Source organism: Pelophylax lessonae, assembly GCF_965119305.1.
Source record: "Pelophylax lessonae genome assembly, chromosome: 5".
Lineage (NCBI taxonomy): Eukaryota > Metazoa > Chordata > Amphibia > Anura > Ranidae > Pelophylax > Pelophylax lessonae.
The window spans coordinates 201,050,986-201,195,164 of NC_138772.1; the positions used below are offsets into that span (position 1 = coordinate 201,050,986).

The 144,179-nt window shown below is 44.7% G+C and overlaps 1 protein-coding gene across 1 annotated transcript; it reads left to right on the forward strand.

Moving 5' to 3' along the window:
• Positions 1-45,741: 45,741 nt before the first annotated feature.
• Positions 45,742-111,604, forward strand: HERPUD2 (HERPUD family member 2). Its single transcript, XM_082258645.1, has 9 exons — positions 45,742-45,978; positions 55,515-55,897; positions 59,456-59,533; positions 75,707-75,820; positions 84,000-84,157; positions 86,261-86,383; positions 97,812-98,099; positions 104,720-104,831; positions 111,297-111,604. The coding sequence occupies exons 2-9, from the start codon at positions 55,751-55,753 to the stop codon at positions 111,453-111,455; spliced, it is 1,179 nt and encodes a 392-aa protein (XP_082114771.1). The 5' UTR covers positions 45,742-45,978; positions 55,515-55,750; the 3' UTR covers positions 111,456-111,604.
• Positions 111,605-144,179: the final 32,575 nt, after the last annotated feature.

Genomic DNA, 144,179 nt, shown 5'->3' on the forward strand with positions numbered 1-144,179 from the left:
AATGTGATAAGTGATGGGGTGCGCTAAACAACAATTTTAAAGACCCAAATAAATGGGATAGCGAAAATCAATAAACATAAAAATTATCATGAATGAAAATAATTCTTCATAGACTGGTGACCAGTGGCGGCTGGTGAAGTTTTAAGATGGGGGGGCGCAAGACCCCGCCCTTCTATTTTGACCCCTCCCATTTCTCAGAAGCCACACCCCTTATAGACCCCACCCATTTTGTCCCCTGTATTTTGCTTGCGTGAACCAATTCTCCCAATATATCACATATTAAGGGCTCCATCAGTACTAGTATATCCCATAATAGGGAGTAGGGGCCCTATTATGGGATACACTGACAGAGTGGCACAAACCCCACAGTACAGGCCCCTTGTACAAACCCCACAGTACAGACCCCCTAGCACAGACCACACAGTACATGCCCCCTTTCAATGCAGTGACCAGCGTACATGCCCCCTTTCAATGTAGTGACCAGCGTACATGCCCCCTTTCAATGTAGTGACCAGCGTACATGCCCCCTTTCAATGCAGTGACCAGCGTACATGCCCCCTTTCAATGCAGTGACCAGCGTACATGCCCCCTTTCAATGCAGTGACCAGCGTACATGCCCCCTTTCAATGTAGTGACCAGCGTACATGCCCCCTTTCAATGTAGTGACCAGCGTACAGGCCCCCTTTCAATGCAGTGACCAGCGTACATGCCCCCTTTCAATGCAGTGACCAGCGTACATGCCCCCTTTCAATGCAGTGACCAGCGTACATGCCCCCTTTCAATGTAGTGACCAGCGTACATGCCCCCTTTCAATGTAGTGACCAGCGTACAGGCCCCCTTTCAATGCAGTGACCAGCGTACATGCCCCCTTTCAATGTAGTGACCAGCGTACATGCCCCCTTTCAATGTAGTGACCAGCGTACATGCCCCCTTTCAATGCAGTGACCAGCGTACATGCCCCCTTTCAATGCAGTGACCAGCGTACATGCCCCCTTTCAATGTAGTGACCAGCGTACATGCCCCCTTTCAATGCAGTGACCAGCGTACATGCCCCCTTTCAATGCAGTGACCAGCGTACATGCCCCCTTTCAATGCAGTGACCAGCGTACATGCCCCCTTTCAATGCAGTGACCAGCGTACATGCCCCCTTTCAATGCAGTGACCAGCGTACATGCCCCCTTTCAATGTAGTGACCAGCGTACATGCCCCCTTTCAATGTAGTGACCAGCGTACAGGCCCCCTTTCAATGCAGTGACCAGCGTACATGCCCCCTTTCAATGTAGTGACCAGCGTACATGCCCCCTTTCAATGTAGTGACCAGCGTACATGCCCCCTTTCAATGCAGTGACCAGCGTACATGCCCCCTTTCAATGCAGTGACCAGCGTACATGCCCCCTTTCAATGCAGTGACCAGCGTACATGCCCCCTTTCAATGTAGTGACCAGTATACATGCCCCCTTTCAATGTAGTGACCAGTATACAGGCCCCCTTTCAATGTAGTGACCAGTATACATGCCCCCTTTCAATGCAGTGACCAGCGTACATGCCCCCTTTCAATGCAGTGACCAGCGTACATGCCCCCTTTCAATGCAGTGACCAGCGTACATGCCCCCTTTCAATGTAGTGACCAGTATACAGGCCCCCTTTCAATGTAGTGACCAGCGTACATGCCCCCTTTCAATACAGTGACCAGCGTACATGCCCCCTTTCAATGCAGTGACCAGCGTACATGCCCCCTTTCAATGCAGTGACCAGCGTACATGCCCCCTTTCAATGTAGTGACCAGCGTACATGCCCCCTGCAGAGGTATGGCAGTGGGAGAGATGGGATCAGGCAGAGGGATGGTGGTGGGAGAGATGGGATCAGGCAAAGGGATGGCGGTGGGAGGGATGGTCATGGGATGAGGCAGAGCAGAGGGGGATGGCGGTGGAAAGGCTGGATGGATGGATGGATGGATGGTCATGGCCCATGATGACCATCCATCCAGCCTTTCCACCGCCATCCCCCTCTGCTCTGCCTCATCCCATGACTCATGGGATGAGGCAGAGCATAGGGGGATGGCGGTGGAAAAGCTGGATGGATGGTCATGGAGGACTGACAGGACAGGAGGACCACGAGGACTCACCGGTGGTGATGTCTTCTTCCAGCAGATGACCTCCGGTGGTCTGGTCTCCTCTCCGGTGCCGCCGTCACTCCCGTCCGGTGTCCACCCGACTCCATCGCCCGCGGTCCGGTCCACTGCTGCGAGTGACGTCAGCGGGGTCAGCGTTGGATGTCCTGGATGCTGTGATTGGTCCAGGCTGGAGGCTGGACCAATCACAGCCAGGAATCCACGAAGTGGGGGTTTCCAAGGAATCTGCCTTGCGCCCAGGTTACGCCCCCCACGCCCCCCAGAAGGCAGCCAATCGGCGCCTCTTCTGGGTGGTAACCCCACCCCCCCACCCCCTCCACATCGGCTGGCGGCGGCGGCGGCGAACGCAATTTTTTTTTTTTTTCAAACTTTATTGCTCGTTTTGCAATCTTTTTTTTTTTTTTTATCTTTTTTTTTTTTCTTCCTTTTTTCAGGGGGGGCGGCGCCCTGGCGCCCCCTATGCACCGGCCGCCACTGCTGGTGACACTGGTGTGATTCGTATTAACCACTTAAGCCCCGGAGGATTTGGCTGCTAAAAGACCAGGGGGTTTTTTGCGATTTTTTTACTGCGTGACTTTAACGGACAATTGCGCGGTCGTGCGACGTTGTACCTAAACGAATTTGACGTCCTTTTTTTCCCACAAACAGAGCTTTCTTTTGGTGGTATTTGATCACCTGTGCGATTTTTTGATCATGCGCTATAAACAAAAAAAGAGCGTCAATTTAGCAAAAATAACAATATTTTTCAAATTTTTTTATATGAAATTCCCCCCCAAAAAAATGTAAAAATCAAAATTTTTTAACATTTTCGGCCAATTTGTTTTATGCTACATATGTTTGGTAAAAAAAAAATCGCAAAAAGCGTATTTTGATTGGCTTGCGCAAAAGTTATCGCGTTTACTAACAAAGGGAAAGATTTTTGTCATTTTTGGTGTTTTTTTTTTTAACGCGTAATGGCGGCGATCTGCGATTTTTTTCGGTACTGCGACATTGCGGCGGACAGATCGGACTCTTGACTGACATTTTTGACACTTTTGGGGTTACCAGTGACATTACTGCAGTAATCAGTGCTATACATATGCACTGTTACTGCAAAAATGACACTGGCAGGGAAGGGGTTAACTTTATTGGAGAGGGAGGGGTTAAGTGTGTCCTAGGGGCGTGATTCTAACTGTATAGGGACATGGCTATTGGTGTAAAAACAAAGATCAACGGTCCTACATAGTAGAACCGTCTGATCTTCATTTTTACACCAGGGAGAATGACGGGCGGCTTGTTTACATAAGCCGCTCCGCCTTTCTCCCTTCACCGGAGCGATCGTAGTGTGACCGGTGGGCATCGAGTCCGCCGGTCACACGCACTGACTTGTCTGTGAATGAGCCGCGGCGTGCGCGCGCCCGCCCGCAATTGGCTCTCAAGTCAGTGACAGGCGAGTGACGTATCCATACGTCACTCTGCCTGGCCGGGGCTGACCGGCGCAGTATATAGTCTATATATACTGCGGCGGTCGGCAACCGGTTAATACATCAACATAAACAGAAAAGTTCATAAGTGTCCATAGATGAAGTGATGGATAAAGCTGGAAATTAAAACAACGTGCTTCCAAATCCAAAATGTAAATCCACCACCAAGTGAAATTCCTCCTTACCAGACGGAAGAAGTAAGGTACCAAAACAGATTGTATGGCTGAATTTGCATCGCATTCGGACACAACTCGCACAGGACCCTTTTTTGGCTCCACAGCAGAATCGGATCGCATGGATGTTCTCACCTATGTGATCCGATTCATATCCGAACTGACAGTTCTCACTGCGATATGTAAACTGATCAGGGGGTGTTTGTTATTGACACCCCCAGCGATTCGCATATGGCAGTGTGAACTGTCTGTGATTTTAATGCCATGTGGGAGCCTGCAGTTGATTTGCAGGGTTCCCGCATCGCATATATATGAACCAGCACTTAATTGAAATAAAGTTATTTTTTTCACATCATTTTTTGTTACATACTGTCACCAGTGCAGTACAGCATTATCATAGGACTGGTGTGGGAGCGATCAGACGTTTATTTTTTTTAAGATTTTCTTTTTTTACATCCTGTTGCTGGAGTAGTTCAGTGTTACCAGTGTTACCATATTGACACTGTGGGGGAGATTTAATAAAACTGGTGCACACAGAATCTGGTGCAGCTGTGCATGTTAACCAATCAGCTTCTAACTTCAGCTTGTTCAATGAGGCTTTGACAATAAAACCTGGAAGCTGATTGGTTTCCATGTAGAACTGCACCAGATTTTGCACTCTCCAGCTTTAGTAAATCTCCCCCTGTACTACTCTAATATTGCTTATAAAGTAACAGTAATGATTACTGTTATAAGTATTAGTTTTAGCTGTCATGAATGGCTATTATTCGTGGCAGCTTGTGATCTGTGATTGGCTACAGCTAATCACATGGTACAGGGTGCTGTGATTGGCCTACTGTAGGTGCCATATGATAGCTGTGGACTAATCACAGCATCACAATAGTAGGCAGAAGCTATTCATAACTGTTTTGATTACATTGTAATCATGTTATTGCTATGACCAATCATAATATTCATATGGGTACAGAGCGCCAAAATCACAGGATCGCGCCGCTGCGTGCTTCAGGGGGGAGCGCCAGTACACATGTGTTTAGCGATGTACCAGTATGTTGGACACAGCGGTCCTGGGATTGTGCAGCTGCACACTGCAGAGGGTGTGTCATTGCGCATGTGCTCAACGACGTACCAATATGTTTGCTGTGCCTGAAGTTGCCTTCCTGCTGTAGTAAATGTACTGTGACAGGGTGGCAAGTGGTTAAGGCCCCTTTCACACTTGTGCGACTTTAACCACTTTACCACCGGAGGATTTTCCTGCTAAAAGACCAGGGGTTATTTTGCGATTTTTTACTGCGTGACTTTAACGGACAATCGCGCGGTCGTGCGACGCTGTACCTAAACGAATTTCACGTCCTTTTTTTCCCACAAACAGAGCTTTCTTTTGGTGGTATTTGATCACCTGTGCGATTTTTTGATCACGCGCTATAAACAAAAAAAGAGCGTAATTTTTGCAAAAACAACAATATTTTTCACTTTTTTTTATATGAAATTCCCCCCCCAAAAAATGTAAAAATCAAAATTTTTTAAAATTTTCGGCCAATTTGTTTTACGCTACCTATGTTTGGTAAAAAAAATCGCAAAAAGCGTATTTTGATTGGTTTGCGCAAAAGTTATCGCGTTTACTAACAAAGGGAAAGATTTTTGTCATTTTTGGTGTTTTTTTTTTTAACGAGTAATGGCGGCGATCTGCGATTTTTTTTGCGGTACTGCGACATTGCGGCGGACAGATCGGACCCTTGACTGACATTTTTGACACTTTTGGGGGTACCAGTGACATTACTGCAGTAATCAGTGCTATATATATGCACTGTTACTGCAAAAATGACACTGGCAGGGAAGGGGTTAACAGTATTGGACAGGGAGGGGTTAAGTGTGTCCTAGGGGCGTGATTCTAACTGTGCAGGGACAGGTCTACTAGTGTAAAAACAAAGATCAACAGTTCTACATAGTAGAACTGTTTGATCTTCACTTTTACACAGGGAGAACTGACAGGTGGCTTGTTTACACAAGCCGCTCTGTCTTTCTCCCGCTGTACCGGCGATCGTAGTGTGACCGGCGGACATCGGGTCCGCCAGTCACACTCCCGCACTCCTCCGTGAACGAGCCGAGGCGGGCGCGCGCCTCAGCGGGCGCGCGCCCGCCCGCTATTGGCTCTGGAAGGAGTGACAGGCGAGCGACGTAGACCTACGTCACTCTGCCTGGCCGGGGCCGACTGCCGCAGTAAATATACTGTGCGCAGTCGGCAAGCGGTTAAAGTTGCACGATTTTACCGCGATTTTGCCACGACTTTGTTGCCGCGAGTTTGACTGGGCTTTAATGTCTTTGGACCTCAAAACGCGTCAAAATGTTGCCAAAGTAGTGCAGAGACTACTTTGAAGTCGGTGCAACTTCAAGTCCCACAGATATGAATGGTACTCATTGTAAATAATGGAGAATGACTTGCAGTCCCAAATCGCATGACAAGTCGCACAAGTGTCAAAGGGGCCTAACTTTGACTTTTAATGATAATAGTAAACAAGACAAATAGAGAGGGCAGATCTCCCGAGTGGGGGCAGAGGTAGTCATAAAAACCTAACAGGTGTTCTAATCCATCTCAGCTCTGTCCAAAACGACAAAAAGTTTTGCTTTTAGGCAAACTTTATGTGAAGATCTTTTGCACTGAAATGTGTTAAACATTACTGAGTTTTTTTAAACAGAAGAAATTAAACATTATGGATGGAATAGCGACATCTTGAGGCTGAATGGACATGACAAAAGTTAACCACTTTACCACCGGAGGATTTTGCTGTCTTCCGTCCAGGCCACTTTTTGCGATTCGGTGCTGTGCGACTTCAACTGACAATTGCGCGGTCGTGCGACGCCGTACCCAAACGAAATTTACGTCCTTTTTTTCCCACAAACAGAGCTTTCTTTTGGTGGTATTTGATCACCTGTGCGATTTTTACTTTTTGCGCTATAAACAAAAAAAGAGCGTTTATTTTGAAAAAATAACAATATTTTTAACATTTTTTCATATGAAATTCCCCCCAAAAAAGATGTAAAAACCAATTTTTTAAAAAATTTTTGGCCAATTTGTTTTCTGCTACCTATGTTTGGTAAAAAAAATCGCAATAAGCGTATTTTGATTGGTTTGCGCAAAAGTTATTGCGTTTACTAACAAAGGGAATGATTTCTGTCATTTTTGGTGTTTTTTTTTTTAACGCGTAATGGCGGCGATCTGCGATTTTTTTGTGGGACTGCGACATTGCGGCGGACAGATCGGACCCTTGACTGACATTTTTGACACTTTTGGGGGTACCAGTGACATTACTGCAGTAATCAGTGCTATATATATGCACTGTTACTGTAAAAATGACACTGGCAGGGAAGGGGTTAATTTTATTGGAGAGGGAGGGGTTAATGTATGCCTGGTGCTTACTGACGTGTAGGGGGGGAGGTGACTGTGTGAGTCATGGACAGATCGGATGTCCAGCTATGCTGAACAGTCCGATCTGTCACTCCCTGTCACTATGGAGATCCGCCTGCTTGTGTTTACACAGGCGGGCGGATCTCCACACTAGATCCCCGGCGATCGGGGCAGAGCAGCGGCGATCGCCGCTGCTCCTCCCCTGGCCCGACTCCCGCTGTGAATGAAAACAGCGGGAGCGAGCCTCCGGCGGCGCGCAAGCGCCGCCCAGAAGGGGGAGTGTCTGACGACGTTAATACTACGTCGTCAGACGATAACGAGCCACTCTGCCGCAGTAGTATTACTGTGAGCAGACGTAAAGAGGTTAAGCAAGTAATGTTTGAGACTTGTGTATTCTTAGTAGTTCTAGATTGTAAGCTCTAACGATCAGGGCCCTCTGATTCCTCCTGTATTGAACTGCATTGTAACTGCATTGTATTCCCCCACACTGTAAAGCGCTGCGCAAACTGTTGGTGCTATATAAATCCTGTATAATAATAATAATAGTAATAACTGCTAAAAAAGAGCTGAACATACAGTATATATGAATGACAGATACATGAATTAGCTCCAAAAGGGAACATAACATAGTTATATAATGGACTGGTGAGGACAAAGTCAAACCAGATTACAAAGGGAAAGTCAGTTTGCAGACTTAAATCGGTATTAAACTCAAAACCAAAAATGTAATATATTGCAGCTTACCAATTAATTATTTGATGTGGTGGCTGCATTAGTTTTCCTTTTATTTATGCCTTTTTTCCTTTGTTTTCCCCTGGTGATCTGGCCAATAACATACCTCCTGTATTATATAGATACCATTCTGGATGAAAGGGGATGAACAGGGGGCACAGCAGACAGCAGCATTGTCAGTCGGGGAGGAGGGTAGTGTAAACGTACACCCTACTAGTTTTTTTTTTTTTTTTGCATTCAACCCAGCAGGCTGAACAAGAAAAACTGAGGAACATGGGAGAATCTCCTGTACTGACAATCCAATACAGTACAGCAATCTCCCCGCCAAGCTATTGTGTGCTGACAGGGGGAACCGCACCCGCCCCCCCCCCTTCCAAAACACGCCGGTCAGTGTTCACAACCATTGGCTGCCAGTGTTGATCAGATGCCCATCAGATGCTGGTTTTCCAGCATGCCCGTTCAACAGAAGCCGGCCATTCGGCTTCTGTCAGACAGGCTTGTGTACACACGGGCCGAATGCCAAGCCGATACTGGCCTATATTCAGTCGTGTGTAAGAACAATAGCTGTGGCGCTAAACCCTATGGTACAGTCCCAAATGAATGAGAAGAAAGCAGTCCTTAAAGATGCATCCCACACTTGTAAATAGATGAGGCAACTTCAGAGCCGAAGAACCACCACCGGAAAGCACTCCAATAACACCACTCCTTACCAGCTGCAATGGACCCCCATGACAGAGATCACATAGGCTCAAACAAACGATTATGGAAACAGATAATCCCGCTCTCCAATCCCAGGCTGGCAGGCTCGTTAGATGGTGAAATATGCAAAAGAAGGCAGGGACACTCACATAGCGCAGACTGCTACACTGCTTTATTTCCACACATAAAGATAACACTTACAGGATAAAAGAAGGTAACTTGCATCTCTGATCAGTGTGAGGTCCTCCCCGGGTTTTTCCTTGGCGTTCTCTGCATTGACAACCAAAAAGATGGCCGCCGTGTCTCCTCCACGCCACGGTACGCGTCACCAAGAGCGCCACCCGACACACGTTTCGTCATCAAAGGACGTCGTTGCCTCATCTATTTACAAGTGTGGGATGCATCTTTAAGGACTGCTTTCTTCTCATTCATTTGGGACTGTACCATAGGGTTTAGCGCCACAGCTATTGTTCTTATACTTTTTGATCTGTTATGTTCCAGATTAGTGTGGCTGCTTTTCTCGTTTTAACATTTTTCATTATTGATTATTAGTTATTTTGGCTTCTTTAGCGCAGCAATATTGTGTTTTATTCAGTCGTGTGTACCAGACTTTAGATGTACTAGCAGATTTATTTACACTAACACATTGAAGCCAAACTACAGCTCACGCTTTATAATCAGTTACAGCAAACTGTTTTTTCTTTTCCTTTTAAGGTAAACATTTTAAATAAAAGCTGATTATTGTAAGCACCGCTGCCAGTGTTAAAGGGTTTGTCTCATCACTGTAAACTGATACATCTGGAAGAGAGCTTGTTCTTTTGAACAACAGCAGGCTTACTGGCTGGATCTCCAGATGAAAATAAAGGGAAGAAAGCCTGAAAAATAAAACGAATGCAGGCATCACATATAAGGAAGGTGTAAGCTGCAGTATAATATATTTTGGCTTTTGGGTTTAATACTGCTGTAAAGCATATCTATGGTCAAAATTTAAAATCATATATTAATTTCCATATTGTATTCCAATTATTTTTAGCCCACTCTTATTAATCTGAAGGATCTTGAAGATTGAGGGTGTACTTTGTGACGATCCCTACACATTTGTTTCATTGAATTCTGAAACACGTATTCACTATGCCCTGTGGGTAGGCACTGCTGTGTCTCAGAGTTCACAGAGCCTGCTTTTTAAATCACAGAGGTGATGAGAGGAGGAGTCAGTACAGGATCTACAGCTTGCAGGCAGCAATGTACCATGGGATATGTAGTCCTTTAGAAAAATGTAAACTAAACAGCAGGGGAGATACTACAAAGTGTGCCAGGAATAAAGGAAGTTTAGGAAAGGGATGGCCAGTACACAGGCAGAACCATAGATTTCCTTCAAAATGCTATTACATCTGCAATCCACAAACAGCAGACAGTGGAAGACCATTGTGGGCTGAACCAGTTCTGGGCCTATCGATTCCCTCTCAGCCACATAAGGCAGAGAGGGGGCACCATTTTATTGGTTGGATCAGTAATCAGTCTTTGAATTCATTAAGGTTTGAAGAGGAAGTAAAACTCCTTTACTGCCTTTTACCTATAGGTAAGCCTATAATAAGTCTTACCTGTAGGTAGTGTAAATATCTGCTAAACAGGCACCGTTTAGCAGATATTTACATTACATGCAGCCAGTGACATCACTGGCACATGCGCTGTGAAGGAAAGGCCACCTGTGCCATTCTTACCGAGCCCTGTGCCATGAACAGCGGCTCCTGCGCTTATGCATTCACAGAGCCGAAGCCCGTAAACCCAAAATCAAGACAGGTAAAGATGGAGGCAGCTTCAGTGGCTGAAGCGCTGACATCGCAGCACTGGAACAGCTTTGTTTTAAAGTAAGTTTCACATAATTTACTAGTATGCGATGCATACTAGCACATTATGATTTTACCTTGCAGAGAAAAAAAAAACGTTCAGTGGTATACAACCGCTTTGATAGCATTGTGTGCAGTGACCTGAGGTTACTGCTAGGGCACATAAAAAACAAAAAATAATGATACGTATGTATAGAAATTAGACTGATGCTTGGCCAGCCCAGATGCTTCTATTTACTTCGTATAACAGCGAAGAAAAGTGACAACTGGGTAAAAGTTAAAGAGGATCTTCACCTAAAAAAGAAAAAAATGAAAGTCAGCAGCTACAAATACTGTAGCTGTTAACTTTTAATAAAAGGACACTTACTTGTCCAGGGATCCAGCACTGTCCTCACCTGGGCCGGTTCTTCGCCAGTTTTCGGGTCCCCCAGCATATTGTGAGAAGCTGGCTGACTGTGACTCCTGGCAGCTTCACAGCAGGCTTTCCGCTATACGTGCAAAAGCGGAAAAGGGGGAATTTCTCATAACCTCCACCCCCTCTAAAGAGAGCTACACAGGTTATGCTCTACTTATGAATTGTAACCAGTACAACAAGTAGAATGGAGACATATAGTCCTCTTTACTGCTGTAGTGCCATCTACCAGTTGCTTCAGCATCCCACATGTGGAGATATCTTCATCAGTTAAAATTCTGGGACAGTCCCACAAAAATCGGGATGGTTGGGAGGTATGTGCATGTGCAGTGCACAGATACAAGCTGGGAAAAAATGCAAATGAAACTTTAGAGGATTTACCCCTCCCTCAGATTTCTCCACTGTAGTTTGAACCTAGCCATAAGCTAGGCGACAGTCATACACAAACTATTTTTAACTGTGACTCAGACAGAGCTTAATGCCCCATACACACGTGCAGATTATCTGCAGACTTTTGTCTGCAGACTTACCAAAACCATATAATATGAGGTCAAACCTAAACACTTTCAATTTGTATGCAATCCGGCAGGCCCTTGTACTACATAGAAAAGGTAAGTCTGCAGACAAAAGTCTGCAGATAAAGGCCCGTACACACATACCGATCGTCGTCATACAAACGTTGGCGGACGAAAGATCTGCCGATTGTACGCTTGTTAAGCCCCGTACACACGTACCGATGGTCGGCATACAAATGTTCCTCTTTTCTCCCCGGGATGTCGGTGTCTGTTGAAAAGTGCAAAGACAGCACAAGGACAGCACAAGAATTTTGTCTGCAGACTTCAGCTGACTGCAGAAGTGATATGTAATGGTTAACTTTCCCTGTGTTTTTAATTTTCTGAGCATGCCCAGTCTTGCAAATCTGCGGTCTGTCGGCCGAATTCTGTACTGACAGGCGAACAATCGTCCGTTCTGGTGTCCGCAGACAAAAATTTTCATGTTTGCAAGAAAGACTTTTGTCCGCGGATTGTGCGCAGACATCTGTCGGAGGCACCATACTAACACGCGTACAATCGGCAGATCCTTCGTCCACCGACGTTTGTATGCCGACGATCGGTACGTGTGTACGGGCCTTTAGTATGGTGCCTCCGACAGCTGTCTGCGCACATTCTGCGGACAAGAGTCTTTCTTGTAAGCATTTAAATTTTTGTATGCCGACACCAGAATGGACGATTGTTCGCCAGTCAGTACAGAAATCAGCCGACAGACTGCAGATTTGCAAGACTGGGCATGCTCAGAAAAGAAAAAACACAGGGAAAGTTAACCATTACATGACATCACTTCTGCAGTCAGCTGAATTCGGTGGACAAAATTCTTGAGCTGTCTTTGCACTTTTCAACAGACATCGACATCCCGGGGAGAAAAGACGAACGTTTGTATGCCGACGATCGGTACGTGTGTACGGGGCTTTATCTGCACGTGTGTATGGGGCATTAGAGTCTTCTCACCATAACCATGGTTATATTTTCTCATTGATCATTAAGCCTCACTCCAATGAAGCCCTCTGACCACTGATTTATAACTTTTTATTTCTCATAATATATGCATGTAGAGTGAGAATTATGTGTTTAGGAAATCAGGCAATCATAATTCATGACTTTAACTATTATTTCATGCAGATAGGATAAATCTGCATGCACATATTTAGGAGAATTACATTTTTTGCAGAGTACAGATTCACTGGAGTTTCAAACCAATTCACTTCTCACTAATCTTGAAATTAGTTAATTCAAATGTCCTATTTATAAATCTAAGAAAATGTTTTATATCTTTGTGAGTGACAAACTTTAAAGTGGTTCAATATTATGTCTAATGTTATTTTCTGTCTGGACTCTTTATCTCCTAAACAGCATTAAATATGAATTATTAGAAGGTCATGTTCTGGGGACTGTGGATTGTTTCAGCTCAGGATATATTCCCAGGAAGTTTATATAATCTTTAAACCTATGGTAGAGGCCGGTAAGACTTTGACTACTAAAGGATGTGGAATTCTTAACATTGTGGAAAATCTTTTGTGCACAAAGGAAACAAGCAAATTGCAAAGAACTGACCACACTGCAAATAAGTAAATCACATGTAAATCTTGGTGTTGTAAAGCTTATTTATAGTTACTTTTACCATGAGAAGCTTTAAACAAAATGAAGGAGTTTTTGTTTCTGTTTCGGAATGACACATTTTATACAGAATCCACTGTATACTGTACTGTGCGTAGGTCATTCATGATTAAGGGTAAATATATGGAATTAAAATCATAGCATGTGGGGTGTGGTCTGGACATGGCCAAGTAAAGACGTGTGTTGTGTGAGCTCCTGACTTCCCCCTGCCTAGCGCGGCTGATTTAGCTCTTTTACATCGGGATGCTATTAGCAAAAAGGCACAAGACGAGATAACCGAACAACTTGTTCCTCTAAACCTACAGGGGAGATTCATCGCTTTTTTTCTGAGTTCACAGAACGTATCCCCTAGCACCAAGATGGCGGAGCCACGAGGCTCCTCACAGAAGGCCCAGGGCACACAGGCACTGCCTGCATCACCTAGCCCCTCAGTGGCATCTGATTCCCTCCCTAAGACACTGGCGGCTTTCCTCTCGGATTTAGCCGACTCCCCACAACATACAGGGATGAACCGACTGGATACAGACATCCAGGTGCTTTTACAGGCACTCCCAACTAAAATGGAGATTGAAGCCCTCATTCTCCAGCTGGAGGACGCACACCGCCAGGACATTCTGGCGGTCAGGACAGATGTGCAATCACTCTCCGGCTCTGGGGAATTCTCGTATATGCACTGGAACTCTGTGTGTGTGTGACAGCCCTCAAAAGCTCTCAGGACTCGTATATGGACACAGCCATTAACCTGCAACTAGATCTAGAGGACCTGGAGGATCAGAGTAGGCAAAATAATTTGAGGTTCCGGTGTTTGCCAGAAGCAACGGGCATGAAAAATCTACAGGAGACAGTTACTGCCATCTTCCACAAGGTTCTGGACTCGTCTCCCCCTACCCCTCTGGGGCTAGATAGAGTACATAGAGCTTTGGGCCCAAGACCATCTGATCCTAGCAGGCCACGCAACATTGTCTGTCGCATACACTGTTACACGCATGTATCACTTCCCCCATGGGAGCTGCTTAAATTGGATTCCCCTTGGTTACCCATAGCAACAGACAATTGAACTTTATAGCTTTAAGTCCTCGGCTCAGTCAATAAACAGTCCAGGGGATTTGGTTTTTTATATTTTATTTTGAAACTGGGATCGGAAAAGGGATGAGTGGGATACTCCAACTAGCAACTATGCACAACTTGAGAACATCTATCTGTGGTGTGTGCGGCAAGGCCGCTGCTTCACTTTGCCACTGAGGTGAAGGTTTTAAATGATGAACAGTACTTTACATTTCTCTTCAGGGTCTATCTTGGCACCCCCTTTCTGACCCACTTTGTGTGCTGGCCTTTGTCCACTGACTGTTCCTGGAGTGGTCCCCTTCCTGGGCAGACCCCTGGCAAGTTCCCTGGTACTCATGGCTACACAGGAATCTCTGCCACTGCTCCGCTGTCAGCTTCCACAGGACCTTGCAGCTCAACCCCGCATGTCTGGTCCACTAGGCCGACTGCCTGTGACCACTGCCTTTTTGACAGGAGGAGAGACACCCTCCTCCTGGGACTCTGCTTCCCACCAAAGACACCCTGTCACATGTGTCCTAGGCTTTTATGAACAATTCTAGGATGCACCGCAGTTGTGCCCTCCCACTGGGACTGTCACAAAAGCCTGTGTGTCACTGGCTGGGTTTCCTCTACTGTCCAACAGGCTCCCCTATTGAATACAGTGGGGACACTCCCTCAGACCAAGTGAATCACACCTGGACACATGTAACAGGCAAAACTAGAAATCCTGTTCCCTGATAAGCAGAAGAGCAACAAATGCCTTTGCCTAGCACCTGACTAGGAGGGTGCTACATGCAGAAGGAGAATATCCTTCGCAAGGCTCAGTGGACTTTGATGGCCCCAATGTCAAGATACTGCTGGATCTTTTATGAGCCACCTTACAACGCAGAGCCCTGCTTCTCCCTGTCCTGGAACGTGGCATGGCAACTGGGATACACCTATCAATGGGGCTATGCGTTGCCGGTCACCTTCCATAAAACCACAGCATTCTTTACTCTTTGTACACCTGCAGATTTTTTTTTCTTATCTCAAATAACATTTTATTGAATGAACAATTGAAAAATTGTGCCAGCAGTACAGTCTCCAGCTCACTCAAATTACAAAACAACATACAGATTTAAAAGCATAAAAGTATTACATTCAAAGCAATATGAAAAATTATAACCATTAACAGATACACGACTTGCATGAATATGCCCATAACCCCACACCCCATTACCTAAGAGTAACCTCTAAAACCAATTCGTAATTACCCTCTACCAATGACCAGCCGGTCCATAGTCAAGTCCACTGATGCTAGACCAGGTGTGTCTAACCAAGGTGCCCAATGTTTATTGAATTTATCATAGCAGCCTCTGTGCTGAAAAATATATTTTTCTAATCGGAGGGTATCCCGCATTTGAACTAACCATTCCTTCGAGGTAGGGGAGTCTGCAGAGATCCAATGGCGAAGTATTACCTTCCGGGCTTGAAGTAATGCCCATGCTATGGCCTGCCTGGGTGCATCCTCTATCTGTAGGTCACTTAGAAATCCCAGTACACAGATTTTTGGATCCTCAGGTATAGGTACCTGAAAGACATTGGCAAAGGTGGCAGTGACCTCTTTCCAATATCTATGCAGCTTTGGGCAGCACCACATAAGGTGAATCAAGTCTCCCCGGTCTCCATTAGATCTGGAGCATGTAGGGGGTTTCCTTCTTCCCATGCGAAATAACCTCACTGGGGTGTAGTGGACCCGTAGGAGTAAATTTAGCTGTGACAGACGCTGTGCAACATTCAGGGAGCACTGTTTGACTGCCTTGACTGTTCCTCCTCCAAAGAACCTTGATCCCCTTCCCATTTGGATACCACACTCATGGGGTACTCCTTTAGGAAATTGTTTAATAGCATTGAATAACACTGGGAGATGAAACCTCTGTATGAATCAACCTCGTACATGTAATTGCATATCGGAGCGGCGATTGTACCCACAAATCGGGCCCACCTTGCGTTTTCACCGCATAGTTACTGTAGACATGACAGAAAAGAGGTTAGGCGTGTTGCAGGGAATAAAACGAGCACGTAGCCCCTCTTGCATAGTTCTGTTGGACTCTGTAAGACCCCAAAAAAAGTAATTATAACAAGGCAACTCCATTGTGTATGTTTGGTATAGAGCAGAGACCTCACCTGTCCCCTCGACGAACAAGAGGGTTGACCCGATTGCACTGCCATTAGTAAGTCGGGCAGACAGTAACCTCCGCATTCTCCCATCAATGGACAGGCAGTGCTTAAGCCACAGGAAGATGTTCCGCTGTGATGTCTGCTGACTTCTCATACTGTCGTAGGCACAAGAGTGAAAACAAGTAAGGCAAAAACCATGTAAATGTCTGTAAGGAACATCTGGTCTCTCCTGCCGCCAACTGGACGGCAAAAAAAATAAACCTGAGGTAAAGTACCAGTAAGGGCATCTATTAGTGAATATATATGATTCCTATCGCTCTTTGTAAAGCATAGTGAAATTCCTTCCGATGACTATCCTCAATGCCGGGTAGGTATTCTTATATTGCTCTCACCAGGGTATAAAAAAGTATCCATGGGTCTGTGTGACGGATAGAACATATGTTCATTCAAATCAAGCCAGTCAGACGCGCCCGTGGCATTTTCAAAAGTGTGCACACCCTTGAGCTGTTATGCGGAATTTGGCCAGGTATAGCATTGCATAAGTCGCCTGCAACTTCTGGAGACGCTGCTTGACTGATGTAAACTTAGCTCTGCTTTTCTGGACCTCCACCGAGTAATCTGGATAAAATTATATACGACCCCCATTAAACTGAACGTTCTATCGTTCTCTCGCCACATGCAGTCCTGGACTCTTCCATTGGCTCCATTATGTGGTCAGACCACGCACCTTTGATCTTATCATGTGCATCAGATGTTTATTTATCCAAAGCACAGACATGGAGGTTGAATGAGAGTCTACTCCAAGATGAGACAGTCCTAAAAGATGTTACTAAAGAGTTGGGCTACTACTTCTAAACTAATGACATCCCAGACTGTGACCCGAAATTATCTGGGAAGCCCATAAAGTGATTATTCACGGGGTGCTTATCAAGCACGGCTTTAGGATCAAGAAACAGGGCACGATACAGCTGACTTCTCTTCTACGAGACTTACATGCCCCAGAATTACATCACAAACATGCCCTATCACAGTTTTTAGAAGGAGAACTTATGATTCTGCGTAAACAAATTAATGATTTGCTGCATTTCAAAGTCAAAGCGGGGTTGCAAATATGTCGTAAAATTCATACGATTCTGGGGACAAGTGTGGTAGTCTGCTGGCCAAATTCCTCCAAAAACAGAAATTGGCAGCCTTCACCCCTCAGATCACCTCCCACGCTGGACAAAAGGTCACCCTGCCTAAACAAATTACGCAAGAATTTAAGTCATTCTATGCCTCCTTCGAAAATTTACAAACCTCGACTTCCACCCAAGATCAAATAGAAGAAAATCTTCTCCCAATTGCCTCAATTACCTCCTACTGTGAAAGAGGCATTAGAAGACCCCATCACACTAGATGAACTTCAAAAAGCAGTGGGTGAGACCAAGGCAGGCAAAGTTCAAGGACCTGGTGGCTTCACTATACAGTATTAAAAAACCCTGTTACCCTCTCTTGGTCAGTTTATGGTCAATATGTTTAATGCGCTGGGGTCCGGAACGTTCTTTCCTAAGGAAACCTTACAGGCCCACATATCAGTAATCCCCAGGGTAAGGATCCCACATCTTTTGGTAGTTACAGACCAATATCCTTATTGAATGTTGACCTTAAACTGTTTACCAAAGTATTAGAACCTAGAATCCAGCAACATCTGGTTCATTTGGACCAAGTTGGCTTTGTGCAATCTCGTGAAGCACGGGACAACGCAATCAAAGTTTTCAATCTGTTACATGTAGCTAACATGACCCACACTCAGTGTATATCCTTGGTAACTGATGCCCAAAAGGGCATCAGGTGAACTGGCGTTTTATGTTCTCGGTTTTACGGTACATAGGATTTGGAAATACCATGTTGAATTGGATCTCAAAGATTTTTTCCAACCCTACTGCACAGGACAAAGCCAATAATGTCCTGTCCAACTATTTCTCAATCACAAACGGAGCGAGACAGGGGTGCCCCTGTCACCGATTTTCTTTGCCTTGTCACTTCTTATATATGTCTACATCTGGACATTACAGGCATTAATATCTGAGGGACTCAACAGAAAGTGTCAGCATACTCCGACGACATGTTGTTCTCACTTACAAACCCCCTAGTTTCACTACCGAACCTCCTTCGTGAATTTGAACCATATGGTACATTGTCCAATTTAAAAATGTATTTCAACAAGTCCAAAGCAATGGTTGTAGGTATACCACTAGTACCCCTCCTTCAACATTTGCGTTCAAGCTTTAAACTAAAATGGACAGACTTTGCTAAATACTTGGGTACATTCGCCCCCCCCCCCTAAATTCTCACAATTTTTTTACCTCAATTTTCCTCCACTTTTAAAGAAAGTCCGTACTCTATTCGACAAATAGCATACTGGCCATCACTCATGGTTTGGTTGTTGCAATATAAATAAAATGAGCATCCTCCCTAAATTCTTAAACTTATTTCAGGCCCTGCCAATATTTATCCCCCTTCGTTACTTCAGACAGACACAATCTTTACTTGTTGACTTCATATGGGCTCACAAAGGACCTCGATTTCATAGGTGACAACTTTCACTCCCAAAACGACATGGGGGACTAGCAGCTCCTGATTTACACAAATACAATCAAGCAATGCACCTAGGTAGGCTTATAGACTGGTGTCGCCATTGTGACACCAAGCTGTGGCCTGGATTGGAACAAGCTTAAAGTGACTTACCTCTCCGTAGAGCGCCCTTGTGCTACCATTCGTTGCCAGGTTCTATGAAATACCATTCCCTCATAGGCCTCACAACAAGAATTTGCTCACAACTTTTCACTCAAACTTCCCTTTCTTCTTCACACTCACCACTATTCCCAATTCTGGGGAACCCACATTTCACGCCGGGTTACCAGGATAAAAATTTTCGAGCTATACTTGATTCGGGCCACTATCAGGCCTCTCATTTTCTGATGTCAGAAGGTTTGCCACCGGTTGCTGTCCTTATGAATCCTTCAGGTCCCTTTCACTTGGATTTTTGGAGAGCACTCCAACTTCGTCACTTCTTACAACCCCTACCATCCCCAAATAACTATGGTAAACAACTTACTACTCTCAAGGAGCACTGCTCTAATGACGGCATATTACCACACATACTCTCTACTACTTATGGATTATTGATCGCACCTCTAGAGACCAATTCCTGGTGCTCATTATGATTAGCTTTATATTTGACCTTCTCCTCTTAGGAGGTGATGGAATGCTCTATGTCAAACGTACAATAGCCAAACGTGTATTGTGAATATTTTGCATTTCACATACTGTTGTATTGTATCAAATTGTATGTTTCTTGACCATTGTTGTTATGATACCATGGAATTTGCCTTTTCTGTAAATAAAAGATTTGTAAAAAAAAAAAAAAAAAAATCATAGCTTGTGTAGGGATCTACTGCCCTCTACTGTCTGAATTTGTAAATGCCTGTAAATATAATATGTATGCAATTCCGGCCCCAGGTCATCCACTTTGAAACAATGGAAGGAGGAAGTGTAGAGAAAGAGAGTCTCAGCCACATGTCCTGCGCATGCTCCTAATCCCCAAGCCAGAACAGATTATTGTAAACTACTCAGAAAGAACTAAATCGCAGAGTAAATAGGTTGAGTTCCAGTGCCACACCACAGTTGCTGCCGATGAGGAGGTTCCATTCCAGGCTGGTCAGACAACAGTTGGAGGATCCCCCCTGACCACTTGTTGGTAGGGTACAGCATGGTGCCCCAGCGACAATGAATACATGCAGGTGAATGAAAACAGTATATTTGAGATGAGAGTATATTTGAGTGAGAGTTCCAACAACGTACTAACAGGCCCAGTGGGAACGCACAGCTGACCAGAGATACTTACAAAGAGTAGCAGAAGGTCGAGATCCTGGAATGATAAAGACAGCTTCTAGAACGAGGAGCCAGAATGCGTCCTGGCCGGTACACACCAAAATGGGAGGCTTCCTACGAGGAGATGGCGTAGTCACTGCTCTTTCCTTTCTCCTTACCAGCAAGCACTGTCTCTGCCAGATGGGAAAATTGTCCCTACACTAACTATTTGCATAAAGCATGCCAAACCTAGGATCTGCAGTCTTAAATAGGCTCTGCCTGACCCAAGATGGCCACTGAGGTCACGTGGGGTGCCAGCATCTAATTGGACAGCTGTCTCTCTATGACTGCAGGAAGTCATAGAGGAACTGTGTTCTTCACAACTTCCTTCCGCGTCTGCATTGCCACTTCGGTCGAGCAGTGGGATATACAGACTATACCTACCTACATGCTGATCTCTTCTTCAAGTCTGACCCAAAGACATCCTCAGGGTCCCCTGAAACTGGATTTTGCTGCAACATTCATCTGGAGAACATCAATCTTTGCTTCAGCAGGTTCTATACACCGACGGCTAGTTCTGGGATGCCGTCATATGACGGCGTCCTGTGATCATGCCTGCTACATCCTACATCCTGCTAGGACACTGCAGATCACAGATTAAGGTAAAGAGCCAATCAGTGGCTCTTTACTATGTGATCAGCTGTGTCCAATCACAGCTGATCCTGGATATAAACAGAAGCTGGTTATTGGCGCTCCTTTCCTCATGCTGACAGCATCAAGAGAATAAAGGGGGCAGGTAAACGGCTTCTCTAAAAGGGACTTGTACACTGATAATCAGGGCACTGATTATTAGTGTCCTGATTATCAGTGCATTCCCAACAGGGCCCACCAGTCAGTGGCGTAACTAGAACCTTCAGGGCCCGATGCAAGAAACCATAAAGGGCCCCCCCGGATGGGGCCCTTTCCTCCCAGCCTGGTGGCGGAACGCCAGGGCAGGTCGCAAGTGCAATGTTTGTGTGGTAGTTCTGCCATTGGTGTCAGTCGTTTTTTATTTTAATTACATTTTTCTAGCATTTGCTTTATTCATTTTTTTTTTTTTTTTAACAATATGGATGGTAGGAAGATGACAGGGGGATGAAGATGACAGGGGGTGGGATGGTAGGAAGATGACAGGGGGGATGAAGATGACATGGGGTGGCATGGTAGGAAGATGACAGTAGGGATGAAGATGACAGGGGTGGGATGGTAGGAAGATGATGGGGGATGAAGATGACAGGGGTGGGATGGTAGGAAGATAACAGTGGGGATGAAGATGACAGGGATGGGATGGTAGGAAGATGATGGGGGATGAAGATGACAGGAGGGATGAAAATGACAGAGGGTGGGGTGGTAGGAAGATGACAGGGGGGGATGAAGATGACTGGGGTGGTATGGTAGGAAGATGACAGTGGGGATGAAGATGACAGGGGTGGGATGGTAGGAAGATGACATTGGGGATGAAGATGACAGGGGGTGGGATGGTAGGAAGATGACAGTGGGGATGAAGATGACAGGGGGTGGGATGGTAGGAAGATGGCAGTGGGGATGAAGATGACAGGGGGTGGGATGGTAGGAAGATGGCAGTGGGGATGAAGATGACAGGGGTGGGATGGTAGGAAGATGACAGTGGGGATGAAGATGACAGGGGGTGGTATGGTAGAAAGATGGCAGTGGGGATGAAGATGACGGGGTGGGATGGTAGGAAGATGGCAGTGGGGATGAAGATGACAGGGGGTGAGATGGTAGGAAGATGACAGTGGGGATGAAGATGACAGAGGTGGGATGGTAGGAAGAAGACAGCAGGGATGAAGATGACAGGGGGTGGGATGGTAGGAAGGTGGCAGTGGGGATGAAGATGACAGGGTAGGATGGTAGGAAGATGACAGTGGGGATGAAGATGACAGGGGGTGGGGTGGTAGGAAGATGACGGGGGATGAAGATGACTGGGGTGGTATGGTAGGAAGATGACATTGGGGATGAAGATGACAGGGGGTGGGATGGTAGGAAGATGACAGGAGGGATGAAGATGACAGAGGTGGGATGGTAGGAAGAAGACAGTGGGGATGAAGATGACAGGGGTGGGATGGTAGGAAGATGACAGTGGGGATGAAGATGACAGGGGGTGGGATGGTAGGAAGATGGCAGTGGGGATGAAGATGACAGGGGGTGGGATGGTAGGAAGATGGCAGTGGGGATGAAGATGACAGGGGTGGGATGGTAGGAAGATGACAGTGGGGATGAAGATGACAGGGGGTGGTATGGTAGAAAGATGGCAGTGGGGATGAAGATGACGGGGTGGGATGGTAGGAAGATGGCAGTGGGGATGAAGATGACAGGGGTGAGATGGTAGGAAGATGACAGTGGGGATGAAGATGACAGGGGGTGAGATGGTAGGAAGATGACAGTGGGGATGAAGATGACAGAGGTGGGATGGTAGGAAGAAGACAGCGGGAATGAAGATGACAAGGGGGTGGGATGGTAGGAAGGTGGCAGTGGGGATGAAGATGACAGAGGTGGGATGGTAGGAAGAAGACAGGGGGGATGAAGATGACAGGGGGTGGGGTGGTAGGAATTTTACATACACCCCCCCCAGCTTCACACACCCCTCCATCTCCATACACCTCCTCCCCCCAGCTTCACACACCCCTCCATCTCCATACACCCCCCCAGCTTCACACACCCCTCCATCTCCATACACCCCCCCCCAGCTTCACACACCCCTCCATCTCCATACACCCCCCCAGCTTCACACACCCCTCCATCTCCATACACCCCTCCATCTCAATACACACCCCCCCAGCTTTACACACCCCTCCATCTCCACCCCCCTAGCACCATACATCCCCCCCCCTGCAAGTTAGTATTATAGTAGTTATAAACATCACAGACCTCAGATCAGAGCGCTGTTGCAGAGTGGAGAGAGCTGGTCCTGCCTCCTCTCCTCCGTGTACTGTACAGGAAACACACAGGAAGGGGGAGGGGCGGGTTCAGTGCTCGTCTCTGCTCTCTGCACTCACACACAGGCAGCTGGGGAGAGAGACCAGCTGCCGTGTGTGTTTGTGTAACTCGCTGAGGATCGGGGAGCTCGGTGTCAGCTGCGCTTGCCGCTCCCCCTGTACGTCCGCCCCTGCCACCAGTGCTGCCAATTTGTGCCCACTGCCCATCAGTGCTGCCAATCAATTTTTTTGTATGGATTGCAGGTACAATATCAGGCTCTTGCACACTGCCTAGAGATCTCTGTCTGTATCTCTGTATGAGCAGACAGCTCCTGAGCTGTAGGCAGTGGGAATGAAGTACTAGTATGCTGATAAACATGCTTGCAGTTCTTTGATATTACAAGTTTGTCTGCTGTGGTGGCAGACGGGACTTGTAGTTAAGTCTTTCACAGATTCCTGTGAATGAATGACCTGGCTGTGCAGGTGGACCATTTTCAAAATGCACAGCGGGTGTGGGGAGAGGATCCCCCATTTGCTGTTACAGAGAGGGGAGCTCTGATGATGGGAGGCTGGCACATAGAAGCATGTTACATGTTATACCCTAAATATGAGTGTTACATGTAACATGCACCTAAAGGTGAATTTATTCTTTAACCTCCCTGGCGGTATTCCAGAGTGTGGCTCGGGGTGGAATTTCACTGCCATTAGCGGTAACCCCCGAGCCACACTCGGGGTACCATCATGGAGCGTCACTGGATCCTGAAAGAGAGGGTACTTACCTTGTCCCGTGATCCCGCGATGTATCCAAGCAGCATACGGCTTCCGGATCTTCCGCCCAATGCTGTGATCCCCAGCTTCCGTCTCCTGCGAGCATCACGCCGCAGGGGGGGTGGAACCGGTGGGAAATTCAAAAAGTTAAGAACACAAACACACTGATATATTGTTATCCTATTGGAATACATTACTAAAATAAAATAAATTGACCTTAGCTTGCCCCCCCAGTGCTTTCCCCAGTGCCCTTCCTGCATTTTTCCTGTACTTTGTGTCTGGAAACTGCAGAGCTACCATGGCATCAAAAAAGCGCGCCGCCACCTCAAAAGCGGTATATAACCTGCTGGAAAACAGCGACAGCGATACAGAATCGCTTGCAGAATGGAGTGATATCGATTTGTGTGGAAGTTCGTCATCGGACGCAGAAATCGATTTCAGCGATGATCCTGCGACTGTGCCCAGCGATGTGCGGACTTGGTGCTTGATTGATTGCCTTACGGAGCACGTAGCACCCCCAAGGTTCCCGTTTACTGGAGCACCTGGTATCAAAGTGGATGTTGAGGATGACAACCCCTTGGCATACCTCCAACTCTTTTTGACCGATAAGGTTATTGAAAAGATTGTTATGGAAACAAATCGGTACCAGGAGCAACAAGCTGCTGTGCATCGGCGGTTTTCAAGGAGCAGAATGTGGGAAACAGTGACCAAAGAGGACATCTGGAAGTTTCTGGGCCTAATTATTCTGCAGGGAGTGGTGGGGAAACCCCTGCAGAAGTGGTATTGGACCCCCAACAAATGACTGGCCACTCCTTTTTTTTGGCACGGTCATGTCAGAATACAAATTTTCGCTCATTATGAAATATGTGCACTTTGCAAATAATGATGAATTAATGAGACTTCTCATCCAGCTCCAAAACTCAAAAAGATTTGGGACGTTTATCAAATTATTCTGAAAAATTTCCAGCAGTCCTATGTACCAGATAGAGACATTTGTATCGACGAAAGTATAATGGCCTACAAAGGAAGACTCAGCTGGATACAGTATCTTGCGTCAAAGAGAGCACGGTTTGGCATAAAATCATTCATGCTATGTGAATCCAGCACTGGTTACATATGGAATTCGGTCCTATACACCGAGAAAGGAACCAAATTTAATGAACCATTCAGCAGTTATGGAATGGGAACCACTTCGGTTCTTACGTTGATTGAGCCATTGCTGAATCAGGGGTACTGTGTAACCACAGGCAATTTTTATACATCTCCAAAACTCTATGAGTTCCTTCTTCAAAACAAGATGGATGCATATGGGACCGCTAGAGCTAACCAGCGTGACATGCCGCCAACCTTTGCAAATAAAAAGCTCAAGGCAGGAGAAATAGTTGCCTGGCAGAAAGGCAAATGATGGCACTGAAATGGCGCTACAAAAAAGATGTGTGCCTAATGAGTACCATTTACAACACCTCTTCTCTCATGGTACACACAAAATGTGGAAAAGACGTAATGAAACCACAACTGGTGATGGATTACAATAACACCAGGGGAAGTGATGACAGAGCTGACCAGGCCATGACTTTTTATCCGGCAATGCGGAAACAACAAAAAAAATATTACAAAAAAATCTTCAGGCATCTTCTTGAACAATGTTTGTGGAACGCATTCATTCTACTAAAAAATAAGAGTGACAGGCCTGTGGTTCATGTGGACTTTGTTTGTAAAGTTGCCGAACTGATATTTCTCAGGCACCAAACACCAACGGCTATAAATAGATCCGGACGTCGTGCTGCTGGTGTTGTGAACCCCGAACGCCTGACTGGTCGCCACTTTATGGACCACATTCCACCAACTAAAAAGAAGTCTGCACCCACAAGGATGTGTGTGGTTTGCTGCTCTATACGTGACGACACTGGAAGGAAAATCCGTAAAGAAACGTGGTACTATTGTCCTGATTGTGACGTCGGACTTTGTGCTGTACCCTGTTTTAAAATTTTCCATACCCGTGACGTTTACTGAAGCAATATGACTACTAATATTGCATCCTTGTTTGGCCAAAAAAAATGGCAGTGTTTTTGATTGTTATTTACTATAATTTTTTGAAAAAAAAGTATTATTATTATATTATTATTTGTTTTTATTTATAGTTAGTTATTTATTATATTATAATTTATGGTTTTGTGTTTCAAACTTTATCATACCCGAGATGTTATAAAGAAGAACGCACAGTAAAAAAAAATCATATGTAAATAGTTGCTTTGGGCTGCTCGTCCTTAAGAATTACATGCAAAAAAATGGTACCGCTTTCAGCACCTAAAATCTGAAATAATCATACCGCCAGGGAGGTTAAAAGCAAACATTTTTGAAGTACACATTCGCCATGTCATCGAATGTACTGATGAGGATTTTGGTATCAATGTTCCTATTAATGTTCAAAAGTCTACTAGAGTATGGCCAGCTTTCGTGATGGGAATGCTCCCAAGCCTTGTTGTGAATGCTCACCCTCTTTTTCTGTAAACACTCATCCTATGTTTACATGCATGGAATCAGCATAGTTGTAGGTGGTCTAATATTATCTGCTTCTCCAGCTGTCGTGTATACTCCCTATGGAAAGGAAATAGAAAGATAAACATATGAAGAAAAGTATATAACTCTTCCAAAAATATGAAACTGTACAATCATCACAAAATATAACGATTACGTTTTTTTTTGTTTTGGAAAAACTAAAGATGAAAGAAATTATTTTTGAGCCATGGCCAAAAAACATCTGCTCCTTTTATCACCCGCTTCTATTGCACATTCTTTACGCTGCTCCGCATAACTAGCATTTCACAACAGCTGAACATACCTGCTTTTAATCAGTCCATAAAAATACCACATTGTTGACTGTAGCTCTGCAGGGAAGGGAATGGGAAAAAATGTTCTGCTGCCGGAAACAGCCTTAAAAGTTTTTTTGTTTTAGCGGTGCACATTACCAGTCTGCATACCATCACACATAATGCTACTATCCGACTAACAAAAGCTCTAGGAAGTTGATATGTCTTCCGGAATGTAATAGAATCACCAATAGTCCTTTAACAACTTCAGCCCCGGAAGATTTAGCCCCTTAATGACCAGGCCATTTTTGGCGATTCGGCACTGTGTTACTTTAACGGACAATTGTGCTGTCTTGTGATGCTGTACCCAAATAAAATTGATGTCCTTTTTTTCCCACAAATAGAGCTTTCTTTTGGTGGTATTTGATCACCTGTGTGATTTTTATTGATTGCGCTATAAACAAAAAAAAGAGCGACAATTCTGAAAAAAAAACAAACAATATTTTTCATTTTCTGCTATATAACCCCCCCCCCCCCCCCAAAAAAAATGTAAAAATCAAATTTTTGGATCCTTCTAGGTCAAATTGTATTCTGTTACATATTTGTGGTAAAAAAAATCCCAATAAACGTATTTTGATTGGTTTACGCAAAAGTTATTGCATCTACAAACTAGGGGAAATCTTTATGTAATTTTTAGTTATTGTTTGTTTTTTACTAGTAGTGGTGGCAATCTGCAATTTTTTTGCGGGACTGCGACATTGTCGTGGACAGATCGGACCCCTAACTGACATTTTTGATACTTTTGGGGGGACCAGTGACATTACTATAGTAATCAGTGCTAAATATTTGCACTGTTACTGTAATAATGACACTGGCAGGTTAAGGGGTTAACTCGGGGGCGATCCAAGGGTTAAGTGTGAGCCTAGGGGGTGTTTACTAACTGTGAGGAGGATGGGCTTGTGGAATCAACACAGAGACTTGTGATCCTAAATAGGAGGATCACCGGTGCTCTGTGTTCATTCCAGAGAGAACAACGGTCTGCTGTGTTTACAACAGCAGGCTGTCTTTCTCTTTCCACGGGGAGCGATCGCGGGTTCCTGGCGGCAATTGCGACTGTCGACCCTGTGGATCGGTTTCCCCGCTGCCTAATGGCGGTGCAAGCGTGCCTCCGACGGCGCGTGCGCGCCCCAGGAGCCAGCCTGCTGCAGTACATGTTTCCATTTACACCCATCTACCTCCAATTTGACCGCCCATAGAGGAGAGCGGGCTGTGTCCGTGTCTGCTCTGCATAAGTGGGGATCAACGGACAGATCCCCGGCTGGGAAAGCAGATTGCCAGCGGAGTCCCCTCAACTTCAAAGGGGCCTAAGGTTTTTTTTTCTTCTATTTTCATCTGGTGATCCAGCCAATACGTGCTGTTTTTCAAAAGAAGAAGCTTTCCAGCAGAATCCATAGACTCACCTCCAACTGACCATAGAGGAGAGCAAGTTGTGTCCTTGTCTGCTCTGCAGAAGGGGGGCGGGCACGGACCTGTCATCTGCCTGCTCAGAGGGGATCAGCAGACAGATCCCCTGTTAAGAAAGCAGATCACCAGCGGAGTCCCCTCCCCCCGTGTAAAAGGGACCTAAGGCAGTGGTGGGATTCAGCCAGTTTGCACCGGTTCGTGCAAACCTTTTACTAAAAATTTACAAGTTCGCAGAACCGAAGCTGAAAGCTGACTCTGGGTATGTCACTGAGTCTGTGTAGTCAGACTTACAGTTCAGTGTTCAGCAGACCCGATCCGACTCCGCTCTGCCTGTGGCCGCTTTCTCTCTCTGCTGCCGGGAGGAGGGCAGGAGTCCACACACAGCACTGGTTGCTAGAGCCGCTTGGCGTCTAGCAACCAGTGACGTCACTTCTTTCTCCTCCACGCCGCAACACCGCCTACTCGAATTTGGCTCCGCCTCCACCCAAGTTCATTCAGCGGGGTTTAGCACTGCAGGCTGCAGCACGTGAGTAAGCAGCATGGTGGCCGGAAACATTAAGAGGATTCTGGAGGGGCCCAAAGAAATGTCTTCAGCCTTCATGTATGAGTCACTGTCTGACAATATGGTAAATGTTTTTATTCAAAAGGAGTGAAATAAGACATAAAATAAAGTAAAATATCACTTTGCATGTAATAGTAAAATGCCAACCCTTTGTTCTGGCACAGCTGCTGCTATTATTTGAAACAAAGATTCCTATACCATATGTGTCACACTTCCCAGGTGTCAAGAACAAATCTACCTAAAGAGCGAACACTGCTAATGTGTTTGCTCTTCAGGAGGATTTGTTCCTGACACCTGGGAAGTGTAACACACATTGTATTACACACAATACACAATGTATTACACACAATGTATTACAAAGCGTTTTAAATATCTAGGTTCCCTCGACCTTTAAGAAGTGGCTGTACTTAAAGTGGAGTTCCAGCCTAACCGCACACTCACCTGTCCCACGGTCCAGCGATGCGCCATCTTCTCCCTCTCTGCTCTGCCGGGCCGGCGTCACTGATGTGGGAACCCGGCTGTGACAGTTTTCGGCTTCACAGCCGGGTACGCGATGCGCATGCGCGAGTTGCGCTATGCGTCGTGATTGGCCGGCAATCTTCTGGGACCTCTGACATGTCCCAGAAGATTGCAGGGAGGGAGGGAGAGAGGAGAACTTCCCTCTCCCCCCCCCCAAAAATGACATGCCAAATGTGGAATGTCAGGGGGTTAGGACTATTTAAAGCGGAAGTTCCACTTTTGGGTGGAACTCCGCTTTAACCACTTCTGGACCGGAAGATTTTCCCCCTTAATGACCAGGCCATTTTTTGCAATTCGGCACTGTGTTACTTTAACAATTGCGCAGTCGTGCAACACTGAACCCAAATGAAATTGATGCCCTTTTTTCCCACAAATAGAGCTTTCTTTTGGTGGTATTTGATCACCTCTGTGATTTTTATTTTTTGTGCTATAAAGAAAAAAAGAACGACAATTCTGAAAAAAAAACAATATTTTTCACATTCTGCTATATAACATTCCCTTTAAAAAATTTAAAAATCAAATTTTTTGATCATTTTAGGCCAATTTGTATTCTGCTACATATTTTTGGTAAAAAAAAAATCCCAATAAGCGTGTTCTGATTGGTTTGCGCAAAAGTTATCATGTCTGCAAACTAGGGGAAAGATTGATGTCATTTCTATTTATTTATTTTTTTACTAGTAATGGCGTCGATCTGCAAATTTTAGCGGGACTGTGGCATTGCGGCGGACAGATCGGACCCCTATCTGACATTAGATAAAAAAAATTACACCATGCTTGAAAGTCGGAACTGGTTACTAAAATTTTTGAATCCCACCACTGACCTAAGGCTTTCATTCTTCTATTTTAACCAGGTAACCCAGCCAATAGGTCTGTTAAGTATTAGGTGGAGCTTGGCTTCAATTTGTTTGTGTATTAACTCTGCTAGCCATAGGCGTGCGCAGCCTATAGAATTAGGGTGTGCACCCCAAAGCTTTAAACACACATGCGTATATATATATATATATATATATATATATATATATATATATATATATATATTGGCAACAGTATTGGGACGCCTGCCTTTACACTCACATGAACTTTAATGTCTTTCCAGTCTCAGTCCGTAGGATTCAGTATTAAAGCGGATTTCCAGCCTAAAATCAAACTTTGCAGCATCAGTTAGAGTACAAAAACCTGAAAAAGAATTGGATAGTTAATATTTTTTTGTTTCACTTACCTTGTTTTTAATGAAAATTAACTTACCTTCCTTCCTCTTCCTCCTTGTGCGGCCACGGTCCCCGACGTCACTTCCTCCTTTGCATTGCGTCCTGGGAGTTGAGCGCCATCAATCCCAGGATGCAATGGGAAAGGCTGGCTGCTACTCTGAGTACCGATCGCAATCTAGAGGAACACAGCGGGGGACACCACGACTTCAGATACCCACACCGGAGATGGCCGCGCTCTGCAATCAATTTTAAAGGTAAGTATTTATCTTTATTCAGTAAATGTAATGTACTGTAATGTGGGGTTAGTGTTAGGGTAATTGGGGGTAGCTTAGGATTAGGAGGGTATTTTTAGCTCCAAAAAGTGTATGTGGCCGGAACTCCGCTTTACGTTGCCCCACCCTTTGCAGCTCTAACAGCTTCAACTTTTCTGGGAAGGCTGTCCACAATGTTTAGGAATGTGTCTATGGGAATGTTTGACCATTCTTCCAGAGGCGCATTTGTGAGGTCAGGCATTAATGTGGATGAGAAGGCCTGGCTCGCAGTCCCCGGTCTAATTCATCCCAAAGGTGTTCTGTCGGGTTAAGGTCAGGACTAAGCAGGCCAGTCAAGTTCCTCCACCCCAACTAGCTCATCCATGTGTTTATGGTCCTTGCTTTGTGCACTGGTCCACATTATTTGGTGGCGGGGGGATTATGGTGTGGGGTTGTTTTTCAGGGGTTGGGCTTGGCCCCTTAGTTCCAGTAAAGGGAAATCTTAAGGCATCAGCATACCAAGACAAATTTAGACAATTTCACAGTCCCAACTTTGTGGGAACAGTTTGGGGACGGCCCCTTCCTGTTCCAACATGACTGCGCACCAGTGCACAAAACAAGGTCCATAAAGACATGGACTTAGCAGGGGTGGTGGAAAATGAACTTCAAATGCAATATTTCATATTATAATGGTAACTAAAACATATAAAATTAAGTGTAACAATAAAAAAAAAAAAAGAAAAGATTCCAAGACAGCGCTGACGGGCATTTTTGCTATAAAAGTCCCAGAATTGTACATAGTCGAGCCAAAAGAGTATCCTACTCATTCCCTTCTCCTATCCCAAAAAATACAATAAAACAACCAAACAAAGAGTTGTCAATGTGTCAGTTCTCACACCCAGGGCCGCAGTTCACATGGGCTGGAGAGGTAACCGGTAACAATGGCAGACCCACCTGGGGGGGGGGGGGGGTGCTGTGTGCCAGAAATAGGATCCGCCCCGGGGGCCAAATGCTCTAGGTACGCCACTGCAACTCATGCAAAGTTTGGATAATCAGACTTTGGCAAACTTTGTGCAAAATAACCACTTGACCTCTGGAAGGTTTTACCCCATAAAAAAAAATTTGCATTTTTTGCTATTCAGCACTGTGCTACTTTATCTGGTAATTGCTTGTTCATACAATACTGTACCCAAAATAAATTTATATCATTTTTTCACAGAAATAGGGCTTTCTTTCGGTAGTATTTTGTTCTTAATTATATAAATTAAGAAAAGACCAACATCTTTAAAAAAAAAAACACAATGTTTTCTAATTTCTGTTATAAAACATTTCAAATAAAATCTACTTTCTTCATAAATTGAAGGCAAAATGTATTCTGCTACATGTTGCAAATGCTGGCAGTGATTGGGGCTGATTCTACTAACACTGCGTTTTTGGGAACGCTATACTTTTGGGGACACTAGTATAATTATGATTGTGATCAAGATACTGATCCATACAGACACTATACTAGTACTGGAAGTGATCAGTGACTTCTGTTTCAATAGTTTTTATTAATTGTTTTTGGTAAAATAAAGAAAAAAAAATTTGATTTTGTACTTACCATAAAATCCATTTCTCTGCGTTCCTTGACGGACACAGCTCTCAATTATTCAGAACCATAGGGTTATATTGCCCCCTACGGGAGTAAGACACTAGGAGAAAAAAAACTTGGCTACGCCTTTGGGCAGTCCTAGTTGGTATACACCCCCTCTCTGCTATAGGCCTTCAGTTTAGTAACAAGCAGTGTCAGAAGTATTAAAACTCCATAGAGGGGAGGGTGCTGTGTCCGTCAATGAACTAAGAGAAATATATTTTTTTATGTAAGTACAAAAATCCCATTTTCTCTTTTGTTCATAGTCGGACACAGCTCTCCATTATTCTGAACCATAGGGACGTCCCCAAGCAGTGGCAAACATGAGGGGTGGGACAAAAAAAAGTCCCAAGGCTAAACACAATAGCCAACCAGGGAAATAGGAGCTCAACAAAAAACAACTGGAGCCCAACCTGAACAATACACCTCCAAAGAGGGAACAGACCCTCTAAACAGCAGCCTGCAAAACTTTGCGGCCAAAGGAAGCATCCGCAGATGCCAACACATCCCTTTTGTAGAACCTTGTAGATGACCAAGTGGCCGCCTTGCAAACCTGCGCCACTGACGTCTGATGGCGGAAGGCCCAAGAAGAACTAAGCGCCCGAGTAGAGTGTGCCATTACGGGAAAGGAGGAACCTGACCCCTGATAGAATAGCCACCGTCTGTCTGATCCATATGGAAATGGTCGCAGAAGAAGCGGACAGCCCTTTTCTTGGCCCATCCGTGATCACAAACAGTGAGTCTAACATTCGGTAAGAGTCCATGGCTGCCAAATACACCCAAATCGCCCGAACCACATTTAAGGAATGCAAAGCAAATTCCTTAGGATGTTTGGGCCTGGGATACAGGGAAGGCAACACAAGGTCTTCATTCAAATGGAAATCAGAGACTACCTTATGAAGGAACGTTGGACATGGGTGAAGAACCACCTTATCTTTGTAGACCACCAAATAGGGGGTATGACAAGATAATGCCGCCAGCTCCGACACCATGCGAGCAGAAGTGATAGCCACCAAAAAGGCAACCTCCTGGGACAGAACAAGTAGGGGAATCTCCTGAATATTTTTAAAGGGAGGCTTCTGGAGAACTGAAAGCACCAAATTCAGATCCCAAGGCGGTAGAGTCAAAGTCAAATGTCAAACCCCTTTAATAAAGGTATGTACCAGGGAGTGCGTGGCCAAGGGTCACTGAAAAAAGACCACCAAGGCCGATACCTGGCCCTTGATGGTACCCAAGGCCAATTTCTGTTCAACACCTCATTGAAGAAAAGTCAAAATCCGAGCCACCGAAAAAGAACGAGGGTGAACTCCAATCGACTCACACCACTAAATGTACGCCTTACTCGTACAATTGTAGATCTTCCTAGAGGTAGACTTCCTAGCGTTCAGCAGTGTCAGAATGACTGACCCAGGCAAACCTCTATCCTCCAACACCTGGCTTTCAAAAGCCAGGCCGTCAAAGCCAGGGAACCTTAAAGCAGGATGGAAGATTGACCCTTGGGACAGTAGATCCTCCCGGAGTCCCCAAGGGAAGTCGGCGACCAGTCGCACCAGGTCGGCCTACCAAGACCGGCCTCGATCCTGCGCAAAAGCCACGGCAGAAGCTTAAGAGGAGGAAAGGCATAAATCAGACGATACTGGCCCCATGGGGCCACCAGAGCGTCTGTGGCATCTGCTATAAGATCCTTGCCACAAACCTCACTACCTTTCTGTTGAGCCGGGAAGCCAACAAATCCACCTCGGAGGTGCCCTACCCAGAGACATATCTGATAAAACATGTCCGGATGAAGAGACCACTCCCCTTGGTCCAACGCCTGCTGACTGAGTCCGCCGGCCAGTTTTCCACTTCTGGAATGTGTATGGCAGAGTGGGCCGGAACGAAGCGTTCTGCCCACCAGAGGAGGCCGGCTATTTCCAGGGCTGCCAACACACTCTTTGTTCCACCCTGGTTATTAACATAAGCCACCGCCGTGGGATTGTCTAACTGGATCCGTACCGGGAACCCCTGGATTCGATTCGTCCAGTGATCCAGGCACAGCCTGATCGCTCCCGAAGTTCCAAGAGATTGTTTGGTAGTGTGGGCTCTTCCAGCGTCCAACAACGCTGAGCGGAGCTCAGTCCCGGGACACCTCCCTACCTGGACATACTGGTATCTGTGGTGACCACTGTCCAATAAAAGGGGAGAAAGGACTTGTCCCACTGAAGAGCCGGAGAGTGAAGCCACCAGACCAGAGAGGCCCTGGTTTCCCGGCTCAGCTGCATCTAATTGTCCAGAGACCTCAGATACTTGTCCCATTTTACCAGGCTCTCCCTTTGAAGGGACCTCATATGGAACTGTACAAACGGAACTGATTTGAAGGTAGATACCATCAGGCCCAGCACCTGCATGCAAGTCCGGAGAGAGGACCACCTGCTGGACAGCAGTAGGTAAATCGCAGCATGCAGCTTCTGGAGCTTGTACAGAGGAAGGAACACTCTGGCTAGGGCTGATTTCTGAGTCAGACCCAGATAGTCCAATTTTGTGGATGGAATCAGAGCAGACTTCTGGTAGTTTAGAAGCCAACCAAACTTTTTCAGGGTCTGTATAGTGATCCCCACGTCATCCATCAGGGCAGCAGAGGACTCTGCTCGCAAGAGGAGGTTGTCCAGGTAGCCCAGTACCGCAATCTCCTGCTGACGTAGCAATGCCAGAACCAGGGGCCAACACTTTTGTGAAGACCCGAGGAGCAGAGGCGAGAACAAAGGGTAATGCCACAAACTGATAATGCTCCTCTCCCACAGCAAAACGGAGGAATCGCTGGTGTCAGTTACATATTGGAATGTGCAGGTAAGCATCCTTGATGTCGATAGAAGCATGAAAGTCCCACTGATGCAAGGATGCCACCACCGTGCGAATGGACTCCATTCTGAACTTCTGTATGTGCACAAAGCAGTTCAGGGCCTTGAGGTCCAAAATCAGACATACCATACCCTCCTTCTTTGGGACTGTGAACAGGTTTGAATAAAAACCCAGAAACTGTTCTTATACCGTAACCGGGACATTCACACTCTGAAGCAACAGGTCTTGCACCGCCCCAAAGAGAGCTTGCAATAGTTTCAGGGACAGACGCACATTGTAAGGGAAGAACCTTTCCAGAGGGGAAGAACGAAACCCTATCTTGTAACCGGACAGCATCACTTCATGGACCCACTTGTCATTGAAAGGGTAAATCAGTCAGAGCTTTTTTAGAAGTCTGGTCCGCAGACCAACACTTAAGCACCACTGCCAAAACAGATAGCTTAGAAATCAGGGGAGCAGCGTCCAAAGAGGCATTGCAGACAAACTGCAGCCCCTGGACCAACTGGCCAACTCAGCAAATTCAGGGGGAACCTGCTCACCCTGCCATCTCAGTTAGTGTTTGCGACACTAGGGCAATGGTCAGGACTGACCTAAGCAGCACTGAACCAGCAATAGTGATCGCGGTCCACAGACGCCAGCTTCCTGTCACCTGGATCTTTAAAAGCTGGACATTCCTCTACCGGGATCATGGTTGCCTTGTTCAACCTTGAAACGGGGGTCCACCACTGGTGGAACAGTCCACTTCTTGATGAGAAGAGACTCCTCAAGGGGTACCTGACAGCAAAGCATTTAGGAACCACAAAGGGGCGTTTTGGATGCTCCCACTCTTTATAGACAAATTTGTCAAAAAAGTAGAGATAAGCAAACACTTTCGGGGTGCGAGACAGCTTGTGGGTGCCAAAGGGGACCGGTACATTCGCTGCAGCTTTAGCTGCACCCTCTATTTGTCAAACTTCCCACACAGATGCAATCAGTGCATCAACTAGCGCCTTCTCATGTGCAGTTACAGGTGTGGAGGAATAATCCTCACTATCTGACAAATCAGGGAGCATGGTAGCAGACCTTGCAGGGTGGGACACGTCCGTGGTGGTAAGATTCAGGATCTGAGGAGAAAGATGAGGCAGTGGAAAGGGGGGGGGCGCTTTTTGCTAGCTTGCCACCCAAAGGCCACCTCCACCCGGGAAACAAAGGACTCCAGGACCGCCGTCAGTGCATCAATGGTGGGGTGGAACCCCCGAGGGACCTTCAGCCTCTGAAAGGGGATCAGGTGGGGAAACATGCTTCTGAGACTCCATAAGTAAAAAGGGGGACCCACCACAAAAAGTGACTAGCACCGTTATGGGACACTCCCGCTGTGCCGGTAACACCACCGGGTCACCAGCAAGCAGAGCACCCTACAACCTGCAGCAGAGAGCGGGAGGGACCCCACCAGACTCACCACCCCTCCAGAGTAGGACCAGTCTGCACCAGAGATAGCTCTGCTCCACGTGCGGCCTCCAAAGAGAAGGAAGAACCCAGGAGTCAACACCAGGTGAAAAGAAGGAGATCCCATAACAAAAATCGCCGCCCAGATGCTCCCCTGTCATGCCCGCAAAACACTGCTATCCTTCACCAACATCTAGAGGAGGATAGTGGTGTTTTAACTGTAAGTGGATATATTTTTTGTATAATAAAGCATTATCAGTATTACACTATGGAGAGTTTATCCTTTATATGCACACCTATGGAGGAGAAGCCGTAAGGAACAGAATCTGGCAAAGATATCTGAGGACTGATACACACACCAGCGCTGTCGATACCAGCCATCTAGAAAGGTCTCTATATTTTTTAGTTCCAGTGAGTGGGGACACAAAGGGGAGCACGGATTGAACATGGAGTGAGCACGGAATATTTCACTATCAGATGAAGTTCACTATCAGCACTTTATTTATGGACTTTTTTTTTTTATATGGACGTTTATCTATATGAATTTATCACTTAGACACTTTTTTGTTGCACCATGCACTTTATGCACTATTTTATGTATTTGATGTTATGAATTAAACATTTAAAATATTCACAGGAAGATTTACTATTTTGATAGTGGTTTTATATAGAGGAGCAGCGCTGACATTCACTAAACATAGTAAGTAATTATAAACTACTGATAGAACGTTTGAACTTCATGAACTATACAAGGCAACCATCCGACTAGCCACCTACTGTATTGTGTGCATGCAAAACAGCGTAATCACAGATGCACAACATTGCTAAGATAAAACCACAGTAAATTGGTTTAGGTGGCTATTATTATTATCATTCAGGATTTATATAGCGCCAGCAGTTTACACAGCACTTTAGCCTCTTTCCCGTGTTGTGTGAAAAGTAAAGCTCAACAATCAAGCATTACAACTTCCCCTCATGGGGGACCCTGCTCCCAACAATATACCCAGGAGTGTCTGGGTTAAAAGGGAAAGGGAGAAGCGAGAGGACTATAGAAGCACAATACCAAGATTTGGCATGAGATAAAGAGGTGAAAAAAAAAAAGAAGGAAAGGGTGAATCCATCCAGGAATCCTCCATCAATCGTCCAGGTTAACAACTCTTTGTATCAGGGACCTGAAGGTATGTAAGCCAGGGGGACCATATTTTCTCGAAAAGGGGCTGTTTGTCACGCAGAACGCTTACTTTTTTTTCATTCAGCATAATCAACGTAAGTTTACGTTTCATCAATGCTATGTCTATAACACAACCCAAAAATGGTCTTAACCCCTTCCCACCCCTTCCCGGGAGAGATTTGCGCTAGGTTCACACTTGTGTGGGTGGTTGCCCATGTCGGACCGTACCTGTTCCGACTCCTGCTCTATATACAACAGTCACATGACCCAGAACTTTCCCAGCCTGTCTGCAGGGAAACAGTGGCAGGAGGAGCAGCCTTTGGGATACAGGGTAAAAATAAATATTTAATATCAATAAGTCATCATGCAAATATATATTTGAAATCAAATCTTCATTCTTTTTTGGAAAAAACATGGTGTAGGCAGATTTCTGCCCCAGTCAAAGACTGTGTCACACCCCCCGCCCCCCCAGCCTGTGTCTTAGAATAAGAGGGAGGTGAAGCCTCCATCGATCAAGATGTAATATCCCACCCCCATTGTGTTTAGCTGGTTAGTGGGCATGGAGGAGGAGGGAGGGAGTTTGCTGTCATTTACCACTGTGTATACACCCAACAAGATGTGGCAAATACTGAAAGAAATGGGAATACCAAACCACCTCACCTGTCTTCTGAAAAACCTGTATGCAAATCAAGAATCAACAGTGAGCACAGGACATGGATTAACTGACTGGTTCAAATTTTAGAAAGGAGTGCGGCAAGAATGTATATTGTCACTCTACTTATTTAATTTACATGCAGAGTACATCATGCCAAATGCTAGGATCGACGAATCTCAAGCCGGAATTAAGGTCGCGGGATGAAATTTCAACAACCTGAGATATGCAGACGACACCACACTAATCAGATGTATAACAAATGACTGTGCCTAGGTGATAGATGCTTTTTACCTGATACTGCTGCTATCTTCTTGGGAATGTCTCAATCACAAATATAGGCATAAAATTACAGCGCTGTATCTAGTTGTATCCAAATAAATACTTTTACAATCCTACAATGCTTACATCATAAATCCTACTGTGTAAAAGAAAAATTATTACTAAATTGATATTGTATATAAAAAAAAAAAATTTTTTTTTGCTTATCTGAATGTGTGAAAAAGCATTCTGGTGCTTTCGAAAATACCCACATATGAATGTGTTAAACTAATTCGGCAAACATATAACAAAGGTAACAGAAAAATGTTACAATGTTTCAAAGAAATATCCACAAGTGCATACATCAATCATTAGTGTGCATAATACATTGAAACAGTTCCTTTGAAATAATGTGAATGAAGTGTCCAAAAATAGTGCCAAATGAATATCAAAATAAATTTAAAAATAAAAATAAAAGATTATTGTGTGTTCCTCCTGTCTTCTTATATTAATGCCACATCAAGAAAAAATGTAATCCACCACCTATTATAATGAATTCACTCACCAGACGGAATGGCTGGTAATTTGATAAACCAGCATGCAAGCTTTTTCTTTTGTAGGGAGTGACAGTCTGCAGCCCTTTGGATCAATATTTTAAAACTCTCCTTTCTCACTCTTGATGGATATCTCAGGCAAGGAGGAAATCAATGGAAGAGAAAAGAACTTGGCATAGCATGAGATCCTTTAAAAATATTCCCACATTATTAAAAACAATTTAAACTCACATTTAAAGCTGTCTATACTGACACGAGTGTAAACAGCATTGGATCATAGCTCCAACTTCTCAGCTGCTGAGAGCTGACCCAACTCAATGTGATAGCAATTTCCCAGCTCATACGTTTTGTCATTGGACGTCTTCACAGGGCATGGTGGCGAGTAACCCTTAAGGCCTGGCTAGTAGCTCAGGACTTGAAATTTTGAGCCCTGTGTGTGTCTATATCTATCTATCTCTATATATCTCTATATATATATATGTATATATATATATATATATATATATATATATATATATACACAGTGCCTTGCGAAAGTATTCGGCCCCCTTGAACTTTTCGACCTTTTGCCACATTTCAGGCTTCAAACATAAAGATATAAAACTGTAATTTTTTTTGAAGAATCAACAACAAGTGGGACACAATCATGAAGTGGAACGAAATTTATTGGATATTTCAAACTTTGTTAACAAATAAAAAACTGAAAAATTGGGCGTGCAAAATTATTCAGCCCCTTTACTTTCAGTGCAGCAAACTCTCTCCAGAAGTTCAGTGAGGATCTCTGAATGATCCAATGTTGTTGACCTTAATGACTACTGATGATAAATAGAATCCACCTGTGTGTAATCAAGTCTCTGTATAAATGCACCTGCACTGTGATAGTCTCAGACGTCTGTTTAAAGCGCAGAGAGCATCAAGAAGAACAAGGAACACACCAGGCAGGTCCGAGATACTGTTGTGGAGAAGTTTAAAGCTGGATTTGGATACAAAAAGGTTTCCCAAGCTTTAAACATCCCAAGGAGCACTGTGCAAGCGATAATATTGAAATGGAAGGAGTATCAGACCAAGGCAAATCTACGAAGACCTCGCCGTCCCTCTAAACTTTCAGCTCATACAAGGAGAAGACTGATCAGAGATGCAGCCAAGAGGCCCATGATCACTCTGGATGAACTGCAGAGATCTACAGCTGAGGTGGGAGACTCTGTCCATAGGACAACAATCAGTCGTATACTGCACAAATCTGGCCTTTATGGAAGAGTGGCAAGAAGAAAGCCATTTCTTAAAGATATCCATAAAAAGTGTTGTTTAAAGTTTGCCACAAGCCACCTGGGAGACACACCAAACATGTGGAAGAAGGTGCTCTGGTCAGATGAAACCAAAATCAAACTTTTTGGCAACAATTCAAAACGTTATGTTTGGCGTAAAAGCAACACAGCTCATCACCCTGAACACACCATCCCCACTGTCAAACATGGGGGTGGCAGCATCATGGTTTGGGCCTTCTTTTCTTCAGCAGGGACAGGGAAGATGGTTAAAATTGATGGGAAGATGGATGGAGCCAAATACAGGACCATTCTGGAAGAAAACCTGATGGAGTCTGCAAAAGACCTGAGACTGGGACGGAGATTTGTCTTCCAACAAGACAATGATCCAAAACATAAAGCAAAATCTACAATGGAATGGTTCACAAATAAACATATCCAGGTGTTAGAATGGCCAAGTCAAAGTCCAGACCTGAATCCAATCGAGAATCTGTGGAAAGAACTGAAAACTGCTGTTCACAAACGCTCTGCATCCAACCTCACTGAGCTCGAGCTGTTTTTCAAGGAGGAATGGGCAAAAATTTCAGTCTCTCGATTTGCAAAACTGATAGAGACATACCCCAAGCGACTTACAGCTATAATCGAAGCAAAAGGTGGCGCTACAATGTATTAACTTAAGGGGGCTGAATAATTTTGCACACCCAATTTTTCAGTTTTTTATTTGTTAAAAAAGTTTGAAATATCCAATAAATTTCATTCCACTTCATGATTGTGTCCCACCTGTTGCTGATTCTTCAAACAAAACACAGTTTTATATCTTTATGTTTGAAGCCTGAAATGTGGCAAAAGGTCGCAAAGCTCAAGGGGGCCGAATACTTTCGCAAGGCACTGTATATATATATATATATATATATATATATATATATATATATATATTTATATATATAAAAGGCCTCCTGAAAATGCAAGCGCTAAATCCGGTTGAACGCGTTTGGTCGTGTTTTTGCGTTTGAAACACCGGTAAACACACTTTCTGAACATCTTGAAGGCAAATAATTGCTTTCCAAAAAACAACACTGAACTCAACTGCCTGTAACTGACTGTAAATGACCCTGTGTACATGGACAAAAAAGATAACATAGAGGTGGGTTCAGGGGCTTCTGAAAAAAAAACGCCCAACTGCTCCTAAATGGCCGTTTACAAGCTGCAGTGTACATGAGCCCTTATACAAGCTGTACACTCACTACTTTACATTGTAGCAAAGTTTTATTTCTTCAGTGTTGTCCCATGAAAAGATAAATAAAATATTTACAAAAATGTGAGGGGTGTACTCACTTTTGTGAGATACTATATATATATATATATATATATTTATTTATTTATTGCTCAAAAAATTAAAGGAACACTTTTTAATCAGAGTATAGCATCCAGTCAATTAAACTCCTGGGATATTGATCTGGTCAGTTAAGTAGCGGAGGGGGTTGTTAATCAGTTTCAGCTGCTTTGGTGTTAATGAAATTAACAGGTGCACTAGATGGGCAACAATAAGATGATCCCCCAAAACTGGAATGGTTTTCGGGGTGGAGGCCAATGACATTGTTTTTCCCTATTTAACTTTTCTGACTTTTTTTTTTACTAGTTTTGCATTTGGCTATGGTCAGTGTCACTACTGGTAGCATGAGGCAATACATGGACCCTATAGAGGTTGCACAGGCAGTCCAACCCCTCCAAGATGGCACATCAATATGTGCCATTGCCAGAAAGTGTGCTGTGTCTCCCAGAGCATGGAGGAGATTTCAGAAGACAGACAGTTACTTTAGGATAGCTGGACAGGGCCATAGAAGGTCCTTGACCCATCAGGAGGACCGGTATCTGCTCCTTTGTGCAAGGAGGAACAGGATGAGCACTGCCAGAGCCCTACAAAATTACCTCCAGCAGGCCACTAATGTGATTGTCTCTGACCAAACAATCAGAAACAGACTTCATGAGGGTGGCCTGAGAGCCTGACATCCTCCAGTGGGCCCTGTGCTCACTGCCCAAGACTATGGAGCTTGATTGGCATTTGCCATTGAACACCAGAATTGGCAAGTCCGCCACTGGCGCCCTGTGCTTTTCACAGATGAGAGCAGGTTTACCCTGAGCACATGTGACGGACGTGAAAGGGTCTGGTGAAGCAGTGGAGAACATTAAACTGCCTGTAACATCGTTCAGCATGACGGGTTTAGTGGTGGGTCAGTGATGGTCTAGGGAGGCATATCCATGGAGGGAGGCACAGACCTCTACAGGCTAGACAATGGTACTCTGACTACCATTAGGTATCAGGATGAAATCCTTGGACCCATTGTCAGACTCCTGGTGCACGACAATGCCCGATCTTATGTGGCGAGAGTATACAGCCAGTTCCTGCAGGATGAAGGAAATTATACCATTGAATGGCCCCTGCACTTGCCTACCTAAATCTGATAGAACACCTCTTGGACATTATGTTTTGGTCCATCCGATGCCGCCAGGTTGCACCTCAGTCTGTTCAGGAGCTCAGTGATGCCCTGGTCCAGATCTTGGAGAAAATACCCCAGGACACCACCCATCATCTCATTAGGAGCATGCCCTGATGTTGTCAGGCATGTATACAAGCACTTGGGGGCCATACAAACTACAGAGTACCATTTCGAGTTGCTGCAATTAAAATTTAGTAAAATAGACTAGCCTGCTGCATCATTTTGTCACTTTGATTTTCGGGGTATGTTTAAATTCAGCCCTCTGCAGGTTGAAAATTTTCATTTCCATCAAACGATGTGGCATCCTTTCTTTCCTAACACATTACCCAGTCCATATCAGTTTAGATATCCAGCATGATATTTTTTTCCCATTGAGATCTGATGTGTTTTCAAAGTGTTCCTTTAATTATTTTGAGCAGTGTGTGTTTATAATTAAAAAAATATATATATACATATACAGTGGGTACGGAAAGTATTCAGACCCCCTTAAATTTTTCACTCTTTGTTATATTGCAGCCATTTGCTAAAATCATTTAGGTTCATTCTTCTTCCTCATGAATGTACACATAGCACCCCATACTGACAGCAAAAAAAAAACAGAATTGTTGACATTGTTGCAGATTTATTAAAAAAGAAAAACTGAAATATCACATGGTCCTAAGTATTCAGACCCTTTGCTCAGTATTTAGTAGAAGCCCCCTTTTGATCTAATACAGCCAGGAGTCTTTTTGGGAAAGATGCAACAAGTCTTTCACACCTGGATTTGGGGATCCTCTGCCATTCCTCCTTGCAGATCCTCTCCAGTTCTGTCAGGTTGGATGGTAAACGTTGGTGGACAGCCATTTTTAGGTCTCTCCAGAGATGCTCAATTGGGTTTAAGTCAGGGCTCTGGCTGGGCCATTCAAGAACAGTCACAGAGTTGTTGTGAAGCCACTCCTTCGTTATTTTAGCTGTGTGCTTAGGGTCATTGTCTTGTTGGAAGGTAAACCTTCGGCCCAGTCTGAGGTCCAGAGCACTCTGGAGAAGGTTTTTGTCCAGGATATCCCTGTACTTGGCCGCATTCATCTTTCCCTCGATTGCAACCAGTCGTCCTGTCCCTGCAGCTGAAAAACACCCCCACAGCATGATGCTGCCACCACCATGCTTCACTGTTGGGACTGTATTGGACAGGTGATGAGCAGTGCCTGGTTTTCTCCACACATACCGCTTAGAATTAAGGCCAAAAAGTTCTATTTTGGTCTCATCAGACCAGAGAATCTTATTTCTCACCATCTTGGAGTCCTTCAGGTGTTTTTTAGCAAACTCCATGCGGGTTTTCATGTGTCTTACACTGAGGAGAGGCTTCCGTCGGGCCACTCTGCCATAAAGCCCCGACTGGTGGAGGGCTGCAGTGATGGTTGACTTTCTACAACTTTCTCCCATCTCCTGACTGCATCTCTGGAGCTCAGCCACAGTGATCTTTGGGTTCTTCTTTACCTCTCTCACCAAGGCTCTTCTCCCCCGATAGCTCAGTTTGGCTGGACGGCCAGCTCTAGGAAGGGTTCTGGTCGTCCCAAACGTCTTCCATTTGAGGATTATGGAGGCCACTGTGCTCTTAGGAACCTTAAGTGCAGCAGAAATCTTTTTGTAACCTTGGCCAGATCTGTGCCTTGCCACAATTCTGTCTCTGAGCTCTTCAGGCAGTTCCTTTGACCTCATGATTCTCATTTGCTCTGACATGCATTGTGATCTGGAAGGTCTTATATAGACAGGTGTGTGGCTTTCCTAATCAAGTCCAATCAGTATAATCAAACACAGCTGGACTCAAATGAAGGTGTAGAACCATCTCAAGGATGATCAGAAGAAATGGAAAGTTAAATATATGAGTGTCACAGCAAAGGGTCTGAATACTTAGGACCATGTGATATTTCAGTTTTTCTTTTTTAATAAATCTGCAACAATGTCAACAATTCTGTGTTTTTCTGTCAGTATGGGGTGCTATGTGTACATTCATGAGGAAGAAGAATGAACTTAAATGATTTTAGCAAATGGCTGCAATATAACAAAGAGTGAAAAATTTAAGGGGGTCTGAATACTTTCCGTACCCACTGTATATATATATATACTGTAGCTATATACAATCTTCGGATTCAATTTCTTTTACTTCCACATAAAATTCCATTCAAATCAGCTGATACTATGGGGGAGATTTACTAAAACTGGTGCAGTCAGAATCTGGTGCAGCTGTACATGATAGCCAATCCTCTTCTAACTTCAGCTTAATTAATTACACTTTGGCAATAAAACCTTAAAGCTGATTGGATTCTATGCAGAGTTGCACCAGATTTTGCACTCTCCACTCTTATAGTCCCCCTATGTATGTGATTTGAATGGTATTCTATTTGGAAGTAAAAGAAATCGCATCCGGAGATTGTATCCTTCTTTATTGATATTAATTTACGGTGGATGATTGGGAGTCCACCATTAATACGGTCTCCTGTTTGGATTACTAAACACAGGGAAAGGTGTGTGTATATATATATATATATATATATATATATATATATATATATATATACACACACACATATATATATATATATATATATATATATATATATATATATATATATGTATATAAAACTTATATTATCTACATATCTCAGCAATGACAACTTTCAGGAAGGACTCAGGTCAGTTTCCCTTTAAATGTGTTATCAGACTGCTGCTGCCCCCTTGTGCTCACTTTCCAGAATGACATTGCCCCGTAACCCTATTACGTGACCAGATGAGCCAATCAGAGGCGTCGCCTGGATGTGCATCACTGACCGCGAGCGAGCCAGGAAGAGGCGGCTCTGGTGTGGAAGAGGACTCCGGTGTACGTTCCTCACACACACAGGCCTGAGGAAGGGTGGGGATTGGTGACGTTGTTCCGTTCTACGCCCGTCCGCAGCCCCTCCTTGTTTGTGCAGCTGTGTCCGGGGCAGAGCCCCTCAGCTGACATTAGGGACATGAGGACTGAGGAGGTGTCGGGTTAGGAGACAATAAGAACATCAGCAAGGTAACGGTGATGACGTAAAGCGTTGAACGGGGAGGTCACGTGACAAGAGCTGACAGGTCTCAGAACTCCAGCACTGTTCTATGGAGACCCCCATAATAGTAGCCGGGGGAGGGGGGCACTGAGCACTGTTTATAAACAATAGACAGGAGACTGAGCGTAATATAACATGGAGCATTGATCTTCTAACAGACTCCTCTCCTAGAAATCAGTATAAATCCCACTTTGTTATCTCAGCTGTACACAGACAAGGGAGCATTGCATTCCACTGATCTGTAGGTGGAAGAGCACTGATAGGGTCATAAGAACCTGACAATAACCATTATTATTTGGCTTCACTGATTTCATACATCTCAAATAATATTTGTGTACATTAAATAGTGGCCATGTATTACAGAAATACAATAATCAGATGTTATACACAGGCTGTGTCACACTTGATGATCTAAATAAAAAGGGGGATATGCACTACCTTAGATTGGTACCACGAGTGCATGACATGATAATCCGTGCCACATCCCATCATTGAATTTGAATAGAAACTATCCAGCCAGCGAGGAGCACTCCTGAGGAAACGGGTAATTCTCTGAGACCTTTTTGTTATCGCCATCATCAAGTGTGAATAGAAACTAGGATAACATGGACTTTTTAGGCACCAATAGTAAAAATTCACAAATTGTATTGTTTAGACAAAAGATAAAAAGCTCATAGCATCACATAGAAGATAAAAAGACCAAAAACTCATCATATAACCCAACCGCGTGTGTCTAATCCACCAAGGGCAACATAGACTGAAAGACCCCTAATGGTTGGCACTGCAGGTAGGGTTAATCAAGAAATGAGAAGTGAGTTCTGGCTCGACATGTTTCGCAACCTGTCACTTCATCTGGAGCTCATCAGAATATTCCCAGGATGTTCGTAAAGGTATTTAGTAGGAGAGGGAATCCCAAAAGATTTCTTTAATTCGTAATATTGCAAAATAGGCCAGTGTCACCTGAAGATCATTCATCTGGTGGTGGGTAGATTACCAACAGCTCAATCCTGGATTCTAAGTGGGTATCCACAGACGTTGAAGTATGTAGAGCAGGGGTAGGGAACCTATGACTCGCAAGCCAGACGTGGCTCTTTTGATGGCTGCATCTGACTTGCAGACAAATCTTTAATAAAGGGGGGCGTGTCTGGACGTGAGCCGCGCTGGACGTGTATTCCCAGAGCTCCGCCACGTCTACCACTCAATCCAGTGCCACCCGCATACCTGTGCCCGCTGCCAAGGAGATTTCTGCACCCATCGACGGTACACATTGTGGGCTACCCACCGCTACCCTCAGTTCGTCTCTGGGTGACCGGATTGCCGTGCTACGGACCCCGCGGCCTACTCGCGGTACCGCCGCCGGCTCATGTGCTGTGCATCTGAGGGCCTTGGCAATCACCACCCGGTAAGGAGACCTGCCATCTGCTCCCTGTGCCCCCACAGACATGATCCCCTTCCCCTCCGACACCCAGGGACCTGCGGGAGCTGCCTCTCGCATCCACTTCTGATGCCTTCAGCAGCCGGCCGCCATTTTCTCAGGGCCTATACTCACCTCCATCACTTGCAGGCCTGCAGGCACTTCACCACTCCGGCCTCATTGCATACCTGCCAGCTCTGCTCTCTTCCTGACCGGACTCCAGACACTTTCACACGGCTCCATCTACTCACCGTATAGCTGCGGCCCATGAATATGAATATTTAATAAAGGTTCCCGACCCCTGAAATATAGAGTATGGCTCTCACGGAATTACATTTGAAAATATGTGGTGTTCATGGCTCTCTCAGCCAAAAAGGTTCCCCGCCCCTGATGTAGAGTGTTGCCTCCACACAGCTGTTGGTAATCTACCCACCACCAGATGAATGATTTTCAGGTCACACTGGCTTATATTGTAATATTATGAATTTAGGAAATCTTTTTGGTTTCCCTCTCCTACTACCTACCATTACGGACATCCTGGGAATGTTCTCATGAGCTCCTGAGGAAGTGACACATCGCAAAACATGTCGAGCCAGAACTTATTTCTTGATTAACCTTACCCGCAGTGCCAACCATTGGGGGTCTTTCAGTCTATGTTGGGCTTCGTGGGTTAGACACGCGTGCTTGGATTATATGATTAATTTTTGGTCTGTGTTTTTATCTTACATGTGATGCTATGTGCTTTTTATCTTTTGTCTAAATAATAACATTTGTGATTTTTTTACTATTGGTGCCTAAAAAGTCCATGTTATCCTAGTTTCTATTCACACTTGATGATGGCGATAACAAAAAGGTCTCAGAATTACCTGTTTCCTCAGGAGTGCTCCTCGCTGGCTGGATGAGTGTGGGATCTCTTCCTCACTGATGAAAACACTGCAGATCCTCCTTGATAGCAAGGGATCTACGCCTTCTAAACATGGGTTTCCTTGCCTTGCCAGGACATAGTCCTGAGGGTTGTAAGGCATACAGCAGCAGGTCAGCTGTCAAACCAATCTGGCGTAATTTAAAAACCTAACACAGCAGAATAAGGATACTTAAAGTGGAAGTAAACTCTCCCAATCAGTTGGCGCGTTTCATCTAGTCCATGGGTGTCCAACCTTTTGGCTTCTCTGGGCCACATTGAGTGTAGAGAAATTTTCTCGGGCCGCATATAAAATATATACTATAGTTAAGGTATATAAGTAATAAAATGCTGCTGCGCCCTTCCCGCGCCGCCGCACCCCCCGCACTAATTTAACACACCTAGAGGATGATCAAATGAAATGGAATCAGTATACAGAGGTTTACTTCTTCTGAGAGATAATAAAGGAACATTCTAACCACCATGACCTCTTCAGTGATTTGAAGTGGTCATGGTGATAGGAGTCAGAAACACTGCACATGCTTGACTCCCCCCCCCCCCCCCCCCTCCGAGGCAGCCTCTGCCTACCATTAGTTGGAAGCTGCTGTGGCTGTGCCCCGGACCCAACTTCCTTCCTCCCCAGCAAAAAAAATTTTTCAGGGGGCAGTGGGCCGCATTGCCTGCGGCTCTGGGCAGGTTGGACATGCCTGATCTAGTCCATTATATTAAGTTATTAGCAATCATTACCCATTGAAAGCCTCAATCGCATATTACTCAAAACTTTTATAAATAGTATCTCCAGGGATCAGGCTGCGATATTTTAGGTATTGTTTCCCAAGTCTGCGCTGCATATCACTTTCGCCCTTTCCGGTATGTCTTGCTGTATTCTCGCGCATGCGCGATTGCGTCTTTACCAAGCTTTAGTTTCAATCCGACGTTGCTATGGCAATTGTGCTCCACTGCACATAGCCGACCTGACCGTGCAGAATTACATAATCGGTTTGCCCTGTAATTTTGTGCCTGTCAGACTGCTGTATGCTGCAACTAATCACTGCCATAATATAGAGTCCGATGACAAGGTGTACACCCCATGTGATGTCACTTGGGGTGTAGCAGGAAGTTCAGAGAGAATCTGTAGTCTCGCAGGTTTGATTGGAGTGCCGCTGGGAAAGGACTTCACAGCTACAACAACCTGTCAATAGATAGACGGCATTAAGAGCGTGCCATGAAAGACAAGAGAGATGCGCATGCGCCAGTGACGTCACTACACAGAATGGGACGGATTACAAGAAAACAAAGCAAGCCAGGAGACATCTACAAGCAGCGATTTATTAGGGGTTTTTTTTTATGCAGATTGAAATGTGACTAAGTTGTGGGGGAGAGTTTACTTCCACTTTAAAGCGGAGCGTTACCCATGACCACTTGATAAAAAATTATGTTCTTTAGCAAGGAACATGCATTTCACATTAACAATTATGCTACCAAAATAAGTGTGTCCTGTAAATTACCTCCAGCATTGCCCCTGTTTCGTCTTGCTAGAGGCTGCCATTTTGCTGAAGCCCAGAGCCCCTGGGCAGCAGTAAATCATAAAGAAGAACTAAACCCATCGATTTTAACAGTTTCAAAAAACAGTTACATTCCTGGAATGCCAGGATTGCTATCTGTCACATTTGCTTGTGTCCTTAACCAAACTGTCAAACCATGAAATGGCTGGTGTCAACTGATCACATATGTAGCACCATAGCAGTTGCAGATCAAACCGAAACCGCTTCCTTGTCTGTAAGGCCTCTTGCACACTGGACATTTTTACAGCTGCTCCTATCAGTCTGGCGTTTTTATTTTACAGCTTAAAAACGTCTCTCAATGTTATTCTTTTTGTCCATTCACATGTAGGCTTTTAGGGGCTGTAAGTGGCATAGGCGTTTTCAAGCGGGGAAAAAAAAAAACCCAGTGGCTGTGCATTCTGGAGCAGCAGCAGCGTTACAGCTATAAAAACACCTTTAAGCTGCGGCAAGCATTTTCAAGCTGTAGAAACAGGACTTGGGAGTGAAATATAGAAGAGGGCTGAGAAATTCTGCTAAACGCTAGCGCGACTAAGTTCACAATAACGCCAATGCAAAACGCTTCTAAAAGCGTGTTTTTACAGCCACTTTTTTCTGGCCTCAATGCTGGCTTCATTTTTTTTTTTTTTTTAATATATATATATTTTTTATATAAATATTTTATATTTATGCAAGCAGGTATTTAGTATTCATGGTGTGTATTGGATATGATTTTATGTCTTAGGCCCCTTTCACACTTGTACGACTTGTCATGCGATTTGGGACTGCAAAATCGCATGACAAGTCATTCTCCATTATTTCCAGCTTCAAAGTAGTGCCTGCACTACTTTGGCACGATTTTGAAGCTTTTTAAGGCCAAAGACATTCAAGCCCAGTCAAACTCGCATCAAAATCGTGGTAAAATTGCGCGACTTTGAAGTCGCACAATTGTGAAAGGGGCCTTAATTGTATTTTAATATCTTTTAGTATGTTACACATGTATTGTTGTAAAATTAAAGGTGATGCGAAGGGCTGGCTGTTGAGCATCCAGGTTGTCTGAATGTTCCTCATTGATTCAGTGTTATTTGGTATCAACTATGTTTACAATCTTGGTGCGGTCCGTGGAAGCGGGACGGAAGTGATTAATATAATGAGCCAGGGGACATGATGATACCCCGCCCTATCGTGGCGTGATGGTATATAGTCCGGCCGGTTGCTGGTTTAACCCCACCTGCTACTGAGGAAGTCGAGCGTCATATTGACGGATGACGTAACGCGTATAGGGGGGCGGAGTTTTCGCCGGCAACCTGGAAGCTGACAGCGAGCTCGCTGGTTTCCATACACTATTTGTAGTGCCCATACATGTGAGTTTTCTACTATTTCTTGTCCTGAATAAAAATCCCGGTTAAATCTGAGAGCATTAGATCCTGTGCCTTTTTGTTTTTTATATGATACCTACGATGAGAACCTTGTTCCTATGTTTGGCTATCTTCGGGCAGCAGTGTTTCTACTGAGAGGCTGAGAGAGAGCCTGTTAACCCCTACTGGTAGTTACTTGCTTATTTTGACCTTGTGGTGAAACACAGGTCAAAACTTCAGGTGAGAGGCCTATTGTCTTATGTGTTGGTGGTGGAAGACACACAGATTCACTTGTGAGCACTGGCTGAACTACCGTTTTCAAGCTAATTTTGCACAAATTCCAGTACAAGTTCACTGGACTGTTTACTTATATTCATCATTTTTTCATATTATATTATTCTGATTTATTATAATCATAGCACTTGATTTCTTCTCTAGCACCTTTATATTGCACAGATATATGTACTTTTCTGTTTACATATAATCACTGATTGCACCTTATTAGCGCTGTACCGTTTTTTATGGATCAATGCTGGCTTTTTTTTTTTTTTTTTTTTAACGTCCTGTGTGCATGAAGCCTAAAGGATAGGAGGGTTTATTTCTGCTTTAAGGCTGTCAGCAGATCGGCCTCTACAAACTCAGCAGTGCATAAAAATGAAGAGCAACTGAGAATTAGCGTGAGACATTTGTTTTACTGAATTTTAAACAGTATAGACACTTATTTTTAATGTTTTACATAGCTTTACCTGCAAAGGAGGCCAGCCTGAAGTGATCTAGCAGGACTTAATTTTCTGACTAAAGTTCCACTTTTAGGCTCCATTCACATATATACAAATCAAATGTGTTTTGAACCACATCCGATTCGCATAAGGTAAACCGACGGCCTTCTCAATGCAGCCATTTCACGCAGGTTTTGACACATGTAGGGTGGCCACGGTGTGGTTTTTTAAAGAGTCCTGTTCGTTTTTTTTCAGTCCGGTTCAGGTGCAATTTCAGGTAAACAGAACAGGACCGCACCGGACTCCTGCGCTAAAAAACGCGGCCTCATATATGTAAACCTAGCCTAATGGTTTCAAAAAAGTTTACATTCTTGGAATGCCGCAATTGCTAACTTTCACATTTGCTTGTGTCCTCAACCAAACTGTCAAGCCATCAAATGGCTGATGTCAAAACTGATCACGTGCAGCACCATGGCAGTTGCAGATCAAACAGAAGCAGCTTCCTTGGCTGTAAGGGCTCATGCACATTGAACGTTTTTACAGCTGCTCCTAGGGGCGTCGGGCATTTTTATATTACAGCTTAAAAACACCTCTCCATTTTATTCTGTGTGTCCATGCAGATAAAACAGAAGCAGTTTCCTTGGCTGTAAACGATAGAAGGGTTTAATTCCACTTTAAGGCTGTCAGCAGATCGGCCTCTACAAATTCGGCAGTGTCTAAAAATGGGGCGCAATTGAGCGTGGGGCGCAATTGAGCGTGGGGCGCAATTGAGCATGCGCAGAGCAGGGTGAGACAGTGTACTACAGGACTTTAACCAGTAGAGTCACTGATTTTTAATGTTTTACATAGCTATACCTGCAGAAGGTGCCAGCCAGCCTGAAGTCATCTAGCAGGACTTAATTCTCTAACTAAAATTCCACTTTAATTTAACTTCATGACAACCGTATAACACATATATGCAACAGCAGGGCACAAGGGCCCCAACACCCAGCTGGAGCACATATGCATCCATGGGGCTTCGAGGTTCTGTGCTTAGTGTGCTCCCTAGCCACTGATTGAGCGGTCATCGCTAGCTAACAATCGCTGTCTGCGATCAGATGAGCTGTGACGGCCAATCACAGCAATTGCTTGATCCGGAAACCACCTATGCCTCCCAGTGTGAATACTCACTTTACCACTTTAAGACTGGGCCTATTTTTGACACTTGGTGTTTACAAGCTAAAATCTGTTTTTTTTTTGCTAGAAAACTACTTGGAACCCCCAAACATTATATATATTTTTTTAGCAGAGACCCTAGAGAATAAAATGGAGATTGTTGCAATATTTTTTATCACACCGTATTTGCGCAGGGGTCTTCCAAACGCAATTTTTTTGGAAACATTTTTTTTGAATTAAAAAATAAGAAAACAGTAAAGTTAGCCCAATTTTTTTCCATAATCTAAAAGATAATGTTACGCCAAGTAAATATATACCCAACATGTCATGCTTCAAAATTTGCGCACGCTCTCGGAATGGCGACAAACTTTGGTGCTTAAAAATCCCATAGGTGACACTTTCAAAATTTCTATAGGTTACCAGCTTAGAGTTACAGAGGAGGTCAAATTAGTGCTCTCTCTCTTAACGATCGCGGCGATACCTCACATGTGTGGTTTGAACATCGTTTACAAATGTGGGCTGGGCTTCCATATGTGTTCGCTTCTGCGCATGAGCTAACGGGGACATGGTGATTTTTTTTTTCTATTTATTTTATTTATTATTTTTACACAGTTTAAAAAAAAAAAAAAATGTTGAGAATTTTTATTCCTATTACAAGGAATGTAAACATTCCTTGTAATAGAAATAGCCATGACAGGACCTTTTTTATTGTGAGATCTGGGGTCAAAAAGTCCTCAGACCTCACAAGTACACTTTTTCCCCGCTGCCGGCGGGTCCGGTAAGTGGGGTAAAGGACCGGAAGGCGGCGAGAGGGGGGGGTCACCTCTTCCGCCGCACCGTAAGGGTAATCCCGCGGCGAATCTGCTGCTGGGACCACCCTTACCTGAAAGCCAATCGCCCAGCGTTTTCAAAAATACCAGGGTTATGGCAGCTATCTGCTGCCATAACCCCGGTATTTAGCGTCAAAGGACTGACGTAAATCGACGGCGGTCAGTCGGTAAGTGATTAAAGTTGAACCAAACCCTTGTATCCTTTACATCCAAGGAAGCTGCCATCTTAGCATCTGTTTGATCTGCAGTCTCCATGGTGTCTGCATACGTGGCCAGCTGTGACCACAGCCATTAGATGGCTTGACAGTTTGGGTGAGATCTAACATAAGCACCTAATAACTGTAGCTATCATTGAAGGCAATGCTTGAATGTAACTTTTGGGAAACCATCACTGGGAGTAGTTGGTAGCAAGGGGTTATAAAAATGATGGGTATTTTTAGTGGAGGCCAGTTCACCTAGCTAAAAGGAGGGGTAAATATGTTTAAACTGAGTCTAACGTGTGCATTGCGGTAGGCCAGTTATCGTACTGGAGTATGCAACAAGTTTTTACAATGTGGATTAGGCTCCATTCACACTTGTGCTTCTTGTCATGCAACTTTGGACATCAAAGTCACATGACAAATTGCAGCACATTCTTTTCAATGGCACCTGTTCAAATCGGTGCAATTTAAAGCCAAGCTGGACCAACATAGATATGGGGGGAAAAAAAGATAATTCCTGGAGTTCTGCTTTTATCTACATAAGAATACATTGTCCTCAGGGTGCTAGCACTGCTGTGAAATTGGTTAACAGGTAATAAATTTGTTACGAAAAAAGGGGATTACGAAAAACAAAAACTGCTGTGTTAGAGCCCATTCACACTAGCACGACTTGTGAGGCGACTTGTGTCGCCCAGGTCGCTTGACATAACAAAAGCAATGTTAATCGATCAGTGCCATCTTAATTGGCACTACTGAAGTCGCTCCGACTTCAGAAAAGGGTCCTGTACTACTTTGAGGCGACCTGTGATCCGACTTGTCCCATAGACTTCAATGGGAGTCGCCTCCTTATCTTAATTGAAGCAACTTGTTATCAGACTTTCCAGGAAGAAGAAAGAGAGAGATTAGCCAGGCATTCCCCACAGACAAAGTTGCCTATTATTTAAGTCTCTTCCAAGTCTCTTCCAAGTCTCTTCCAAGTCTCTTCCAAGTCTCTTCCAAGTCTCTTCCAAGTCTCTTCCAAGTCTCTTCAAAGTCACGGGGCGACTTTCTGGTCGCGGTAGTGTGAACCGGCTCTTATTGCTACCCTTCCCATAGTTATACCTTCTGCAAGTCAAGTTTGATGCTAAGCCATCAAGTCAGAGAAAGTCAGGCCTGAGTAACAAATTAAAAAAAAAAAAAAAATCATAGAGGAGGTTCTACTGACAAAATTAAGCCATAGTTGTCATGTCCTTCAATAACAAAGCCTGCCCTCAGTTGATTAGTTGGTCTATCGGTATCGTGGTATCATAAATAATAAATGTCCAGTGTAGGAAAGCCCTCATTTTTTGCAGCTGTGTTTCTGTGAATGTTTACTTGACATTAAATATGTTTTTTTTTTCTCTGACAGGTCTACCAAAAGCAGTCCTCAAAAACTGTCTGAATGGGCAGCAATAAACTGCCCTGTTGCCACTTCTGTGCGCTGACTGTGCTAAGTCTGTCTTATTTAATTGCTGTTAGTAGTGAGATTCATGGAAAAACCACTGTGATGTGACAAAATCTGCTATGGTCATACTATGCTACCGATTTGTTGAAGTACTCGGATGCTAATTAATAAGACTGGACTTGAAAGCTTTTCTGTTTATCATGGATCAAGCCATGATGGATAACCCTGTTACCTTGGTGATCAAAGCCCCCAATCAGAAATATGATGACCAAACTATTAACTGCTTCCTGGACTGGACAGTGGAGAAACTAAAGACACATCTCTCAAAGGTTTATCCCAGCAAACCGGTGAGTAGTGAGCAGAATGATAACAAAGTTATTAGGGGAATTGGGGCTTGATTACACAGGTATTGGTACTGCGATGTACAATCAGTCATTGAGGAAGGGACATAGAAAGCTTTGCAGCCTCTAGGCCAGTGATGCCGAACTTTGGCACCTCAGATGTTTTGGAACCACATTTCCCATGATGCTCATGCACTCTGCAGTGTAGGTGAGCATCATGGGAAATGTCGTTCCAAAAAATCTGGGATGCCAAGGTTCACCATCACTGCTCTAGGCAGATATAGACAGCTTGTAGTAAATGGTAAAGTGCATATTTTGGCTGGGCAAAGGTGGTAAAAGTGGTAAAAATCTGAGAAATGTAATAAGAAGAATTAAAGCAACAGTTTGATTTCAATACCACCCCGTGGTGTGATTCGCTCCCATATCAGTCACCTGATCGGGAGCCTCTCCCACTGGCTCCCCATCAGAAGCTGTGACCAAGAGCTGTCAGCACACAACCTCCATGAATGCATTTTTGTGACAGCTGGGTGTTGAAAGCCCTCCTTTCCATTCCAGCTATTGCATATATGCTACATAGTTCGGAAGTGGTTAAAAACATAATCCACCTGGAACATTTTTTTTTTTTTTTTTTATGCTGGATAAACCTCCTGGTACCCCTTATAGCTCTCAGAAATGTCAATGATGAGATCTCCACACTTGACTCCATGAGTTTGCACATCTGCTTTGGCCAGCACTAGAGGTTCCTTCTTTCTTTAATTGTGTTTTATATATTTATATTGTGAAGAGTGCTATAGGAGGTTCCGGAACATGCAAAACTCCCGCATTGATAGGCACAGATTTAGAAAGGTTGGCAAGGAGACCTTTAATATATATTATTTTTAAAAAACATTGCATAACCTAATATTATAGTGGTGAAGGGCAGACACCATGTGGTGCCTACAATTCCCTGTTTCAGTTTTCAAATCAATCATTTCACATGCTCTTTGAATGCCTTTGAACCCTAGACTGTACGTAAACTTTGGCATTTGCTCAAGTCACTATTAAAGTAAATTTGAGCTGGTCATACTCAGCAAGTTTTTCCTTTATCAGCCTGTGTAGTCATTTTGCAGTGTATGACCATTGATTCTCCCCTTCTTGTGAACAGCATTGGTAGAGGAATTTTTGCCTCACTGAAGGCCTTGTAGTATGGACTGGTTAGTGCCTCTGTATATGTTGGAGCATGTGGCAGTCTTTCCCTGCAATGTTGACCTATACATTGGGGCTTGTTAAGCTGCTTCTTGCAGGCAAGGTCACTAACTCATGCATTCACAAGCTCCTACAGCAACAACAGCTCAGCTATTCACCTACTTTGCCACAGCCCCTGAACATCACAGAAGCCTATATCACATTCATGCCAAGGGCACAGCAAGTATCTGGGACACTTTTTCATTGTTGGTGCTGACACTTCTTTCACTTGTGTGGCTACTTTCTATTGGGTATCAAAGGTCTACTACCATCAGCAATCCATGGCTTTACACAGGCTGAGAGGTGGGGGGAAGAATGACAAGGTGGGTTTTCAAATCCCTCTAGGGAGTACCTAATTCACATATCACCCTGTAATGGCTCCCCTAAAGGATCAAATTAACTCTGAATCCTTGTCCTCCAGTATTTCCAATGTTTCAGAAACACAATCCTCCAGTTCCTTTGTGCAAAAGGAGGAATTTTATGCAGATAATTTTGGGTTGCGAGATAAGCTTTTAGTGGTTCTCACTGGTTTGGAATACCTGGGACACAAGCATGAGTACTCTCCTCCAACCCCCCCTTCCCCTCCTTTTGCAGGAGAACGAGGCAACGGAAGAACATCCTCAGGATGGGGGAAGAGGAAGGAGCTGTCGTGGATCAGGAATCCTCTGTACACAAGTCCTGCAAGGAGGCATCTTTGTGTCCAGGGCTGTCTAAGATGCAAAAGCCCATGGTGGGCTTTCTTACTGAAACCTGAAATTACCACTGCTTAAATCTTCGCCCAAAATCACTGGTTTTGGGTCCTGGCAGCTAACAAAAACTTCCCAGGTCCTTTCCAGTGCATCCTCACTTGCGAGAAGTAATATTTATTGATTGGTTGGGAGAGAGTGTTTCCACATCCAAAGCATTTTCATCAACAGTACTCCATAAGGGAAGAATTCTACAAAAAGGGTGTTCTTGGCTGTTGACCTGGCCATTTCCTACATTAATAAGACCCTAGGGATCTACCTCCTTGACATGACACAGATAAATTTACTGCCTCTTTGATCCCATTTAGTGTTTCTGAGGTCATTGGAAAGTCCCTTAATTCAAATGTTCATGAAGGTAGGTACTGGGGAAGGTGGTAGTTGCCTTTTCTATGTGGTCTCCTATGACTAGTTCCTTTCCAGAGCTTTTCAAATCATTATCCTGTTGGTATGGATCAAATGTCAGGGGTCCTTGGACCTGCAAAAGCTTCAGATTGCCAAGGCCAAGATGGCTCTTGAACGGTGAATATCTACGCAGATGCTGATTATCGGAAAATTCTTCCTTCAGATGAATTGGAAGGTCTTCGTGACAGATGCTAGCCTGTTGGGCTTCAGAGGTGTTCTGGAAAATCTCTCAGTTTAGGGAATGTGGTCATTCGAGGAATAGAAATTACTGGTCAATATCCTAGAACTTGGGCAATTCAACTTGCTATCCTACACTGGTCTGTTAACCCTTGCCGTCTTCCCATCAGAGTGCAGTAGAACCATACGATATTAACCATAAAGGAGGAACAAGAAGTCACACTGTTCAGGAAGAAGCAGACCTGGAATTGTCTTGGGCAAAACTTCATGTTCTGACCATCTCAGCCTTGAGATTATGGCCACTATTCCTCCTTTCCATAGCCTATTCCAGCCTTCAGTGCTCCTTTCCATAGCCCACCCCAGCCTTTCAGTGCTTTTTGTTCAAGTTTGTAAGGCTGCTACCTGGTCTTACCACCCTTACAAAGTTCTACCAGGTAGATGTTCTGCAAACACCAGCTTTGGGTGAAAAGTCTTGCAGGCGGTATTGTGGTCAGGTTCTCATCTATTTTGTTTTTGGGTTTTGTTGGCCTTGTTGCCCAGTCCTCTTGATCATTGTTTGTGGACATCCCAAGTAGTCATAAATATGATCTGCCCTGTGATGCACGATTAAGATGTTCGGATTTTTAGTTTACAGTAAAATCCTTTTCTGGGAGTACATCACAGGACACAGGGACTTCTCCCGCCTTTGCTTTGTTACCTGTTACACAACTGAGGCTTAGCTGAGCTGGGAGGGTTATGCTTGGGTGGGTATTTCCTGTCCTTTTTTTTTTTTTTTTTTATTTGGCCACCGTGACCGTTCATTTGAAGATGGCATAACCCAGGTAGCCATGAGTATGAACTGCCCTGTGTTCAGTGATGTACTTAAAAAAAAAAAAGGGAAAGCACTACTGGTGTAAACAGTAAGCAAAAAAAAAACAAAAAAAAAAAACAAATGCTATAGAGTTTTGCCATAAAGTCAATTAATTTTTCTTTTGCAGCCTTACTTTTTATATTTGTTTTATTATTTTTTTCTTAGTTAACCAAGGATCAGCGACTTGTATATTCTGGTAAACTCCTCCTTGATCACCTGCAATTGAAAGATGTTCTCAGGAAAGTAAGTATATTCTGAGTGTAAGATTATTGCACCATATAAGTGTTTGCATTGCTGCCATGGGATTAACCCCCTGTGTATGGCAGACAAGGGAAGCTTGTGTTGGCAAAAGTGGTTGGGAATTTTTTATTTTTTTTTGGATGCTTAGGTAGAGGTGATTAGAAATAATTCAGTGCTCATGAATATTGTGCCCTAGGCGATAATAGGGTGATTACTTTATATGTTTCTTATCCATGGTAGTCTAGGGGGATGTGAAAGCAGTTTTACTTACCTGATCCTCCGCTCTGGCAGTGGACTGTCCCTTAGCTTCCTCACGTCTAATGCAGGACTATGGTTGATGGCATCAGAAGACCGTAGAGCGTCGGAGTGCGGGGAGAAGAAGCTGCAGGGACCGAACTAGCAGCGAAGAGGAGACAACGAGAGTGGAGGATTGGTAAGTAAATAAATTGGCAGTTAACTCTCGCAGGGCAGGTGCAGCCCCACTGCAAGGGAGGGACTTTTTAGTTTTCCGAAGTTCAGCTTTAATGCAGCAATCTTTTCACAGGGGTTTTACACCCGCTCCGGGGGTATCCACAACAGAAGCAAATTCTAATCCCAACAGGCCTCCACTTTTAAGTGTGTCTAAGACCCCTATTACCACCTATGATTCACATTCAGAGCTTTCACAGCCTTCTCTTGAAGAGTTTGTATTTCAGCAAGTTCTATATGACCCTGCTTTACAGTCTTTGGATTGATGAAGTGCCTTCCACCTTGCAAATGAAAGATAAGTCTATTGTTCCAGGCAGAGGGTCTTTTTAGAACTGTTGCTACAAAGAGTTTCCCAATATATTTGGTATGTAAATCCTTCCTCTATGAGGACTGGAAACAAACCTATTAAATCATAGCTTCCTTCTGACAATCTACAGGAGCTTTTTCCCTTTAAAAAATAATTTACTGCTAAGTGGTCTAAGTGTAGATGCTCTAGTTATCCACCTTAACAAACATACCACCAAACAGGTTGATGATCTCTTTACCTTTTTAGGGTTTTTACTGACTAGCAGTTGATTCATTATTCAGTGTTAGTTTGAGTTACCTGGTGTAACTGTGGGGAAGATTTACTAAAACAGGAACACTCAGAATCTGGTTCAGCTGTGCATTGGTAGCCAATCCGCTTCTATCTTCAGCTTGTTCAATTAAAGTGGGTGTAAAAACCCTCACATATACCCAGTAAAGTGAACAGCCTCAGATGATACACAGAGACGAAAAATCTCTCTCTACATAAGTTTTATTTGTATATATGCTGTCTTCGGCTTTCTACATTGTTTAGAAAATGAACATGGTGTTAGAGTTTTTGCTTCCTGTTCCGGCACTGGGTGTGGAGTCTTGGCATACACTGTGTCACAGCTGATTGGAGGAAAGGCACACCCCCCCCCTCCACATAGGCAGAGTATTGAAGAAACACGCAAAAGTGTGCTGTGAATAGACTAGCTCTCTGCTAATCTAGCTCTATGCACCCACCCAATACACATTTTTAGCTGCTTTTATCTCTTGTGCCAGAAGTTGTCATGCTAACAGAGGAACAGAGCAGCAGAAAGACCCAGGACTTATGGCTTTGGAGAGGGATATGTAAACACTACAGATATATGTGCCCAGGTCATATTTAATGAATGGAGTTTACATCCACTTTAAGCTTTGGCAATAAAACCTGGAAGCTGATTGTTTTTTTTGGTTTGGTTTCTATCCAGACCTGCACAGGATTTTGCACGCTCCAGTTTTAGTAAATCTCCCCCTGTGTGTTCTTTAATGGCAGTGACTCAGATTTGAGAACCCATATCAGTTGTGGGGAAAATGGACAGACATTAGAAAGGGGGAAAAGGAGCGAAGCAGAGAGGTGGTCTAAAAACAGGGTAGAATACTTCCCAGGGAACGCCCCCAATAGAAAAATACGGTCATTAGGGTGATTAATGTTTAGAAAGTAGCGCCTTCTGTTCCTGGAACTCTGTACACTTTCTAAACAAGCCATATTTGATGACGATGTCTCAGAACTTTTTGAACAAATGCCCGGAGCACTGCAGTAGAGCTGCAACTATCTCTTGCAAACATCTAAGCTGCTGTTTTGCATGGGTGTAATGTCTGTTCAAATGCATCGGGAACTTTAGCTTTAGAACTGGCATGCTGAGGATGTGCTAAAGCAGTGCCTAAAATCCGGTCCTGAGCTACTAGCCAGGCCATAAGAGTTACTCGCTACCAGTTGCCCCACCGAACCCCTACTCTTCCCCGCCCCTAATTCCACCCCTAGACATCCCCTTGTAAATTATCTCAAATTACACTGTTGTTTCAATGTTTTATGCAGAATTAAATTACAAAAAATATTAACAGAAACAACTTTATCAATATTAACATAGCATATTTCATTGATCTGACTGTGATAAATTAAGGATAAAATACGATTGGCTACTATAGGCACTGTACACAACATTACTACCTTGTTAATTAAATATTGTAATGCTATATTAAATATAGTGTTAAAAAAATTAAAACCAATAAATTACACTTTCACTGATTTAGGATGCAGAGAGACTTACAGCGCAGCACAGCACTGGACAGGGGAGCGGAAGCTACCAAAGTGAACTTTTCCTATTAACAAGCTGGTGATTGGTTGCTAGGCGGTCCGAGCAACCAATCACCAGCTTGTTAATATGAATAGGGAAAGTCCAATTGTGTGGCCCTTTATTATGGTCCCTTAGCGGGCCCCCTTTCTGCATAGTTGCCAACGTTTAAACATTTTTTTCAGTAACCCCTTTTTTGGCTTTGTGTTCAGCAAGCCATTGTAGTCAGAAAATTACTTTAATTAGGGGAGGGGCATACATTTGAAAGGAGTGTGGTTTTACAAGAGGCATATCATTAAGCTAGTGCCACACTTTAGGCAAATGTAAGAGAGCTGTAGTTCTGGGGCTAAAGAAATATAAATGTAAACAAAGAAAAGCATACGGTGCAGCGAGAAGTGGCAGTGCAGAGCTATGGAGGATATGGTATCTAGCAGCAGGACAGTCAGAGTGAGCAGTTTGTCCAGTGAGCAGTAGGTCAGGGCGGGGCTGTCAGTGAGCAGTAGGTCAGGGCGGGGCTGTCAGTGAGCAGTAGGTCAGGGCGGGGCAGTCAGTGAGCAGTAGGTCAGTGCGGGGCAGTCAGTGAGCAGTAGGTCAGGGCAGGGCAGTCAGTGAGCAGTAGGTCAGGGCGGGGCAGTCAGTGAGCAGTAGGTCAGGGCGGGGCAGTAGGTCAGGACGGAGCAGTCAGCGAGCAGTAGGTCAGGGCGGAGCAGTAGGTCAGGGCGGAGCTGTCAGCGAGCAGTGGGTCAGGGCGGAGCAGTCAGCGAGCAGTAGGTCAGGGCGGGGCTGTCAGCGAGCAGTAGGTCAGGGAGGGGCTGTCAGCGAGCAGTAGGTCAGGGCGGGGCTGTCAGCGAGCAGTAGGTCAGGGCGGGGGGGCTGTCAGCGAGTAGTAGGTCAGGGCGGGGGGCTGTCAGCGAGCAGTAGGTCAGGGCGGGGCTGTCAGCGAGCAGTAGGTCAGGGCGGGGCTGTCAGCGAGCAGTAGGTCAGGGCAGGGGGATGTCAGTGAGCGGTGTGTCAGGGTAGGGCAGGGCAGGGCAGTCAATGAGCAGGTTGATCTGTCAGTCAATTACTACATTGCTGCAGACAGAAGATTTCCCATACTGCTATTTGACTAAATAGGTGGTTGATTACCAGTTGTGCCCTAACAGCTGGAGCTCTACCTCTCTCAATGTGCACTGACAACTGAAACTATCAGTCCCAGCGTGCCCCAACGTGCCCCAACATGTGGGTAACCAACAGTCCTAGTAAGCCCCAACAGGGGAAAATTACCAGTATTAGTGTGCCCCAAAGACAGGGACCTACCATTTCCAATGTGCTGTTGGCTAAGGTACTAGTAGCCCTAGTGTGTTCTGACAATCAAGGAACCCCTCAGAAGATGGAATATGTTGAGACATGTAGTTCCTTGGCAGGGCATGCTAGTATAAGTCCTATAAACATCTACAATTCCCAGCATTGACTGATAGAAAACTACCAGTGCCAGTATACCTTAATAAAGTACTACAAGTGCCATTATGCCCTGATAAAGAACAACTTGTAGTTATATATTAAGATATACTGACACTTTAGTTTTCTATCAGTCCATGCTGGGAATTGTAGATGTTTATAAGACCATGCTGAGGCTTGACATTTTCTATCAGGTCATGCTGGGTCCTGTGTTGCTCTTTTGGACCATGCTGGCCTGTGTCTCCCTCCCTCCCTCCCTCCCTTTCATCCAGCAGGGTGTACTCGCCTTGTATGATGGTCTTGATGAGAGAGACATGGCAGAGTCCCCCCCCCCCCCCCCCCCCGCAGAAGCAATGCACTCCGGCATGTTGACTGAAGGCTTCTGTCTGTTCAGGATTTCCCACAACAGGCTCCGCCTCCGGGATATTCTTAGTAGGATGAGTCCCTGGAGGCCCTTGCTCTGCTTCTGGGAAAGGAGGTAGGGGGAGGGATCTATGTCCTGGCATGTGAAAATTACAATGCAGCTCCACTCTTGCCCTCAGCTTATTTCCACTCGCCTAATGTGAGCAGGCAAGTGGAAAGTTTGAGGGCTGTGCTAAAGGAACATTTGATTTACTGTTCCTTTAAGGGTGGGTGTCTCTTTGGCTCTGTGTGCCTGCTGCATTGCAGGAAATTTTGGGATGGGACAGAGGAACCCCAATTTTCCTCTACTGCAACAGTAGTACCTCATCTTTGTTCCTAGTCTACCACCCACTCAAACTGCAGATGTTGAGGCCAGAAGTTCTCTGTCTCATTTGCTCAACCCTCCACATAAAATCAACTCTCCACTTTTGGAGGTTGTTCACTTGTTCTGTTGATTTCCTTACTGCTTATCTCCTACCAGTTTGGAAGCTCGAGCTTCTCCTTCTACCCCCAATCTAAAGCTAGCCATGGGGCTAAAGGATAAATTACACGATTCCCCCATCCTTACTACACACCATGAGTGAAGGAATCTTCCCTGATGACTATTGCATTCAGACAACTGCCGCACTTACAGCTGTCTGAATACCTGAACAGCGTCTGCCTTTGATTGGATGCAGTCACTGTTTGTCCAGCAATTTTCCACCCCACTGCTTTGATTTTTCAGTCACAGTTTAGTGAGTCCGATAGTGTCAACCACATTTGGAATATTGGCTGATAGAGCAGGAATCGGCTGAAATTTGAGCATGTATAGCCCCTAAAACTTTTTTGTTTAGGAATCCATATTGGCTGCCCCTGCTGGCATTAATGCACCAGGCAAATTGGGAGTTCTGATTCCTACCTTGGTGAGTGTTATCCCATTCAGTCACATACTCCCTTCTGTAATGGGGTCCTTTTCCATTAGGTTGGCTTGCGCTTTTTGTTGGTCTTGACAATTTTTAAGCCCTACCACTCTCTGAAAGGATTTTGTATCTTGCTAGCCTGACTCTTCAGTGTATTATGGTAGTTTTCATAGTCTACCCATGGCATTGTCTAGTATTTAACTCTAGTGCCCTTTTCTCTTTCGTTCATTGACGGACACAGCTCCTGATCTTCTTAACCATTGGGTTTTACTGCCCCTACAGGAGTAGGACACTAGGCAGAAAATAACTTGTCTACACCTATGGGCAGTCCCAGGAAGTATACTCCTCTATGCTGGGATCCCTGGTCCTGGCAATTTTCTCCTTTTTAGATCGATTTTTTTTTTCTCCTGGTGTTTTCCCGCGAGATCTACAATCAACTATTGGACTGGGCCGCGGGCTGGTTAATCTAGACCCATTGGTCACCCCGTCTGGCCTGCGAGCGTGCGCAGACCTTAACTCGGCGCTAGGTCAGCCGCGACATAGTCCCACCAGACAGGGGCTGGTCTGCGAGTTAAATGACTCGCGAGGTTCCCCTCCTTCCCGTTAGGCCCCCCCATCCCCCCTCTTGCTCTGTGTCTTGCTTGGGCCCAGGGATCCCTCCTGCATCCCTGGGAGCCTCATGGGGCCACCATTTTGTTGTAGCCTATTATGGTAATAGGCTGGCGGCCATGTTTGTGTAGCCGCGGTGGCCATTTTGCATTAGGCATTGAAATGAATGGCAACCATTGCTGTGGATCCTTCTGGGTAGCCTTTTTAGCTGTGTGAGCCCCTCCTTATACGCTGGTGCTGACTCCTCTTTTCTTCCTGGACGCCGCACGTGGAGTGCTTTAAACCTGGTGCTGCCGGTGACTGCCTGGTGGGGTGGTGAGTCTGGTGGGGTCCTCTCCCTCTCTCTGCTGCAGGATCGGGGGGTGCTCTGTGGCTGGCGACCGGGTGGTCTTACCAATACGGTGGGGGGTGTCCCTTGGCAGTGTCTTTTTGCATTTTTGTGGGGTACCCTTATTTCCCATGGAGTCCTTGGAGCACATTTCCCCACCTAACCCCCCTCTCAGATCTTGCGGGGCCCCCGGGTCCCAACCATCTATTGATGCAGTGACAGTGGTCCTGGAGTCCCTTGTGTCCCAGGTGAAGGTGGCTTTTGGAGCCGCGAGGTAGTAAAAAGCACCCTCCACCTTCCCCTGCTTCATCTGTCTCCTCAGATTCCAAATCTAATCTGGCCTCCGCGGACGGGGCCCGCCCTGAGGGGTCTGTGGCCTTGCGCCCTGAGTTCTCAGATAGTGAGGATGATTCTTCCACTCCTGTAGCCGCACACGAAAAGGTGCTGGTGGACGCACTGATTGTCTGTTCATGAGACTTACTCACAAGCCGTCTAGAGCGGCAAAGGTGTTTCCGTTTCCTTCCTATTTTGACAGATTTGCCACAAAAGAGTGGGAACGTCCAAAACGCCCTTTTGTGGTCCCTAAGCGATTCGCAGTGAGGTACCCCTTTGATGAGTCCCTCTTTAAAGCGGAGTTCCACCCAAAAGTGGAACTTCCGCTTTAGGTACTCTAACCCCCTGACATGCCACATTTGGCATGTCATTTTTTTTGGGGGGGGGGGGAGCGGGTACCTAGTTTTGACAGGTACCCGCTCCCACTTCCGCTCGGAGCGCCGCGGCACCCTGAACGGAAGTTCTCCTCTCCCCCTCCCTCCCTGCAATCTTCTGGGACATGTCAGAGGTCCCAGAAGATTGCCGGCCAATCAAGACACGCAGCGCGACTCACGCATGCGCAGTGGGTACCCGGCTGTGAAGCCGCAAACTGTCACAGCCGGGTGCCCACAGCAGTGATTCCGGCGCCGAGGGAGAGGATCGAGGCTTCGGGCGGCCGCATCGCTGGACCGTTGGACAGGTGAGTGAAATGGCTGGAACTCCACTTTAAGAAGTGGACTGTTCCACCAGTGGTGGATCCCCCAGTTTCCAGGTTGAATAAGGCAACCATGATTCCAGTAAAAGAATCGCCGGCTTTTAATGATCCGGCTGACAGAAAGGCAGAGGCTGTGGCCCGCAGTACGTTCACTGTGGCTGACTCGGCACTCAGACCGCTCTTCACCGTTGCCCTGGGGTCACAAACTCTGACGAAGTGGGCTAAGATTTTACCCCGTGACCTGGAGGGTGAGCTGCTCCCCCCTGCCTTTGTAGAGCTGGCGGACCAGTGGGTCCAGGGGCTGCAGTTTATCTGTGATGCTGCTTTGGATGCGGCTCCCCTGATTTCTAGACTGTCTGTTTCGGCAGTGGTCCTTAGGCGTGTTTTGTGGCTCAAATATTGGTCTGCGGACCAGACCTTTAAAAAAGTGTTAACTGATCCTTCATTTCAAGGAGATTGCCTGTTTGGAGCTACCCTGGATGACATCATTAAGAGTCTCACCGGGGGGGAAGAGCACCTTTCTTCCGCGGGCTTGTAAGGGTAACGAACCTTCTTCGCAGATGTGGCCTGTCCTCGACTTACAGGAAGTTTTTACGGCCCTCAGGATCGGCTGACAACGATTCAAAGCCTTTCAAGGCCTCTTCAGGAGGATCCGAGCGACCTGGATCTGGCAAGTCCAAAGTGGGTTTCTCCAGACCAGCAGACAAAGCTCCTTCTGCATGAAGGTGTGCCGTCACCCGTACCTGGGGTAAAGGGACACCTTCGCTGGTTTACGGACCCGTGAACCTCCTTGGTGCAAGACAAGTGGGTCCACGAAGTGATACGGTCCGGATATACGAGTTTCGTTCTTACCCCTCGGAGAAGTTCTTTCCTTCCAATATGGGCCTGTCTCCAGACCACTTGATAAAGCCCTCTTCTGGGCGGTGCAAGACCTGTTGCTTCAAGGGGTATTTGTTCCAGTTCCAACTCGAACGTTTTCAGGGCTTTTATTCAAACCTGTTCAGGGTCATGAAGAAAGAAGGCAAGGTGAATCAAGTTCTGGTTCCCAAGGCCCTGAACTGCTTTGTGCGGGTACAGAAGCTCAGAATGGAGTCTATTCGCACAATGGTGGCATTCTTGCATCAGGGAGAATTTCCTTAACCTCTATTGACATCAGAGACGCTTACTTACACATTGCAATATGTGTGCGTCACCAATGCTTCCTCCACTTTGCCGTGGGAGAGGAACATTATCAGTTTGTGGAGTTACCCTTTGGTCTCGCCTCTGCTTCTCGGGTCTTCACAAAGGTGTTGGTTGCTGGCATTGTTAGGTCAGTGAGGGATTGCAGTGCTGGGCTACCTGGACCACCTTCTCTTGTGAGCAGTGTCTCCTACTGTTTTGATGGACAACGTGGACATCACTGTACGGACTCTGAGGGAGTTCGGCGGGCTTCTGAATTATCAAAAATCTGCTCTAGTTCCTTCCACAAAACTGGACTATCTGGGTCTGACTCTGCACTTGGCTCTAGCCAGAGTGTTCGTTCCTCTGGACAAACTCCAGAAGTTGCATGCTGCGATTCATCTCTTGCTGTCCAGCAGGTGGTCATTCCCCTGGACTTGCATGAGGGTGCTGGGCCTGATGGTTTCTACCTTCGAGGCGGTCCTGTTTACACAATTCCATATGAGGTCCCTGCAAAGGGAGATCTTAGCCAAATAGGACAAGTGTACGAAGTCTCTGGCCAATCAAATCCGGCTGGGCCGAAAAACAAAAGGGTCTCTGATCTGGTGGCTTCGCTCTTCAGCTCTTCGCCAGGGCAAATCTTTTCTCCCCCCGTTTTGGACAGTGGTCACCACAGATGCCATCTGTCTGGGTGGGGAGGTGTGCTAGGTCGGAACTCCGCTCGGGGAGCTTGGACACTGGAAGAGTTCAGACTTCCAATCAATATTTTGGAACTCCAAGCGATCAGGCTGTGCCTGAATCACTGGACGGATCGCCTACAAGGATGTCTGGTTCGAATCCAATCGGACAATGCCACGGCTGTGCCATGTCAATCACCAGGGTGGAACAAGAAGTGTATTGGCAGCTCTGGAGGTAGCCGGCATTCTTTAGGTGGGCAGAATGTTAAGTTCCGGCCCGATCTGCCGTACACATTCCAGGGGTGGTAAATTTGGCAGGCGGATTATCTCATCAGGCGTTGGACCAGGGGGAGTGGTCCTTTATCCGTAGGCACAGTCACGGGATCCGCTAGCGGACGCCACAGACGCACTGGTGGCCCCCTGGGGCCAGTGTCGTCTGATTTGCGCCTTACTGCCTCTCAAGCTTCTGCTGAGACTCTTAAGCAGGATCGAGGAGAAGAAATTCTGGTCATTCTAGTGGCCCCGGATTGGCCTTGCCGGTCTGGGTACGCCGACCTGGTGCGGCTGGTCGCCGATGCCCCTTGGAGACTACCTCTCAGGGAGGATCTGCTGTCCCAAGGGCCAATCTTCCATCCTGCTTTACAGTCACTGGCTTTGTCGTTCCCCTTATTTGATGGTTCACAAAGATGAGATGGTTCTTCGCCCCTTTGTTGTTCCTTTCAAAGGTGGTCTCTGATTTCCATCTGAATGAGGACATTGTGTTGCCTTCCCTGTGTCCCAGGCCAAAACATCCTAAAGAGATTGCGTTGCATTCCTTGGATGTGGTTCGGGCTATTCGGCAGGAGTTTTAGGAGGTCAGACTTGATATTTGTGGTAAAAGGTGCAAGTGATGTTGGGACCGGCGCTACCACATAAATATTGTGTCTGTGCAATTCCATACACTGTATAATTCATATAAAACATATAAAAGTGCATATAGTGCTTAAACCAAAGTGCTGCGTGCTGTAAACCTTTTATATATTCGCATGGGCTGTGCTCAGTGTACCATATAAACACATGTATACATATAAAGTGCTGAGTGCTATTGATAACCACGTGTGTGATTGCGTGCTAAACAAAGTTTGGCGCCAGTGGGTGTACCACCAATTGCACCGTTGCTTACCGCACTCTTAGGATGGTGGCTCAGCACTCCCTGGTCACTAGAACAGAAAACAAGCCTCCATTGCGTAGTATATCCTTGTTAGGGTAAAACAACGTAGCATCCACTCACATTTAGGGAGTTCACTATCAGCTTGAGGTGTTCGCCGGGTCGCTTCCGCGTTCCACCAGCTCAAACCACCGTTCCCGGAAGTGACGTACTGACGTACGCAAACCACGCCCTACGCGTTTCGTCATACGACGTCATCCAGATGACGTCGTATGACGAAACGCGTAGGGCGTGGTTTGCGTACGTCAGTACGTCACTTCCGGGAACGGTGGTTTGAGCTGGTGGAAGGCGGAAGCGACCCGGCGAACACCTCAAGCTGATAGTGAACTCCCTAAATGTGAGTGGATGCTACGTTGTTTTACCCTAACAAGGATATACTACGCAATGGAGGCTTGTTTTCTGTTCTAGTGACCAGGGAGTGCTGAGCCACCATCCTAAGAGTGCGGTAAGCAACGGTGCAATTGGTGGTACACCCACTGGCGCCAAACTTTGTTTAGCACGCAATCACACACGTGGTTATCAATAGCACTCAGCACTTTATATGTATACATGTGTTTATATGGTACACTGAGCACAGCCCATGCGAATATATAAAAGGTTTACAGCACGCAGCACTTTGGTTTAAGCACTATATGCACTTTTATATGTTTTATATGAATTATACAGTGTATGGAATTGCACAGACACAATATTTATGTGGTAGCGCCGGTCCCAACATCACTTGCACCTTTTACCATTCTACTACCTCAGTGGTAGGTTGGGGGCAGCTTACACCACCATTTTTTTAGTCCAAAAAGTACTGAAAACTCCATAGCGCTGGTATTTAAACCTTTTTCATTTCAGACTTGATATTTGTGCTTACGGATGGGCTTTGAAAATTCGGCAACTATTTCTAGATGGATCAGACAGAAGGTGACTCAGGCCTATTCGATTAAAGGGGAGGTTCCTCCTTTCCCTGTGAAGGTGCACTCTACGCGGGTGCTCAGTGCTTCTTGGGCCTTCCGTCATCAGGCATCAGCAAAGCAGGTGTGCAAGATGGCTACTTGGTCATCAGTGCACACTTTCACAAAATGTTATATAGTGGATGTATTGACATCTGCGGATGCCTCTTTTGGCAGCAAGGTTTGGCAGGCTGCTGTTTAGGGGGCTTGTTCCCTCTTTGGGGGGGTGTAATGTTTTTCAGGTGGGCTCTAGTTGTTTTGGTTGAGCTCCTGTTGCGTGGTTGGTTACGGTTAAGCCTTGGGAATTTGACACTGCTTCAGGGATGTCCCAATGGTTAAGAAGATCAGGAGCTGTATCCGTCAATAAGCGAAAGAGAAAATGGGGTTTTTGATTTACCGTAAAATCCATGTCTCTGATGTCTATTAATGGACACAGCACCCACCCCTCTGGAGTTATAATACTTCTGACACTGCTTGTAACAAAACTGAGTACCTATAGCAAAGAGGGGGAGTGTACCTCCTGGGACTGCCCATAGGCGTAGTCCAGTTCTTTTTCTGCCTAGTGTCCTACTCTTGTAGGGGGCAGTATAACCCAATGGTTAAGAAGATCAGGAGCTGTGTCCGTCAGGGAACATCAGAGAAATAGATTTTACGCTAAGTAAAAAATCCAATTTTTTTCTAGCTTCCCCACGGTTTTTTCTAGCAAGTTCAAAGGCATACTGAACATGAATGAAATATAATTTATGAAAAAGAAAAACATTGCAAGTAAAGCGTGCTATAAATTATGATTTTATTTTTTTTTTTCATTCAGCCAGTGTGCTGAGCAAAAAGGAGGAACAGGTTCCTTCATCCACACAAACGAGGTGGATATAGGGATTTCACCCCCCCCCCCCCCACCGGACATTGTATTCTGACAGCGACTGTATCCACTGATCAACAAGGTTTTTTAATTTGTCCGTTTACCAGAAGTCAGTCTGATGATTCTACAGTGTTGGTCATTGGGGAAGAATGCTCCTTAAATTGCTAGTTAATAGCAAGAATGTTATTTTCATTGGTGGTTGGTAAGAGAAGGACACCTTCTATACTGGTATTCATTGGGAGAAGTACCAATTTACACTGGTCGGCAAATAGAAGAATGTTCCCTACATTGGTGCTAAGTGGCAAGAAGGGGCCCATTGCACTAGTAGGCAGTGGGAAGAATTCCCTTACATTGGTGATAACTGGGAAGAATACATCCCTTGCAGATAGCTAAAAAGAACCATTAGTCTTATTGATTACTTATCTGAGAGTCAGAAATAGCTAACTGCTCAAGGAACCCTTGGAACACTCTTGTGTAACCTTAGCTGATAAGGAATGTTGTAATAATAGAGACCTGGTCTGACACAGCCTCTACTTGCACACTTGAGGCAGCCCTTGCTGCCCCTCTAAAAAGATTTGTGGGGGATCACTTTTTAGAGGGCGTTGTACAGGTGGCTGGGGTGCCATATGTCACCTCCTAAACACCTGTTTTAAACCTGAAAAGCCCACACCTCCATGCCACAACTGTGTGCACTATACGCGGTTGTGGTGTGTCCTGTTCACCTGACATGGGGTATATTTTTGCAGCAAAGTTAAAGCATTGTGGCCATGTCCTGTGCACCACCCTATCTGGCCCCTGCTGTAGCTTAAGGTCAGGGAGCAGTAAAACCATGACTTAACTGCCTATTTTTACTGCCCCTCAGGCGCAGGTGTGAGCGAGACCTTATGCGAGGTACACACGAAAATCAGCTGAAAACAGTCAGCTCGGCAGTTACCAGCCAACTTTTGACACCCCGTACAACTACTAGTCTGATAGAGGCCGATCTCATGACCGGCATCTGTCAAACGAACATGCTGGAATACCAGCATCTGATCAGCACTCGCAGCCATTGACATCACTGTGTTCTGGCGGAGGGGCATAGTCCCCCTGTCAGAACACGTTAGCTCAGAGGGGAGATCACCGCATCAGATGTGTTAGTACGGCAATCTGTAAGTTTATTATTTTTTTTTTTTTATGTTTAAACCACCTCAAAAAAAATAAACTTTCTGTGTGTACCCAGCATTAGAGTCTGTGAAGAGACGTGATGAGGGCTGTTCATTATCTATACCTTTACTTACCTTTCCTTTTCAGTCTGCAGCTCTATAATGTTCTGTAAAATGCAATATGGCTATCTGGAGGTGTTCTGTACTGTTATTTTCTGCTTTTGTGGTTGGCGCGCTGATTTTTCCAGACGTCTGCACTAAGATACTTATCAAATTAGTAAATTAGGAATCCCCTGCAACGAAAATGTCATTTTTGGTGAGATAAGTTCAAAGGGAAATCATGCCCAAAGGGATGCAGACCCTGCAGTTTGCCTCAGTGTCCTGCACGTGCAGCAGCTGATTGATAACTATAAAATCACTCCCATACAGATTCACGGTGCAAATCGATACAGACAAACAGCTATTCCTTCAGAATAACAAAAAGTAGGAATCTGCAACAAAGTTTGTTAAAATCCCTGCAATGTACACAGATCACCCAGAGGAGAATGTATTTTTCTCAACAAAGTGGAGCTACTCTTTAAAGCACATGCACCAGGAAGAAACACCTGTTAGTATACTTCTATAGAGATCATGGTCAGCATTTTTCTTCCTCCAAACACAGCGAGTCGAGTTAATGCCAAAGAGCTTAATTTTGGTCTCATCTGATCACAGCACTTTCTCCAAATCTTTCTCTGAATTATTTAGATGTTCATTGGTATGACTGTACGTGTGCCTTGTGGAGGGGGACTCGCTGTGTTTTGGAGGAAGAAAAATGCTGACTATGATCCTAAGAACACCATGCCTACAGTGCAAGCACAGAGGTGGAAACGTTATACTTTGGGACGGTTTCTCTGCTTAAGGTACAGGCCAACTTTGCCGCATTGAGGGGCCAATGGATGGGGCCATGTATTGTAAAATCTTGGATGAGAACCTTCTTCCCTTAGCCAGAACACTGAAGATGGGTCATGGATGGGTCTTTCAGCATGACGATGACAACACATACCACCAAGGCAACAAGGGAGTGGCCTTAAGAAGCATATTAATGTCATGGCGTGGCCTAGTCAATCTCCAGACCTTAATCCTATAGAAAATTTATGGAGGGAGCTGAAACTTCGAGTTGCCAAGAGACAGCCAAGAAACCTTAAGGATTTAGAGAAGATCTGTAAAGAAGAGTGGACCAAAATCTCTCCTGAGATGTGTGCAAACCTGGTTACTAACTACAAGAAACGTCTTACTTCTGTACTTGCCAACAAGGTTTTCTCCCAAGTACTAAGTCATTTATTGTTTGGGATCAAATACTTATTTTTCTCAGGGAAATGCAACTTAATTTAAAACATTTGTTTCATGTGTTCTTCTGGATTTTTGGTTGATTTTCTGTCTCTATCATTTAAAATACACCCATGATAAAAAAAAAAATTAGACCCTTCATTTCTTTGTAAATGGGCAAACTTGCAAAATCTGCAGGGGATCAAAAAATTATTTTCCCTCTGTATTTCTTATTCCTGTGCATATATGAAATCTGTATTTCATTATGTGGACATACTACTTCTTCTCATAGCTAATTAAGTCAGTACCTGCATAATTAGCATTGCATTAATGATGCGAAGGGATTTCTTTCTTTCCCACTCTGTAAGCTACACTGTCGGTCAACATAATTTAGGGACTGTGTGAGCTCATGAATATACAGTATGCAATAAGTATGTATATTCCCTGTTCTTCCATTGCATGGGAAAAAAATTAAATTGTTAAATTTGGTAGATGTGATTCTTATAGCTCTTAATTAAAACCTTATTCTGCATTTGAATTAGAGTGCTGTTCTTTACATTTGAATTAAGTTTATACTAAAGTTAAAGACATGCTGGTAGCTTAATTGGCTCCTGTCTAACTTCACCATAGTATGTGTATGTATGAATGTGATTTAGGGACCCTAGACTTTAAGCTCCATGAGAGCAGGGACTGATGTGAATGTACAATATATATGTAAGGTGCTGCGTAAATTGTTGGGACTATATAAGTACCTGAAATAAATAAAAAACAAATGTAAACATTTTCACTCATGATTCCAATGCAGCCTGAGTTTTTTTTTTTTTTTTTAAAGAAACTGGGAAGTCTGCCAAAGTTGATTCAACTCCAAAGGGAGTGTATGATTATGAAGTATTTTTTTTTTTTTTTTTATCCATTGTAATTAAAGTAGTACTAAAGGTTTAGCATTTTTTACATTAATGCATTAACACCATTAAGGTAAAAAATACCACAGTATAATTATAACCTCCCGTCCCCAAAAACGTATTTACTGTCCCTCGTCACTGCCACCAGGTCTGGCTCGATCTGTGCCACTCCCTTGTAGAGGAGACAGTGAATAAAGGAGCAAGAGGTTTCTGGAGCTATCAGTCCACTTACTGGGAGGAGGGAGCAGGGGTGTGACTCGCTGGGTGCTGTGTGTTTGTATGGAAGCACACAGCCCTGACTGGGAGCACGCGCGCGCAAGGGTGGCCTTTTTTTCCATCAGCAGGCTAGGTGAAGGAGACACAACTGCAAATGGGGAAGGGCTTTGGAGACCAGTCAGACAACAAGGAAAGAATTCCAAGAAGAAAACTATAAATATTATGATATTAACTATGAAATATGAAAGAATAATATGAAAAACTAGACTTAATCTAATATGTGTGTGTGTATATGAATTAATATCTTTTTAATTGATATCACTTTGCAGAGCTCTGTTTTCACCTTGTCATGAAAAATAAATTATGTTGTTCGGAGTCTGAAGTTGTAAATCACTTTGGAACTTTTAGCATGGAATAGTATAAGACTGTTGTTTATGCATTGCATACAAACTGTTCTTTTGTGCTTTGTCTTGTAGCAAGATGAATATCACATGGTTCATTTAGTATGTGCCTCCAGGACGCCTCCTAACTCCCCTAAACCAAGCACCAGCAGAGAAAATGCTAGAGCTGCAAACACCAGCAGTAAATCAGTAAGTATGGAACTGAGAGTGAAACGAATTAACAGTATCTGTTTTGTTGTTGTTCAGCCGTGTCTGACTCTTCGTGACCTCATGGACCATAGCGCGTCAGGCTTTTCTGTCCTCCAGTGCCTCCCGGAGCATGCCTAACTTCATGTTCATTGTTTCAATGATTCTATCTATCTGGTTGTTCTGTTGTCCTCTTCTTTTTTCTTCCATGCTTCCCAGCACCAGGGTCTTTTCTATTGAGTCCTCTCTTCGCATTAGGTGGCCAAAAGATTCGAGTTTTAGCTTCAGGATCTGTCCTTCCAGTGAATATTCAGGGTTGAGTTCCTTCAGGATTGACTGGTTTGATCTTCTTGCCATCCAAGGGACTTTCTGTTTAAACTTTCTGTTCAAGGGAGTATCTGTTTACATCCCCTTAATTTATCTAACTTACATGTTCATTAACCTGATGTAAGTTTATTAACTTGCATAGCTCTGAAAAATTCTGCAGCTCCATTTAGAGTAAAGCTTACTTTTTCATAATTCCTAAAGGCCATGTTTTATTGTAATTGGTTAAAATATGCTATAGTACACCCAACTTCCATGTTGGTCCTCTTTTGCTGACCACGGTAAGGCATTCAAGAGAACAAAGGCTATAGCGTCAGTTCCATCATATGGAGCAACTCATGTCCTATTTTGGGGCACTTGTGTATAATGCATATTTTCGCCCAGTATTCCTTTATTGGTCCAGGTATCAGAGTTTTTTTTTTTTTTGTTTAACAATCCTTAGCAACACTTGCTGATGGACAGGTCCCTAAGTCCAGTGGAAAATTCTTTTCTTGCAAAACCTTACCCTGTACATTGTTCTGTAAAAATAAGGTAATCATCTCTTGGATACAGCTTTGACACTCTCTTTAGAATTCCATCATGCCTCTGCACGAAAAATATTAATGCGGGCGACAGATTTATGTACCTGTTGGTGTAGAGGTGCACTGAGACACTCCATCCTCACAGCTGAGCTCCCTCCCGCTGCTGCAGCTATTACACAGACAGTGTAGCAGCCGATGATTTTTTAAAGCTGGGTGGGCGAAGTCTGTTGAGAATTCAGTGACACTAACCCCGGTCCTCTTGTGATTAACAGCAGGCATTGGGTGGGTCCATGGCCAATATACAGCCTGCTATTAGCTATATAATCCCACACTGCCTGCTGTCAATCACAGTGGACCTCTTGGGGAACTAGTCCTTCAGCTTCCCCATCAGACTCCTCCCACTGTCAGCAACACTGGTTGTTAGGAGGCTATCAGCTGTGAAGTTGACAGCGTTCTTACAACCAGTGGTAGGTGGAAAGCAGAGGAGGTAGCAGCAGCAGACATGTCGCCTGCTACAGAGCCCACAGAGACAGATATTCTGCCTGTCTCTATGCCAACTTAGGGCGGCCATACACGGTTCAAGTCAACTTCAGCAGGAACTGCCTGAGATTCGAACCGTTAACGGGTAGGCTGATTGTACCAAGTTGATCGATTCTCTTCCGATTATCGCAAGCGGCTTATCGCAACCTGTGGTTGCAGGACAGAAATTCGCTCTGGGTATGGCCAGCCTTAGAGTTGGTCTTATTTAACTTCAGTTTAGTTTTTCTATGAACTAAAGCTAATCGTTTTTTAATTTTGTGCAGTAATAAAAAGTGGCGCTCTTTGGAACTACTTTTTTTGGCCACACATGTCGGTAAAGCTACAGAAACAGGCAACAGGGATTTTTTAATCTGGCCCAAGCCATTTAAAAGGGCCTTGCCACCAGAAATGTGTCAGGCATTTACGGATTTCCCCTGTGCATCTTTTGTATTTTTGCAGTTTCTGTATAAGGCCCCTTTTACATGGATGGACCGATCGGGTCCGCCTGTCAGGCCTCTATTATTCTCTATGGAGCAGAGGATGTAAACCGACATGTTTCAGTTTGCACCCACTGACATTCAATTCGATCTGCTAAAACAAACGGATGGGGATCTGTTCCCCCATCTGTCTAGCGGACTGAATTGGATGGCAGTTGGGTGTAAGCGGACAGGTGGTCCATTTAAATCTGACCCCCCAAATAGGAGAGTGGGCTGTGTCTGTGTCCGCTCCGCTGAGCAGGTGGACTCCTGTTGCAGTCTACCCCCTGTGGAAGGGGCCTAAGGCATATTTTGCCTTACACAATACATATTCTATGTGGTCATTAGTTACATAGTTACATAGTTAGTGAGGTTGAAAAAAGACATCAGTCCATCTAGTTCAACCTATGATGTGTGTGTGTGTTTGCTGTTAACCGTACATTGTATACCCCTGTATGTTGTGGTCTTTAAGGTGCCCATCTAATAGTTTTTTGAAACTATCAATGCTCCCTGCTGATACAACTGTTTGCGGAAGAGAATTCCACATCCTTACTGCTCTGACAGTAAAGAACCCCCTACGTACTTTAAGGTTAAACCGCCTTTCCTCTAGTTTTAGTGAGTGGCCACGTGTCTTATTGTATTCCCTTTCTCTGAATAGTTTGTTCCTTATGCTAGGGTCGCCAGTACAGTATTTGTACATTGATATCATATCCCCCTCAATCGTCTCTTCTCCAGAGAGAATAAGTTCAGTGCTTGTAGTCTTTCCTCATAGCTGATGTCCTCCATTCCCCTAATTATTTTTGTTGCCCTTCTCTGGACTTTTTCCAGTTCCAGCACATCCTTCCTGAGGACCGGTGCCCAGAACTGGACAGCATACTCCAGATGTGGCCGGACCAGAGTCTTGTAGAGTGGGAGAATAATCTCTTTATTTCTGGAGTGAATCCCCTTTTTTATACATCCCAGTATTCTGTTGGCTTTGCTTGCAGCGGCTTGGCATTGCATGCCACTGCCAAGCCTGTTGTCTACCAGTACCCCCAGGTCCTTTTCCTCCTTAGATTCACCCAGAGGTTCCCCCCCTAGTGAGTAGCTTGCTTTCTGGTTTCTGGCACCCAAGTGCATTACTTTACATTTTTCAACATTAAACCTCATCTGCCATGTAGTTGCCCACCCCATTATTTTGTTCAGGTCCGCTTGTAAGGTTTCCACATCCTGCATAGAAGATATTGGCATGCTTAGTTTAGTGTCATCTGCAAATACTGAGATTGTACTAGATATCCCCTCTAGATCATTTATGAATAAATTAAACAGGATTGGCCCCAGGACAGAACCCTGGGGGACCCCACTTTCCACACCCGCCCAATCCGAGTACTCCCCATTAATCACCACCCTGGTTAGTGCATTGTTACAGGCAGTACTTATCAGCGACCGTTTTAGGCTGGCCTTAGGCTTAGAGGGGATGTATGTGTCACCAATCTAACCAGATCAGTCACCTCCTGTCTTTTTGATCCATCTTCATCTTACTTATTTAACACTGTTTTATTATTTGCATATTTCTTTATTACATGCTACATAATGTGTGTATTCTGTGTTAGATGTGTGTGCCAAGGAAAATTTAATCTGAAGCTGCCTTAAAATGGAGTTACAGTGAAACCCATGGGTTTGTGGTTATACAGGTGAATCTCATAAAATTTGAATATCATCAAAAAGTTAATTTATTTCAGTAATTCAATTGAAAAAGTGAAACTCCTATATTTTATATAGATGTGCCACACTGATATCACACTGAGTGATGAAAAGAGAGGGTGTTGTTGGATAAACTAGTAGAGTATTGGTGTGAACTGACTCCAATCCCAGGTAATATATTGGAACAAATGTAAGAAGGGACAGTGGGACGCCACCCCATGAGGGGGAAACAGCCCCCACTGTACCTCTAGACAAAGGAAAGGGATGGTAAGGAGACTGTCACAGCCAACTAGTTTGGAGCATCAAAAACCGCTGTAAACAGCAATAGAGCAAACAATGTAATAAAAATGTAAACTTTATTGTAGTGATTAACACTCATAAATGTAAAAATGGAGCCAACTCCACACATGACATTTTAAAAAGACAAACACAGTACAATTGACATTGTTTATAACCAGATAGGATCGGTCTGACGCGTTTCGCATAGAATGGCGCTTTATCGAAGACCGTTTGTTGATCCTTGGTTAACTATCATAGAAAGAAAAAAATCATAAGTTACAAAAATTCACAAGAAAAAATAAACACATATGAACATTTGAGCACGTGTTCACTACAAAATTATTTGATGCTCACCAAGGTACTTGTGCTGTAAAGTGCTTGAACAAGAGACCAGAAATGCTGGCTGCGCTATCGACCATACAGGGCCACATGCAGGAGGGATGCAACCGGGCGAGGGTATCAGGGTAAATCAACCCTAAAGACCTCTCACTCAAGGAGCCCAGGAAAGGTGCCGAGTCCCGTACCGTCAGGGTACATTCAGAGAGGTAGCCTCCCTCACCATCAAGCAGACCCCGGGCGTACTAGTGGAATACCATCTGAGAAAAAAATAAAATATAACCAAAGGGAAAATAAAAATGAAGGGCGTGAAGACAACTTGATGTAACATCACAGTTGATGTAGGGGGGAGCGGGGGGGGGGAGGGGAAGGGGGGGGGGGGGGAGAGACCAGAAGGGGAAGAAGGAAGAGGGGGGGGGAAAGGGAGGGGAAGAGGAAATGGAGGGGGGGGGGAGGGAAAGGGGAAGAGGGGACCCCCACAACACCTAGGAGACTGTGTATAGCCATCTGCATCACAACACATCCATAGCACATCTTGCTATAAGAAATAACCATAAAAAAGGCTTGCAAATGTATATCCATGTATAATTGGACATGGTTAATCCAAATTGCCTTAGACAATTCTACCCGATAAGAATAAATGCCCACCAGGGGTGAAGCCGGGAGGGGAAAGGAAGTATATACCACCCCACTTACCCAGTGAGTAACACTGAATCCCCGCTGCTTCCGTCTTGAAAATCCCGTTTGGGGGTGTAAACCCCGTGCCCAGATGAGTCTTGATGGAGGAAAAACAAAGGTTCCCCCCCCTTGGACGAACGCACAGCCTGAGGGGGAGAGACAGCCGTGTCTGAGCACCGGCCGCCCTCCTCCTAAAGTATGGGGCTCCACCGGAAGTGATGCGGCTGGAAGATCGCGCCAAACTCCGGCGGAAGTACTCAGACTCCGCCGGAAGTGACGAGACCGGAAGCCGCGTCATTCACGGCGCGGGCGCAACAAATGTGGAGGTATACATTCGGGGAGGAGATGTAGACAATAGAATTTTAAAATTGGAAGCTCGATGGATTTATAACCTACATGCCACAACCCCTCCAGGTTTAAACTCAGTTATTTCATACCAACCTTTTTTAAAATAAACTACAATTTCATTGGCCAAAAAATCCCTAATCCGACTTTTTTCCTTCTTCCCTGTTCCCTGTTCTTTCCTCCTTGGTGGGGTTTTTTTTTTTTTTTTTCTCTCAAAGCATGTCATTAATGATTTTGTGTAAAATTATCAATTTTTATGTTTTGGAATACTTTATTATGATTATTTGCTGATTGTCTTCAATATTTTTCTTCATGTGCATGCTTGTGGTTTTTTGTGCTTATTGGACTGATGCCCGGATGCTGGCTGTGCGTTCCAGACCTGAGGGACCTAGGGATCTACATGGAGACCTATTAGGGAGGTGTTCGGGCGCAAAGCCGGTGAGTATTGGTCATCTGGCTCCCGGCTTTGGTCAATTCTTTTGACCAATGAGGAGATTATCTTTCGGGTACTCTCCAGTCCCGGATGTATACCTCCACATTTGTTGCGCCCGCGCCGTGAATGACGCGGCTTCCGGTCTCGTCACTTCCGGCGGAGTCTGAGTACTTCCGCCGGAGTTTGGCGCGATCTTGCAGCCGCATCACTTCCGGTGGAGCCCCATACTTTAGGAGGGCGGCCGGTGCTCAGACACGGCTGTCTCTCCCCCTCATGCTGTGCGTTCGTCCAAGGGGGGGGAACCTTTGTTTTTCCTCCATCAAGACTCATCTGGGCACGGGGTTTACACCCCCAAACGGGATTTTCAAGACGGAAGCAGCGGGGATTCAGTGTTACTCACTGGGTAAGTGGGGTGGTATATACTTCCTTTCCCCTCCCGGCTTCACCCCTCGTGGGCATTTATTCTTATCGGGTAGAATTGTCTAAGGCAATTTGGATTAACCATGTCCAATTATACATGGATATACATTTGCAAGCCTTTTTTATGGTTATTTCTTATAGCAAGATGTGCTATGGATGTGTTGTGATGCAGATGGCTATACACAGTCTCCTAGGTGTTGTGGGGGTCCCCTCTTCGCCTTCCCCCCCCCCCCTCTCCATTTCCTCTTCCCCTCCCTTTTCCCCCCCTCTTCCTTCTTCCCCTTCTGGTCTCTTCCCCCCCCTTCCCCCCCCCCTCCCCCCTACATCAACTGTGATGTTACATCAAGTTGTCTTCACGCCCTTCATTTTTATTTTCCCTTTGGTTATATTTTATTTTTTTCTCAGATGGTATTCCACTAGTACGCCCGGGGTCTGCTTGATGGTGAGGGAGGCTACCTCTCTGAATGTACCCTGACGGTACGGGACTCGGCACCTTTCCTGGGCTCCTTGAGTGAGAGGTCTTTAGGGTTGATTTACCCTGATACCCTCGCCCGGTTGCATCCCTCCTGCATGTGGCCCTGTATGGTCGATAGCGCAGCCAGCATTTCTGGTCTCTTGTTCAAGCACTTTACAGCACAAGTACCTTGGTGAGCATCAAATAATTTTGTAGTGAACACGTGCTCAAATGTTCATATGTGTTTATTTTTTCTTGTGAATTTTTGTAACTTATGATTTTTTTCTTTCTATGATAGTTAACCAAGGATCAACAAACGGTCTTCGATAAAGCGCCATTCTATGCGAAACGTGTCAGACCGATCCTATCTGGTTATAAACAATGTCAATTGTACTGTGTTTGTCTTTTTAAAATGTCATGTGTGGAGTTGGCTCCATTTTTACATTTATGAGTGTTAATCACTACAATAAAGTTTACATTTTTATTACATTGTTTGCTCTATTGCTGTTTACAGCGGTTTTTGATGCTCCAAACTAGTTGGCTGTGACAGTCTCCTTACCATCCCTTTCCTTTGTCTAGAGGTACAGTGGGGGCTGTTTCCCCCTCATGGGGTGGCGTCCCACTGTCCCTTCTTACATTTGTTCCAATTTATCACACTGAGTGATATATTTCAAGCATTTTTCTTTTAATTTGGATGATTATGGCTTACAGCTAGTAAAAACCCAAAAATCAGTATCTCAGGAAATTAGAATATTACATAAGAACTCTTAAAAAAAAAAAAAAAAAAAAAGGATTTTTAATACAGAAATGTTGGCTTACCGAAAAGTATGTCCATGTACAGTATAGTATGCACTCAATATTTGGTTAGGGCTCATTTTGCATGAATTACTGCATCAATGCAGCGTGGCATGGAGGCAATCAGCCTGTGGCACTGTGAGGTGTTATGGAAGCCCAGGTTGCTTTGATAGAGGCCTTCAGCTCATCTGCATAGTTGGGTCTGGTGTCTCTCATCTTCCTCTTGACAATACCCCACAGATTCTCTATAGAGTTTGGGTCAGACGAGTTTGCTGGCCAATCAAGCACAGTGATAGTTATAGCAGGTATTGGTACATTTGGCAGTGTGTGCAGGTGCCACGTCCTGCTGGAAAATGAAATCTGCATCAACATAAAGTTGGTCAGCAAAGGGAAGCATGAAGTAATCTAGATTTTCCTGGTAAACAAAGTGGAGTAACACCAGCAGATGACATTTCTCCCCAAATCATCACAGACTGTGAAAAATGTTGCATTTCATTTGGAAATTAAGGTCCCAGAGTCTGAAGGAAGAGTGGAGAGGCACAGAATCCAAGTTGCATGAGGTTCAGTGTGAAGTTTCCACAGTCCGTGATGATTTGGAGAGCCATGTCATCTGCTGGTGTTGGTCCACTGTCTTATGTCTAAAGTCAGCGCAGCCCTCTACCAGGAAATACCCAGTATGGCTTTAGGCAACAAGTGGCAATATAAAAAACACTGCTAGGTGATTTTTCCACCTGATGTGCACGAACATAAAAGTAAAGCACAACATTGCAAGTAATTCACCTCTTTGTATGAATTGTTGCATGCAGGTTTATAGGCCATTTCCTCTGATCAATATGTTTGAGTGTCACGTTTTTTTTTGTAAGTCTTGCAGAATATAAGTTAATTCTGACCCCACATTTTTCCTTCTATTTTTTTTTAGGGCTCAGAGCACTCAGGATCCGCTTCCCCTGTATCTACAAGTCAGGATATGCCGTCCACATCATCACACCATAGAAATGAGGAGAGCCTGAGACACCGCCATGCCTCTCACACATCCGTCCATACCATGCATGACTATTTTTCATACAACAGACAACAGTAAGTTAGGATTTGTGAAATCAGCTGTATAACTTCACTCAAATGGCTTTTATTTTTCTCTGTGTAATTTTTTTTTTTTTTTTAGCACAAGATAAATCACAAAATTTAAATATTCAGTCATGTAGACATTGAACTAACAACTTTTTATTTTCATACCCTTACCTCCAATGGATTTATATTGTGTAGTCCAAAAAACACGAGAGTTTGACCTCACTGCCCAGTGAATTCTGTAGTATAATAGACACACACGTTTCTTCCTCAGCACCATAGTGTGCTTTAGAATGCTCCTAAAAAACTGCATTGTTCCCAGCAACAGAAATGTTAATAGGACCATCCTTTAGGGTCCATTCACATCATAATGTGTGCATTAAGGGGAGGTAAGGGCATACACATTGACATGCATTGGCATGCTTTGTTGCATTTTAACATACACTGTGTTGCACTGTAAGACCCCGTTCAGACAGGGGCGACGCGACTTGCTGGGGCGACCTGTGAAGTCGCGGTGCACAGCATGCACCGCGACCTCGGCGCGACATGCATGGACTTCATATCATTGAAGTCAATGCAGGTCGCCTCCAGGTCGCCCCAAAGTAGTACAGGACCCTTTTTCTAAGTCGGAGCGACTTGTGTTGCTCCTATTAGAACAGGTCCTAATCAATGGCAGGCGACCCACCGCGACTTGTCAGGCGACCAAGTCGCCTGACAAGTCACGCTAGTGTGAATGGGGTCTAAGGCCCCGTTCACACTGGGGCGATCCGACTTCCTGGGGCGACCTCCGAGGTTGCGGTGCGAGCAGTGCGCCACGACTTCGGAGCAGCCGGCATGGACTTCATAACATTGAAGTCTATGACGGTCGCTCCGGGTCGCCCCAAAGAAGCTCCGGACCCTTTTTCTAAGTCGGAGCGACTTGTGTCGCTCCTATTAGAACGGGTCCGCAGCTTTCCTATGGAAGGCGACCTACGGCGACCTGTGAGGCGACCAGGTCGCCTCACAGGTCGCCCCAGTGTGAACGGGGACTTAGGCCCCGTTCACACTGGGGCAATCCGACTTCCAGGGGCGACCTCCGAGGTCGCGGTGCGAGCAGTGCGCCGCGACTTCGGAGCAGCCGGCATGGACTTCATAACATTGAAGTCTATGACGGTCGCTCCGGGTCGCCCCAAAGAAGCTCCGGACCCTTCTTCTAAGTCTGAGCGACTTGTGTCGCTCCTATTAGAACGGGTCCGCAGCTTCCCTATGGAAGGCGACCTGTGAGGCGACCAGGTCGCCTCACAGGTCGCCCCAGTGTGAACGGGACTTATACTTTTATTTATTTTTTTGTTTTTTATTTAAACAACTTTAGTAAGCTTTATTTATTTTTTTTTAAGGAAAACGTCAACAGACTGTTTTGACTCAATTTTGGGCTTTTTTTTTTTTTTTAGTGCCGATTTACATTATTGCGGCTGCGGAGATCACATGTAATTCGGAGAGCACTGCTCCTTCATTACATGCGATCTCATGTGCAGATGCGAATTCAGCCATACACTTTGTATGGCTGAATTCGCACTGTATCCGCACAAAACACGCACAGGACCCTTTTTTTTTCAGCCGCATCAGGATCGGTTCACACTTGTGCAATCCGATCCTGTGCGAACTGTCAGATCACACTGCGATATGCGATCAAACTGGGGGTGTCGTTAACATTTAATTGACACCCCCTGCGTATCGCATATGGCAGTGTGAACTGCCAGATGTGCGGATGCAATGCAAATTCGCAGCCTTCTGCATCGCACAAGTGTGAACCGAGCCTTAAGTGCAGGGCAGTGCAGATCAGCATAACATACTGGTGTGAATTGTTTGTTGTTAATATTATTGAAATAATATAAATAGTATAAATAGTATAATGTATATGTGCATCTGGTGTGAATGGAGCCTTAGCGGTTGCAATTTGCTGCACAATTCTTTATATGGTTGTGATGTTTCATAAACCCTTTTTTCTGATCAGAAGGAAATATGTCAATCTTCAGCAGATTCACTCTAATCTAATGGTACCAAACCACTTTAAAATTTTCTTCACCGTTCATTGTGTTATTATTCTGAGCATTAACATGATCTTTTTATATGTAGACATGTTGGGAATCCTATTCCTGGACAGGGAGCTCCAGCAGTATTTCCAGCATATTCAGTCTTCAGCCCTTTGCAAATGATGTGGTGGCAGCAGATGTATGCTCGACAGTACTACATGCAGTAGTAAGTTTTTTTTTTTTTTTTCTTCTTTCCAATTTATCTTAATCGTACAGTACAGGACACAGGCAAAGTATTCACAGACCATGGGTTATAGGCTTGTACCTTCAGGTAATTGGACACTAGCAAGATTTTGAGGATATGCCCACTAGCCACCTCCCTTTAACCCTACTCCTTCTGTTCTCCGTTTTTTGCTAGTGTCTTAAGGTGATAAAGCTATTTTCCTTTCTCCTTTCCTTTATTAATTAATCTTCAATTTCTTCAAACAACTCCTCATCACCTTCTAATGCCACAGATAGAAGCAATGCATCCTCCTTAAAACCTTGGGAGCTGTTCTCCGACCCTTAAGCTGTGAGGACAGCCTGTAATGTTAGTTGGGCACTGGATCCTGCATGAATGCACACCTTGCACTTAGTGGAATGCATGTAGTCATCTGCTGGGTGTTTTTTCTCCCCTCTGACATATTTTGACAACATATTTGCAGAAAATGTAGAGTAAAAAATACTGTCTGGTAAGGGGCAGATTGCTACTCTGAATAAAGCTGGCCATATATTATTAGTTTAGGACCTAAACACTAATGCCTCGTTTCCACTGAGCAGTACGGTTCGGTACAGTTCAGTATGGTTCGGAATGGTACACTTTGATCAGGCTTGCATTTTCACCGCCAACAGTACCTCAACAGTGGAGCTCCATCCTGTTGGTACGGTACTAATGTGCTTGGTATCCCAAGGAAAGGGTCCCAAAAAAGTGGTACGGTACGGTTCGAAATTAGGGTACCATTCACAACTTTTGACAAGGAAACAGCAAAAATTGCTTACCGAACCGTACCGCTTAGTGGAAATGAGGCATTAAGGCATTAAAATCAGATACATGGGTAAGTTCCCCTGCCCTAGTCAGAATACATTGACCAGCAGCTGTATCTGATTGGGTGCAGTCGCTGATTGAGGAAAATTTTCCAACATGAAAACCCATTTCCCCATTGTACTTTATTGTGCAGGGTCTTTTAACGTGATGTTTTTAATTGGCATTGTATGTGATGAATGCAAGTCGGTATAAAAAACATTTGTTGAATATCTGGTTACTTTACAGCTGCCAAAATTAACGAGAGAACTTTTAGTTGATAAACTGAGGCTGATTTATGAAAGGAGTTGCATGAAAATTCTTAAACCTTTTTAGTAAATATGCCTAATTGAGGAAGTAATAAAATGTGTTTGAGACAAGCTTTGCCTCAACTATCTCTTTGTTGTTCAAAACAGGTGGTAGGGATGAAGCATAGAGACAATAGTATATAGTACATTGGCGCAAGAAGAGGTCTCAGTATGGGCTAGTCCTGGGGACCCCGGGGGGGGGGGGGGAGTTCAGGGGGTCCCAAGTTCAGGGGATAGCTGTCCAGTGTAGCAGCTGCCGGTGGGAGAGACAGAAGTGATCTCTGGGGGGGGGGGGGACAAGAGGAAAGAAGGGCAGCGCCTTCCAAGTGCAGCAAGACATTTAATGTAGAGTAAAGCAGTATTACACTCACATAACACAGGTGAATAAGAAGCACTTCAGCAAGATTTGTAAGTCATCTTGGGCATCACTGGAGTGAGTCCTGGTGGTGGAGGCAGGGGGTCCCGGTGAGAGAGGCAGGGGGGTTCCTCCGCATGCGATGGGGCAGCCTCGGTGGTGTCCGTGGGCTCCCCGTCAGCTGGTGGAACGCTGGCACTCGTGGGTCCTGGGATCCTGACGTCACTCCTGGCGGTGATGCGGGACGCTATGGCGAAGTGTTTGCGGCGCATGCGCTCCTTCTTTAGGTTGTGATAGCGCCATATTGGATGAGGGCATTTAGCATAGAGCTTACTATAATAAGTGCGAAACTCTTCTAGAATTCTCTCTGGAGAAGTGATAATGCCTCCGTAAGGGGATTGGATTTCAGAGACTATAGTGAGGGGAGTATCCTTTTGCCCCAGCATGGCTAAAAATCTACCATTCTTGTCCCTGTGTTCAAAAAAAGGTTTGTCTGTTTTTAGAAAGGTCCAAATTGTAACCTCAGCCAAATGAAGATGGTGAATGATGGTGGACATGAGCAAATCAAAATTCTCAGAAATAGGGTAGGAGGCATACAGGTGGTGTGATCCTCCACTCTACTCCAAAGATGTTGCATGGTGAATGATTGGTCTATCTTGGCAGTGGCAGCCGAGGAAATATACTGCTCTCTCATATATGCCTTAATGGCGTCCCAAACAATGGAGAGGAAGACTCATTGTTTGACTCCCAATAATCCTCAATATTATTAGGTGTTTTTTCTACAATATCAGGGTGGGAGATTAATTGTACTTCCAGACACTACAGAGACCCACAGCGCTGAGCACGAGTTCTAAGAACCAAGAAGAGGGGGCAAGTGTCAGAGGGGCCACTGAGTAGGTAAGTGGCCTTGTGAATATAGTGGGAGGGGTTAGTAAAGGCCATATTTATGGGAGAGGATGTTTTATGATAGGTGGAAAAGCAGGAGTAGACTCTGGAGGAGGGGTTTTTCCATTTCCAAGCCCCAGTCAGGTCTGCTGCCAAGGCCCAGGCAGAGATCTCCGAAAAAATATTAGAAGGTGTGGGCCTATCCAAGTTAGGAGACAGTATTGCGTTAAAGTTGCCCATGAATAATAATTTGGCTGGGCAGTAAGGTGTGAGCCTCTCCAGAATGGTAGAGTATTGCAAGGGAAGGGGGGGTATGTAAATAGCCATCACAACATACCTCTTTTAAAGTCAAAGTATATAACGGGGTGCTGCGCTAGTGAGTGAGATTTAACTTATTGAAATAGAAGGGCTCGCTTGAATTCCGAATTAAGGCCCCAGACATTCCAGAAGAGGACCTTGATTGTTTCAAATGCTGGTGGAGTCATAGTGGACTATAGATTTGGTGGCCTGGAGGAGGCAGTTAAGCCTATGGGGGGAGGGCCTCTGATGGGCAGCAAAAGGTGCACAAGCCAGCACAAACAATCATCAGAGCCAAAACATCCATGTACAACCACGCTTACCCTGCGTGTTCCCTGTCTCACTCAAAACAAGAGCAAGGCTGCATAGAGGCTTGTAGCCTGAACTAAAAAACAATATGTCCAGTGTGTAGAGGCCTGGGGTAGTAGCCTTAGGTGGGTGATCGCCGCAGGCGAGTGGGGGACCCCCGAGTTACAAAAATCCTGTGGCGGTGAAAAGAACCAAGAGCAAAAATAAAGGGAGTAAAGAAAAAAGGGAAGGGAAGTCCAAAAAATCATAATGCAAGTAGTCTGTAGTAGTCTCTAAGGGGAAGCGCACCAGAATTCCTTAAAAGGGGCATCTCTCCAAATGGGTGGCGGGTAACAATAATAAGTCAGATAAAAGGAATGTCAGGCGGGATATTAGAAAGGAGACTAAGCTATGGTATCAAAAATCAACAGGCTGAAATGATGAACTGGTATATAGAAAAGTTTGCAAGAACCCATCCTGCTATTGACGGATTTTACTGGCACCCACATGAGACCAATTTAATTATATATAAAAAAAATCAAAACCTATAAATGAACAGATTTCTTAAAAAAAAAAAAGAAAAAAAAAAAAAAGGAAAACTCATCGTGTGTATATTGTTTGAAAAGCCATAAAGTGATGCATTTGTCCTATATAGGGACTACCATGCAAACACCTCCTAACAATATATACTTGCTTGGAGATGCAGAGACATGGAGGTTGTGAACATTTTCTGCGCATGGTGAACACGTTTTGCTGAGTGCGTAGCTTCTTCAAGGCCAATCACACAATTTATCAAATGAAAATATTTGGGGACAAGTCATTTGTGTCTATGAAGGTCTGGGGGGGGGGGGGGGCATACAGTAACTCACAAAAGTGAGTGCACCCCTCACGTTTTTGTAAATATTTTATTATATCTTTTCATGTGACAACACTGAAGAAATGACACTTTGCTACAATGTAAAGTAGTGAGTGTACAGCTTGTATAACAATGTAAATTTGCTGTCCCCTTAAAATAACTCAACACACAGCCATTCATGTCTAAACCGCTGGCAACAAAAGTGAGTACATCCCTAAGTGAAAACTTCAAAACTGGGGCAAAATTGTCAATATTTTGTGTGGCCACCATTATTTTCTAGCACTGCCTTAACCCTCTTGGGCATGGAATTCACCAGAGCTTCACAGGTTGCCACTGGTGTCCATTTCCACTCCTCCATGACGACATCACGTAGCTGGTGGATGTTAGAGACCTTGCGTTCCTCCACCTTCTGTTTCAGGATGCCCTACAGATGCTTAATAGGGTTTAGGTCTGGGTCCTGGCAATCTTCTTTTCTCTGTCGCTCATTGACAGACGTAGTCCTCCTTGATTAATATCAACTCTGGTTTTACTGCCCTCTACAGGAGTAGGACTAGACAGGAAAGAAAACGTTCTGGCCACACCCTAGGGGCAGTCCCAGCGGGTATATCCTCTCACTTCCTGCTACAGCAAATCAGTTTTTTTCTGTCTAGTTAGGAGTAAGGACCTAGATTCCTTGCTAGGATCTTCGGTCCTGGCAAGATTTTTTTTTAGAAATACTTTTTTAGACAGCTTTTTTTCTCCAGTGTTCCTGTGAGATCTTCAAGCAAGTACGCTGAAACTGGGCTATGGGCTGGATGTTGAGATCCAGTGGTCACCCCAGTTCAGCCTATGAGCGCGTGCAGGCCATAGCTCCGCGCTGGGTCGGCCGCGACATAGTCCCACTGGACAGGGACTGACCCTGCGAGTTAAACGTCTCGCCTGGAAGCCAATGACCAACAGAGTCACGGCGTCCGTATTGGTTGACAGCCCCCCCACCCCGGTGGAGAGGGGTTCTGTCAGGAGTTGGCGCCCGCCTGGTTCCGGTATGGTGAGTAGAATGTTCCCCCTCTCCCCCTGTCGGGTTTGTTGGTGGACGCGGGCCCCTCTCTGGGATGGTCGGACACTCGGTTTTCTGGGTCTCCCCTCTATCCTATAACAGGTCACAGATCCCCCAGTTTGAGTGTGATTTTTGTGAATAGAAACCAGGAGGCTTGGTTTGGGAGCTGACTATCTAAAAGTCACTATATGACTGTAAGGGTGACTGAAGTCAGTGCCAGACTACTAAGAGGCATTACTATTGAGGTATAGAGGTATCCTACCTGTCTAGTGTGTACACAGGCCGATGCCTATGCCTGAGTTACTGCAGCCACAGATCGCCATCCCTCCAGTAAGCCGGTCACTTCCACAGGCCACACAGCCTCCCGCAGGCCGAGGACACCTCCCGCAGGCCGAGGCACTTCCGCAGGCCGCACAGGCCGAATGCACACATCCCGCAGGCCGCTGCTAGCTTGCAAGCCTCCGCTATCCTACACAGGCCGCAGCCATTTTCCTGCAGATCGCACGAGGCCGCCATATTGGCGTAGCCTCATGTCTCCAGCATGGGGGCGGCCATGTTTGAGGTGACCAAACACCTCGTGGAGTAATTGGGAGGCGCCGGAAGGCGTGTAAAGGGGCGGAGCCGCCTCCTTGGCCCAGGGAAAGCAAGCCAAAGACTTCCTGTCTGTAACAGACAGTGCTGGAAGCAGTTTGACCAGAAACTTCTGTGCATCAGGTGAGCCTTGGGGTCTCTCTCTCTCTCTCTTTCTGAGGGGTCCAAGCAGGTAGACTGAGGGGCGCTACTGCGCTGGGGGACTAAGTTTAAAAAAAAAAAAAATGTTTTTTTCTTGCAATTCATTTTTTTGTGTTTGCTGGCAAGTGTCTTGTTACATGAACCCTGCCACTCATGTATCCCCACCTGATCCCCTCGGGGTGGCCACAGGACCCTCCAGTACCCCACTTGTGATGATGCATTATCAGCAGTTTTGGAGTCTTTGGTATCCCGGGTGGAGGTAGCCTGTCAGGGACGGGGGTCAAGAAGAGCGACCCCCGCCTACCCCTATGTCATCTGATACTTCAGATACGGATTCTGAGCTTGTCATTGCCGGGAAACCTTAAATCTTGAAGTTACACCGGCAGAGGTAGCTGAGACTCATATTCCTTTTTTGGTACTAGCTAGCCTACCAAAATGGTGAAGGGTTTCCCTTGCCCAAATGGGGTCTTCCGTAAACGAGCCCCTGCTATTTCCAAATGCATTGCTAGGCGCTATCATTTTGAGGAATCCCTCATTACAAAGATGGACGGTACCACCAATAGTGGACTCACCGATTTCCAGACTAAATAAAGCCACTGTTATCTCGTTGGATTGACAGAATGGGCCCCACCCATTTCTAGGGTGGGGGGACGTCTTCACCGGTTTCCGGATCCAGGGCTTTCCAGAATCCCGGATTAAGGGGTTCGCAAGGTCATATGGTCGGGATACAAGATCGAGTTTCGATCACTTCCACCGGTGTGATTCTTCCCTTCCAATATTCGACATCCCCGGGTCGCTTAAAAAGCTTTGCGGGGAACAGCTTGATGCAACAAGCAGTGGTAGTTCCCATTCCTTGGAGGAGTTCTAGTCGAACCTGTTCACAATGCCCAGGAAAAAGGGCTAGGTGCGTCCAATTCTGGTCTTGGAAGAGATGGAGTCCATCCATACAGTGGTGGCCTCCCTGCATCAGGGGGATTTCCTGGCGTCCATAGACATTTAGGATGCCTATCTTCATATCCCCATCTTCGCAGGACATCAGCGTTTTCTTTGCTTTTCCCAAAGATCATCCCTGGTTCCCACCAGGAGACTGAACTATCTGGGCCTAATTTTGGATACATCCTTGGCAAGAGTGTTTCTCCAGGCGGAGAAACTCCAGAAGATTCAGTCAATGATTCGGATGTTGCTGTCCGTCAACTGGCTGGGATTGATGGTCGCCTCCTTAGAGGCAGTACCGTTTGCCCAGTCTCATACCCGAATTCTCCAAAGAGGAGATTCTTCTCATATGGAATCGGAATCCCGATTCCCTGGACAATCGGATCCGATTGAGCGAGCAGACCAGGGAGGCTCTGGTCTGGTGGCTTCGATCTCCGATGCTCAGCCAGGGGAAGTCATTTCTTCTGATAAATTCCAGGTTACCGATAAAGGTGTTGGAACTGAGAGCGATCAGACTTTGTCTGATTTACTGGACCGAGCAGCTCCAGGGCAGTCCGGTTCGGATCCAATCGGACTATGCCACGGTCATGACTTATGTCAATCACCAAGGGGCACCAAGAGTGCCCTGGCGGCCATAGAAATGGCCAACATTCTTTATTGGGGGAACAGTTGTTCCAGTTCTCTCCGCGATATTTATCACGGGGGTGGACAGATTATTTCAGCCGTCAGATTCTGGATCAAGAGGAATAGTCTCTTCATCCAGAGGTATTTCACCAGCTGTCCCTTCATTGGGGCACCCCGGATATGGATCTGTTGGGCAGGTTGGCTCAACAGGGCTCACGCCCGCGATCCTCTAGCGGACGCAGCAGACGCGCTGAGCGCCCCGTTGGGGCAGTATCAGCTACTGTATGTCTTCCCCCCCTCTCAAGTTATTGCTGAGATTTCTCCGCAGGATAGAGGTGGAGGGAACTCCAGTTATCCTGGTTATTCCGGGCTGGCCTCGTCAAGCCGGGTACGCCGACTTGGGCAGGCTAGTCGCAGACGCTCCTTGGAGACTTCTTCTCAGGGAGGATCTGCGGTCTCAAGGACCGATCTTCCATCGTGCTTTACAGTCGCTGGTTTTAACGGCCTGGCCATTGAGACCCAGGTACTGAAGGACAGGGGATTGTTCGCTTCAGTTATTCCTACTCTAATTAAAGCAAGGAAAGCGACTTCTAGCAAAGTCTATTATCGCACATGGAAGACTTATATTGCGTGGTGTGAATCGTTGGGATTTCCCCCACGTACCTATTTGGTGACCCGAATTTTGGCTTTTCTGCAAAAGGGGGTTGAGCAGAAACTATCCTTGAGCACTATCAAGGGTCAGGTTTTCAGCGTTAGCAATCTTCTTTCAGAAGCCGCTGGCTACTCATTCCTTGGTGCGGAATTTCATCCAGGGGTTGCGGCACTTGGCTCCGCCAGTGCGCGCGCCCTTACCGCCCTGGGATCTTAATTTTGGTTTTGTCGGTTCTGCAGAAACCTCCCTTTTAAAATATCAGGGAGATTCCCTTGCTTACATTATCCCAGAAAGTGGCCTTCTTGGTGGCTATCACTTCTGCACGCAGGGTGTCAGAACTGGCTGCATTATCATGCCATTTCCCATATCTTGTGGTTCATAGGGATAAGGTAGTTCTTCATCCGAAGCCATCCTTTCTTCCTAAGGTGGTTTCAGACTTTCATCTGAATGAAGATATTGTGCTACCTTCCTTGTGTCCTCAGCCCAATCATCCTCGGGAATATGCGTTGCATTCCTTGGATGTGGTTCGGGCAATCAGGGTATACCTGAAATCTACGGAATCGTTCCGGAAGACGGATTCACTTTTTGTGATCACGGATGGCCCCAGAAAGGGGTTGCCTGCATCTGCCGCGACTATCTCCAAATGGATCAGACAGACGGTGGTACAGGCTTATTCGATTAGGGGTCGGAATCCTCCATTCCCTGTTAAGGCGCACTCCACTCAAGCGCTCAGTACTTCCTGGGCCTACCGCCATCAGGCGTCAGTGGTCCAGGTGTGCAAGGCGGCTACCTGGTCGTCGGTTCATACCTTTACAAAATTTTATAAAGTTGATGTGATGGCATCGGCGGATGCCTCATTTGGCCGCAAGGTTTTGCAGACCGCAATTTGAGGATACCGGTGGTCTACCTCGAGGGTTTTTTCCGTTGGAATTTCAGTTGAGTCTCATCTTGTGATTGATGAGCCTTTAAAACTTCTAGTTGGCACCGGTTGGGCCTTCTAGATTGGATTTTGATTTCCATTATCCCACCCCTCATTTGTGGCACTGCTTTGGGACATCCCAAGTTGATATTCATCAAGGAGGACTACGTCTGTCAATGAGCGACAGAGAAAAATGGATTTTTGTAAAATCTTACCGTAAAATCCTTTTCTCTTAAGCTCATTGACAGACGTAGTACCCGCCCCTCTGTTTTTGAGTTGGGTTGGGTTAAATTCTCTAAACACTGCTTTGTGACATAACTGATTTGCTTTAGCAGGAAGTGAGAGGATATACCCTCTGGGACTGCCCCTAGGGTGTGGCCAGAACGTTTTCTTTCCTGTCTAGTCCTACTCCTGTAGAGGGCAGTATAACCCGAGTTGATATTAATCAAGGAGGACTACGTCTGTCAATGAGCTTAAGAGAAAAGGATTTTACGGTAAGATTTTACAAAAATCCATTTATATCCTAGGCTATCTTTATGTAGAGCAGCATCTCTTTTTTTTTTTCACATCCTCAGAGTTCTTTGCCATGAGGTGCCATGTTGAGCTTCCAGTGACCAATATGAGAGAGTGAGAGCGAAGACACCAAATTTAACACACCTGCTCCCCATTCACGCCTGGGACCTTGTAACACTTAACGAGTCACATGACATCGGGGAGGGAAATTGGCTATTTGAGCCCAATTTGGACATTTTCACTTAGGGGTGTACTCACTTTTGTTGCCAGCGGTTTAGACATTAATGGCTGTCTGTTGAGTTATTTTGAAAGGACAGAAATTTTTCACTGGTATACAAGCTGTACATTGTAGCAAAGTGTCATTTTCTTCAGTGCCGGTTCACACTATAGCGTGTGCGGCAATCGCATGCAATATCGGAGCGCACTGCTCCTTCATTACATGCGATTGGATGTGCAGTGCGAATTCAGCCATACACTTTGTATGGCTAAATTCGCACTACACCCGCACAAAAGTCGCACATGACCCTTTTTTTCAGCCGCATCAGGATCGGATTGCACAGTGGTTCACACTTGTGCGATCCTGTGCGAACTGTCAGATCGCACTGCGATATGCGATCAAACTGGGGGTGTCGTTGACATTTAATTGACACCGCCTGCGTATCGCATATGGAAGTGTGAACTGCCAGATGTGCGTTTGCGATGCGGGAACAGGCTGCGAATTCGCAGCCTTCCCGCATCGCACAAGTGTGACCCGGCACTCAGTGTTGTCACATGAAAAGATATATTAAAATATTTACAAAAATGTGAGGGGTGTACCCACTTTTGTGAGATACTGTAGGGGCTAAAGCCCTTTTCATACATGTAACCATGAGTAAGCGTATATACCAATTCCTCTAAACGGATAGCATATAGATGTTGCTGACATCACAGGGGCCAACTTCAGAGGTCAAGATATCTAGGGGTAATAGCATTCATATATAGTGTATCCTGAGTAAACTTTTTGTAAAGTCACAGCCAGAACATGGTTCCTTTTTAGGGGGGAATATCTCGTCCTTGTCGTCAGATTGACATTGGAGGAGCGTTTTTATGCCACCACGACCTCTGCACACTGGTGGTGGGGGCATAAAAACGCTCCTCCACTGTCCCTCTGTCTGACGGTGTGGACCAGATATTGGTGGACAGATATAGCGGGCTCTTCTAGCACTCTCCATCAGCCTACTTACCTAAACAATCATTTTTGGCATCAAGATCATTGCAGATTAGGCTGATATTTGTGGACATCTCTTTGCAGGCTGTGATAGCGGCCAGTATGTCCACGTTTATGGGGCCATTAGCCTCGGGACCCACTGAAGAATTTGTGTACTCAGACATGACTGCTGCAGACCTGGTTTCCAAGATTGCGGCCACTCAAGAAGCACTTGTCGGTGTGCGTGTGTAGCATGGCTTAGCTCGAGACATGGGAGAGGGCATTGGGCAACAGTGATCTCTTATGCTGCGGGGGATCCAGTATGCAGTTTAGAGTGAGTAAAGCATGATGCAGATGCCCTCAGGATGAGTTAGGAGCTCCTGTGGTGTGTTACTGGTCTCTTTCACATCCCGACCATGCCCCAACTATTGTCTCTACTGTAGTGCAGACAATCAGTGTTGCAATTTTCGTTTTTTAAGCTGTGTTGGAAAAAAAAAAAAAAGGCTGGTTGCTATGGACAATTGCACCAATTGTGAAAGAACTTGTCTCAGACACTTTTTATTACTTCTCCCCATCGTGTCTTTTTCATGCATACGTCTTTTTTAAAGAGGTTTGGAGTTTCTTGTCATTCAAAATTTGTAGTAAAGCTTGCATCAATTGTATTCTTAAAAATGTTAGTTTTTATATTTTTTTTCCTTATTTTTTTATTTAACTTCCTCCCTATATTCCACAACTTGTTTACACTGTGAGGTTTACGTCAGAACAGTGCATGTAGCATGGTATTCTAGCAATTTATTCAGTGTGCAGCAGCACATAACTGCCTGTTGTTTTCACCTTTAACAATATAGTGTAGTTCGACAGCTTAAAGCTAGGTGCCACTGGTGACTGCATACCATTGCTCTTGAACTTGAGAATTAAGCCCAGATATATGTTCCTTCCAAAATGTTAAAAGTAATGTATGAATTGTATTAAAGATTAACACTAGTGTTCACTTATTTTTAATTTTTTAGTCAAGCTGTGGCTTCCAACCAAGGACCTGCTGCCACTCCCATTATCCACTCAGATCGACCTCCTACAAACCCTCCAAGAGCAGCTCCAAACATTGCTCCAGAGGTGAACCAAAATGTCCAAATGAATGTTCAAGGTGGCGCTGTCATGAACGAAGAAGACATTAATCGTGATTGGCTTGATTGGATTTACACTGTGTCCCGAGCAGCTATTCTTCTTAGCATAGTTTACTTCTATTCATCATTCAGTCGCTTTGTTATGGTCATGGGGGCCATGATTCTTGTTTACATGTAGGTATAAAAAAGTAAATATCTTTTTAGGGGAGAGAACGTAAAGTTTTTTGCTGTGTGATCATGCCCCACGTTCCTGTTTTAACTTTTGTACCACATGGGAAAAGTATAAGATGGGTCTCAGTAGCATGTTAGCTGTTGGAGGATGGGCAAGTGTTTTGTTTCCTGTCCTCCTAAGATATGCATCTGTCTCTGGCCAATATATATCTTTTTAACACTGCCTTTTTGATTGGAAGAGGTGGAGATTGTGATGTCCCTGCCCCACCTCTTCACCGTGTCTGTTCAGAGGACACTTTGTATCAAATAAAAAAGGTACAAGGCTTTATTTGAATGGCAGCAGTTTCAAGCAAATTACCCCTCTGTGGTTACTATGCAGAATTTCGGCCACTTGGCACTGGACCTGGAAAACTTCTTCTATCACCATAGTAACAGCGATTACTACAGTGATTTGCAGCTTACGCAAGGATTAGTTGGGTATGAGAGATGCATACTTTAATTGGTTTAAGTTGGATCAATATAACTATGTAAAAAAAAAAAAAATATCCAAACTTCAGCTTTAAAGTGATTGTAAAGTCTCACTTTTTTTTTTCTATTAAAATAACAAACATGTCATACTTACCTTCTCTGTGCAGTGGTTTTGCACAGGGTACTTGGATCCTCCTCTTCTCGGGGCCCTGGTTGGAGCTTCTGGGGCCTCTCTCTCCTGTTGAGTGACCCCACAGCAAGCAGCTTTTCTTTGGAGGAACCCAAGCCAAGTTGCAGCTCCGTGTATCCATTAGACACGAACTGCGCTTAAGCCCTGCCCCCTCTCTCCCCTCATTGGCTGAGTTTGAAAGCAGCGGGAGCCAATGGCCCCGCTGCTGTGTCTCAGGAAGGAGAGTCCTAGATGGCCGAGGCATTCGAGCACATCGCTGGATCGAGAAGGGGCTCATGTAGGTATTAAGGGGGCTGCTGCACACAGAAGGCTTTTTATCTTAATGCATAGAATGCATTAGGATAAAAAACCTTCTGCCTTTACAACCACTTTAACTCTTCTATTGCCCTGTAAATTTCACTTATGTCAACTTTTAAATAAGTGCAAAAAATGCCTTTTGCGTCAAACCTATCCTGGGCATACTTTTTTGTTATATAAAGGTGTCGAATTTGCTTTACTAGTTCATTTTTTGGGACTACAGTATAAATGGTGTATTTGTCCTTGAGAACGGAATAGGGGGACTATTTAAAGCGGAGTTCCGGGCACAAAATCGATATTTCTTTTTTGTGCCCGTCCGCTAGTTCTGCATCACCTGAAAAGGAATTGGATAGTTAGGTTTTTTTTAAACCTCACCTTGTAATTGAAGATCGTAAATACTCACCTCAGGGTACTTCCTCCCTCAGCGCCGCGGCTCCGCTGTCACTTCCTGTCTCGCGATGATTCCTGGGAGCTGAACATCATCGCTCCCAGGAATCAATGCAACGGCACCGGCCCCGCTCGTCACTTCCGGGCGACGCCGCATACGGACTGTGAAAGTTGGAAAGATGAAGCCCAACATGTCCAGCAGCAGTTAAAGGAGAAAGAAGCTTGTGTAGCAGAATTACAGTCTCATTCCCAGAAACTAGCCAATGAGGTGAAGGCTCTTATGCAGGGAAAAGGAGATTCTGAACACAAGAGAAAAAAAGTAGAGGCACAGCTGCAGGAATCGCAAGTCAAGATGTCAGAAGGTGACCGATTGTGTGCTAAGCTGTCAGAGAAGGCAAATCGACTGCAGGTTGAGTTGGACAATGTCACAAATCAGCTTTCTCAAGCAGACAGCAAATCTAGAGAAATTGCCAAAGATTTTTCTATCTTGGAATCGCAGCTGCAAGTCACGCAGGAACTCTTACAGGAAGAGAGGTGTCAAAGGCTGAGTTTTAGCACAAAGCTCAAACAAATGGAAAATGAGAAAAATGGCTTCCTGGAACAATTAGAAGAGGAGGAGGAAGCAAAGATAAACATATCGGAGCAAGTCGCAACATTGCAAGCTCAGATAGCGGATATGAAAAAACGCATGGAAGAAAGCGTTGGCTCATTAGAGAATGTTGAAGATGTGAAAAAGAAGTTTGATCAGATGCTTGGTGAGGAGAAGACTGTGTCTGCAAAATAAGCCGAATAACGCGACTGTGCAGAAGCGGAGGCGCGTGATAAAGAGAGCAAAGCCCTGTTCTTGGCTCACTCCTTGGAGAAAGCTCTAGAGGCTAAGGCTGAACTAGAGAGAGTTAACAAACAGCTGTGTACAGAGATGGAAGATTTGGTCAGCTCCAAAGATGATGTTGGGAAAAGCGTTCAGGAGCTAGAAAAGTCTAAGCGAGCCTTAGAACAGCAAGTAGAAGAGATGAAGATTCAGTTGGAAGAATTGAAGAGGAATTACAGGCAACAGAGGATCTGTCCCAAAGAGGGGATAGTGTGCCTGATGCAGTTTTTAAAAGGATCAGTGTTTTGGGGTCTGTCCTGAGTGAGCATCAGAAATTTGACATGTTGCTTGACTCACCCCTTTGGAATAAACCGTTCCTTCAAAAACTTCAAGCATTGGAAAATGTATCATTAGAGCCTCAGCAAACAAAGGAGCTGTGTAAGAAATGTGATGATTTCTCAGTTCAGGCTGAAAACCTAGTGGAGAAAACTAAGGCAAGTGATATAAAGCTGGGAGAAAAAAGCAAACACCACCTAGTGGAGAAAACTAAGGCGGTTGGTGAAAACGTGAAGCAAATGAATAAGTGTCTTTCAGGGAATATTTCCAAAATGGAACTGGTGAAAGACAGGTGGCAGAAGTTTGATCGTGATCTTGAGACGCATTCCATGGGGAGTTCAGATAAAGAAAAGGAACTAGGTGACCTTGAGCGGTCAAATAGTTCAGCAGAGGTGCACTTCAACCGAAGCAAGGAAATGCTAAAGGAGCTACAAGGGAAAAGTAGTGCAATAGCAGAAAGTGCATTGAAGAAACCTGTAATAGACTGTGTTGTTGCCTTTGACCCATATGTTGGTGGAAGGAAAGTTGTTGATGTCTCTGGGAAAAGGAACAGGGGTCACTTTGAAGAAATGTGTGACAGCCTGTTGTCGCAAATGGAAGGCCTTCTGCACAGCATCTTAGAGCAAGCTAAGCTCAAGAAAGAAGATCATAGTGAAGCAGAGGTTCTCAAAGTTTTGTGGAAATCCTTTATTGATTGTAGAGAGAGGCGGCTCAAGATTGTTGAAGACATTAAGTCTAGCACAATTGAGTTGCCTGTGGATCACGCTCCTCCATGGCGGATAGGACAGACGGTTATGCAGGACAAACTTGAGAATGAGCGAAATGATGCCAAAAATGCAGTTGAAGAATGTGTATATGAGATGAGGGACAAGTTGTCTGACATTTATGAGAAATCTGTCAATGAAGCTGACAGAAAAAGTTTCATCCTGAAGCTTGAAGATACTAGGAGGCTTATCAGTGAGAGTCAAGAGAAGTGCCTGACACATGTGTGCCTGGAAAACTGTGTCCCAACCCTAGGGTTGAAACAAGGGGGGGGGGGGGTATGTGACAGGAAGTCAGGTAAATCTGTGGATGTAGTCACAGACAGGAGATACATTTCCACCTGGTTTAGAAAATTCACCAATTACTATAGGGTGTCGGCTGCAAAGGTAGCCAGAACTGTCTAAGGACGTTGAACAGACTTCAGCTATTCAGAATGAGGAAATTAAGGCCTCTATAATTGGTCCAGAGGAAGTCGATTGATTGCTGCCTCCGGACGCTGTGTGAAGCTGGGGAGAGGAGGACAGTCAGATGTGTACCTCCCGACGCTGTGTGAGCATGAGGGAAGACCTCCTGGAGCGATGTGCGCTGAGGAGGGTAAAAAGTGTGAAGACTACTCAAGGTGAGGTCTTGGACTATTTCTATGTGGAAATAAATAAATGCACTGTTTGCTATGTGAAGAGACAAGCAAAGGAATGGGTGCTATGTGAAGAGACAAACAAAGGAATGTGTTCTATGTGAAGAGAAAAGGGACATGTTCAATGGACATTTGTTGTGTGAAGAAAGAACATGGACTATTGAGTGTCTGCTGTAGGATCAGCAAAGTTTGCCCAACAGTAGGTTGGAGACAGACTCCGTAGGTAGGTTCCTGTATGTGAGAAGGTAGCCGCCCACAGTGGCAAGGATTTATTTTGTGTTTTTATTTTTATTTTGATGTTTTTGAGGCTTGCACTTGTGTGAAGTAAATTGCAAGAATAAACCAAACTGTTGTTTGCAACCACTTCTCGGCTATCTCCCTGTGTAACGATCCCCCCAAGGGGTCATCCACGCCCACCACCGAGCTAATCTCCCACTATATATATATATATATATATATATATATATATATATATATATATATATATATATATATATATATGTGTGTGTATATATATATATATATATATATATATATATATATATATATATATAATTTTTTTTTTTTTTGCAAAGACTTTTGAAAAAACTTTATTAGTTGCTCATAGCCACTGTGGTCTCCACTTGCAACTTAATGGATCGATGGACTCCTTGGCCGCATCTTGGGGGACTGTATCTGGATCCCAAGGCCATTTTCCATCCAGTGATGGAATCCTGTCCAGTCTGAGTTACTGCCCCCCTTGGAGGCCTTGCTAGTGCCTTCTGGCGCACCTTCCTCCTACTGTTTATCAACAGAGGAGTTTTCAGCCACTATGGATGAATTTATGGGTAGGCACTCAGCCCTTCTAGAGGCTTCTGATCGCATGAGATGCAAGTGGTCTCTCATCTAGAGTCCATGTCTAAATTTACTCATAAAGCTTCTATGCTATATGAAAAGGCAGAGGAGAAGACCCATTCCTCATATGGCTATTAGGACACTGCACAAGAGGAGAATCAATCTGCGGATATCTCTCCCAAGCTTTAGGATACAATTTCTGTCCTTTTATTGATGACGTGCGCACATGCCATGTCTTGGAGCAGCCTCTGTTGGCCCAACCAAAGCTCACAAGCCTAAGCTCCTCACTCCCAGAACCTGTTCTGTGCGGTGGCTGACACCACTCTAAAAAATGTTCCATTCCTCCCAAACACTTTGCTTAGCAATACCCTATTGAAATAGGAGGGTTTCTTAATGAAAGGAACAATCCCTGTTGTGGACCCAGCAATTACCTTTCTTAACAAGAACTTCTTGGTTCCCGTTGAGGATTTTCCTGTTTTCAAGAACCCTATGAATAAGAGGTTAGAAGCCCTCTTCAAGGCATTGTTTTCTCTTGCTGGCTCCACTATGCAAGATACCGTCACAATCATGTGGTTCAAAAACGGCCTAGGACGTTGGTTCCATTCTAACTGATCTGTCTGCTCTCCACCAACTGGAGCTCTTGCCTGTAGCCCTGTGTACTGTTTTGATGGGTTGGCAGATACACTTAGCCAGATATCCAGGATGAGCCTCGTTTATGTGCACATACAAAGAATCCTTTGGCTGAAGTGCTAGTCTGTGAAACTTCCATGCGAGTGCCTCGCGATCCAGGGGAATGGTGTCTGCACTCAGAGATGTTTCAAGACTTCTGTCACAAGTGGGGGGCACCAAACATAGATCCTGGCATCCAAGATCAGCAACAAACTGGATAGTTTTGTCACCAGGACCAAAGACCCTCTGGCCTTCAGGAATGGATGCCCTTGTGATTCCATGGAATCAGTTTAACTTGATCTGCTTGTTTCCCTGCTAAAACCTTCTTCCTTTTCTGCTTCGCAGGATTGAGGGAAAGGGCGTGCCAGTAATCCTTATTGCTCTGAACTGTCTCAAGAGGACATGGAATCCCAGCAGACTCTGTGGGCCTTTCCTGATCATCCAGACTTTCAGTCACATGGACCGATCCACCATCCTGCTTCTTGGTTGTTGGCTTTAACACCTTGGCTGAGAAACAGGGGCCTTTTGGCCATGCCTACGCTCCTGAAAGCCAGAAAATCCACTGCTCGCAAAATCTTATCACACTTGGATGAAGAAAAAAAGGGGAATACTGCACAAATGGTGTGACTTGAAATTAGAGTAATACTAAATAAATAGTGAATAAGCTGCAGCAGCAGCAATGAATGCATAGAATAAATTACACAATGGAAAGTGAGAATCCTATGCTCAGTGCTATTGAAATTATTCAAAATTGTGTGCCGTAATGATTATTACAAAAAATTCATAAAAATCAAATAACATAAAGGCTGACTGTACATTACATTACTTCCTCTTAGAAATGTTTTGACTGCAGTGGTCATAAGAAAATGCTTTTAAAAAAAAAGGCAGGCAAATAATATTTTCAGGTTAAGCTTACCAATGGCAGTCTCCATATTTTTCATGTACATCACTGTTATTTCTAGTAATTATGCCCCCCCCCTCCCCACTTTTTTAAATACTTAAAGTGATACTAAAGTCTCTTTTTTTTTTTTTGGTTAAAATAAGGTCATACTTACCTGCCCTGTGCAAGGATCTTGTATTACACAGAAAGATAAAATAAAGAAAGAGAATGCATTATTGTAAAAAAACACTTTTTGACTTTAGAACCACTTTAAAGTCGTGTAATTTATTTTTAGTTCAGTGTGTTGTAGCGCTTGTTTCTAATGCAACCTTTGAATTTTGATTTAAATGTGTAGGCACCAGGCTGGATGGTTTCCTTTTAGACAAGAAGAAGGTCAGCCACAAGCAAGAGACAATGCAGCAGATGTGAATCAAGATAGAGTGAACAACAATGAGCTCTTGGAAATGGTGAGTAGTTGTGGAAATGATATGCATAATGTGCCACAGGTTTCTACTGATCCCAATGACCTCTAAAGCTGGGTATACACGTACTGAAAGTCCACTGGTTCAGCAGAAACCGGATGACTTTTGGCATATGTGTATTGTCTTTCTGTCAAAAGAAGCAGGTGTAACGACTCGCTTCTGTCGAACGGCCATGCTGGAAAACCAGCATTTGATCAGCACTTGCAGCCAATAGCTGCAGCTCTAATCTCTGTATTCTGGGGGGAGGAGTCCCGTAGAGTCCACATTGTCAGAATACAATACCATAGCAGAAGAGATCCCTGCATATGCATCATTTGTGTTGATGCAGGGATTTTTGTTGTTTTTTTTTGTTCATCCTTCTGGTTGAAAAAAAAAAAAACCTCAGAGTGTACACCCCACTTAAGTAATTATATTTTTATTGATTTAAAAGTTTAGTCCACCTAAAATTGGTATTGGAATTTTGTTTGAAAGCCAACGAGTTGCAAAAAACTGCAGCTGCTTATGATTCCAGGGCTGAGCACCCACAGGTAATCACAGCATGACTGAACGCAGCTGTGTCCCCTGCAGGTAAACGCAGTCTGCCCCATTCGCAAGTGTGATTGGGGCCTAAGCCAACCCTAGATTTTGCCATTACTTCAGTAACAACAACATTAATGGCACCAAACCCTAGTAATTCCAGTAACCCTAATCCTAAATAGCTATAACTAATATTAAAGTGTATGTAAGGCCAGAGATTTTATTTTAATAATTCAGTGCAGGACTTGCATTCTTAGACCATGGATTATATGTAGCTACCTTCAGGTGACTGGGCTCTAGTAAAAAATGTGCAGTATATAAAGTACACAATATAACCCCGCCCATTTTGCATCAATCAATTTCTTGCTAGAGTTTCCAGAGTGGTTACCCTTGGTTTGTAAATGGGGGACTGTAGGCGGACTATGTGGGCCAGCCTGTAATGTTTGCTTCCAGCGCTGGTATTAGGCACTCATCTTGGCAAGTACTGGAACTCATGTATTTAGACTTAGGGTTCTATACAGGCCCAGGGCTGTGGTCCATTTCGGGTACCCGCCTCATGTGGCCGGATCCGGCCAAAAATTTAGGCCGCGGCTTTGCGGCCTACTAGTCGGAAACTACGTGAGGCGGCCCCTGAGAGAGTGGCTAAAGCCACTGCCTCCCATTTGGGCATCCTCTCTCCCCTCCGCTGCTCCCGGGTGGTCGGCTCCGCTGGGGCTCGCGTCCCAAGCGGCTGGGCGTCCACAAAAATTTAGGCTGCGGCTTGCGGCCTACTAGGTCATCAGGCCGAGTCAGGCGCCTCCGTTGGAAGGGGAAGGCGCTGTGGGGGCACTTCATTTTTTTAAATGACAGCCTTGCCGCCATTATTGTGTGGGGCACCTGCCCCTTTTTAGCGCTGCGGGACCATAAGGGTACCCTGCCTGCGCGTCGGCATCACGGTGGAAGGGGGCTATTTCCTATTATGCCCTCTATAGAGAGCTCATGCGTGGTCCAGTAGGTGGTCCATTCATGGGCATTCATGGGCCCTTGGTCAGCGTCCCCTTTGCGGGATGGCAGTAGTTGGCGGCCGCCCCTAATTATGTGAGCTTCGTATATAGCAACTCTACTGGGTCTGCGTCCACGCACAATGAGTGCTCCGATAGTGAGGATGATTTCTCTGCTCCTCTAGCCGAGCATGAAAAGACGCTGGTGGATGCACTGTTTGTCAGTGCGCGACACTTTAAAAAATGGAGGTTGCAGCTGATGCTGTGTCGGAGGGGCTGGTCCCTTTTGGCATCCATAGGCCCTCCAAAGCAGTGAGGCCATTCCCTTTTCTGCTTACTTTGACAACATTATCACAAAACAGAGGGGTTGTCCAAAACGCAGTGGTTTCTAAGCGATTGTTGTTTGCGGTGACCTTACGAGGATTAACTGCGCTTAAAAGTGGACGGTCCCACCTGTAGTGGACTCATCGGTTTCCAGGTTAAATAAAGCTACCTTAATTCTGATTGGTGAGTCCCCAGCCTTTAAATATCCAGCTGATATGAGGGCGGAGGCTCTGGCCCACCATATGTTCGCTGTGACTGGTTAGGCGCTTAGACCGGTATTTACTATTGCCCTGGTGTCGCGAGCTCTGACTGAGTGGGCTACACTTTTACGCCAGAACCTGGAGGGGAAACAGGTTCCCTCTGTCTTTGCAGAGCTGAAAAATCAGTTGGTCCAGGGGCTACAGTTTATCTGTGATGCCTCTTGGATGCTAGTCCTTTGCTTTCTAGGCTGTCTGTATCAGCAGTGATCCTTCGACATATTATCTGGCTGAAATACTGGACTGCGGACCAGACTTCTAAGAAGGCCTTATCTGATCTCCCCCTTGTAGGGGATTGCTTGTTTGGAGCTTCCTTGGATGACATCGTTAAGGGTCTCACGGGGGGAAGAGTACTCCTCTCCCGCAGGCTACCAAGGGCAAGGAGCCCCGTTGTAGGCATGGGCCATTCTCCTCTGCTCAGAAGAGGTTTTTTCGTCCCTCACGGTCTCAAGAGGGATCAAAAGTTAGGGCCTCCCACCGGAGGTTCCAAGAGGACCTGTTTTGGCAAGCCACGAGTGGGCTTTTCCAGACCTGTGGACAAGGCTGCCTCTGCATAAAGGGGCACCCTAACCCGTATCTGGGGTGGGGGGACATCTTCGCTGATTTCCTGGATCCATGGACCTCACTGGTATAGGACACATGGGTCCACAGGTTTTCGGTCAGATCGGTCTTCTCCTCCTGAAAGGTTCTTCCCTTCCAACCCGCACTTGTCCCCAGATCACTTAAGGGTCTCTTTGGGGTAGTGCAAGACTTGTTCCTTCAAGGGGTGATTGTTCCGGTTTCTGATTTCGGAACGTTTTCAGGGTTTTTTTTGCCCAAAACTCTTTACAGTTCCCAGGAAGGAAGGAAGGCAAGGTACGTCCAATTCTGGACCTCAAGGCGATAAACTGCCGGCGCGAGTACAGAAGTTCCGCGTGGAGTCCATTCACGCGATAGTTCACATCAAGGATGCCTACCTGCAAATTCTAACATGTGCCGGTCACCAATGCTTTCTCTGTTTTGCTATGGGCGAGGAGCATTATCGGTTTGTGGTGTGGACCTTGATCTCACCTCCGCTCCTCGGGTCTTCACAAAAGTGTTGGGCCCGGTGCTGGCATTGTTTGAGTCAGCGGGGGATCGTGGTTCTGGTGTACCTGGATGATCTTCTTCTGTGAGCTGAGTCTCAGACTGCTCTGAAAGATAACTGGAGATTGGTTGGATTCTGAACCTTCAGGAGTCTGCTTTGGTTCTATCCCTAAAAAACTTGACTATCTGGGTCTGACTCTGGACTCGGCCTCAGCCAGAGGGTTTCTTCCTCTGGAAAAACTCTAGACATTGCAGGAGGCAATTCAGCTTCTTCTGTTCCGCAGACAGTCATCCCTCTGGGCTTGTATGTGGGTGCTGGGCCTGATGGTGTCCACCCTTGAGGCGGTCGGTTTACATAGTTCCACACAAGATCTCTGCTACAGAGATTCTGGGGAAATGGGACAAGGATCCACGGTCTCTAGAGGTGGCTTAGTTCTCTGGCACTTCGACAGGGAAAATCCTTTCTCCCCCTGTACTGGAGGGTTGTCCCCATGGATGCCAGCCTGTTCGGGTTGGGGGGCGTCCTCAGCACAGATGTGCTCAGGGGGTCTGGACTCTGGCAGAGTCCAGACTCCCGATTAATGTTCTGGAACTCAGAGCGATCAGCCTTTGTCTGGCTCATTGTACAATTTGTCTTCAGGTGTGTCCAGTAAGAATTCATTTGGACGATACCACGGCCGTGGTCTATGTCAATCACCAAGGAGGCACAAGTAATGTCCTGGAGGATCGGTAAGTAGCCGGCATTCGAAGGTGGGCTGACAGATTTGTTCCAGCCCTCTTAAATTTCTGCCATGACTCCTGATCAAAGCAGAAGGGATTCTGTCCAGTCTGACCTCACCGGTCTTGGTACGCCGGTCGGGTATGGCTGGTCGCCGATGCTCCTTGGATCTCCTGTCCCAAGGATCAATCTTCTATCCTGCTTTACAGTCGCTGGTTTTGACGGCTTGGCTGTTGGAACGCCAGGTGCTGAAGGGTAGAGGTTTGTCTAAGTTGGTGATTCCTATGCTGTTGAAAGCTAGGAAATCTACTTCTAGGAAGATCTACCATCGTATGTGGATGACGTACATTGCGTGGTGTTGAGTCTCTTGGAGTCCATCCTCACTCCTTCTCAGTGGATCGGATCTTAACCTTCCTTTAACAGGGGGTTGAACAGAAATTTGCAAAGAGTACCATGAAAGGGCCAGATATCGGCTGTGGTGGCCCTTTTCCAATGACCTTCGGCCTCGCACTGCCTGGTGGGTACTTTTCTTCATGGTGTCCGACATTTGGTTCCTTCAGAGCGGACTCCGTTGCCACCTGGGGATCCTAATGTGGTGCTTTCAGCTCTACAGAAGCCTCCCTTTGAAAATGTTCAGGTTTCCATTCTTGAGCTGCTCAGAAGATGGCCTTTTTTGGCGGCTAACAGCTCTGCATGCAGGGTGTCGGAAATTGGCGGCGATAACCTGTCGTTCATTTTATTGGTGATTCACAAAGATAAGGTGGTGCGTCGCCCCTGTCTGTTATTCCTTCCTAAGGTGGTCTCTGACTGTCATTTGAATAAAGACATTGTGTTACCTTCCGTGTCCCAGGCTAAACATCTGAAGGAAATTACCTTGCATGCCTTCGATGTGGTCCAGGCAATTGGGGTGTATCTGGCAGCTCCAGAGTCTTTTAGGAAGTCAGACTTCCTATTTGGGCTCACGGACGGACCTCACAAAGGGTTGTCCGCTTCTTCTTCCAGATGGATCAGACAGACGATGGTTCAGGCCTATTGCATCAGGGGTCAGGTTCCTTCTTTCCCTGTCAAGGAGCATTCTACTAGAGAGCTTAATGTCTCCTGGGCTTTCTGTCATCAAGCATCAGTGATGCAGGTTTGCAAGGCAGCCACCTGGTCTTCGGTGCAGACTTTTACAAAATCTTTTATAAAGTGGATGTTTTGCATCTGCGGATGCTTTTTTGGCCGCAAGGTTTTGCTGGCTGCTGTTTAGCCAACCTGGTCCTCTTTGAGGGTTTTATTGTTTTTTCAGGTGAGCTCCAGTTGTTTATGGGTGAGCTCCATGTTACCTGTGTCCGTCAATGAACGAAAGAGAAAATTGAATTTTTGACTTGCCGTAAAATCCATTGGTTGATGTTCATTGACGGACACAGAACACACTCCTCTGTGGAGTTGGCTTTCTTCTGACACTGCTTGTAACAAAACTGAGTGCCTTTAGCTGAGAGTGGGTGTATACCCCCTGGGACTGCCCATAGGTGTAGTCAAGCTTTCTCCTGCCTAGTGTCCTACTTCTGTAGGGGGCAGCATAACCCAATGGTTAAGAAGAATCTAGGAGCTAGTGTAAAAGTATTCAAACCTCTTTCAAGTTTTTATTCCTTTCTGTGTCCCTGCTGGAAAGATTTACACATTATTCTTGTCCTAGAGTCAATTGTCTCTGGTACAGAAAGTAATGGGAAATACAAAATCCCCTAGAGATGTCACAGGAACAGAAGGTGGGATCTTCTAGAGGGGGCACATGTTTTGGTGACAACGGAGTTGAGATTTCCTCTTGCTTTGCATAAATTATCTTACATCCTGGGACAGGAAGTAAAGGGAAATCCCCCCCAACTGGACACAGCAAAAAAGTATTTTAGTAGAACTAAATAGAAAACCTTTTTTCGTTTTGGATAAAGTAGGGGTGGTGATCACTGCCATTTTGTTTCTTTGCCCTCTGTGTCCCATTGGGAAGATTTTCCTTTTTTTTGTCCCATGGCCAAAACAGAAAATGAGAGGAGATCCATCCAAAATGAGGGAATCCCATGGTTCTCACTGGAATCAAAAGAACTAGTGTTCCCATTGGAATATTCACCCCCCCTCCCCTCATTGTTCTTGGTGTCACTTTTGGTAATAATGGTTAAAAAGGACAAACAGAGAAGGGGATCTCCTTAACAGGGGCACAGCAGCAATAAAAACCTGACAGGTGTTCTAATCCCTTTCCATGCTATCCATTACTTTAAAGAAGTTTTGCCTTCAGTTATACTTTAACCATTCCTAATCTATCCAAAACTATTTTACATACAGTTTATTTTTTTCTATTGTAAACCCTACTAAATCTCAAACCATGCTACCAAGTAACTAAACCCAAATAAATGCAATAGCAAACATACACTTAATTTACTCTGGTACTGAAAAGTATGGTCATTGTAGTTTTAAAATATTATGCAGTGTGTAATTGGTGCTTAGGAAAATTCTGCTGCTGTATAGTTGTAATCTGAATTTTATGGTGTATCCTGTGTATACAGTATTTGATTTTTCTTAATTTTATACTAAATCCTTTTTCTGTTCTACTATTCAGGAGCGTCGTATGGATGAAGGAGTTCAAGAGGAAGTAGCAGATGATGTGGCAGATGAGGCTGCTGCAGCTCCTCGTCCAGGAATTGTGGCATCAGCTTGGTCATTTATAACCACCTTTTTCACTTCTCTTATACCCGAGGGACCCCCACAAGTAAACTAAATCTGAGACTGCTAACTGCAGGTTCTTGCAGGAAACAAATATTTCAAAATACACCTGTGCAATCTCAATTTATGTCCTATTTTGGAATTTTTTAAAGCAGTATCTATTGCTCAACTCCCTCAGTATTAATATTTCAAGCACAAAGAGTTAATTTTTTCCGTTTACTCATTTTTTGTAGTCCTCTTCTCTTTGTTAGAGAAATAAAGGTACACGTCTTCCATTATTTAGTTTTGAATGAACAGAAAGGTTTTTGGAGTGATACTACTAGATGATGCTTTTTTTTTTTCTATTGAGGATTAACCACCCTAAATCTTGTTGATACATTTCTTTTGAATATTGTTCCCATGAATGAAGCAAGCAAGTACACATTTAGTATAATGCATTGATAGTTGTGGTGCATGCAAAGGCAAAAGAGAGCCACGCAATTGCATTTTGTGGGATAAAACCTCCATGAGTGGGTATAGGTATTTTCTGTGGACAGGTGATTTGCAGCAAGCTTTGAATGATATGATCATTCTGAGCTTTTATGTGGAAATCAATAATTCCCCACATGGTTTGACTTTAGCTATATAGATAAGGTCATTGTATTTCATTTTCTTTAGTTTAGAAGATGGTAGAGAAACTGGAAAGGCAATTTACTTATTATTACTTCCTATTCCAAGTAAATATTTCGTTTTAACAATTTTTTTTTTTTTTTTACATAATATTTCTTTTGAAAGATTGTGGATGTGGCCTGTGTGCATAGGTAGTACATTCTAGTTATCATAGTAAATCTGTAAGAAATCACAAGGTCAATGTTCTAAGGGCCTGTGTTGATGGGCTATTGTCCACATAGGAAATGGTTCACTTCTCAAATGTATAGGAATGCAAAAGAAATTTGAGGCGCATCAATTGCACCTGTCAGTGCATTTCAAACTGATGTCAAAAGCAAGCTTTGCTCATCGGCGTAAGCCCAAAGCCTGTCAACACAGGCTCAAAATATTTTTTGCTAAAAAAAAGCATCAGTGGGGACAGTTATTTTCTGAGTACAGGACTTTCTCATTATAAATTAAGAATATGTTGAATTAAATGGAGTTTTAGTGTTCCCTTTAGTTTCATTCTGATATAGGGCTTGCATATTCAAAATAATAATGTATACATTTCAGTTGTTTAGGAGAGAAGAGTAATAAATGGCAATGTTTCTATTTCATATGAAACGCTTACATTGAAATTTAAAAATAGTAAAGAACAAATCTGGATATTGGATTACTACATTTAAAGGCTTTTGTAAAAAATGAGGCGGGGGCAAATTCAGTGTTTTGCTTTCCTCTGCCCTTTAAGGCACCCAATAATCCACTTTTGTCTTACTGACTTCTTCCCCCTTTCTATCCCATAATTGGATAATTCCTTTTTTTCTTACGTCTTCAGTTCAGGGGGTGCTAGGTTTTACTGACAGGCATGTGCGCATCATTGGATTTTACACTTGCTTAGATGTGTTGCAGGCCTTTGGGACCCAGCAGGTGTCAAGATCCCAAATAACAGTGCTGTGTGTGCATGCCCAGTAAAACCTCTGCGCAGATGTCCGCAGGTCTCTGTCCGTTTCTGAAAACCTGGCAGAGGCATTTGGCATATCTTCACTTGTGCAAGATATTCAGAATGATGGAGCAGTAGAGCAAGGCGGACATATCAGAGGGAATGCAGTTCCACTTTAAGCTTGGAAATGTGCATTCGCCCCCCCATTCCCCCAGAAATACACATAATGAGGCTGGAGGACTAACTGGCCTCTACAGGCTGCACTGGGGAGGAAGTGATATGACCAGAGAGATGTTGAAGTGGGTAGAAAACCCAGAAACTAGAGGCTCAAAATAAATTTCTGTGACAAGGGGAGGCAGGAAGGTTCAGAGTCAGGGCTCCAGTTGTAGGTGTGCTGCCTGGTAGAGGGTGCTAGTTGTCAGGTGGAGTGTCTAGGGTGTTAGTTTACAGCATCAGGGGTGCTGGGAGGCGGGAAGTGTAGAGTCAGGGGTGCAGGAAGGGTCGATAGTGGGGGTACAGGATGACAAGGAAAAGCAATGTTAGTGTGCAACATGCCAGAGTTACTGGGTTCTTCATTGGCCTGAATGTGACAGCTGTTTACTTGTAAGCCTACAGAGAGACTTCTCTGCCTAAGTGCCACCCACTGATCTAAGGGTAAGTGCAGGGGGGTTGAGGTAGCATGGGGAGGGGGTCGTTAGGATTGAGTTAGTCTGAATGTATAATTAGCCTTTAGGCCTCATTCCAATCAATGTGTTGCAGTATGTGTATTTACTACAACACTTAAATAAGGTACCCTGTGCTTTCCAGTGGTGTTCATTTACAGTGCATATTAGGTGCCAAACGACTTGCACTGTAGCTCAGTGGTGCGCTGCCTTACAAAAAAAAAATTGGTATTTTTTTTTTTCCATTGCCATTCTTTGTCAGCCCATTCTTGTTTCTTGTACGCAATAGCACACAGCAATGGAATTGCATAGTGTGAAGTGGGCCTTACTATTTTGATCTGCACTGCTGGCCATGTCATGTATTGATGATAAGGGTTTCCAAAGGTGGCTTCCAAAAATGGCAGGTAGTATATACCCTTAATATGTTTTAAGAAACTTCCAGCTTCTTAAATCTGAGCTGCTATATTTTATATTTGAGATCTTAGCATATATGTTTTAAACCTGATACAGAGTTTAACTAATCTGGGCAGTCTTATTGCTGAAAGAATTGTCATGTGGTTTATTGAAAAACACTGATATGGGAATATTGCTGCAGGTTGGAGGAGATCAGCAGCATTGTCACTAAATGCTAGTTCCACTTTAGAGTAGTGCAGATTGTGAAGATAACACATTTCCTAATTTCCCTACTGTTTTAAAATTCTAATTGAATCTACAGAGAACGTCCCCATCATCCAGTATCTGATGGTCTTTGCTTTATATAAAGTAATGTACATTGATATGGCAAATTTGATTAACATAATCTTTTACATTAAATGCTTTAAATACAGTGTTCTTGTGAACACTGTAAACAGTGGTTTGTTTGTGAGATGAATGTAAATAGTAGGTAGACTGTATAAAGCAAACCAGTATAAACATAGTCAAGTTCATTCCAAGATGTTTTGCTGGTAGGTATGGCTATTCCTGGTTTCAAGTATTCTTGAGAATATCTGTGTATTACAACTTAGGGTATATTTTATTGCAATTTGGTCATTATTTGATACGTTCTATTCTATTTCTGTGAGCTGCTACACACTTCTGGATCTTACAGCTATTCATGTACACTTATGTTTAGGGCAGTATGCGCTCAGCAAAGAATGGCCAAAGTGCAGACTTCTTGTGTTCCTGGCATTCATCCCCTGATGCGTACTATCCTAAATGTTCACACAGTGAAGTGCATCGTCTATCTCTGTCTAGCCGCCGCAGCTGTCAGACTTTGAGTTTGACAGGCTGCCTTAGACACCTGTGCCCTCCACCTGTAACTAAATGTCAAAACACCCATTGCATTGGGGCTAAACATCCAGTTTGTATGGGGCTTAAAGGTCCATCTCCATTAGTAATACTTGGAACGAACATAGATCTACAGAGCTCATTCCTGTTCCTGTGAATTTTACAATTCTTTGCCTTCGCTATAAAAAAATATAATTTAGTAATTCACCTTTAAGACATGAAACTTTTCTTGGCGTACAGGTTTTGTAAAATAATTCCAAGCAAGGTGTCTTCCTGCTGCTTCGTTCCTTTGTTATCAGCAAGATAACTTCTGACAAGTTCTCAGACACATGAGATAAAAGCAGCTGAAAATGTGTGTCAGGGAGGGAGCTTGGATCAGCAGAGAGCTTGTCTATTCAGACTGCAGTTTTGCAAGTTTCTTTGTTCCTCTGCCTATGTGGAGGGGAAAGTTGTGTGCATTTCCTCCAATCAGCTCACACACAGTGTAAGCCCAGACTCCACACCCACTGCTGGAAGAGAAAACATGATTTCTAACACGATCTGCACTTTATAAAGTGTGTAGAAAAGGGAAGACTGCAGATATACAAGTAAAACCTATGTAGGGAGATTTATTTAATCTCTGTGTATCATCTGAGGCTGTTCACTTCACTGGGTATATGTGAGGGTTTTCATCCACTTTAAAAGATTGAGAGCTGGCCATAGACAACAGTGACTGGGCACACGTGCAAGTACTCTCCAACTGCCTAAAATGTTTTGGATACGAAAAAAAATCACCACTCTGACTGTAGTATTAAAAGCACATTAGTTTGTAAGTGAACAGACACATGACAACTCACATATTTTAAGAAGAAAATTCCTTCTGATACAGCCTCAGGCAGGCATGATCTCTGGTACCAGTAGGTGGAAGACGCCACCGATGGCCGGGTATGCCTGAGATTTCGGAAGCTTCAGACAGCATGGGAGACGGTTTCACTTGCCGGAAGTCATTAAAGGGGCATGGCTATGCATTTTGAGGTCACCCAGCCCCTTTGTCGAGCCCTAAAACATATAGCCATGCCGCCTTCACGCCTCTCAGTGTGTGACATAATCCTCCTCTGCCCCTCATGCTATCTGAAGCTTCTGACATTTCAAATATACCCAGCTGATTGCAGTATCTTCCACTTCCTGGTCCAGATCTTCCATTGCAATCTCTAAGAGGGACCGTCTGAGGCCGTATCGCAAGCATTTTTCTTCTTGATATATGTGAGTTGCCATTTGTATGTTTTCTTACGACTAAAGGTGCTTTTGCATCCCAAATTCCAAAAACATTGGGACACTAAAAGATCTACATAACAGGAAGCAATGATTTGCAAATCTCATAAACCCAAATTCTATTCAAAATAGAAATTAGAGCACATACTGTATATGTTTAAACTGAAAAAATGTACCAATTTAAGGAAAAAAGAAGGTAATTTTGAAATTGAAGGCACCAGTGTTTTGAGGTTTTTTTTTTTGAGTGACACTTCACCGAATGTGCAGTGCAGTGACATGAAGGGCCACCTAGGGTGATGCAATATTATGCAGATAATATTGCATAATATTGCACAGCTCTGGAACACAGAGAAACTGCTTTCTGGTGTGAAAAAAACACTGAAAGCTATCGATTAGAAAAAAATGCAGATAACAGCACACAACGCACAACGGGCCTTTATAACTGATGTTTTCATAGACCAAGCAAGAGTAAAGTCTTCTACAGGGGTGAAACAATTCCCTGTACAAAGAGTTATTTTTACATTGCCAAAAATAGTATTGCATTTGCTTTCTGTCATTTCATGCCTCTGTATTAAAATAATTTTATTCTAAAGTTATAGTTGATATCCAAGCAGAAACAAAAAAATTACCATGTATTACAGATGTTTTTTGAATTCCCTAAATGTTTCTTAAATACAGTGAATAGAAGTACTTTAATTTTGCTCATGATTTGTTTCCTCCTGCATAACAGGGAAAAGGGATAGTCAGTGGCACATCTAGCCAGGCTCTAATGCATCGCACTAAGAGCTTACTTACTGGAGGAAGGTGGGTAAAGTGATCACATCATCATGCTAGTGGAACAAGCGTATTAGAGCTACCACTTCCTGTGAGTCATTCTTCTATTCTAAACCACAGCATCCAGCCTCAAAAATCTCTGAAAACCTTCAATATTTAGTAGGCATAAGAAAAGGCTGGCGCCAGTGTATGTCTGCTAAATGATATGGTCTTTAACTATTGATGGTGACAAACAGCCATAAAAAATCAAACCGGTTTCGACCCTCAGGCCTTAGTCATTAATGCTATTTCTTTACTGTCCAGTCCACTAGCTGGAGGTAGGTTGGTGACTAAAGTGTGCATCTTATCTGCAGTAGAGAAATGTAAGGTCACCGACCTTGCTATGCTGTCCACTGAGGTGCCTGGATTTTAACACTTGTTGAACAAGGTTACAGATCTTCTCACACATGTATCCAAATTGTATTCTTAGATGTTTACCTGGAGTTCAGTTTTTTAAAATTGTGTAATTGAACTTAAGTAATCTCAAATGTGAGCACATTAAACCAGACCCTTATATGTACTTTTATGCCAGTATTTCTTATACAGAACAGCATTGTTTGCTAATAAAATAGGCTTAATGTTCCAAAAGAAGTATGTAGATGGCCGTTGCTGTACCCTTAAAACTCTAATTTCCATGCTGTCTCGGTTTAATAAGTTTTAAATTACTTACCTGGGGCAGGCATGCAGTCAGGGAAGCTATAACAGCTGTTTCAAGATACTGGGGTTGATTTACTAAAGGCAAATTGGCTGTTCACTTCGCAAGGGAAGTTCCCCAAAGCTTAGTGAATGAGGTGAAGCTCTGCTAACTTCCAACATCCAATCATCTGCAAGCAAAAATGCAGTTTTTTTTTTCATTTTTTTATTTTCCTTGCACGTGATTGGATATTCTTTCAAAAGTGAAACCTCACCACATTCCCTAAGCCCTGGGACAAATTACCATGGAAAGTGCACAACCTACTGTATTTACCTTTAGTAAATCATCTCTACTGGCTCCATATTGAAGCTGGAATGATATGGTAAACAGGAAATTAGAAATCAGCAGGTGCAGCTTATGTCTTTGCCTCAGCACAGTTTTCTTTCAAAGTAGGACTTTAGTCAAATTTTTGTAGCTTCAGATGAAGTAAAGGTTAAAACCTGCCAGGTTTTTATTCTTAACAGTGAAAATTGTCCCAGTGGTTGTTTGTACTTATTCCTATGACCATCTATATAGAACTTTGAATGGCATGCAAAATCTAAAGGAAAGTCATGTGCAACTAGTCAATCCAATCTTAGGGTTTTTTGGGCTCAGTACTATCCATAACTGAGGGCAAGCCTCTTGAAAGGGAGTAGAAGCAATCTCTAGGGCCATGTAAAAAAAAAAAAAAAAAAGAAAAGGCGCCTTTAAGTTTAGACTGTTTAGAAAATGAATTAGGCAAAAAGTTTAAGAGCAGGTGTTTATTCTTATCTGTGCCCCTGTTGCAGAGATTTCCCTTCACTCCCTGTTGTAGAGAATTTCCAGTGTTGGAAAATACATAGAACCTTTTCTCTTGGCTGTATATAAGGTAATCCTACCCTAACAATGCTGTAATCAGCCTCTACCCTGTTAAAGCGGTCCCTGCAAGTTAATGTCATAATGTGCTGGTATGCATTGCTGATAGGGCTTCCATCTTCACCTGGTCTTCCTTCTGGGTTTGTGGGCTCCAGCTGTTTGAATGGCTGAGCCACGATAACATCACTTCCGCCCATGTCGAAGTCACGGTCGCAGCACAGCTTTCTCAATGGATGGCATGCTGTCCCTTGAAGGAGCAGTGTGTATGTGACGGTGATTACATTGGCTGCTACACATGTAAATATCTCCTAAGTGGTGCATACTTAGAAGATATTCACTGCACCTACATGTAAGATATTCACTGCACCTACATGTAAGCCTTATTAGACTCACCTGTAGGCACAGTATAAAAAGCAGAGTTTACTACAGCTTTAAAAAAGAGATTTGCCCTTATTTTATGTTCTGAAGAAACAAGTTGGAGCACATTTCTTTAAAGATAACAGACAGACTTCACAGAGGTTCTAACGTTATCCCACTCATTTTTCCCAAACTAGAAAATTATTTTAGCAGCAATCAGAAAAATATTACATACTAAATAAATGAGGCTTAACATGCATCTTAAATCAATTAAAGTGATATATTGTAGTTAAATAGTCTGGAGATATGGTGGCTGCACATTTCACCTGCTTATCCTGCCAGTAACACACTCTAGTCTCTAGGTGACAACATTTACTTCCTATACTGTATCTATGGATAAGCAGTGTTGTAATTTTAGATTGCTTGTTTCTGATTTAGACAACAGGACACCTCCTGTTATCTGCATATATTTTGAGGAAGGTGAACTAGAAAAGGTTGATAACCCTGCTTGGGATTTCATTGCCGAGAAAGTAGTACACAGAAGGGTACATGCTCAATGGATTTTAGGCAGGATCAAACGGTTTTCTTTTGCACTTATTCAACAAGACTTTCAATGGTATATTTAAAAAAACCGAATGTGAGCAAATAAGTTGGTTAGGGTTTAAATACAATTGTAAATTATTTCCTGTATTTTGTCACTGTATTGTAAAAAGAAAAACAACTTTTATCCTAATTTTTATCTGTCAACATATTTGCCTTGTGTTGTATTATTTACTTTTATTATACATAATTGTTACAAATCAGACTAAAATTATTTTTTTATATTCAGGCATAACTATTATAAAACCTAATACAATGTACATTAAACATATTCTTCCTTTCCGCAAACTAGAGGTGTCCTGAGAATTCTCAGACTCCAGTATTTTGCTTGATATGGAACAGATGATTTTTGCTTTGTAAAGAAAACATATTTTAAGATCTGATGTAAATGTTCCTTATTTTAAAATTTGCAGTAATACACATGAGCCATGGCCTTATACAAACAAATTGATTATTCTTCTACAGTTTAAGATGCAACATGTAAGAGAATTACAAAACATCTTCAAAGGGTTTTGTTTTTTGGTAACTCATAAATGTAACACATGACAACTTGTATCTTATGCACACGGTATGTTTTATGTAAATTACGATATGTAAGAAACAATCTGTAATTAAGCTGTTTTATAATGAAACAAATCTGTTCTCATAAATTGCAGAGTGAAATCTGAATCTCGTATGTGTTGTGTGTTAGCAGTTCTGTGTAGTGTCCTGATTTAGTGTCCTAGATGGCTAGGTGCCTGTATTTACAACTGAAGAATGGTGTTATCCTTTGTAAAGGCACCCCACTATACCAGAAAATACAGATCACTAACTTCAAAAAGCTTCCAACTGGATTTGTAAACTCCATGAACTTTTTGGCACTTTTGGAACTCACGGCAAAGACAGTTTAAGCAGGCCCCTGTACATCCCACAATGGATAGTTGGCAGCCTACTGAGAGCCGTCTTATTGCATTTTGAGATATATGTGTGTGTGTGTGTGTGACGAATTTCTGTTTGATTTAAAGTCCCAAGTGATGAACCATATTACAGTAATGCAGTCGGGCTGTGTATAGAGCATTAAATATGCTCTTCTTTTTAGGAGCACGTTTATTATTGATTTATTTTAGGCTGTACGGTTTATAATATTTTTATGCTCCAGCTACTCAACACAGCACACAGTGGCCTGGGTCTGTAGCGCTCTGACACGACCCCATCCCTGCATACTGCTCCAATTAACAGCGCTCATGGTGCCTGCAAAGTTTAAGCATTAACATTATTCTACATGAATGTGCTCCTGCGCAATCACAGATACCTCCACTGTAACTCAAATAAAAATCCATCAGAAGAAGAAATGGATAAATAAATTAAATGATGAAGTGTCAGTTATTTTCCAATCTTCAGTGGTAATCTGTGACTGTGAGTACACTCGTGCTCCCACTCTCTCCCAGATCTGCACTCACCAGAGGGAAGAACCCCTAAAGGGGTAATGCGCATTGATCACAGACTGTATATGGCTTCTCCTATACGTGCGCAGTAGTAAAGACCTCTGATATATGGACCACAAACACCAGTCTCTTAGGTACTCCCTAAACAAATGAGGAAAAATAAGGTGGTAAAAACCACACTAGTTCTGAAAAGCAGTGCGTTCCATGGACCGGAAGTGCAGAAGCGGAAATGGCGTAATGATGCTCTACGTGTTTTGTCGATGTGACGTTATCAGGAGCTCAGGAGCTTCGGCCCCGTGTGGCAAGAATATGCAGCCAGTTCCTGGAGAATGAAGGAATTGATACCATTGAATAGCCGCCTGACCTAAATCCAATGGAACACCTTTGGGACATTGTTTCGGTCCATCTGATGCTGCCAGGTTGCAGTTCAGTCTGTTTAGGAGCTCAGTAATGCTCTGGTCTAGATCTGGGAGGAAATACCCCAGGACACCATCCATCGTCTCATTAAGAGCATGCCCCAACATTGTCAGGCATGCATACAAGCAAGTGGGGGCCATACGCACTACTGAGTACCATTATGCGTTGCAATGAAATTTAAGCAAAATGGACTAGCCTGCTGCATCATTTTTTCACTTTAATTTTTGTGGGTGTCTTTGAGTTCAGCCCTCTGTAGGTTAATAATTTTTCATTTCCATCAAACGATGTGGCATCCTTTTGTTCCTAACACATTACCCAGTCCATATCAGTGTAGAATTTCAGCATGATATTTTTCCCCATTGAGATCTGATGTGTTTTCAAAGTGTTCCTTTAATATTTTTGAGCAGTGTTCATTGGGCATTTTTACTCACTGAACTGCAACTCAATTTATAACATTTGAATCGTTTATTTTCTGGATTTTTGGTTGATATTCTGTCTCTATCTTCTAAAATACACCTATAATAAATAATTATAGACCCTTCATTTCTTTGCAAATGGGCAAACTTACAAAATCTGCAGGGGATCAGATAACTATTTTCCCCACGGTATGTGTGTGTGTGTATACAGTATCTCACAAAAGTGAGTACACCCCTTACATTTTTGTAAATATTTTATTATATCTTTTCATGTGACAACACTGAAGAAATTATACAATGTAAAGTAGTGAGTGTACAGCTTGTATAACAGTGTAAATTTGCTGTCTCCTCAAAATAACTCAACACACAGCCATTAATGTCTAAACTGCTGGCAACAAAAGTGAATACACCCCTCAGTGGAAATGTCCATATTGGACCCAAAGTGTCAATATTTTGTGTGGCCACCATTATTTTCCAGCACTGCCCTAACTCTCTTGGGCATGGAGTTCACCAGAGCTTCACAGGTTACTACTGGAGTCCTCTTCCACTCCTCCATGATGACATCACTGAGCTGGTGGATGTTAGAAACCTTGCACTCCTCTACCTTCTGTTTAACCTCCCTGGCGGTATGATTCTGTCAGGAATTCTGTACCAAAAGCGGTACAATTTTTCTCATGGAAATTTGGCGTTATGTATTATAGGCCTACAATTCTTAGTAATTACTGACTTAAACCTGACCAAAACAAGACTCTAGTAGACATCCCAGATGTGATAAATTTGAAACACAAACGCATGAATTATAATCTAATCAATAATATAATTTTATTATATAATATATATATATATATATATATATTATATAATAAAATTATATTATTGATTAGATTATAATTCATGTGTTATATATATATATGTATGTGTGTGTGTATATATATATATATATATATATATATATATATATATATATATACATACATACATACATAACAAGCAAAAAATTGGGGGAGCAAACCCTGAACATGTATATCTAAAGCCGTTACAGCTATGGACCAAGCAAGATGTATATTAAAAAAGAAAAGCGCACACATGCAAAAGAAATGACTATCAAATATGGAGACAATCCATAAATAAAAATGGGGATTTAGTCCCACCATATGGCCATATCGTGCTCAAGCCCACCACTGCGTCAAAGTACCCCATTATCAGTGGGTCCTACACTATCCATAAAAAAGGGATGAATCCAGCCTCTCTAACCCTTGGAGACAACACTCCTTGCTGGGATAGATGTGCTAATGCACTACAAAGGACTCCTCCTATATCTACTTGATAGTGGACTCTGATAGAGTACAGGTGTGTGGGGGGGGGGGTGGGATGCTCAACCTCAGAAGTCTGGTCAGACCGAATACATAATAAACAAGCAAAAAATTGGGGGAGCAAACCCTGAACATGTATATCTAAAGCCGGTGCAGCTATGGACCAAGCAACATGTATATTAAAAAAAGAATAGCGCACACATGCAAAAGAAATGACTATCAAATATGGAGACAATCCATAAATAAAAATGGGGATTTAGTCCCACCATATGGCCATATCGTGCTCAAGCCCACCACTGCGTCAAAGTACCCCATTATCAGTGGGTCCTACACTATCCATAAAACAGGAGTCCTTTGTAGTGCATTAGCACATCTATCCCAGCAAGGAGTGTTGTCTCCAAGGGTTAGAGAGGCTGGATTCACCCCTTCTTTTTTATGGATAGTGTAGGACCCACTGATAATGGGGTACTTTGACGCAGTGGTGGGCTTGAGCACGATATGGCCATATGGTGGGACTAAATCACCATTTTTATTTATGGATTGTCTCCATATTTGATAGTCATTTCTGTTGCATGTGTGCGCTATTCTTTTTTAATATACATGTTGCTTGGTCCATAGCTGCACCGGCTTTAGATATACATGTTCAGGGTTTGCTCCCCCAATTTTTTGCTTGTTTATTATGTATTCGGTCTGACCAGACTTCTGTTGTTGAGCATCCCACCCCCCACACACACCTGTACTCTATTAGAGTCCACTATCAAGTAGATATAGGAGGAGTCCTTTGTAGTGCATTAGCACATCTATCCCAGCAAGGAGTGTTGTCTCCAAGAGATAGGCTAGATTCACCCCTTTTTTATGGATAGTGTAGGACCCACCGATAATGGGGTACTTTGACGCAGTGGTGGGCTTGAGCACGATATGGCCATATGGTGGGACTAAATCCCCATTTTTATTTATGGATTGTCTCCATATTTGATAGTCATTTCTTTTGCATGTGTGCTCTATTCTTTTTTAATATATATACATATATATATATATATATATATATATATATATATATATATATATATATAATAAATGTTATGTGTGTGTTTGTGTTTTGTGCAACGTTCAATGTTTGAATTTCCCTCCCTAGTTCCGCTCCCATGCAGCATTGCTGCTGCAGGGAACGGAACTAGGAAGTCATCACACCGACGGAGGACGGACGAGCGGCGGGGATCTCAGACGGCTGGCGATCTCAGCAATGGGAGATAATTGCTGGATCGCCAGGAGAAGGTAAGAGACCGCTGCGTTCCCTGCCCATCCACCCCGAGCGTGACTCGGGGATACCGATCCTAGCACAGAAAATCCACCCTGAGTCACGCTCGGGGTTACCGCTAGGAGGGTTAAGGATACCCCACAGATGCTCCAATAGGGTTTAGGTCTGGAGACATGCTTGGCCAGTCCATCACCTTTACCCCCAGCTTCTTTAGCAAGGCAGTGGTCATCTTGGAGGTGTGTTTGCGGTCGTTTTCATGTTGGAATACTGAATCCAAAGGGAGGGGATCATGCTCTGCTTCAGTTTGTCTCAGTACATGTTGGCATTCATGGTTCCCTCAATGAACTGTAGCTCCCCAGTGCCAGCAGCACTCATGCAGCCCCAGACCATGACACTCCCACCACCATGCTTGACTGTAGGGCAAGACACTTGTCTTTGTACTCCTCACCTGTTTGCCGCCAAACACGCTTGACACCATCTGAACCAAATACGTTTATCTTGGTCTCAGACCACAGGACATGGTTCCAATAATCAATGTCCTTCGTATTCTTGTCTTCAGCAAACTGTTTGTGGACTTTCTTGTGCATCATCTTTAGAAGAGGCATCCTTCTGGGACGACATCCATGCAGACCAGTTTGATGCAGTGTGTGGCATATGGTGTGAGGACTGACAGGCTGACCCCCCACCCCTTCAATCTATGCAGCAATGCTGGCAGCACTCATACGTCTATCTCCCAAAGGCAATCTCTGGATAGGACGCTTAGCACATGCTCTCAACTTCTTTGGTCAACCATGGTGAGGCCTGTTCTGAGTGGAATCTGTCCTGTTAAACCACTCTATGATCTTGGCTACCATGCTGCAGCTCAGTTTTAGAGTCTTAGCAATCTTCTTATAGCCTAGGCCATCTCTATGTAGAGCAACAATTATTTTTCTCAGATCCTCAGAGCTCTTTACCCATGAGGTGCCATGTTGAACTTCCAGTGACCAGTATGAGAGAATGAGTGTGATTACATCAAATTTAACACATCTGCTCCCCATTCACACCTGAGACCTTGTAACACTAATGACCAGGGCCAGGACAAGGGAAGGGCAGGAGGGACGGCTGCCCTGGGCGCAGTGTTTTTTTGCAGGGATTTGGGTGCCCTGATCCTAACCGTAAAGGAAGAAGGGGGCACAGTTTGGCGTCCTTGCCCTGGGCACTGGATGGCCTTGTCCCGGCACTGCTAATGAGTCACATGACACCGGGGAGGGAAAATGGCTAATTGGGCCCAATTTGGACATTTTCAATTAGGGGTGTACTCATTTTTATTGCCAGCAGTTTAGACGTTAATGGTTGTGTGTTGAGTTATTTAAGGGGGGACAGCAAATTTCCACTGTTATACAAGCTGTACACTCACTACTTTGCATTGTAGCAAAGTGTAATTTCTTCAGTGTTGCCACATGAAAAGATATAATAAAATATTTACAAAAATGTGAGGGGTGTACTCACTTTTCTGAGATACTGTATATATTTATATATAACTAAAAAAATAAAAGTATTATCAACAATATAGTCCCTTGTGTGCCTTTTAGTGTTTTACAACTCCATGCATTTTCAAGTGTATATATCTTCTGCTAGTGATCAAGGCAGCATGTGCCGCCACCCTTTCCATTGACCCTCTAAAGAAAGCCACATAGAGGGGCAGTGCCGGTGACGTTACACATCTCAGGAAGGAAAGAAAGCTGTTTGTAGAATAGGATTCCGGGCCACAGAGACACCTTAAGGGGCCAGTATATATTTTCCATTTTGTGTATATGCTGAGATCTGTAGTGCACCAGTGATAGTGCTCAACATTATCTGAGTGTATACTAGTGATCGACCAATATCGTTTTTTCGTTGCCACTACCGATACCGATATTTTGCCGATCGCATATTAATATCGGCCGATATCTTCACACATGTAAAATTTTCCCAAAAAAACACAAATTTCGACACAAATCTCTTAACAAACATGTTAATCTTTATTAATTAAAATTGTTAACATTAAGTGCTTGTTCTTCACACCTTAACTGCATGAAACTGATAGGAAAAATTCAATTGCAAGGAGTTGGACATTAGCATTTCACACCATCTGATTGTGCATTAATGTATAATAAAGTGCTGCAGTAGTGGAATCACTCACTGCAATATAAATATTTTAATTCACTACTGCAGTGCAGTCAGCGCAAAACTGCTGAGAAAAAAACTAGGCAACAGTTAAACAATAAAATACACATACACCCTGCACAACTGCTATAAAAAGAGCAGGGCAACAGCTACACATGTCACAGTGGATTGGACTGAACTGGACTCTGAGTCAGTGGAGGACTACCTCTGTGTGCAGTATGGCAGTGCAGTCAGTGCAATACTGCTAGAAGAAAAGCAAGGCAAGTAGGCAACAGCTACACATGTCACAGTGGATTGGACTGGAGTCAGTGGAGGACTATCTGCACTGCAGTATGGCACTCACTGCAACTACTGCAGTCAGTGCAATACTGCAGGAAGAAAAGCAAGGCAACAGCTACACATGTCATAATGGATTAGACTGGAGTCAGTGGAGGACTCACTGCAGTATGGCACTCGCTGCAACTTCTGCAGTCAGTGCAATACTGCTAGAAGAAAAGCAAGGCAAGTAGGCAACAGCTACACATGTCAGTGGATTGGACTGGAGTCAGTGGAGGACTATCCTGCACTGCAGTATGGCACTCACTGCAACTACTGCAGTCAGTGCCATACTGCTAGAAGAAAAGCAAGGCAACAGCTACACAGTGGATTGGACTGTGTATTACCGCTGCAGTAGGGCATTCACTCACTGGAATAATTTTAAATCACTACTGCAGTAGTGATTTAAAATGATTGCAGCAGTGAGTGGCATTCTACTGCAGCAGTAGTCCACTGGCACTGATCTGTCTATGTCTATTTTTTTTTCTATCACTTTTGCACTGACTGCAGCGCAAGCTAGACAGTGGATTAGACAGACTCAGTGGACTGGTGGACAGACACTACTATAGACTAGCTACACTTTCAAATACTCCCAGTTAAGTAGAACAATATTATAGTGCAGAAAGCATAACATTTCAGCATGTTCACCAGTTAAACGGCTTCTTTTTTTTCATAAATTGCTGCCACTTCACTAAAAACACGCTCACTTGGTACTGAGGAAGGAGGAGCAGAAAGGTATCTTCTAGCATGAGAAGCAAGTCCTTTGTAGCGTGCCTCATTTTTTTTTCCACCACTGAAGAGGATCACTTCTTCTGTCAACTACTGGTTCCTTCAAATAGAGATGAAGTTCATCATCCAGGCTCATTATTGCCGATTCTGATCAATCCTCTGCATGAGGCCCCAATAAAACGCTGAACATTGCATCTATTTGACCACGATGAATTTTCTCTTCTGTCCGTTGTCTTTTGGGACATTTTTCTCCTGCATCCTGCTCTTCCACATCAGAAACCTTCTCTTCTTGTCCTTGACTTTTCTTTTCATCAGGAGGAACCTCCTGCACCTGCTGTTGAATATCTTCTGTCAGTCATTGCTTTGCCTTGGCCAATACATCATCAGAAGAGAAAGGATGGTTCTTGTATCGAGGATCCAAAAGACATGCAAGCACAACAGTTTTGTTTTCCTCATGCTTCTCCAACCTTTTGGCGAGGCGGTCCCTCATGGCCTGCCTAAATGCTTTGATGCCACGTGTGTTGGGTCCTTCATTCTGTTGAAGAAGCATCTTCAGGACTCTCACACATGGGATCACAGAGGAAACAGATGAGTCGTAATGACTCGCCTCCAGTGTCACTTCCTCAATGGGTACGAGCGTCTCTATAATGTTGACTACTATGTCCCACTGATCTGCAGTAGGGCAAGAATGTCCTCCTAGTCCATATTCACCAGAATATATGGTGAGAGCTCGCTTCTGCTCCAGCATCCTCTGTAACATGTGTAGCATTGAGTTCCATCGTGTTAGATCAGCCTTTATCAGGTTGTTTTTGGGTAGGCCAAGGTCTTCCTGAATGCACCTCAGCCGCTGCTTGACTAGAACAGAATGGTGGAAATGGCCTGCGCACTTCTTCAGCATGGTATTAATGTCCAGCAAAGCTTTCTGGTGTGACAGACCATCATTTACCACCGGTTGGAGGGTGTGTGCCATGTAACTGAGGTCTGACACTTCAGCAAGTCTCATACCTTTACGTTAACCATGTTCACTCCACTGTCTCGCAGCACAAGCATCACTCAGTCTTTGCTGATTCCCCATTCTTCTAGCATGCCTAGAAACTTTTCTTTCATGTACTCCCCAGTGTGGGATCCTTGCATCACTTTTGTATTCAACACCAAATGCCTTCTTATCCATCCACTGTCAATATAGTGGCATGTAAGATTCATTAGTGATTCTGTTTGTCCTGACCAGCAGTCCGTCATGAATGAAAATGAGTTGTCAGCATTCTCTGGTTACAGCATAGTCTTAACTTTGTCAATGACCTTTTGGTGAATCTTTTGTAGCATTTCAGTTTGATAAAACTTGTCACTCTTCAGTGTGTACCTTGGTTCAACTATGGACATCAACCGCTTAAATCCAGAGTCAGACACCATTGTAAATGGCTGGTCATCAGTGACCATCATCTCTGTGATTACTCTGTCCAGCAGTTGGGATCTTCCATCTGATTTTTGCCACCTGTTTTTTTTTCCTGAAACATATCTGTTATTGTTGCCTGGGATAGGGATGGTTCACCTTGTGATTCATGTTGTTTTTTCTGTGCTGCATTATACAATTTAAGACGATGAACTGATTTTGCTGGAGATGGAGAAGAGAAATACTCCCAGACCACACTTTTAATTTTTCTATCTCCATCCATCTCCATTGAAACAAGAAAGAGTCAGACACTAATTTAGGCTTACACAAAATGGCTGGCTGGCACCCTGTTATGGGTGGCTGTCTGGCTGGCTGGCCGGCACCGTGGGGTGGGTGGGTGGCTGGCTGGCTGGAACCCTGTGGTGGGTGGCTGGCTGGCACTCTGTGGTGGCTGGCTGGCTGCCTGGCACCCTGGGGTGGCTGGCTGGCTGGCACCCTGTAGTGTCTGGCTGGCACCCTGTGGCTGGTACACTACACTGTGGACTGTGTGGAACTGGGTTGCTGGCTGGCACCGGGCAGCTGTGGGTGGGGGGGTGGCCGCGGCAGCTTTGTTACAGAACAGAACAGATACAGAACGTGTGTCAGAGGGAGTGTTTTTTGTTGGTCGTTGTTATCAATTATCACAGAACAGAATACAGAACGTGTGTCAGACTGTTGGTCACTGCACTCACTAGATGTAGAAGAACTCTGTCCCGGCTCTCCCGACCGACCACCTGTGCTGCATGCAGACTCCAGTGTGGCAGCGGCAGGTAAAAGACACTGTAAGGAGGCAGAGGGAGGCGGCCTAAGAGCTGTCCAGTGCACGGAGGCGCGTGGCGCAACATACACGACGACATCACAAAAATATCGGCAAATCAACAGGAAGATTCCGATATATCGGGGAAAGTGCATATATCGGAATCGGCCTGTTGATTTGCGGTGTTGGCGATAATCGGTCGATCCCTAGTGTATACCCATCCGTTTTTATGTTATGTTAAGAAAGGGTGAGATTTGAATACAGTAATGCGCTATAGGCATATAGTGATTTTGTCTAAGCATTTTGATTGAAAAGCATGCCCAGACCAATCTGTATTTAAAAAAAATAAGGGGACCATGAATGAAAAGGAAGAGACTGACCCCACTCTTAAAAGGGAAGTGCGTGGTTTGACCTATTATAATTAGTGTTGAGCGAACACGGACTGTATTATTCGTGTTCGTACCGAATAATTGGATTTTTTGTACCCGAACACGGACACGGACACTTTACTGTATGTTCGGGTAAAAATCCGTGTTCGGTCGTTTTATTTCCGGGTTTTGCATGCTTTGGCGCTCTTTTCATGGCGGGCTTTCAACAGCCAATCAACAATCGTTTAACTGGTGTGCCTTAAGCCATCCCAGCCATGCCTGCAAATGTCTCAGTAGCTGTGATTGGCCGTCTGAAGCATGTGACCAAGTCTTTATAAGTTCGAGGCAGCCGCAGCGGCGTCATTATGCTGCTTAGATTCAGGGACAGAGAGCACACATCAACGTGCTGCCTGCTGATTAGGGAAAGATAGGCAGGAAAAAACCATTTGTGTCCGGATAGAATTGAGGGACAGGTCGGAGTGTTTAGGCAGGGCGAGTTGTAGGCATTTTAGGGATAGAGTCTGCTGAATTATATAGGGTCAGTGTCTTCTACAAACTACAATCGATATTGCTGTGTGGGGGGTGGGGTGAATCTGCACTCAATCCTGATCTACGATCTCTTCTCAATCCTGTTAGGGACAGAGTCTGCTGAATTTTAGGGAAACTGTGTTCTACAAACTACAATCGATATTGCTGTGTGGGGGGTGGGGTGAATCTGCACTCAATCCTGATCTACGATCTCTTCTCAATCCTGTTAGGGACAGAGTCTGCTGAATTTTAGGGAAACTGTGTTCTACAAACTACAATCGATATTGCTGTGTGGGGGGTGGGGTGAATCTGCACTCAATCCTGATCTACGATCTCTTCTCAATCCTGTTAGGGACAGAGTCTGCTGAATTTTAGGGAAACTGTGTTCTACAAACTACAATCGATATTGCTGTGTGGTGTGGGATTGGAGATAGGCAGGTGTCAGTGATCCACATCCATTTTTCTGTGTGTGAGCTGCAGTGAACACAATCTTTTTGGGCTGCAGTGAACACAATCTTTTTGGGCTGCAGTGAACACAATCTTTTTGGGCTGCAGTGAACACAATCTTTTTGGGCTGCAGTGAACACAATCTTTTTGGGCTGCAGTGAACACAATCTTTTTGGGGTGCAGTGAACAAAATCTTTTTGGGGTGCAGTGAACACAATCCTTTTTGGTGTGCAGTGAACACAATCTTTGTGGGGTGCAGTGAACAAAATCCTTTGTGGGGTGCAGTGAACACAATCTTTTTGGGGTGCAGTGAACAAAATCCTTTTTGGGGTGCAGTGAACAACATCCTTTTTGGGGTGCAGTGAACACAATCTTTTTGGGGTGCAGTGAACAAAATCCTTTGTGGGGTGCAGTGAACACAATCTTTTTGGGGTGCAGTGAACACAATCTTTTTGGGGTGGAGTGAACAACATCCTTTTTGGGGTGCAGTGAACAAAATCCTTTTTGGGGTGCAGTGAACAAAATCATTTTTGGGGTGCAGTGAACACAATCTTTTTGGGGTGCAGTGAACACAATCTTTGTGGGGTGCAGTGAACACAATCTTTTTGGGGTGGAGTGAACAACATCCTTTTTGGGGTGCAGTGAACAACATCCTTTTTGGGGTGCAGTGAACACAATCTTTTTGGGGTGCAGTGAACACAATCTTTGTGGGGTACAGTGAACAGAATCTTTGTGGGGTGCAGTGAACAAAATCTTTGGGGGGTACAGTGAACACAATCTTTGTGAGGTGCAGTGAACACAATCTTTGTGGGGTGCAGTGAACACAATCATTGTGGGGTGCAGTGAACTCAATCTTTGTGGGGTACAGTGAACACAATCTCATACTGAAGGTTTGAGGGTGCTGCCTGTTCCATACTCCCCCTACTCCTCATCTAGCCTTTTAGGGGTACAAACAATAGTAATTGGGGCCTAGTGTGGTTGTGTACGTGTGATATACATATACTTTTTTGGGATCATATTTTCTATTCCGCTATTTAATCAAAAACCTTTGGGGATCAGTTAAATTGGGGGATAGTCTGTGTTGGTACGTGTGAGAGAGATCCACCTTTCCAAGTTGTTGGGGTTCATCTCATACTTCTGAAGGTTTGAGGGTGCTGCCTGTTCCATACTCCCCCCTACTCCTAGCCTTTTAGGGGTACAAACAATAGTAATTGGGGCCTAGTGTGGTTGTGTACGTGTGATATACATACACTTTTTTGGGATCATATTTTCTATTCCGCTATTTAATCAAAAACCTCTGGGGATCAGTTAAATTGGGGGATAGTCTGTGTTGGTACGTGTGAGAGAGATCCACCTTTCCAAGTTGTTGGGGTTCATCTCATACTTCTGAAGGTTTGAGGGTGCTGCCTGTTCCATACTCCCCCTACTCCTAGCCTTTTAGGGGTACAAACAATAGTAATTGGGGCCTAGTGTGGTTGTGTACGTGTGATATACATACACTTTTTTGGGATCATATTTTCTATTCCGCTATTTAATCAAAAACCTCTGGGGATCAGTTAAATTGGGGGATAGTCTGTGTTGGTACGTGTGAGAGAGATCCACCTTTCCAAGTTGTTGGGGTTCATCTCATACTTCTGAAGGTTTGAGGGTGCTGCCTGTTCCATACTCCCCCTACTCCTAGCCTTTTAGGGGTACAAACAATAGTAATTGGGGCCTAGTGTGGTTGTGTACGTGTGATATACATACACTTTTTTGGGATCATATTTTCTATTCCGCTATTTAATCAAAAACCTCTGGGGATCAGTTAAATTGGGGGATAGTCTGTGTTGGTACGTGTGAGAGAGATCCACCTTTCCAAGTTGTTGGGGTTCATCTCATACTTCTGAAGGTTTGAGGGTGCTGCCTGTTCCATACTCCCCCTACTCCTAGCCTTTTAGGGGTACAAACAATAGTAATTGGGGCCTAGTGTGGTTGTGTACGTGTGATATACATACACTTTTTTGGGATCATATTTTCTATTCCGCTATTTAATCAAAAACCTTTGGGGATCAGTTAAATTGGGGGATAGTCTGTGTTGGTACGTGTGAGAGAGATCCACCTTTCCAAGTTGTTGGGGTTCATCTCATACTTCTGAAGGTTTGAGGGTGCTGCCTGTTCCATACTCCCCCTACTCCTAGCCTTTTAGGGGTACAAACAATAGTAATTGGGGCCTAGTGTGGTTGTGTACGTGTGATATACATACACTTTTTTGGGATCATATTTTCTATTCCGCTATTTAATCAAAAACCTCTGGGGATCAGTTAAATTGGGGGATAGTCTGTGTTGGTACGTGTGAGAGAGATCCACCTTTCCAAGTTGTTGGGGTTCATCTCATACTTCTGAAGGTTTGAGGGTGCTGCCTGTTCCATACTCCCCCCTACTCCTAGCCTTTTAGGGGTACAAACAATAGTAATTGGGGCCTAGTGTGGTTGTGTACGTGTGATATACATACACTTTTTTGGGATCATATTTTCTATTCCGCTATTTAATCAAAAACCTTTGGGGATCAGTTAAATTGGGGGATAGTCTGTGTTGGTACGTGTGAGAGAGATCCACCTTTCCAAGTTGTTGGGGTTCATCTCATACTTCTGAAGGTTTGAGGGTGCTGCCTGTTCCATACTCCCCCTACTCCTAGCCTTTTAGGGGTACAAACAATAGTAATTGGGGCCTAGTGTGGTTGTGTACGTGTGATATACATACACTTTTTTGGGATCATATTTTCTATTCCGCTATTTAATCAAAAACCTTTGGGGATCAGTTAAATTGGGGGATAGTCTGTGTTGGTACGTGTGAGAGAGATCCACCTTTCCAAGTTGTTGGGGTTCATCTCATACTTCTGAAGGTTTGAGGGTGCTGCCTGTTCCATACTCCCCCTACTCCTAGCCTTTTAGGGGTACAAACAATAGTAATTGGGGCCTAGTGTGGTTGTGTACGTGTGATATACATACACTTTTTTGGGATCATATTTTCTATTCCGCTATTTAATCAAAAACCTTTGGGGATCAGTTAAATTGGGGGATAGTCTGTGTTGGTACGTGTGAGAGAGATCCACCTTTCCAAGTTGTTGGGGTTCATCTCATACTTCTGAAGGTTTGAGGGTGCTGCCTGTTCCATACTCCCCCTACTCCTAGCCTTTTAGGGGTACAAACAATAGTAATTGGGGCCTAGTGTGGTTGTGTACGTGTGATATACATACACTTTTTTGGGATCATATTTTCTATTCCGCTATTTAATCAAAAACCTCTGGGGATCAGTTAAATTGGGGGATAGTCTGTGTTGGTACGTGTGAGAGAGATCCACCTTTCCAAGTTGTTGGGGTTCATCTCATACTTCTGAAGGTTTGAGGGTGCTGCCTGTTCCATACTCCCCCCTACTCCTAGCCTTTTAGGGGTACAAACAATAGTAATTGGGGCCTAGTGTGGTTGTGTACGTGTGATATACATACACTTTTTTGGGATCATATTTTCTATTCCGCTATTTAATCAAAAACCTTTGGGGATCAGTTAAATTGGGGGATAGTCTGTGTTGGTACGTGTGAGAGAGATCCACCTTTCCAAGTTGTTGGGGTTCATCTCATACTTCTGAAGGTTTGAGGGTGCTGCCTGTTCCATACCCCCCCTACTCCTCATCTAGCCTTTTAGGGGTACAAACAATAGTAATTGGGGCCTAGTGTGGTTGTGTACGTGCGAGATACATACACTTTTTTTGATCATATTTCCTATTCCGCTATTCAATAAAAACCTTTGAGGATCAATTGAATTGCGGGATAGTCTGTGTCGGTACGTGTGAGAGAGATCCACCTTTCCAAGTTGTTGGGGTTCATCTCATACTTCTGAAGGTTTGAGGGTGCTGCCTGTTCCATACCCCCCCTACTCCTCATCTAGCCTTTTAGGGGTACAAACAATAGTAATTGGGGCCTAGTGTGGTTGTGTACGTGCGAGATACATACACTTTTTTTGATCATATTTCCTATTCCGCTATTCAATAAAAACCTTTGGGGATCAATTAAATTGCGGGATAGTCTGTGTCGGTACGTGTGAGATCCACCTTTCCAAGTTTTTGGGGTTCATCTCATACTTCTGAAGCTTTGAGGGTGCTGCCTGTTCCATACTCCTCCTCCTCCTCATCCATCCTTTTAGGTGTACAAACAATAGTAATTGGGGCCTAGTGTGCTTCTGTACGTGTGAGATACATACACATTTTTTGATCATATTTCCTATTCCGCTATTCAATAAAAACCTTTGGGGATCAATTAAATTGCGGAATAGTCTGTGTCGGTACGTGTGAGATCCACCTTTCCAAGTTTTTGGGGTTCATCTCATACTTCTGAAGCTTTGAGGGTGCTGCCTGTTCCATACTCCTCCTCCTCCTCATCCATCCTTTTAGGTGTACAAACAATAGTAATTGGGGCCTAGTGTGCTTCTGTACGTGTGAGATACATACACATTTTTTGATCATATTTCCTATTCCGCTATTCAATAAAAACCTTTGGGGATCAATTAAATTGCGGAATAGTCTGTGTCGGTACGTGTGAGATCCACCTTTCCAAGTTTTTGGGGTTCATCTCATACTTCTGAAGCTTTGAGGGTGCTGCCTGTTCCATACTCCTCCTCCTCCTCATCCATCCTTTTAGGTGTACAAACAATAGTAATTGGGGCCTAGTGTGTTTCTGTACGTGCGAGATACATACACTTTTTTTGATCATATTTCCTATTCCGCTATTCAATAAAAACCTTTGGGGATCAATTAAATTGCGGGATAGTCTGTGTCGGTACGTGTGAGATCCACCTTTCCAAGTTTTTGGGGTTCATCTCATACTTCTGAAGCTTTGAGGGTGCTGCCTGTTCCATACTCCTCCTCCTCCTCATCCATCCTTTTAGGTGTACAAACAATAGTAATTGGGGCCTAGTGTGCTTCTGTACGTGTGAGATACATACACATTTTTTGATCATATTTCCTATTCCGCTATTCAATAAAAACCTTTGGGGATCAATTAAATTGCGGAATAGTCTGTGTCGGTACGTGTGAGATCCACCTTTCCAAGTTTTTGGGGTTCATCTCATACTTCTGAAGCTTTGAGGGTGCTGCCTGTTCCATACTCCTCCTCCTCCTCATCCATCCTTTTAGGTGTACAAACAATAGTAATTGGGGCCTAGTGTGCTTCTGTACGTGTGAGATACATACACATTTTTTGATCATATTTCCTATTCCGCTATTCAATAAAAACCTTTGGGGATCAATTAAATTGCGGAATAGTCTGTGTCGGTACGTGTGAGATCCACCTTTCCAAGTTTTTGGGGTTCATCTCATACTTCTGAAGCTTTGAGGGTGCTGCCTGTTCCATACTCCTCCTCCTCCTCATCCATCCTTTTAGGTGTACAAACAATAGTAATTGGGGCCTAGTGTGTTTCTGTACGTGCGAGATACATACACTTTTTTTGATCATATTTCCTATTCCGCTATTCAATAAAAACCTTTGGGGATCAATTAAATTGCGGGATAGTCTGTGTCGGTACGTGTGAGATCCACCTTTCCAAGTTTTTGGGGTTCATCTCATACTTCTGAAGCTTTGAGGGTGCTGCCTGTTCCATACTCCTCCTCCTCCTCATCCATCCTTTTAGGTGTACAAACAATAGTAATTGGGGCCTAGTGTGCTTCTGTACGTGTGAGATACATACACATTTTTTGATCATATTTCCTATTCCGCTATTCAATAAAAACCTTTGGGGATCAATTAAATTGCGGGATAGTCTGTGTCGGTACGTGTGAGATCCACCTTTCCAAGTTTTTGGGGTTCATCTCATACTTCTGAAGCTTTGAGGGTGCTGCCTGTTCCATACTCCTCCTCCTCCTCATCCATCCTTTTAGGTGTACAAACAATAGTAATTGGGGCCTAGTGTGCTTCTGTACGTGTGAGATACATACACATTTTTTGATCATATTTCCTATTCCGCTATTCAATAAAAACCTTTGGGGATCAATTAAATTGCGGAATAGTCTGTGTCGGTACGTGTGAGATCCACCTTTCCAAGTTTTTGGGGTTCATCTCATACTTCTGAAGCTTTGAGGGTGCTGCCTGTTCCATACTCCTCCTCCTCCTCATCCATCCTTTTAGGTGTACAAACAATAGTAATTGGGGCCTAGTGTGCTTCTGTACGTGTGAGATACATACACATTTTTTGATCATATTTCCTATTCCGCTATTCAATAAAAACCTTTGGGGATCAATTAAATTGCGGAATAGTCTGTGTCGGTACGTGTGAGATCCACCTTTCCAAGTTTTTGGGGTTCATCTCATACTTCTGAAGCTTTGAGGGTGCTGCCTGTTCCATACTCCTCCTCCTCCTCATCCATCCTTTTAGGTGTACAAACAATAGTAATTGGGGCCTAGTGTGTTTCTGTACGTGCGAGATACATACACTTTTTTTGATCATATTTCCTATTCCGCTATTCAATAAAAACCTTTGGGGATCAATTAAATTGCGGGATAGTCTGTGTCGGTACGTGTGAGATCCACCTTTCCAAGTTTTTGGGGTTCATCTCATACTTCTGAAGCTTTGAGGGTGCTGCCTGTTCCATACTCCTCCTCCTCCTCATCCATCCTTTTAGGTGTACAAACAATAGTAATTGGGGCCTAGTGTGCTTCTGTACGTGTGAGATACATACACATTTTTTGATCATATTTCCTATTCCGCTATTCAATAAAAACCTTTGGGGATCAATTAAATTGCGGGATAGTCTGTGTCGGTACGTGTGAGATCCACCTTTCCAAGTTTTTGGGGTTCATCTCATACTTCTGAAGCTTTGAGGGTGCTGCCTGTTCCATACTCCTCCTCCTCCTCATCCATCCTTTTAGGTGTACAAACAATAGTAATTGGGGCCTAGTGTGGTTGTGTACGTGCGAGATACATACACTTTTTTTGATCATATTTCCTATTCCGCTATTCAATAAAAACCTTTGAGGATCAATTGAATTGCGGGATAGTCTGTGTCGGTACGTGTGAGAGAGATCCACCTTTCCAAGTTGTTGGGGTTCATCTCATACTTCTGAAGGTTTGAGGGTGCTGCCTGTTCCATACCCCCCCTACTCCTCATCTAGCCTTTTAGGGGTACAAACAATAGTAATTGGGGCCTAGTGTGGTTGTGTACGTGCGAGATACATACACTTTTTTTGATCATATTTCCTATTCCGCTATTCAATAAAAACCTTTGAGGATCAATTGAATTGCGGGATAGTCTGTGTCGGTACGTGTGAGAGAGATCCACCTTTCCAAGTTGTTGGGGTTCATCTCATACTTCTGAAGGTTTGAGGGTGCTGCCTGTTCCATACTCCCCCTACTCCTCATCTAGCCTTTTAGGGGTACAAACAATAGTAATTGGGGCCTAGTGTGGTTGTGTACGTGTGATATACATACACTTTTTTTGGATCATATTTTCTATTCCGCTATTCAATAAAAACCTTTCTAGGGCAAGATCTTAAATTACAGAAATATGAGGAGACCGTCAAATAAGGGCCGTGGCCTGGGTCGTGGTGCTGCTGGTAGAGCTCCTGTTGCAAGGAGAGGACATGGTCGATCTGTGCCAGCTACACGCACAAGTGAAACACCTTCCTCAAGTGTGAGTAGGCGACAGAACCTGCATCAGTATTTGGTAGGGCATCAAACGCCCCTAGAAGTGATGAGGCCAGAACAAGTTGAGGCGATAGTAGATTGGTTTGCTGCTGACAGTGCCTCCAGTTCCTTCACATTGTCTCCCACCCAGTCTACTGCAGAAAGGTCAGAGTTGGCACCTGCAGCCAATGTCCAACCGTCTTTCACCTCACCCCCTTGCAAATCAGGCCAGCAGTCTGAGCCCCAAGCCATACAGCAGTCTCTTATTCTTTTTGAGGACTCTGTCAGCAGGGTTTCCCAGGGCCATCCACCTAGCCCTGCCCCAGAAGTGGAAGAGATTGAGTGCAGCGATGCCCAACCACTTATTCCTCAAGATGAGTACATGCAAGGATCATCGCAGCACGTCTCCGATGATGACGAAACGCAGGTGCCAACTGCTGCGGCGTTCAGCATTGTGGAGACCGACAAGGAGGGCAGGGGTGAAGACTGGGTGGAAGATGATGTGGAGGACGATGAGGTCCTCGACCCCACATGGAATGAACGTCATGCAGGTGAACTGAGTAGTTTGGAGGAAGAGGCGGTGGTCGCACAGAGCCACCAGCACAGCAGAAGAGGGAGCAGGGTGCAGAAGCGGAGCGGCCGTGCCCTAGACACTACGCCCGCTACTGCCCAACGCAGCAAGGGAACGAGCGCACCAAAGTCAGCTCAAAGGAGTTCTCTAGCGTGGAAGTTCTTTAGAAAATGTGCTGATGACAGGACACGAGTGGTTTGCACCCTGTGCAATCAGAGCTTGAAGCGAGGCATGAACCTTCTCAACCTGAGCACAACCTGCATGATCAGGCATCTAAGTGCAAAGCACGAGCTGCAGTGGAGTACACACCTTCAAAACCAAGAAACGTCTCTGGCTCATCCTGCTTCCTCTTCTGCTGCAGTCTCGGCCGCTCCAGCCACATCTGTAGTGATACCGGCACCTGCCACCCCGCAAACAGACGATCTGTCAGCAACACCACCACCTGGGTCACCAACAACCATCTCCACAATGTCCCGTGGAAGCGTTCAGCTTTCCATCTCCCAAACACTTGAGAGGAAGAGGAAGTACCCCCCTACCCACCCGCGATCCCTGGCCCTGAATGCCAGCATTTCAAAATTATTGGCCTTTGAAATGCTGTCATTCCGTCTGGTGGAGACGCACAGTTTTAAAAACCTTATGTCGGTGGCTGTCCCACAGTACGTCGTGCCCAGCCGCCACTACTTTTCCAGGCAAGCCATCCCTTCCCTGCACAACCAAGTGGGGGAAAAAATCAGGTGTGCACTGCGCAACGCCATCTGTGCCAAGGTCCACCTAACTACGGATACGTGGACCAGTAAGCACGGTCAGGGGCGTTATATCTCCCTAACGGCACACTGGGTAAATGCAGTGGCGGATGGGCCTGAGGCGGATAGCAATTTGGCGCATGTCCTTCCACCACCGAGGATTGCAGGGCGCTTCAGTTTGCCTCCTGTTCCTAACTCCTCCTACTCCGCTTCCTCATCCTCTACCGCCTCCTCATCCGGACAGCGTAACACCTTCACCACCAACTTCAGCACGGCCAGGGGTAAACGACAGCAGGCAGTTTTACAACTTGCCTGTTTGGGGGACAAACCACACACCGCGCAGGAGTTGTGGAGGAGCATGGAACAGCAGACAAATGAGTGGTTGCTGCCAGCGAGCCTCAAGCCCGGCCTGGTGGTGTGCGATAACGGGCGAAATCTCATAGCAGCTCTGGGCCTAGCCGGTTTGACGCACATCCCTTGCCTGGCGCATGTGCTGAATTTGGTGGTGCAGAGGTTCCTTAAAAACTACCCCGATATGTCAGAGCTGCTGCAGAAAGTGCGGGCCGTTTGTGCGCACTTTCGGCGTTCTCACCCAGCTGCTGCTCGCCTGGCAGCGCTGCAGCGTAACTTCGGCCTTCCCGCTCACCGCCTCATATGTGACGTGCCCACAAGGTGGAACTCCACCTTGCACATGCTGGAAAGACTGTGCGAGCAGCAGCAGGCCATAGTGGAGTTTCAGCTGCAGCACGCACGCGTGAGTCGCTCTGCGGAACAGCACCACTTCACCACCAATAACTGGGCCTCCATGCGAGACCTGTGTGCCTTGTTGCGCTGTTTTGAGTACTCCACCAACATGGCCAGTGGCAATGACGCCGTTCTCAGCTTAACTATCCCACTTCTATGCCTCCTTGAAAAAACAATTCGGGCGATGATGGAAGAGGATGTGGCACAGGATGAGGAGGAGGAGGAGGATGAAGAGGTAACATTTCCAAGGCTTTCAGGGCAGTCATTCGCAAGGGGCTCCGAGGGTGGGTTCCTGCACACGCAAACGCCAGGGACGCAATTGTCCAGCAGGGGCACAGTTCTGGAGGATGAGGAGGATGAGGAGGAGGAGGAGCTGGAGGAGGAGATGGAACCATGTTCACAGCAGGGTGGCACCCAGGCCAGCTCATGGCCATCACTGGTGCGTGGCTGGGGGGATACAGAGGACACGGACCATACACCTCCCACAGAGGACAGCCTTTCGTTGCCTCTGGGCAGCCTGGCACACATGAGCGATTACATGCTGCAGTGTCTCCACAACGACCGCCGAGTTGCCCACATTCTAACTTGTGCTGATTACTGGGTGGCCACGCTGCTGGATCCCCGTTACAAGGACAACGTACCGTCCTTAATTCACTCACTGGAGCGCGATCGCAAGATGCGCGAGTACAAGCGCACGCTGGTAGACGCCATGCTGCTGGCATTCCCATCTGACAGCGGGGCCACAGTGGAAGCACAAGGCAGAGGAGGAGGAGGAGGAGGTCGCCAACGCAACCAGGGCACCGCCAGCACCTCAGAAGGCAGGGTTAGCATGGCCGAAATGTGGAAAAGCTTTGTCAGCACGCCACAACAAACAGCAGCACCAGCAGCTCAGATGGAACGTCTTAGCAGGAGGCAGCATTTTACCAACATGGTGGAGCAGTATGTGTGCACACGCCTACATGTAGTGAATGACGGGTCTGCCCCCTTCAACTTCTGGGTCTCCAAATTGGGCACATGGCCTGAGCTTGCCCTTTACGCCTTGGAGGTGCTGGCGTGCCCTGCAGCCAGTGTATTATCTGAACGGGTATTTAGCACGGCTGGGGGCGTTATAACAGACAAGCGCAGCCGCCTGTCCAGAGACAATGTGGACAAGCTCACGTTCATTAAAATGAACCAGGCATGGATCCCACGGGACTTTTCCGTACCTTATGCAGAATAGCAATGGATACCGACCTTACCCACCCATTGTTCCATTTTTGCTCTTTCTCACTCTTTTGGGGTGTACCCTCATTTAAAATTTGTGAAAAGAAGCAGTGTTGGCTACCTCGTCCTCCTCCTCAGGGCCAGATTAATGTAGGGTCTATTGGAGCTGCAGCTCCAGGCCCCTACCTTTTATATAGGCCCCGGGTTGGCCATATTCACTGTTACCGCTCTTCTGTCACTTGTAAACACAGAAGTCTGGCTTCTATGCTCGCTTCCCCAGGCAGCACCCTCAGAACCTCCCCACACAGCGTGAAGGCCGGACAAGGAGGGACAGTTGGCGATGCATGGATGTGTTTATGGGCTTCAGAGACAGCATCCCATGTTGAATTAGGCATGCATGGCTGCACCCTTCCTCCTCTGGGTGCATGGCAAGGCACGGCCCTAAGGCCCTTCAAAATCCTCAGCACCAAGCCCATGATGCTGTTAATCCGGCCCTGGTCCTCCTCCACCGCCGCTTCCACCTACACCGCCCATAGGTGTGCGCAGCCTATTGCATTAAGGTGTGCACCCCAAAGTTGAAATACACATGCATGTGTTTGCCAGCAGGGAGAGTAATGTATCGGGGCCATGTACCTGTAGGCAAGGAGAAATAGAGCAGAGCAGGTCCCAGGGAGATCTTTCCCATCTCCTCACTGGCAATGCTATGTGCCCTAGGTGATTAGGGTGTGCCCAGGCACACCCAGCACACCCTGTGCGCACGCCTATGTCACCGCCACATCCACCACCACCTCAACCTCCCTCCTACTCCATATGGGCCTCGTCCTTCAGAGATGAAGAAGAACATTGTTTTATTTTTCTGTTTTTTTTTGTTGTTTTAAGTTATTTCCCTATCCACATTTGTTTGCAGAGCACTTGCCATGCTCTTAATTACGTTTTGCTGCCATTTGCAGCACTCTAGCCCTTTCCTTTGGTGTTTTAGAGCCATTTTAGTGCCTTAAAGTTCGGGTCCCCATTGACTTCAATGGGGTTCGGTGTCCGGGAAAAGTTCGGTAAAAGTCCGGGACACGGACCCGGACTTTTTTTTAAAGTTCGGCCGAACCCGTCGAACACGGACATCTAGGTGTCCGCTCAACCCTAATTATAATCTATATGTCTAACAGAAGGCGAGTGCATTGCATTAATGATGGTGAAATGATCACTAATGGAAGAAATATTCACTTAAATATGAGTGGAGTTGTGAAGCTCTAAAAAGCACACAAGGGACTGTATTGTTGTTAATACCTTTACTTATTTTGTCTTTCTTATTATTTTTTCTTTTGATGTTTTGTGTGTGTGTATATGTATGTATGTGTGTGTATATATATATATATATACACACACAGTATCTCACAAAAGTGAGTACACCCCTCACATTTTTGTAAATATTTTATTATATCTTTTCATGTGACAACACGAAGAAATGACACTTTGCTACAATATAAAGTAGCGAGTGTACAGCTTGTATAACAGTGTAAATTTGCTGTCCCCTCAAAATAACTCAATGCACAACTATTAATGTCTAAATTGCTGGCAACAAAAGTGAGTACACCCCTAAATGGAAATGTCCAAATTGGACCCAAAGTGTAAATATTTTGTGTGGCCACCATTATTTTCCAGCACTGCCCTAACCCTCTTGGGCATTGAGTTCACTAGAGCTTCACAGGTTGCCACTGGAGTCATCTTCCACTGCTCCATGATGACATTACAGAGCTGGTGGATGTTAGAGACCTTTCGCTCCTCCACATTGCATTTGAGGATGCCCCACAGATGCTCAATAGGGTTTAGGCCTGGAGACATACTTAGCCAGACCCTGAGCTTCTTTAGCAAGGCAGTGGTCATCTTTGAGGTATGTTTAGGGTCATAATCATGTTGGAATACTGCTCTGCAGCCTAGTCCCGAAGGGAGGGGATCATGCTCTGCTTCAGTCTGTCACAGTACATGTTGGCATTCATGGTTCCCTCAATGAACTGTAGCTCCCCAGTGCCTGCAGCACTCATGCAGCCCAAGACCATAACACTCCCACCACCATGCTTGACTGTAGGCAAGATACACTTGTTTTTGTACTTTTATTCTGGTCTCATCAGACCACAGGACATGGTTCCAGCAATCCATGTTCTTAGTCTGCTTGTCTTCAGCAAACTGTTTACTGGCTTTCTTGTGCATCATCTTTAGAAGAGGCTTCCTTCTGGGACGACAGCCATGCAGACCAGTTTGATGCAGTGTGCGGCGTATGGTCTTAT

Bases quoted from the DNA above. Each gene is read 5' to 3' on its own strand.
- HERPUD2 (XM_082258645.1), top strand. From the start codon at position 55,751: ATGGATCAAGCCATGATGGATAACCCTGTTACCTTGGTGATCAAAGCC. The intron at 55,898-59,455 runs GTGAGTAGTGAG...TTTTTTTCTTAG, and splicing joins AGGTTTATCCCAGCAAACCG to TTAACCAAGGATCAGCGACT. The intron at 59,534-75,706 runs GTAAGTATATTC...TTTGTCTTGTAG, and splicing joins TGAAAGATGTTCTCAGGAAA to CAAGATGAATATCACATGGT.